Source organism: Pyrgilauda ruficollis, unplaced genomic scaffold, assembly GCF_017590135.1.
Source record: "Pyrgilauda ruficollis isolate IOZ18807 unplaced genomic scaffold, ASM1759013v1 scaffold69, whole genome shotgun sequence".
Taxonomy (NCBI): Eukaryota; Metazoa; Chordata; class Aves; order Passeriformes; family Passeridae; genus Pyrgilauda; species Pyrgilauda ruficollis.
Window position 1 is genome coordinate 2,807,023 of NW_024528710.1, and position 129,583 is coordinate 2,936,605.

General features: G+C 42.7%; 3 protein-coding genes across 3 annotated transcripts in view; all 3 read right to left on the reverse strand.

Annotated features, from left to right (window-relative positions):
• RCC1L (RCC1 like) overlaps nt 1-28,452 on the reverse strand; it is a 29,135-nt gene extending 683 nt beyond the window's left edge. The window contains exons 1-12 of the mRNA XM_041484925.1: nt 28,142-28,452; nt 26,887-27,016; nt 24,255-24,383; nt 23,345-23,411; nt 22,229-22,280; nt 20,616-20,700; nt 19,419-19,600; nt 17,203-17,287; nt 16,004-16,177; nt 14,587-14,672; nt 13,005-13,055; nt 1-8,344 (exon numbers count right to left, since the gene is read on the reverse strand). The exon at nt 1-8,344 is cut by the window's left edge and continues 683 nt beyond it. Of these exons, the coding sequence (XP_041340859.1) occupies nt 8,318-8,344; nt 13,005-13,055; nt 14,587-14,672; nt 16,004-16,177; nt 17,203-17,287; nt 19,419-19,600; nt 20,616-20,700; nt 22,229-22,280; nt 23,345-23,411; nt 24,255-24,383; nt 26,887-27,016; nt 28,142-28,408 (1,335 nt within the window). The 5' untranslated portion in view covers nt 28,409-28,452 and the 3' untranslated portion in view covers nt 1-8,317. The remainder of the gene's footprint in view (nt 8,345-13,004; nt 13,056-14,586; nt 14,673-16,003; nt 16,178-17,202; nt 17,288-19,418; nt 19,601-20,615; nt 20,701-22,228; nt 22,281-23,344; nt 23,412-24,254; nt 24,384-26,886; nt 27,017-28,141) is intronic.
• Nucleotides 28,453-29,041: 589 nt separating this feature from the next.
• NCF1 (neutrophil cytosolic factor 1) lies at nt 29,042-37,288 on the reverse strand. Its single transcript, XM_041484904.1, has 11 exons — nt 37,162-37,288; nt 36,619-36,699; nt 36,228-36,303; nt 34,824-34,989; nt 34,636-34,691; nt 34,208-34,330; nt 33,745-33,852; nt 32,817-32,934; nt 32,112-32,219; nt 30,420-30,562; nt 29,042-29,495 (listed from the first exon to the last, which is right to left on the reverse strand). Exons 1-11 carry the CDS (start codon nt 37,231-37,233, stop codon nt 29,377-29,379), a joined length of 1,170 nt encoding a protein of 389 aa, XP_041340838.1. The 5' UTR covers nt 37,234-37,288; the 3' UTR covers nt 29,042-29,376.
• A 6,760-nt stretch (nt 37,289-44,048) lies between these two features.
• GTF2I (general transcription factor IIi) lies at nt 44,049-118,531 on the reverse strand. Its single transcript, XM_041484916.1, has 44 exons — nt 118,401-118,531; nt 108,010-108,115; nt 106,533-106,671; nt 99,969-100,100; nt 99,438-99,621; nt 99,218-99,246; nt 98,164-98,212; nt 97,425-97,468; nt 96,276-96,293; nt 96,119-96,196; nt 89,011-89,070; nt 87,445-87,507; nt 86,223-86,354; nt 85,154-85,216; nt 83,347-83,451; nt 75,995-76,057; nt 75,529-75,642; nt 74,838-74,900; nt 73,488-73,592; nt 72,091-72,159; nt 70,755-70,817; nt 69,856-69,957; nt 69,031-69,096; nt 66,710-66,893; nt 65,278-65,330; nt 63,526-63,609; nt 62,632-62,815; nt 62,259-62,317; nt 61,514-61,585; nt 60,811-61,003; nt 60,242-60,300; nt 59,502-59,597; nt 58,927-59,022; nt 57,280-57,345; nt 55,590-55,773; nt 54,697-54,749; nt 54,032-54,139; nt 53,116-53,199; nt 52,121-52,304; nt 51,164-51,192; nt 49,729-49,791; nt 48,300-48,338; nt 45,963-46,037; nt 44,049-44,543 (listed from the first exon to the last, which is right to left on the reverse strand). Exons 2-43 carry the CDS (start codon nt 108,106-108,108, stop codon nt 45,979-45,981), a joined length of 3,789 nt encoding a protein of 1,262 aa, XP_041340850.1. The 5' UTR covers nt 108,109-108,115; nt 118,401-118,531; the 3' UTR covers nt 44,049-44,543; nt 45,963-45,978.
• Nucleotides 118,532-129,583: the final 11,052 nt, after the last annotated feature.

Sequence of the window (129,583 nt, forward strand, 5' to 3'; positions counted from 1 at the left end):
TATTTGTGAAATCTGTAGAAAGATCTGTGGTATTTCAAACCTTCCAAAGGAAGGTTGAATGTCCTAACATGGGAGAGCTGGCCTGAAAAATTCACAGGATGTAAAATGCTGTTGAGGGACTCTGACACTGCCACCATCCTTGGCTTCACCTTTTATTTCCTTTTATCTTTTTGTCCTGACATCCAAGAAGATTGCTTCAGACAACTTGATGCTTTCCCTTTAATATTCCTTCCATATTTTTTTCTGGTGGGAGCTGAGATACTCCAAATGTGGCCATAATTGGTGGAACCTTGTTCCTGCACCAGCCTGCAGTCAGGATCAATGCAGGCTTGCACAGCAGTGCTGCATGTGAAACCTACACTGCAGGAAGGGCTCTGTAGGGGCTTCATTAAATATTTTCATAGTAATAATGATGCCACCACACTACTGACACCCCAGTGCTTAGTGAACCCAAAGTAGGGGGGCTCTTAAAGCTGCTCCACAGCTCCCACTCTCAGCACACAGCCTCTGAAGTGGGGAAGAAGACTTTTCATTTTTTTAAAGGAAGACTCTTTTACTTTTTTTTCTTATGATAATACATCTGAGTATCCCTGACATTTTGCTGTTCAGTACTGTGTGGATAAAGGAGGAACATGTCTCAGTGGGACACCCTTGGGCTGGGTGCCTGGATTACCTGCAGCTGCCCTCAGCATCCCTGCTCAGCTCTGGGCAGTTCCACCTGGCCATGGCTGCTGGAGTGAGGGATTCCCTCAATGCTGCAGGCCCCTCCCCGTGCTCTCTCTCCTCACAAAATTCACCAAACAGCAAAAAGCAAAAGTTTCCAGCCCTGCAGAAAGGGATAGGCTTTCTCCAAGGCCTTTATTTTGTTAGAAGCCTCAGCCTGTCCAAGCTGTGTTATTAGAGTTTTGTCCTTCTCCCTCAACCCAGTTAGAATGTGACTACAAATTCCTTTCTACTGAGCAAGTGTGTGCATAAATATTCATCCTAAGTGTTTCCATAGAAATCCACAGTGAGTCCCTATTGCACACCTATAAATACCCATGTTTGTCTCTAGGGTGGTATCCTGTACATGGTGTGTGCACTCAGGCACTATAGGCTCACACACATACACAGTGCATGTGTGTGCGCTCTGGGCACACACCCTTGTGTGTGCATCTATGTGGTGAGTTCTGTATACACACATTTATTCACCATATATTTTTAAGTCAAGTAATGGGCAATATTAGTTCCACTTTTGCTTTTTCTCTACATATGTTTAGTGAAGAGCAGCAGTGGAGTAGACCTGAAGCAAAGCTGGGGCTCCTCTGCTTGCTGGGAGCAGCATTGGATTTCCCTCCCTGCTTCAGAAAATTCTGTTCCTCTCCAGTTTGGTACCTCAAGCACAGAGACTGTAGGAAATCCACTCCTTTTCCTCTCTGTATGTTTTAGTTGCTGCCCTAAATTGCCTCAGCCTGTAAGCAGGGCTGCTCTGTTTGCACAGTGCCTGCCCAGACCCTGGCTGGGGTTTCCAGTGGGGTTCCAGCTCCTGCAGGCACAGAGCTCTGCCTGCCTCCCCCAGCAGGGCAGGAGCTCCTCCAGGTTTCCTGCAGCTGGGGCTGGGCTAGGCTCTCTGCTCGAGCCTGGGGCATGTGCAAGATTTGATTCCCTGGTGGATTTGTCTGCAGTGGCAGCCCCTGGCTAGTGCAGGGCTCTGGTATTTGTTGGGGAATTCACATTTGTTGGCCTGTGAGGAGCTGAAATCAGTGGCTTATTTTTAAATAGATGTAATTGTTGGAGAGTCTTTTCTTGTTAAAAGCAGAAGAACCCAGCTTGAACCCAGTCACTGGAAGTGTGTGGTCTTTGCATCTCACCACTGGAGATTTCTGCTGACCAGGAGTGCTGTTAGGATCCATGGAGGGAAAGATGCTGCTTTCCTATTTCAGTTACACTTCACTAAAGGGGGGTGGGAGGTGAGGGGTGCTGCCTTGCCACTGACCTTTTGGCACTTAGAAGCTGCTGATTTTTCAGGCTGCCCCCCCAAATGCACCCTTGCACAGGTTTGTGCAGCCTTCAGTTTCTTTCCAGGCATTGTTTGGAGTTTCTGCAATGCTGTGCTTTAGATGGCATGGATGAGCCTCCCTAATGGGGAGGGGCCTTAATGGAAATATTTGGTTTTGCTGCAGCATAGAGACAGTGGCACCTGCAGTGGGTGACATAAGTAGACTCACCTAATGACAATGCCATTTAAAAAGCATACTCATCATACTGCTGCTCTGAAATGTGTTTTAAACTCCAAGTTCTCTGTTACCATTCCCAGGGCACAGGCTGCTGGTCAGAGATGAATCAATCCTCCTCTCTCACTAAGAGCTTGTTTGTGTCAGGTCCTGCTTTGGGCCAGCACATGACACTGAGCAGGGATGTACTTTTTAAGATGTGCCATGCAGATTTGGGTGTGGGAACTTCTAGGTTCTGCTGGGAGGTCCTGATGGCTTCAGCCAATCAAAGCATCCAACAGAAGTGTATCAGGTTTTATTTCTCTGAAGCATGATGTTTTGTCCTGCCAGCACTGGGAGGAAATAAGGCAGTGCAGGATAAGGGAGTGTGTGGCAGAGGAGGTTGCTCAGGCTGCAGCCTAGCTCCCCAAGTACTCAGTTGTTTCCCTGGTGCTCTTGATGCTTTAAGGAATGTGTAGACCCCTGAGAGAGGCAAGGCAGGGAGCAGCTCTGCTCAGAGCTCTGCCATTGCACTGCATTTGCAGGATTTGCTGCCTTCAGGCATGAGCTGCTGACACATTCCCCCACTGGCTGCCCCACAAGTCTCACAGTGTCTGTGAGATGAGGGTTAGTGACTCTGACATCCTGTGAAGGTTGGGAAGCTGTCTGGGGCATAAAAGGCTGAATTGCACGTGCTTGATCAGAGCCTGCCTCTGAGAAGTGGTTTTCTGTCTTTTCTCAGCTTTGCTATACAAATCTTGAATTCTTTTTCTTACAAAGGGACCCCATCCCTGGTGTGAGCTGATGGTGCTGTGACTGCCTGGCTGCAGAAGGGCCAGGGCTTCAGGCCTTGCTGACCTGCAGCAGCCACGGGGTCAGCCCAGGCTCCTCTGTTCCAGAAGGCATCTAGGTCTGACTTGGCATCGTCCCACCCATCCATTCTGTGGCAGTGCAGGGTTGCAGAGATCCCTCTTAGTGACAGGCATGGGAAAGGTAGGGGAAGAACAGGGATAGGTGGAGTGCTGAGTGATGCAAAAGAATTAATATGTTTATTTTTTGTTGTGCACATATGAAGATACTGAAGTTCTGCTTGTTGTTTTGAACACCAAAGCATTTTCTTTTTTCTTTTTGACTGAAACAGATCACCCCACCCTGCCCAGCCTCCATGCTCAGCCCAGTATCCCAGAGGATGCATTTGTCCCAGTCACACCATCCCAGCAAGGGTGGGCAGCATGACCCCTCTAAACCCCCAGTACTTAAATATCTCTTGATGCTCAGCCTGTCCATTGGGGAAGACTCCCAGTAATCACTGTGCGTTTTGATGTAATGATGGTATTGGTTCTGTGGCCAGAGGGTTCCTTCCACCCTTGTGGTTTTCCCCATCCATACACCCACACAACTGTTCAAGAGCACCAGGTCATCAGAACTCCTTAATTTAGAGGTCAGCAACATGAATGGGAGGTGCTGGGTCCTGCATTGGTACAGTCACTGCTCACTGAGCACAAGTGTTCCTGTCAGCACTGGATAATTGGTATTTTCTGTCAATGGAAAGGGAGAAATTCCTTGTTTGGCCTCAGGCTGAGCATTGCTGCTAATTCCTGAAAGAAGGTGTCCCCCAGCAGCATTCTGTTAAGGACAAGAAGTCATTTTCTGATGAGGATTTCTTCTCTCTCTGTTGCTTTCACTGTTGTGGACATCTCCAGTAAGCAGCTTAAGGCATCTCACTTACCTGTTCCAGTCCTGCCTGCAAACATTGGATTGGATTAAACTTTTATTATTTGCAGCAGTAAAACCCAGTAATCCTTTGCCAATAGTATTTAGAGGTTGTAGCATGCACTGGGGTGTATTTACATTGGCTGAAATGTGCAAACCTGCCTCCAGATTTCCAGGCCTTCTCCCCATGAGTGCATCTGTCTGTCTGTCTGCACCCTGCCATATGTCAGGGGCCAGCAATATCCCTCAGGCATCCTGGCAGCACTGAACTGGTGTGGAAACACTGCACATCCTCACAAGGGTGTGGGACCTTCCCAGGCTCCCTGGAAGGGAAACACTTGACTGTGAAGATAATCTTGAGTTACTCTGCTGTCCTTGGCCTCCTTCTTTACTTAATCCTCATGAAGCACAGCTGGGTTGAACCACCATCTCCCGTTAGCAAAGGTGAAGGAAAGAAAGGGGTTCTGCAGTGAGAGACATGCTCTGGATGCTGATCAGCAAATCCTGGCTGCAGCAGTAATAGCCTCTGCAGATGCTCTGGTGAGCACAGAGCAATGCACAGCCCCTGCTGTATGAAGGGAAATGGATGAAGTATGTGTCAAAGTACATTCTCATTTTAGGGTATGAATTTTAGGGTTCAATACCTCTTTGGAACATGTATAAGCCAGGAGCCTTTCTTGGTCTCTCTAGACAGCATTGTTCATTTCAGGTTCAAAGCCTGGGAATGAATTAACAAATAACCTTGTTATTGCAGATTACATGGAATAGCTTCCCCCTGCTCCCTAATTCTCTTGCAGCCATGACCTGTGCTTCTGCAAGCTCTGAGTTTGCAGCGGGCCTGGCCAAGGGAACACAAACCCCTGGCACCTCCTCCCAGCTGAGAGTGCCCAGGTTTTGTGGCCAAGGTGAAGGGAGTGGCAGAGGGATGGCAGGCACACAGCTCCTCCCCTGCCAGCCCAGCTCAGCACTGTCCCAGCTGCATGGAGCAGGACAGTTGCAAAACAGCTGTTTAATGCCCTGGGATCCTTGGGGGTGTTGTTTTCATCCATTTTTAGCTTTCTGCAAATATCTGTAAATGAACTATGGGTGGATTTTGGAGCAGACATGGACAGAGATGCCCATCAGGCATCTGGCAGGATTGAAATTTTTTGAAATTGATTGAAATATGTTTGAGAGCAGAACAGGAGCATGTCATTCCCCCTCTGTCCTCTGCCTGTACCACAGGAGAGCTGACCAGGTGCCATGTCCCTCTCTAGGCAGACCCAGTGGTTTTACTGGGGTCCTCCCAACCCTAAAAGGTTATGCCAAAACCAGGGCTCCTTTCATCCTTCATTTTGTAGGGGCTGGTTGCTTCTTCCCTCCTTGTGTGGCTGTGGCAGAGGCAGTGTCTGTTGCACAGCACCTATGGAAGATGCCATAGGAGGCTGCTGTTCAGAGTCCCCCTGCTCTGGCTGGCTTTCTGCTTCTTCTCAGCATCCTGAGGATTTAAACCAGCTTTCTGTAGTTACAGGAATAAGCTTGAAGATTCCTATTCACTCTTTTGTTACTTGAAAAACATTTTACAGGTACCTGATTCCCTGGTCTTGTGGGAATGCTGCTTGAAGCACCCACTGGCCAGGTTGGCTGCTGTGAGCATTACTGCTCCTTTGGGCCCTAAAAGAGGAGTTCAGCCCCATTTGTCAGCTGAAAGGCTGAAGCAGCCCCAGGCTCCGGCTAGCAGGATGCTGCTCTGGGCCAGGTCTCAGGGGAGAGAGAGCCCCAGGAACCAGAGCTCCCTCATCCTCTGTGTCCCTGCTGCCCACACAGAGCCATTCCCATCAGCTGGGAGGGAATGCAAAGGGAATTTCCCTTCTGCTGAAGAAAAGCAGCAGTTTCCTCTGTGGATTTGTGGTCAGTGGCAAAAGCAGGAGTGTGTGCCATGTGGAACATTGAAAGAAGGAGACAGGTTCCTATACGAAGAGCAAAGGAGAAAAAAATCTGCAGCCTTTGTTGCAGGTGTTTCTTGCAATTTCTAATGCCAGCCTTGGATGGGGTTGAGTTTTTGAGATCACTGAAATTACCTGAAGAGCTGGTGGTGTTTTACAACTGCAGGACATTGCCTCTAGGCAGGACCAACCTGCACAGAGCACAGGACTCTTCCCACCAGGGCTCAGCCCAGGGCATGGGATGTTTCCCTGCAGCAGTACCTCCAGACAGACAGGCTACTGAACCAGGGCTGCTCTTGCAGAAATCCTGAGTTTTAACATTTCCTTCCTGGGAGCAAACCTCTGCTTTTCCTGGCCTGTGCCAGTCAGTTGGTGCTGATGCAGGAGGTTGAGAGTATGAAGGAGGTGGCTCTGCAGGAGGAGGAGCACCCCATTTCTCCTTCACCCATCAGGAACTGTCGGGTCCAGCTCACTGACCTCAGCCATTTTTTCAGTCCTATCATAGAATTAAACATGAGTCATGCCCTCGTTCTTCCCCAAACCCCACCTACCCAGATCCCTGCCAGTCCCATGTGTCAGTGCTTCCTTCCTTCAGGTTTTTATTTGTTCTCCAATTGCAAACTGCTCCAGTGATACCATGGCAGAAAATCAGCATCCCAGGGCAGGCTCTTCTAGGTTCTTCTGGTTGGGCTGGATCCATGCCCTCACCTCTCACCCAAAATCCTCCTGCAACTGCTGCTAAAAATAATCTGACCAATCCAATGGTTGTTGATAATAGTGTGAGAACTGCATCCAAGTGCCATTAGTGCCCAGGTTAATGCCTGGAAATGCACAGGGTAGTGCCTCTTTCCAGCCCAGGACTATGGTGTCACAGCCAGCAGTGTTGTGTCCCCTGTCCCTGCTGGCTGTGGCCAGGCATTGTCATCCCTCCCTTGTGTGTGGCTCCAGGCTTGACTTTGGGGCTTGTGAGACATGAACTTGAGGAGCAGGGTGTTCACTTCAGCACAGTGGCAGCCACAGTTTTCTGCCAGTGCATCCTCCTCCCACACTGCCTCTGCAGCAGCTGGGGGTGGCAGTGACAGAGGGGACACTTCTGCTGATGACCCAAGCACCAGGACAACCATGGCTCTTGGACAGGCAGAAGAGGAGGCTGCCAGGCAGTAACTCACAGTAGGATGCAGCTTCAGAAGCTCTGTTCCAGCCTTTGCAAGAGCCTGTCTCATTCCCTTACTGTTAACTCCTTACATAACCCATTCTCCCCATTCATGTTTCCATCAGAATTAGAGGATGGGTGATCACCTCAATTTTCTGGACATGTTCACCTGTTCCCACCACCCAGCCATCAGCAGCTCCTGCTGCTGCTGGGATTTGGGTCTTGGTGCCCAGTGCCCAGGGCACATCTGCAGCCCCACCCTGCAGTGAGTCTGGCACTGGCAGGTTGGCTCCTGCAGTTTGGGCACCGTGGGCAGCCAGGAGGGATAACCTGAGGGAGAGCTGCACAGAGGGAGGAGGAGCCTCATTTCCTCCTTGGTGCTTAGGGCAGATTTTTAGTTTGGTTTCTCTGGGCTAAGCTTCAGCAAGCCATCACCCTGCAGGGTGACAGAGGCAGGTCACAGCCCCACTGCACTGCTGCAGTTCAGGGCTGGTTACAAGGGGCTGGCACAGCACCACTTTATCAGTGCCTCAAGTGGCTTGAACAAGTCTGAGCATTTCTTTCTCCCCTTTGTATGGACTCCAAAGGAGCCCAGATTCCCTCCGCATACCTACACAACACTAACCCAAATTTCTAGAACTGCCAAGAGAGCAGAGATGCTCCTGGTGCAGAAGCTGCCCAGCTTGGATCAGGGTCTGGCTCTCATCCCTGGCCACTTAGAACAGCTGTGCTGGCCAGCCTGGGGAGGAAACACGAATCTTTAGGACTTTTTTATTTAATAAGTTATTTATGTATCATTTGCTCTGTAAGTGAAATAGCACTTTTGGCCTCAGACACACACCAAACAGGCTGAAGTGGGGCTGGGAACCCCAAACTCTTGCAGCCTCTCCTTCCTACTCACCTCTCAGAAACCCCATGCAGCCTTTCACTGGGGAGGATAGAAAAACCAAGTGTATTTATTTCCCTTTAATTACCAGACCTGACATAAACAGACAGGGTGGGGGAATCCTGCCCATGCAGGGGCCTTTGGCACACCTCCTGCTCTGGGCTGCAGCCATGGAAAGGCTGCTTGCACCTGCCATGTGCCCATGGGCTCAGCGGGGCCAGGCCTTGCATGTGTGGGTGGGCAGTTCCTGCAAGCTTGGGGGTACAAGGCACAGGGGAGCCTGAATGCATCAGCTGCCTTCATGACCTCTGCACGGGGGGGATGTTCTACCAGCAGGCACAGGGAGTGGTGGCAGCAGCTTGGGATCATGCACTGGACATTGTGTGGCGCTGAGAAGTGGCTGCTTTGCTTTTCCAGCAAGTGCACATGCTGCTTTTCTTTGCTGGTCTTATGCTGAAAAGCTGAGATTTATGTACTGTATGAAAAAAACAAAACAGAAAAAAAGAAAGAATCCTAATGTTCCAAAATAAATGACAGTATATTTTGTACTTTGTAAAGTAATTAAATCGAAAAAGAATAAAAAGTGAAACTTATGCTGTCTGCTTTTGTACTGATCAAACTGATGAAAATAAAGCAGAGCTTGGCACTGTCTGTAAGATGTAACTCTCATTTCTTTCACCTGCAGCCATATTGGGTGCCACTCTCACACACACAATTTATGAAGCCCAGCAGACATCCCTGAGCCTCTCTGGTGTCCAGGTCTCATCTCAGGGTGCACTGTACCCCTACAGATGGAACCCACTGCCATCTCCATCCTCCAGCTCTTTTCTGGAAACCACCAAACCTGTCCTATCCTCTTCCTTTAAAATAAGACATCAGTGGGATGCTGCTAGTGCATTTGCCAGATGTAGTTTTAGCTGCTCAATGCAGAGTGCAAGATGCCTGGGCAGCCCCCCCAGAGATCCTGGCAGGACACCCCCAGAGCCCTGCACCCCAGCAGCGGCAGGGGAACAAACTCAGCCTCCTCATGGACTATTTTAGGGCAGGCACATGGTCTGCAAGAAAAAGCTGAACAACCTGTGTGAAGTGTGCAAGAAAAACAGTGAAATCAGACATAACATCAGCCTATTACAGCTTTAACCATTTATAGTGGATTTGTAAGGGGAAGCAGCTCATTACATAAACTGCAGTCAAGGCAAGCATCTCCTTTTTAGTGTAGTGTAATCCATTGTTTACTCTCGTGACCAAGTGTTAAAACATTCATGTAAGAAATTAACTGAGGATTATTAATATGGAATGCAGCCTTAATGCAGAGCACTGCCTCAAGGGTTTAATCCAAGTAAAAGGAAAACCCAAATAAATCAACACAGACACTGCCACACAATCTCAACACTGCCTACAATTCCCCACAAAAGCAAATGGCATCTCAAGGTAAATAAGAGGACTGAGGCTGTTAAACTGGTGTCCAGACCCCAAACACACTGATGCCTTCTCCCATCAGTGTTTTTCTTACCTCACCTCCCCGGGCTCACCCCTTTGAGCAGGAGGTGCTGAGGCACTGGAGGGAGATGGGGGGAGATTCCAGCCCCTTGCAAAAAATGCTACAAAAATAATTTTTATGAGTTATGATGAAGCACAGTGAAGTAATATTGTTTCAGGAGTATTTTGAATGCCAAAGGCTAATTATTATTTCTCTGACTCATCTGTTTTTGAAGGATCCTGTAGAGAAAAGTCTGTTGTAACACAGCAAGGCCTAAGATAATCTTTGTCTTACAGGTGTTCTTGTGTTTTATCCCCAGTGGGGCAGTCAGTCTGCTGCCAGATGAGACCAGCCTTGCTGTGTGGGGGCTGCAGGGCAGCCCAGGGGCCATGCTGGCTTCAGCTCTCCAGCAGGGAACTGCCAGGACCCCTTGGGATGGTGGGGTGAGGAGGCCTGAGCTGGCACAGGAGCACTTGGACTGAACCTCTCCCCATCCTTCCTGCAGCTCCTGCAGTCCTCAGCCACCGTGGCAACCTTGCTGGGCCACTGCAGTGCTTGGAGCTGTTCCTGCACAGGGCTCTGCACCATGGCACCATCCTGAAGCCCTTCTGGGCTATTTTAAGCCAAACACACCAGCACAGTGCTGATCTGAGGGCAAATCACTTGTGTAATCAATGCCAAATCAAGTAAGTTATTCTAGTTCTAATTTGGGCTGCTCCCCATGCGCATCCTTGGCCCATACACTCCCTCACTGCAGGTATATTTAGGGATGCTGGTATATTTTGGGCCGTCTACTTTGCTATACTTTGAAGGACAAAATGATGCAAAGTTGCTTTGCAGCTCACAATGGTAGTGACCTGAAGCTACTCCAGCACTGCTGGGCTCCTGTGTGGCCCTGATCCTGCAGGAGCATAACCCACACAGGTTGGATCTGCCTTCAACAGACACGGGGGTGTGGCAGGGAAGAGGGTATTTTAATTTTCTGAGCTGACACTGAGCCATCAGCAACAGCAGGAGCAGCTCTCAAAGAACTGTATTTCAGAATGGGGAAAAATGCTGCTGCTCCACAGCAGCAGCCAGAAGAAAGGAGTAAGAATCTGTGACAGACAACCATGTAAATACAAGGGTCAGCAGAGGAGATGAAGGAAGTAGAAAAGTCAGGAGCAGGGCTGAGCCTGGGAAGAAGGGAGATGTGTGGGAAAGGCACTGTTTGACTTCTATTCAGATATATTAATTCCTCATTACCCTGCTCTACTTCATTGGCAATAAAATAATCTCCCCAGCGTGAGTCTGCTGTGCCCATGATGGCAACAGGTCCCCTGTCCTTGTTCCAACCCACGTTTTCCTTCAGATTCTCTCTCCCTGTCCTGCTGACGGGGGAGGGATGACAGAGCAGGTTGGGGGGCACCTGGCTAAGATCAAAATGCTTCCCCCACATTGTAACCAAAACATGGCTAAGTGCTGGTGCTTGCCAGGCTGCCCTCACTGCCACTAACCTTGCTTCCACCAAGCAACATGTCTGAGAATGCCCACAAGCACATAATGAAGGCACAAACACCCCACTGCATTAAGCCATACAACACCTCTATTTAGGGCTGAAGACCTCACTGGCATCTCATTAAGACAAAGAATTTGCAATTTATTGTACAGCAAGAATGCAACACAAGGACTGAACCCAGCTCTTCAGAAGGGCCAGCCCCAAGATGCACTGGGAAACAGCTGGGAATGAGAGCAGCTGAGAGCCAGCACTGACCAGCCACCTCAACAGCAACATCCATGAAAGGAATTGTTTGTAACACCTTTCTAACCAGAGTTTTTGTACATGTTTTCCATGGTTTAATAAGCCTCCTCGAGTTGAAAGGGTAAACCTACTCCCATGAGGCCAACAAGACATGCTTGGGCACTGCAAGTTGCCCAAGCTGCACATAGAATCAGGCATAAATTAAAGCCAACCAAATGGGAGTTCAGAGTAGTGAAGGCTGCCAGTTTCATAGCAGCTTTCTGTTGTGCCTCACCCACCCAGCAATACCTGTTACACAGGAACATCAACAGCAACTCAAGAGATGTGTCTCTATTTCCATGTCCTTTGGTTCACCTTTCCTGTATTTTATGCAAACCCTTCAAAACTTATTTAATCAAGGTAAAGTGTACACACTGAGTTTTGGTACAGAATTCCATCTAATGAAGCCAATATATGTGGTGTGCCATGGGGCCATGGCTGCAATGCCTGACTACAACCCTATAAATCCTGCAGGTATGGAGCTGGCTCAGCTGACAGAAGTGGTTTCCTGTCACATAACTGAACCAAAATGCTGCAGTTCAAATGTAGATCCAACCAATGCATGAGCAGATCATGCTCAAGAACATTCCTATTACTACTGATAAAGATTTTATAATCTCTTTATTAAAAATCTACTAGCTTGGATTCCACCAAAATAGTTTGCACACTACAAGTATCCCACACAGAGAGAAAAGACACAACTCTGCCTGATGTTTGGAGTGTTTCACAGGAGACAGTTTCCCACATGGGGTGTGAGACTGGGTAAGTGAGGAACACAGAAACACACAGCTGTTGCATCCCATCTCTATCACCTTACTGCTATGAAGGCACCAAGGAATGAAGCTCTGCTTCTTACCCATTAAGATTCCTTCCCCTGCTAGGCAACCCTGAAATCCCCAGCTAACTGCAACTGAGAGCCACACCTCTGCAAACAGAAAGGGTGCAGGAAATAAAAAAAAATATTAAAGATGGTCATGTGTGATCAGCAAAAGGATAAAAAGGTACCTGAGGGGCAGCGAGCACTGCTCACATCCACGCCTGAGCACTGATTTTGCAGGCAGCTGATCAGGGGCTTTGTTTCCAGCCCCCTCAATAAGCTACATTGGCTGCTGTCACCATCCATCTGTTCTCCTGTAGCACAGAGAGCCTGCTGTCTTATTTGATAGTACTTACCCCTGCAAACAGGTTCTCACTCTTTGAATGTGTTCCTTTGGTGTTCAGTCTTTAGCACTACCACAGAAAGCCTTCAACAGCCCAGAGATACATCACTGCCTCCAGGCAAGGGCTGTGCATCCAGTTTCTGCACAGGACAACAGCCTGAGCACAGTGCAGCTGAGGGTGGCCACCCAGGACAGCTGTGCTGGGCTTCAAGACCTAGCATGACCTCTCTTCCACATAACAGTAATTAAGAAACACCCAACTTTTCCCTTGAGAAATAGTTTGGCTCTGCCCAACACTGACACTCCAGAGCTGGTGACAGGAAATGTCCATATATCAATGTCCTGTGCTGTAGATTTCATCCCATGCCAGTCTTCCTTAAGGGAGATGCTCTTCATCTTCAGGCACAGAGGGGCTCACCAGCTTGGGGCTGGGCCTCAGATCCTCTGGGAGCTCATCAGGAAGGAGCCAGAGCACTCCTTGCATTTCCACACTCCTCAGGGAATGTGCTTCCTTCCTGCAGCCAGGCCACAGCATTCCAGTGATGCAGGGATGATAACACACGCAGACACTGCTATGGCTGTCACTGCTCACAGTCACTTGCTTTCCTAAAATGAGTTTTCCTTTCCAAGCAGCTTGTCACCAAGTCCCTGCATGGCCCTGGTGCAGTGCTGAGACCCAGCAGCATTCCTAGGTGAAAGACCTGACCATGCTTACCATGTGATCAACTCCACAGGCCACATCCACCACCTCACCGGGTACAGTCACCTGCATGAAACACAGCAGAGTGCCTTGTTATCAAGCTGGTACTTCACACCTGGCATTTCCTGTTTCTCATCCTCCTTCCACTCAACATGCCACCTAGTTTCACAGGGATTTGTACCAATGCAAGTGCCAACTAGGAAACACAGAAAGAGCAAGATTCAGCACCAGGCAGGCTTGTGCACTGAGCTGTGAAATACTCCTCTCTTTCCTTCACAGAAGCACATAAAGCTTTGGAAGGAGAAAGAAGAGCAGGCTCACCAGCAGACAGTGAGGAGATTGGAGCCTCAGCCCATCTGTTCAGCAGCAGAAGCAGCATGACTGAAAGAGCATAATCTGGACATTGGGAAGATCTGCCCAAGCACCACAGGGATATTTGCCTCTTTCATCAGCAAGGACTGGAACAAGGCAAAGGCTCAACTCAGCCTAAGGCAGCTTGTGCTTTGATGCTAAGAGACCAGCTCCTCACTCCTGAAGCTTATTAGTCACTTATCAGCCACTTAAAACTGAATTCAAACTTGAGGAAAGCAGAGTCTAAAAAAGCAAGTTCTTCCTTAGAGCCAAGAGAGAGGACAGCAGCTAGTTCTAGGGCAGGAGGTCACAGACAAGGATCCTGGCACACCGCCACAGCACTGTCAGACAGGAGCTGGCTGTCTGAAAGAGCATAACCCCCAATGTCCACATCTGGGGAAATGAATTCAGAAATTCCAGCCACAGCACTGTGATTTTAGGCAAATGTTCCAGAGCTGGTCTGGTTTTGTTCATTTTTAAACAAAGAAGAAAGCATACTACAGAAACACATTTACAGCAAGTTCAGACACACAGACAGGGACTCTAGGGTGGTCCAACTGATTGCCTCCCTCATCTCCTGCTTGGCTTTCATGGAGACCAGGAGCATCTGCTAGGCTGAATGCTGAACTCCAGAACCAAAGACTCTTCTACATGCACTGAGTCTGGCTCTCAGAGCCATCTGGGAGGAAGCAGTGGAACTGGAAGCACTGTGAGACAGCTATGAACACAGGTGAGTAAGGATCTTCTGGATAACCTGACAGTCAGTCCAGTGACCCACCACCACAGATGGGAAGGAAGCCCACCACTATGTGGACCTGCAGCCACTACAGACCAAAATGTTCTCCTAATTTAGGTGAGTAATGATTTGGACAGATGACCAGTACTGATGGTTTTCTTTGCAGCACATACAAACAGAAGAGCAGGTTAGAAGGGGAAGGAAGAGGCAGGAAGGGTAGCAAGCAGATGATGGTGGACGGGAAGGAGATAAAAACTGTTCAGATGTGGTGGCACAGCACCAGATGCTGTTTTAGGATTCAAGATCATTACTGGCATAGCAGACTAAAACATTTACTGAATACCTCCATTCCCAGGACCTCTGGAAAACAAAGCACTTCTACAGTCATCTTAGCCTTCCACCCCTTTGAGAATTACTCAACAAAACCACACAGCAAATGATGATCCTTGCCCTCAGGATAACAAAAACTAGCCAAAGAATATACTCTTGGCCTTAATACAGCATCCTTACTCTCCATGGGAAATACTGGTCTTCCATTCTTCCAGTTCCCAGGCACCCTCTTAGATTCTTCCCCCACACAAACAGCTCTCCTCTGTCTACACAGGAGGAAAAAAAAAATAGAAAAGAACAGTCATTAAAAAGGAAGAATTCTATTTGTGATGCTGGTAAATGTGGCTACAGTGTTTCTGGGAGTACACAGGGTTATACAAGCAGTATGACAGCTACCAGATTTACTTCAATGTACAATAAATGTACTTGTGTTTGGAGAAAATTATGCCTAATGAGCAGTAAAAGAAACAAGTTCTGTGCACAAGTCTTTGTTTCCCCCCCTTACACCACCTGCTTTAGAATTTTATTTGAAGGAAGAGTGCAGCAGCAGAAATTCCAGGGAATCTTTTGTGAAGTGAATAATTTGTGCTGAAAGTTAAACTGCAGTTGATCTGTTTCAGCTACCACCAGAGCAAATCCAGTAAGCCCGGCAGTGAGATCTGTCCCAAGCCATCACCTGGAGACTGCTTATTTGACTGTCTGAAAGAAGTGACCTTCTAATGACAGCTAGGAGAAGGCAAAAATTGGTGTTCAGAGCTGAAGAGTTTTGAACTCCCCAGGAAAACACATCTCAGAAGTGTTTGGATCAGCTCCACAGCAGAAACAACCAGAACACAATCTATAACATAATTTTTATGTATGATTAACTGTTTAATCAGAACAGTGTTTCTAACTCATTCTGAATACCAAGGGGAGCCCACTTACAAGCACTCTGCAAACAGAGAGTGTCACACATACTGCTTGTCCCAAAGGACTCAGCCCTGGCATTTTTTTCCTGCTGCCAGCTGGATCTCTGAAACTGCTGTCTGATTTTAAATGACTTTCAAATTTCAAACCCTTAGAAGGCTGGGAACTCACACAGGGTGCACAGAGCACAGCATCACAACATCTGCACATTAAATGCTTGGATCTGGCCACCTCAGGCTGCTAACTCAAGTTGGCCAGAAATGCCAGGAAACTCTGATATCTAGCTTCATTTAGACTCAGTTTTAGTTTGTTGATTCATCACATTCATTTTCTAAACTGCTAAAGTGCAGCAGACTGACTCATTCTATACAGCAAAATGAAAAAATTCTTCTGAATTTCGTGCATGAGAAAAGTTTTTGTGTTAAGACAAATAACACTTTCTTAATTAAAGCATAAGTTAGCACAAAGCACATGCCAGGAACCATGCTGACACCTGTACATGTGCTGTCTGGCTCCCTGCTGCTGCATTCCAGTGTGCCTTCAGTTTCAAGAAAGATGGGTGCATTTTTTGGGCGTGGGGCTTCTTTTTGTTTTGGATTTGTTCTGGTTTGTTTGGTTGGTTTTTTGTTTTTCTCTCCTGTCAATAACACAGCAACATGACCTCTCCACGAGAGCAGGATGAGAAACTTACTTGTAAGGGCTGCAAACTGGCTGAGGCCACAGCGAACGTGAGCAACACGGGTGTCTGGGCTGAAGTCTGACCAGCCAAAAAGGCTGGCTGGGATCATCTCTGGCACTGCTGTCTCTATTAGGTTTGGTCCTTTCCCAAGAATTCCATATCCCCAGACAAAAACATTTCCTTCTTCTGTATTACAATAAGAACACATTCTGTAAGAAAGTCTGTGCTTGTGAAATTCATGCCACAACCAAAAGTTAATCAGAACCAAAGGATACTTTCCTGTCTTCCAACTCAGTCTAACACTTTTTGATTATTTTAAAATCTGCAAATAATGCATTCCCATCCAAATGTCTCAATCTTTTCTAAGCTGTGTAAGCAAATCAAGCCCCCTAGGCAGAACTTCCATGGGGAAATAATGCCAACACAAGAGTGAGCTGGATAAAATACTGACTGATGGGACAGAGGTTGAGAGTTTATTATCATGGCTTTCTTCTTTGATGCACACCCAAACTGGATGTCACTGCCTGGCATTCTGCCTTAAGCTGGGTGCCTGGGAAAGGCAACAGTTGCACAGTGTAAGAAAGAGTGAATTTCTATGTCAGCTAGCTCTGGTCCTTTCATATTAGAAGCTCTGGTCATCACAATACCCCCATTATAAATATGAACATCTACATGGAGATAATCCTTCAACAAAATACAATCCCCTTCCTCATTCCTTCATGCAGCAACCCTCCAGCTATGCTCCCCAGACACTGACAGTCCAAAGAACAGTCACTAAGGACCTGCTGCACAGTTCCACTGTTTTCAGAACTCTCTTCTTTCCATCCTAGTTGATTATTTATAAACATGTCAGATTCATGTGGAGTCTGAAGGGCTCTACTTTCTCTCAAGTGTTGCCTTACTTCCTCCCTATATCCACACTCATTATAGGCCATATCAGTATGACCAGCAAAAGACACCAGAAGAGCAAACAGCTGCCATGCTCTTGCTCTAGTCTGCAGAAGCACTCACAACAGCACACACTGGAGCAATGCTCTGCACTAGTGAAAACAACTCCTCTAGTACATTCTTAAATCGTGTTTCTCAGTCTCCCAGTTCTCCTCCCACAGTATTTCCCTGCTTCCAGAAAACAAGATACTTGTTTCATAATGTTACAATCCACCTACTGTGCAGCCTTGCACCAAAGTGAATGATTCTGGAAATGAACTTACCTGTTAGCACAATGTTGCCAGTCCCTCCACAGGCAGCCTCCTTTACCTTCCCAATCTTGAATGGCAAATGCCTGGGAACATTCACCTGTACAAGATTGCAGAAGAGTTGTTAGAGACAAGGTAAACTGCAAACTAGACATACATTTTAACTTGTTCTCTAGTTCTGGTTAAAGCTTACATACACTGGATTCCTGATACAACCTTTATTGCCTGAATAATAAAATGAGTGCAAGTCCCCAAATTAAGAAAAAAATCGACATGAAATTCATTATGTGAGAACAAGGTGGAAAAAGTTACCTACTAGAAAGCTTACATGCATGGCAACAAGGCTGAGAATGACTAATAAGTGCTTCTTATCCCTGGCTTTTAAAGTCAGACACAATGGGGAAGTCAATAGGCAAGCATGTCTTCAAGTCTTTACACTGGATTAGATCACTAAAATTCAGTCTGCAGTGGCATTTTTTAACATACTAGGGAAAAATTACCTAAAGAAAATGGTACTTATTTGGTACAGTCCAACACAACATACATACACAGCTTGATGTATGTAAAGAGCAATCTTTACTTTCATAGCTCTGCCATTCTACACTTTGGACTGCATCTATATTTTAGCTAAGACTGGCACATTTTCCAAAAATGAGATTCATCCATTTCAGATGCCACAGACCTACTTCACACACCCAGCCAGGAAAACTGCTACACTGCATAATCTGATTGTTGTCCTCAGGCCTTATGGGTCTCAGCATTTAGCCCTACACTAAGGTTACACCAGGAGAGGCACAGGAAACAAAGCTTTCTAAAATTTTGCTACAGCTATTCTAATAAAATTGTCTGTTCTTAGCCTTCTGCCAAGAGTAGCTTGATTATTGATTAGTTTCCTGACTCCATTTCCTAAAATAGCTGTAACATGAGACCAACAGCCTAATTACCTCAGTAGTACAATGCCTAGTGTGAAGACAGCACTCTATCAACGCCCCATGTCAGTTTGCTCAAAAAACCTTTTTATCTGTGAGACACTGCAGTTTGTTCAGGACTCAGTTATAAACCCACTAAGGATGTCCATGACAAATTCACAAGCACACAAGGTTGACTGCAGGGGACTTCCAAGGGCTATCTAGATCAGCACTATGCTCAAAGTAGGATCACTTGAAATCCTAGATTATTAGCCAGCCAAAAAACTAATTCCTGTCCTGAAATTAGCAAAAGCATTTGAGGTGGGTCTCAATTTGGTGCAAAGTCCATAGGTTGGAGAAAAAAATATGGAGTTCTTAGGCTAACAAACTGGGGTGATGTGACACAAACCTTTGCCTATCAAAGTGGGGAAATATACTGCCCCCTAAAGCTACACAAACCTGTCAGGTTGGTTTTGTAAGATTATGTAAAAGCAGCCTGCTAGTGGTATTTGTATCTGCTGTCAAAAGAATCCAGAACAGGGAGAAACATGTAATTTTTAACTCTGTGCCCAGCAGCTCAACTGAAACACATAAAAACACACCCTCAACTGACCTGTGTGGCTTCTGTGACAGAAGCCAACTGCAAGTATTCTGAATTTCCCCAACCAAAGACATCTCCTTCATCTGAAACAGCCAGACAACAGTCCCCATAGGAAGAGACCTGGACAATGTTTACTCCAGCAATGTCACCACGCAGCTTAGTAGGAACACTGGTGATGTTATAGTGTCCAAGACCTGAAAGGACAAAAAGTAGAGATTATGAAGAATTTTTTTTCCAGACACACTTTTAATGCCTGCATAGGACCATTTTTGTCATGCTATAACAAAATCACCCTTCCTCTGAAATAAATCTTTCTGTCCATAATGCTTCTGTCCACCAGCTGCAACAGACAAGCAGACACAAGCAAACACAACTTCCCCTAGCCAAAGCCACCTCTCTGGAGTACACAACAACTTTACAAAATCACACCCTGAAGAATCTCATATCTCTTGTCTGCATGGACCAAAGTGTGGTCACAAGAACAATAACCAAGCCAGGCAGGTATCCCAACAGGGATAAAGTTTCACAAACTGGCTGCATCCTGTCTTCTGCAAGGAGAGCCATGAGTGATAGCACACTGCAATCAGTTAGACAACAGCAGGGGAAATCGCACAAGAGGCTTGGAAGCAAACACTTTACACAACAAGTTTCTGCCTGGAAAAGAGACCAGAATGTAGATGACAGCTGAGTTATGCTACACTGGCACAAAAGACTCAACTGACCTGTGTGGCTTCTGTGACAGAAGCCAACTGCAAGTATTCTGAATTTCCCCAACCAAAGACATCTCCTTCATCTGAAACAGCCAGACAACAGTCCCCATAGGAAGAGACCTGGACAATGTTTACTCCAGCAATGTCACCACGCAGCTTAGTAGGAACACTGGTGATGTTATAGTGTCCAAGACCTGAAAGGACAAAAAGTAGAGATTATGAAGAATTTTTTTTCCAGACACACTTTTAATGCCTGCATAGGACCATTTTTGTCATGCTATAACAAAATCACCCTTCCTCTGAAATAAATCTTTCTGTCCATACTGCTTCTGTCCACCAGCTGCAACAGACAAGCAGACACAAGCAAACACAACTTCCCCTAGCCAAAGCCACCTCTCTGGAGTACACAACAACTTTACAAAATCACACCCTGAAGAATCTCATATCTCTTGTCTGCATGGACCAAAGTGTGGTCACAAGAACAATAACCAAGCCAGGCAGGTATCCCAACAGGGATAAAGTTTCACAAACTGGCTGCATCCTGTCTTCTGCAAGGAGAGCCATGAGTGATAGCACACTGCAATCAGTTAGACAACAGCAGGGGAAATCGCACAAGAGGCTTGGAAGCAAACACTTTACACAACAAGTTTCTGCCTGGAAAAGAGACCAGAATGTAGATGACAGCTGGCACAAAAGAATCATGGGAAGAACTCAGCTTTGGGAGCAGCAAAACGAATAAACAGTAGAAATGACTGTGAGGAGGAAGTTCTCTGTAGCAAAAGCCACCACAAAAAGGGCCTGCCCAAGGATCTCATGCTAAAACACGCAACAGCTACCAAGGCGCTCGTCAGCTCAAAAGAGCAGAACAGAACCCAAAACAAGAATCAGGAAGGCAAAGCTGCCACCAAACTGAAGAGCAAAGCTGTCCATGTCACTTCCACATCCCCTTGGAAGCTTTAAACAGCTGATACACTCTCCTCCAACTGCATGCTTGGATTGCCAGGGCGGCATCCTAAAGGTCCTCAAAAAATGAACTGGATTGTCTCGGTCTGTTACACAAGAGTACTGAAAACATCTACACACAACTGGGAACATTAGCAGCCCTTTTCTGTCCACACATACATGACAAATATATATCACAACTTCTCAATTAGGACAGTTTGCTATATTCATCAATTCCCTGAAAAGCAAGCTGAGCGGAGTTCCTACCTGTTTGTCCATCAGCTCCCCATCCACATGCATAGACTGTCCCTTTCTTGGTTCTAAACAGACTGTGGTCCTGCCCACACACAACCTGCACACAAACAACAAGTCAGTCAGGAAAGGTTACATGTTCAGACTTGATTTAGTGAAGCATTACTGACAGACAAATTGAGCAATGAACCTCTATGATGTCCATCAGCTCAGATTTTGACCTTTTTCTCCTGATCACATTGCTCTTGAGAAAGGGAAGGCCAAGAACCACAAGATACAACACAAAAAACAGCAGAATTTTCTTTATGGAAAGTGATGCAGCAGTTGAATTGTTCTAAGATCCAAAACAAGGAAGGAAAGCTTGAATCAGCTGTACAACACAATAAAAGCAGCAAAGAGTAAATGAGCTCTCCCATCACAGGATGCTAACCACATAATTCTTGATGCCAGCTACAAACTGCTATGGATTCTTTGCCATGTAAGTGCTCGAGGCATACAGCTGTTCTCAAATCTACATTTATGTTGAACTAGCCATCATGTCTGCCACAGGCTTGGCACGAATTAAAGCCAAGGAAAAAGCCATTCAAAAGCAGACATTAAAAATTAAACAAAGATTAAAGGGATTTAGTCAACAAGTTAAGAAGTGACTACCAATATTAAGTGCACAACCACTATTATCGAAGTACAAACAGGTACCAACTATTCAATCCCCCTAAAAAAAATAAAACCATGACAAGTCCAAATAGAAGTTTTACAAGCCTAATTCAAAACAGTTTTAGGATGAACCACAGCACAGTCTCCTCAGGTGGGCATACAGGAATGACCCTTCCTTGGAACAGGAGCAATATCTGCCCCTGTATGGCTACAGGGGCACAGACAGACCAGCAAACTGCTCCTGTGCCTGGGAGCCATGGCAGGTGTTTCTGCTGCCCTGCAGTCCCTTGCTCTCCTAGGAATCTGACCTAGTGCTGGCTAGTCTAACTGGATGGTTTCACAGCTCATTTCTGGAAAGGCAAAGACAGAATTTCAACTCCTAAGCAATATAAAAGTGAGAAAAGGGAAAAAGAAATGACAACAGGTAAAGAGCAGTGGAGAGCCCAGAAGTAGACACAGTACTCTGAGTGTGGCTGAGTAGAAAAGAAGAACCTGCATGTAACACTCCTCCTACTGCAGCCCAGGGTATCTTTAGCCTTCTCTAGAGCAAGGCACATTGAGCATAGAGCAAGGGTCATGGTCAGCCTGGTGTGCCCTAGGGTCTTTCCCACACAGCTGCCTCCCAGACAGTCACCCCTAGCCCATGGTGGTGTCTGAAATTGCTCTTCACCAGCAACAGGACTTGGCCATTTCCACTGCTGGACTTGATGAGGGTCATGTAGGCCTATTTCTCCAGCCTCTGGATGGTTTATCAGCCACTCCTCAGAGTTTTATATCATCTGCTATCTGCTGAGGGAACACTCTGTGATCCAGATCACTAGTGAAAATGTGAACAGGACTGGACCCCAGATCCCTGGGGTACTGCACTTGTTACTGGCTTCAACTCAGCTTCAAACCAATGACTGCCACGCTCTGAGCCTGGTTCAGCTGCTTCCCAGCCCATTTTCAGGACTGAGCTCAGATGATCCTCTCACCTGGACAACTCTGCTGTCAAATTCCTTCAGCTGATGAATGAGATGGCTTCCACTGGACACCAAACAAGCACCAAGAAGAGAAAAGGCAACACAGAGGATTTCAGAAGACTGCAAAAAAACACAAAGGTAAACCTGCCTCTACTGAAAGCCATTTTATTACCACAAGTAGAGAAATTTGTTTGCATGTAGTTTCACTGCAAAATACCTGCACTAAGAAGGAACATAATTCTACATTCTTTTATTTAAGAAGTTAAGAACTGTCATTTTTAAAATATAAGCTCTTGTGACTGGGGGTAGGGGCAACCCTCAAAGACAGTCCCTAGTCTAGAATGAGCACACATAATACTGCAGTACCCAGATAAACACTACACTTAGCTAGAGATAAACCAGATATCCCAGAGCACAGTGTAGGGCTAACATCCCTGTCATTTTTTCACAATACCAGGAATTATTAACAACTCAATCACTGACTTCCAGTATCAAGACTAACAAAAGCTACCTAATTACAGCTATTTTCTCAAACTTTACAGACCAAGTGTTGTGGATCACAGACAGAGCAATTTTTGGTCCTACTAGGGAATCAGAAACTCAACATATTCCCACTATTCACTTACTCTATCATACAGAGCACTTTGAGCCTATGCTTTGGTGCAACCCACAAAAACTCAATGAAGGAAACTACAGACTCAAGAGGCAGCTACAGCAGAGACTTAACAAGAGGACGCCTCTTTCATAATTAAATGGCACTTCTAACACCCTCTGGAACAGCACACATACTCTGAGCAGCTAAAGGGAGAAAGCCCAACTACTAACACAAATTACCTCAAGCAATTTATGAAGGCTGGGTTCTCTCACTATGCCCTGCAAGAACTGTCCCATGCTGACATTCTTTTGTCTCTGGTGAATGTTGTCAGTAGAGTGCTAGTGCCCAGCGTGGATTCAAAGTCAGGCTGTTTGTATGATGCCTGCAGGACAAAAGCCTGTTCTCAGACTCCTTAATCTTAATTGGCATGCTTATACTACCAGACCTTTTCCACCTTCAGGTTTTTCTGCAGGGTTGTTTTCATGCAATTATGTTTCCAACAATAACAAAGTTCAGGATCTTTGAATTCTCACCTGTAAACTTCGTCTTCAACAACCTTCCGGCCACACTGTCCATAAGAATTGTTTCCCATTGTGAAAACTGAAAAACAATTATAAAACACACTAATTTTATTACTGCCCAATCCCCTGAAAGCCTCTTTTCAGGTTCTCAAAATATTTTCACACAGTTCTAAGTCTGAAAGGTAGAGCACAGCAATGTAAAAATTGGCATAAGCTTTTTTCAAAGTCCATTTGAATGAAATTGACTGAATCAATTTTCACCTGCAACAGCCAGCAGTATTGTTTCAGGCACAGCAGCAGTACCTGAGCCCGCTGTCTGTCACAGTGGGGAACTGCCCAGTTCATCCTGCCACTGCCAAAGACACTGAGAAACAGATCAGCATTCCCACAGGAGCGGGAATCAATGAAACAACCAGCTCACCCAGTAAGAAGCTGCACTGGATCACTTGGTGCTGCACTGAAGCCACTGCACCAGAGAGCTCCCAGAAATGTGAAGAGACAATTCACAAACAGGATCTTCTCTATAAAGGACTAGTAATTAATTAATTGCTTTTATAAATACAGTACTCTGGGGCTTAAAGGGGAAGTAACACAGGAGTACTGGCATAGTCACCCAAATCTGCATTCAAAAACACATCTGAGTGAACAAGACAAACAGGCTGCACTCACCAGGCCTGGGGTTAGAGAAACAAACCCTGTAGTAAAAAGCTCCCAACACATTTACAACTTGAGCCAAGTGAGGCTCACAGCTTTCCCTCACAGAAGCAATCCCACAAAGGCCAACAGCTGCCTGCATCCCATTTACAGTGCAAGCAGCCCACCTGGGATATAGTTCTAAAGGACAGAAGACAGTTTTTTTCAAGCTTTTAGTAAAAGCATAGCCAGGCACCCACAGAGATCACCAGCACAAGCAACACTGTACCTCCTTCACTATCTGTCAGGACCAGGGAATGGGCTCTCCCACAGGACACTTGCAAGACTCGAGTCTGCTGCGGTTTCTCCAGTGGTAATGGAATTGGAGATGGTTCCAGGACATATTCATAGCCCTTGGCTTAAGGAAAAGAGAACAATTTTAAGTCAGTAGCTTCCACAAAGTAAATTTAACATACATTTGCTGATCCTGTTGTACATTCACACACTCATTTCTGCTTTGTTACACAGCAGATACATTTTGGAAAGCCAAGACACTAACCAAAGAGGCTGACAGGGATTTATCACAGAGCAAAGGAGAAGATAAAAGCTATGGAGATAGCTGAAGCCAATCACTGCCTAAACAAAAGTCCATCATAACTAGAGAGTGAATGTTATTATGGCTTCAGGTGGCAGAATTGTAAAACTGAGGCTTTCACTCACGTGTTCAACCACTTCAGTGAATACAGCTGGATTACTAAAGCTTAATACCATGCACAAACATTCTGTGCAACTGGGGATATTGCAAACAAGGTACAAGAGCAACAATCACAAAAATGTATCAGGAAAGGTAAACAAAAAAATCTTAAAGTAGATTACAGGCATTTTCAGAAATAAGGAATGCAAGAAAGACTAGCTAGGCCCACAGGGAATAAGATATCTAACATTTATGAAAAATGACATGCTGTACTTTAAAAAGATTTAGTAAGTTGAATAACACAGAATCAATTACAGTCAACTGGGGGAGGGGGGGAAAGAACAGCAAACTGTAAATCAATACTAGGGAAATAGTTAAGAGGAGATGATAAAAAGATAAAAAGTCTTGATATCAAAGTTACTGTAATAAGTGAAATCAAATCCTGGAGGACCCAAAGCAATATTGCACACAGACAGCAGTGCTTTACTGGTTCTCGTTGCCTTCAATAAAAATAAAACTAAAACAACAATAACAACAAAAAACCCCAAACAAACCAAAAAAAAACCACAACAACAACAACAAAAACCCCTAAGATTTAAAAAAAAAATTAAAATTTAAAAGTCTACACAAGGTCTTTTGCAATAAGACACTACTGGACATGAGCACAGGCAGCACAACAGGCAGCTTACCAATGGTGGGCATCTGCCATGCAACAGAGCAGAGCTTAAACACAACCAACTCTCTGTCTGTCTAGAAACACCTGGAAGTCACAAAGCAAAATAACCTTTTCCTCTCTCTGTTCCCTCCTGCAGAAAGACACATGCCACTGGGATCTGTAATAACCATCACTGATAGCTGAGGGGATTTGGAGAAAAGAGACAATGAGGAGTAAGGAACAGGGGGGTGAGTGTGAAATATCAGTAGTTTAGATGCAACCATGTAAAAGTCAGAAGGCTGCAAATTCCCTTGGAATTGAAGCATCTACAGCAACACAGTGTTGGAAGCAGCAGGCACCAAAGTCAGTCTGTAAAACAGCAACGAGCAACACATCCCAAAGGAAAGCTTGCCTGGTGGAACATTAAACATGAAGCAGTAGCAATCCCACTGATCTTCACATTTTCAACTTGCCAAACACACTCTCTTACTTAGCAGGGCTTGAACTGCAAAACTATTTAACCTATTTCTGGATTCTCTGACAAAAATAATTTCCAGGTCAGATGGAAAACAAGGTAATTGCAAGACACTCCTAAGACATCAGCACGTACATAAGACCCAGCAAGAGCTGAAACCTTTAAAAGCAGAAGTGAGCAGAAGCTTGTGCAGCCCCTGCATTTTGCAGCTGCTGTTTAAGCACGCACTTGCTGCGTGTGCACGCTCTCACAGAACTAGCCAGTGTGCCCCACAAAGCAGCACCACTGCAAACCTCACCATGCTGCACTGTAGCTGCAATTTTCTTTTGCTTCTCCACAAAGTTTAATCTTCTGCCCATATCATACACACCCTACCTTGATGGATTACACTCTTATACATCATAATGACAAAAACTGCTTTTATTGTGATTTTCCTGAACTGTTTATGGAGGAATGTCTATGCAGTCAGCCATTCCATGAGGAAAGTTTGTGGTTTTCCTGTCTTCAGTGGTAGGTGGCAATGTTCTGCACAGAAATTGCCTTAAATAAGTTTGAGAGCCTGGTGTAAGACAAAATGACTAAAAAACAAGTTTTTCCTTCAAAATGCAACCTATTGAAGGAATTTAAAACAAACCCTACAGCTTCACAAAAACCCCACAGACTGTATAAAAAAAACTCTAACCAGGGAGGGAAGGAGGACTAAAGGACTTTAGTTTTTAAGTGCAAAGGCAACAGAAGCAAGCACACCATCCTGCCAAAATGATTTTATTAACTACACTGTGCCTTCTATCAAACTACAGATTCAAAGCCACAAATTAACCAACATCACACTCTGCAGAATGAACAACTACATTCCAATCCAGATGAAACTAATTAAGTGCAGTGTACAAAACAGAGGCACACACTGATCAATTAAAAGCACACAAAAACATGGATACATTTCAGAAAAAAAGATCTGTTTAAAAATATAAAGCACAGCCTGGGACTGCATCAAAGCCTCTTGATGTTTTTTACAGCTCCAAACACATGGAGATTCCTGTACCACAGGCATACTGCAGTGTCACCCTTAAAACCCTTTAAAACACTTAAATCCTTACTTTGATCTCTTCTGCTTCTCTGGAATCCAAGCTGGGAATCCTTGTTGAGCCCCATGCCCCACACTTTGGTGATGTCTCTGGTATTCGAAGCCAGCAGTGTGAATCCATAACCACAGGCAGCAGAGGATATCTTTGAAGGCAGACAAAACCCACACCATTCAGTTAGAAACTGGCTTAGAAAAGCAGATTTCACTCCAGGCTACTTGTTCATCAGCATTCATTCTTCATTAAGCTACATTCACATGCAGCCCAAATTCATGGCATCTATGGTCTTCCAAAAATTATCAATCTTTTGTGATAAGCACAATGGTGAAAACTCAGGTCCAACCATTCTGCCTTAAAGGTTTTGGTTTTGTCTGCATACATCTTTATTTCTGCATTACCTTGGCCCCATCAACACCACAGAAAGACCTATTTGCTGACCTGCATCAGCAGATTAAAATAAATTTTAAAAATTAAAAAAAGAAAAATACAGAGATATTAAGAGAATAACATGTTTTACTCCTTTTGACAAAAAAAGCCCAGCATAAGAGCCACATGAGGAGCAACTGTGGTCACTTGGTGCTCACCCGGGAGAAATGGAGACTGAGGTCAGATCCCACTGGGGTCTGCAGCTCGTCCCGAGGGACCAGCGACAGGACCCGAGGGCAGCCGTGCCAAGGGAGGTTTAGACTGGATTTCAGGAAAAGGTTCCACCCGCAGAGGGTGTCGGGCACTGAACAGGCTCCCCAGGGAACGGCCCCGGCCCCAAGGAGGGTTCGGACACCTCTCAGGGCAGGGCGGGACTGCTGGGCTGTCCTGCGCAGGGCCAGGAGCTGACTCCGCGATCCTTCTGAGCCCTTCCCAACGCCAAGGTATTCCATGAACGCTCTGACCTCCTCTGCACTCGAGAGCAGAGCGCGAGTGAAACACGCAGGCAGAAGAATAACGTGATTTTCAACACAAGCTTCCCGTCTGTCAGGTGGGAGCAGCCACGGAGCTGAAGAGGCCCGTTTTACCGGAAAAATGCTTCTATTTCACCCTGGCTCTCTAATGCCTCTGACAAAATTACTAATACATATTTACTAAACTATACGCTGCTGCAGTTAAAACAGTCACCATCCCAAGCAATACCACTACACCGACAGAAAACACAGAATCACGGCAAAGCCTTTAAGCCCGATCCAGTAAGGCCGCTCTCGGCTGTGCTAAGCCCTGACCAGGCTGCGGAGGCCGGGGCAGACACGTCGGCCCCGCCGGACCGGCCCGGGCCCACCTTCTCCTCCGTCTCCAAGCGGTACGGCGTGGTTTGGATGCGCCGCGGCTTCTTCCAGCCCGCGTCCGGCTTCACGAAGCTGGGGATGCCCAGGGCGCCCGAGTAGCTGAAGCCCCACACGAACACGCGGTCCTTGCGCCTGGCCGCCTTCCCCACGTACTGGAACACCGGGGCAGCCTCCTCGGCCTCCCGCAGCTGGCGGGTGCTCGGCGGCCGTGCCGGCACGCACAAGCCCCTGCAGAGCAGGCGCCGCGCCAGCCCCGCCATCGCTGCCCTCAGGCCGCCGCCATCTCGGCTCGCTCACTCGCGGGCCCCCGCAGCGTCAGCTCCCCTGCGCGCATGCGCGCGGCAGCTGCGCGCTTCTCTTAAAGGGGCCACACCGCGCTCTGAGGGGAGCGTCCGCACCTGCCCAGACCCTGAGCTGCGGCTGAGCTTACAGCCAGGCCTGAGCCTAGCCCGGCCCACACTCACACCTAAACCTACACCCCGACCTAGGCCTAAATCTAAACACACCCGCAGACCCCAGTGTGGACTTAGACCCAGCCCCAGAGAATCAAAACTAAAACACCCAGGCACAAACCTACACATCGACCCGGCGCCATCCCAAAGCCAAACCGAGATCCCGCCCAAAGGCGGCCCCGTCCGGCACAGCGGTGGCCGGGCTGGCTGGGGCGGTAAGCAAGTGCAGCCGTCCCACCACGCTCCGTGTGAGAAGCAGCCCTGTCTCAACACTGAGCCCTCGCTGTCCTCTCGAGGGAGCCAAGCAGCCACCTCCCAGGAAGAAGCTGCTGTCCTTTTATCCCCCCAACTAAATTTCCTCACTGCCAGCATTTCTTGGAAGAGCCCCTTGCCCAATATCCACCGGGAGGAGCACCTTTCCTCCCGCCATGCCCACACTGCTCCTCAGGGTCTATCAAGTATCTCTCCTTTATTGATGAAAACCACAAAAATAGTTCAAAATACAAAGAGGTAATAGAAGGGCATGTAGAGATGAGGACTTGGTGCTTATAAGGAGCTGGTAGAGCAGGGCTGGTCCCTCCTCCAAGTGCTCTCAGGACACCGTGGGCGGGCTGAGGTGGAGGATGAGGAGGGACTGGGCTGATATGGCCGCAGCCTCCCTGGCCTGTGGTGGCTGCCAGAACCACCTGGATCCCTGGTCCGGCTCCGAGCCCTAGCTGCACAGGCGCTGGAGGAGATGAAGCTTTGGGTAGCTGGTGTGGGGACTCACAGGATCCTCACAGGATCTTCCTCCATGTGCTCTCAGTGCAGCGGTTCAGGATGAGGTCCTTGCTGGGACGGGGAGGAACAGCAGGTTGAGCCTTGGGCTTGTTGTCCCCTGGCTCATCTTTCTCAACTGCAAGTAAAAAAGATGTACAGATGGGTCAGATCTCTGCACCACACACCACCCTCATGAACATTCAGCAGCTTCCTACATCATGGCCACCAAAGCTCCTGCCTCTCCTCCTGTCCCTGCTGCATGTATGGGTCTTCCTTAGGTCGTGGTGTCAGGATGCACCCAGCAGTGCCCTGCTGGGAGCTGTGCTCAGGGAAAGCCTGTCTCTAGGTCTGCATGAGGTCTGCCCATCTTTAGCTCTGGGAAGGTCATGGATACTGCACAGGGACTAGCAGATCTAAAGGGTATGCCTCGATGACTACCTCCCTCCTTCTTCATGAAGAGACACTTTTTACAAGGGCCTGAACTGGTAGGATGAGGGGGAGTGGCTTCACACTGTCAGAGGCCAGGGTTAGATTAAATATTAGGAAAAAATTATTTTCTGTGAAGGTAGTGGGGCACAGGTTACCCAAAGAAACTGTGGCTGCCCTGTGCCTGGAAGTGTTCAAGGCTAGATTGGATGAGGCTTGGAGCAACCTGATCAAGTGGAAGCTTTGAATGAATTGGTCTTTAAGGTCCCTTCCTACCAAAACCAAATTCTATAATTCTATGATTCTTCATGTAACACTTCCTGCTGGGGGCTCTGCTGACAGCAACATACATGGCAATTGCAGTGGTAATGGCAGCACGGGGCAGGTTAGGAACAAAGGAAAGCACAGGTTTCAAATGTGGGCTGACCTCTTCCAGGACCATATTCTGCTGTGTCTGACCTATAGCCAGGGGTAAGAAAACTCATTGAAAGAAACACCTCCCTGCACAGACTTTCCCCATGGGAAAAGGGCAGGTGGGCATGGTGTCACCTCAGTGTGCCATCCTGCTCCAGCTGCCAGCAGTGGTGGGGGGCATGGGTCATGCTTGCAGGATTCCAGTTCCATTGAGACTTACTGATGACATTGGCCTTGTTCTGGGAATTTCCCCGTATTTTCCGCTGGCTCTGGATGTACTTCTTGCTGTTCCTCCTGTAGGTCTCCTGGCTGATTTGCTTCCGGCCCTGCTTGTGGATGCTCTTCACATTTCGGATGGTGGATCTGGAAGGAGTGAGAAACAAAACTTTCAGTTTTAATGCTGGCAGCTCTCACAGCACACCCCTCCTTTCCCCACACTTCCTCCTCTGCTTCACCCAAACCCCAGTTTCTGCTTTTGGTTTTTGCCTGGTGGATGCCAGCCGTTGAGGGCAGCCATCAGGGAGACACAATCTACAATGTGTTCAGAGGCAGCTGGATGGTGCTCTGCAAGCAAACACTGAAGGGTGAGCCCTGAGCACAAGTCTGGAAAGTAATGATAGGGATTGGTGAGGAAGATTGGGCATAAGACTGGAAGGATGAGATGGGCATGAGGTTTAGCCAAGAAAGCCCATAGAGAAGTGATGTATAGCTCTTTGATGAATGAACATACAGCACCTATCCTGGCCACAAAATTGAGGTCCCTGCTGTGGGGCTTGGCATGGCTCCCTGAAGCTCAAGGGTCAGGTACAGGGCAGTGGAGTATGGAGCATGTGTCAGTGTGCACCCAGATGGGCGGTGTTCAACCCACAGGACAGAAACTACTGAGAGAAGTGAAAGGCTGAGCAGCCTGGGGCTGCTGCAGGGGAAACCCCAGCACTGGGGACTCTCCCTGGGCAGGCAGACAGAGGCCCCTGCTTTGTCTTCAGTGCCATGGCAGGACTGAAGTGGTTCCTGATGTCCATCCCATGGCATTGTCCTCCTGCTCTTCTCAAAGAAATGTGCTTCTCTGCCTTCAGCCCCTTCCCGGTCTGAGCACATACCCCAAGTCATAGCAAAGCTCTTGCCCATAACAGGTCACCACATTGACAACAGGGCTTGGCCTGGCTGCCAGTGCCACAGAGGCAGCAGTCACAATGGCAGGGGGACAAGCCACTGTCCTCGGAACAGGCCACCTCATCTTCCCCAAGGCTACCAGCAAACATCTCTGTGTTCAAATAGGTGGATCTGGACCATTTTACACTGTCTCAAACTCAACCCATGCTCCAGCAAAACTGGATTTGGAGAGATTTTATAGCAGGCCTGATGTGTCATCTTGCAGAAAAAAGAGACAGCAGCAAATTCTGTCCTTTTTAGGCATTGTCTTTGCACTGGAATTCATGAGTTGTTATTGCTTTTTATCTTTTTAATCAAAATACAATCCCTTGCATTAGCTCAAATCCTCCCATTAGATTAGGCCACTTGGCAGCTCCATTTAGTCAAATCTCTCCTTGCCTCTGAAAGATTCAGTGCACACATGCAGGAAGCAAGAAAATGGCCAATTTGAAAATTAAACAAGATTAGCCCAGAAAAGAAACTTTGCAGAAAGACAAGGAGAAATACACCTGATGGGTGGACCTGTTGGAGCAAGGATCTTGGAGCCGTGCACCAACAATGCTGGGGTGCCTGTGGTAGCTGGGGAGCACAGAGCTGGTGGGAGTACAGCCCTGCTCTGTCTGTGTCTGCTTATATTTCTCCAGGCAGTTCCTCACAGACAGGGCAAGCAGGTGAACCACAACACCCTGCCTGGTTTAATTTCATCTCCCTCAAGGAAGGGGGAGATGTTCTTCTGCCCTCTGCACAGAGCTTCTCCTACCTCCGTGGAGGAGCACCCCGGTTCCTCAGCACACTCTTCACAGAGGTGTTCACCTCCCCGGCTTTCTGCAGGTACATGGAGGGGTAATAACCTGTGGCTTCATCCTTCCTGCAGTGCAACACAAAGGAACATCACTTGCAGTCATGGCTCTGCAACCACCTCCTCGGTCCAGGAGAGAGATTTGATCATTCTTGTGTGTGGTCACGTAGTCCCAGAATGAATTGGGACCTCATTCCAACACCCTGCCACAGGCAGGGACACCTTCCCCTAGAATAGGGGAAGTACTTTTCCAAGCCCCGTCCAACCTGGCCTTGAACTCTTCCAACTCACACCTTCCATGACTCATGGTTCAGGCCTGTCCCTTACTGGTGCCATGTTACCTCGAATATTCTTTGCAGCTGGGATGAAAGTTGAGGTTTTGCAAAGCAAAATGTGCCAGAACAATTAGAGACAAAATAACAGATGCATGGCTTTTTTTCCATCTGCCTCCTTCTTGGATATTTCTGAAGCCCTCAGGAGAGGAATTTCCAGCTGAAATGTTTAAAATTTGGAAAAGAACAGACTCTGAGGAGCAGCCCTGCAAAAGGAAGTGCTGGGCAGTGGCACCAAAGACACCATGGCTTTCAGAGCCCTGATGTGGAGCACCATGGATGTCCCTTCCCTTTGCCTGAGTGTTGCTCGCCTGACCTGTTCATGGCATCTCACCTGATCACCCACCAGCCATCAAGGAGCTTGTGGATGACTTCAATGGTATCACCCTCCTTGAGGGTCAGCTCATCCTCTTCCACAGCAGTGTAGCTTTTCTGGACCACGTACGCTTCACCTACACATGAAATGGGGATGGTGGATCATGTGCTGACACCTCCGGGATGGGGGCTGAACCTCCCCAGCCACTGAGAAGAGGAGGCACCAGAGCATTAGGAGGCACCCTACATTTTAGGCAAGACTCAGGGTGCTTCAGGTTTGAATTCAGACTTCCCCCAGTCTTGTCATTACCCATGGCTCATCCCAGCCCCTTCACCATCTCTCCAGAAGAAAGCTTTTGCATGCAGAGGAAGCACTCCTATCTCTGCTCGAAAGTGTGTTCAGAATTCAGGTGGTAAAATAAGGAAGTGTTGTGCTAATAGAGCCTTTTCCAGTGTTGTGAAACCCTCAAAGCTGAAGCCTGTTGAGCAATTGGCACAAGTCTGCAGGATCCTTCCTCTGTTCCACATGATAAAGCCCTGCTGTCATGGCAGGGCAGTGCAGGGGACAGGGAGCAGGGCCAGGCCCTCATAAGGACAGCACAGAGGTGAAGCACTGTGAATGCCCATGCCTGATTTGGATGCTGCACCATGCTGTTCTGCTAACCCAGCACCTCAGCCTTCACCCAGCCAGCTCAGCATGGCCACTGGGTAAAGATCAGCCAAAACACAAATCTAATGCTGAGTTGCAGATCATGGGAAGCTCCCAAGGTTGACACTGAGACACCAAGCCATGAGATTTATCCCTCCTGGCAGTTCCTACAGCAGCATCTCCCTGCCCAGTGATCCTGCTCAGTCTGAATTGCCCAGCTTTGCAGCTGTCACAGTGGAGAGCTGCAGCAGGCTGTGCTCTGACACACGCACACACCCTGGTCACCCCAGTATTTTACCTGCATAGTTCGGTTCCTGCTCTTCAGACTCATCGGGACCATCCAGTGGCTCCAGATAGGCAGCAGGTACCCAGCCTCGTTTATTCTTCAATTGACAAAACCACCAGCCTGCAAAGAAAGCAACCATGGGCAGGAGCAGAGAGTGTAGTGGGGACTGGCACCAGGTCTGTCCTGGCCAGGGCAGGTGTAGGCATCTCCTTGTCCTGGACCAAAGGGACAGTGCTGGGGCCAGTCTCTGTTGACATGGTGCAACCAGAGAACTTGACCGATTCATTGTGCTCCTGCTGGGCAGAAAGACAGGCTGAGGCATGGCCAGGATATTGCCCAGTTTTCTAGAACTGCCCCTCATCCTCAGCCTTCACTGCCATAACTAGCTCACATGCTGTGTTTGGACTCATTCCTGCTGAAATTGTGGAAGGGAGTGCGCTGGCCCTCAGGGGTTCTCAGGGGGATGGACACATACCATTCTCACTCTTCTCCACGACATCCACCATGTCCCCAGCCTTGAGAGCCATCTCAGACGTGGAGCTCTTCTCATAGTCAGCGATGGCTCGGTACGTTTGCAGGACAATGGGGCCCGTGATGTCTGCATGAGAGAAGTGATAGATGTTCCCTCTTCCAGCCCCCAACCCAGAAACATCCTACTCCAGGCAGGCCAAAAGCAGCCCCAGGACAGCTCAAAGTGCCCTCCCAGTCTCTTTCAACCCCAAACCAACTGGATTTCAGGACAATGACTCATTCCTCCTCTAAGGATTTGGCTTCCCACAGCTGCAGCTCTGGCATAGCAACCATGTTCTTAGTGAGGGCATATGCCAAGGAATGACATCCTCTCTCCCCAGCAGGCTTTGCTGCTGCTGAGGCAGCCACTTGCAGCCCTCTGAGACCTCTTACCAGTGAGGCTTTTCTTGGAATCCTTTGTCAGGAGGAAGACCTCAGGCTTCTTGATCCTAGACAGGTCAGAGCAAAGGCAGCTCAATGCCAACCAGCCCTATCCATCAGCACCCTCCCTGCAGGCTACTGCCAGCATCCAAGGCCAGGAACGCAGGATTTCCCTCAAAATAGCAGGCAGCTGGACTCACTGGCTGTCTGTGACAGGGTTCATGTCATCATGACGGACTTTGAAGAAGTTGACCACATGCAGGCACCGGGAGATCTTGTGGGGCAGGTTCACCAGTGTGTAGCAGTACTCAGCCAGTGTGCCCTGCCTGTTCTCAGTTGAGCGCTGCCCATCAAACCACTTTGGGGCTGGGGGAGAGGAAAAAGGGCTCAGAAAAAGCAGACAGAATGCCTTATTTTTTAATAGTTTCCCAAGCACACTGCTCTGAATCATTAATTTTGCCTGGCAAAGTGGGTCTGGCCCCAAGGTGCTGCATGGCTGCATTGTGCCAATAAGGTGAAGCTTTGTAGGACCACAGCTCATGCAAGCCCAGCAATGATCCTGTTTGACCCTATTTCATTTTTAGGTTAAGTTCTACATGTGTGCTCAGACTAAGCCCAACTGCTGGGCCACAAATACAGCAGATGCACCAGGGCACCAAGAGGGGCTCAGGGGACCAGCCTGCAGTCAGAGGAGATATGTTTATCCTCCCACCCCCCTGATTATGGTGCTCTTGACTCCAGAGCTCTAAAATACTGCTGGCAATCCCAACCCTGAGCAGTGTTGAACCGGATGGGAGGTGCTTTGTGTGGTCAGTGGCACCCCATGTCCCCCCAGCAGTCTGACACCTGTCTGGTCCTCAGTGCTCTCAGTTCCCCAAATGGAATAAGGATGCTTTTACCAGCCCCAGCACGGTGGGGGGCAGCGTGATGAAAGAGGCCCAGCATGGTGGTTGGTGTTAGTCCAGCTGCAGTGGAGCCCCCCCAGACTGGCACCCACACTGCATGGTGCAGGCTTACTCCTCCTCCAGAGATGCTGACCACAACTGCAGCTCTTTTTCAGACTCCCTTCTGCTTCCTTTAAAGCAGGAAATTAAATAAAATGGGGAAGTTTTCTAACATGCTTTCTAATATCTCCTTGCTCGGAGACAGTGTCAGCTGTTCGGATCAGGAGTTCATTCTCTGTCATTGAAGACATATTGCATTGCTTCCTCCTACAAAGTATCTGTGTTGCCGTAAGGGCATTAAGCGAACACCAGTGATGGTGTCACCAACACAGGGCTCAGCTCAGCTCCACTCAGTTCAGCCTCCCCAAAGCCAGACACTTTGTACCAGCCAGGGGTCATAGGAGTCACAGCTGATTCTTCTGGATGTGCCTCTGGGATGCCTTCACAGAGCAAGGACGGGGTCTGCAGGGCTGCTGAGTGTTGGGAAGAACCACTGCCACTGCTCAGATTTTACTGGGGTTTTGATTTCAAGCCTGGTGTACAGGAAATACTGCACCACCCCCCTGACAGGGAGGCAGCCAGCACAGCTCAACCCACCAGGGAATTTCCCAGCTAGCTGCAATTTCTCTTTACCCCCCAGCCATGGGGCTTGCCCCTCACCTGGCAAGTGTGGGATGATCCGGTTCTCTATGTTGATGTCCCCGGATTCAATGGGGAACATCTCCTTCAGCGCTTTCTGCAGAGCAGAGCCAGGCACAACAGTGAGCATGGCACCAGGGGAGCACGCTGTGACACCCACTCCTCTGCCCCCAGCTTGACTCCTTTCCTGGTGCTCGCCCTGCTGCCACCAGCATGTCTTGGCTGGATCCCACACCTCGGCACTGTGTGCCCAGGGACACAGAGCCATTGGCTCCCACCTTCAAGGGGCAAAAGAGATTGAAGAACTGGACCCAGGAGCCTCTTTTGAACTAGGTTTGCTTTGAGGCAATTTCAGATGGCATTCGCCCTCCCTTTTCCCCACCCCAAGGCTATGTGTCCTGGGAGGACTCACGTGGAACTCATATATCTCAGTAAAGCGGCGGTAGACGACCTTTTCGGAGAGGTCATTCCACTTCACCAGGAACATGTAGACCTGAGGAGCAAAGCAGAGGCTGCAGTTTTGCAGGCAAGTGGGACACCACTCCCCACTGTGCCCAGGGAGCCCTGTGGATGGTCCAGCTTCAGATAAAATTGAATGTTTTCCTTCCACCACCCCAATGCAAGTAGTTCTCCCTGCCAGCAAATAAACTGGGCACTAGGGGAGTTGGAATGGTCGGAGAGGGGACAGAACCACGCAGGTGGGGGGAAACAAAGAGGAAAAAGCCCTTTCCAAGACTGCAAAGTAGCCAATGGCTTGCAAAGGAAGTGCCTGAAGTCTTGTGTGTTCACGACAGTTTAGTCTCTGGCTGCCTGCAGCTGATGTTAACAGCCATGACCCCCTTAAAAGGAAGCGTTTAGGCTCTCAGTCACATTTACCTCAGGACATTTGTTGGCCACGGTTTTTACCCTGGCCAGTCCTCAGTCCTCACATGCCAGAAAGCTGCTGAGTACTCACATAGTGCTGGCTGGGGAAAAACCTTTTCTCGTAGCCCAGCAGTTCGATGTGCCGGATGAAGGCGTCCCCCATTCTGCTCCTGCCCGCGGTGCTCTACTCCGGACCCTGCTCCTGCCTGTCCGGGCTGTCCCCTCCCCTCTGCCCTCGCTCAGCTCCGCTTGGTCTTAAAGCCCCGGGGAAGCGGAACTGCCGCTGCAATCGCACCCGCAATTGTTCACTCGCTGTGGTTTGTACCGAGCCGGCGCTTCCCAGCCCAGCCCAGCCCCTCCAGTGGCTCCGGGCTGGGGAGGAGGTGAGCTGGGAGGCCTCGGGGATAACCTGGAGGGACCTCTGGAATCACAGGGCAGTGAAGGGTGAGGGCCAGGCTGGCTGGCCTGATATCCAAAGGACTCCCCTGACTGCTGATGCTGCCCCATGATGGCACAGGGCATTGCAGCAGAGGGTCAAGGACAATGGATACGGATATGGATATTGGACATGACAGCCAGAGGCCTGCAATGGATATGGATATTGGATATTGGATATGACAGCCAGAGGTGCCTTCACCCTCTCTATCAGAGCTGGAACGGCTGAATAAAGCATGTAATGCACTGCCTGAGCCCCAGGAATGGCAGTACTGTCTTCTGTGTGTGGGATTGGCAGGTGGGGAATCTGGGACAGCACAGCCAGGGTGGGGCAGCCACGGGCTCAGTGTGCAAGAGACCCTCCCCTTGCATCACCGTTTCCCTTCAGTCACTTGCAGCTTCTTCAAAATCTGCCACCAAAAGGTTCCCTTGAGGAGCCCCCGAGGACCTGAGTCAGTCCCAGCCCTGCTCACCACCTTACAGGGGCACAGGGCTGAATGGGAGAGGACCCCAGGCACAGGGAAACCCCAGAGTGGGCTGGAGACAGACCCCTGTGTCCCGCTGGGAGAGCAGGAGAGTCCCCTGCTAAGCCGTTCTGAAATGCCAGTGCACCTGCTGCATTCCTGTCCTCCTCCTTCTCCATCCTCAGCCCTGAGCAGAAAGACCTGAAGGGATGTGAGAGCTGCAGGGACCAATTCCACACTGCCTGAAAGCAAAGGTGTACCCAGGAGCGCTTTTGTCCCCACCACGGGCACCCTCAATGACAGTGGGCAGCAGAGGTGGGCAGTCACCTGGCAGAGCCCTGCTCTCCACAGGATCCTTGGAGGAGCCCAGCTCCAGCCAGCTGTGAACACTCAGCTCCATCCCCTCTGGAAACCTGTGCCCCAGTGCTGCCAATGTCCCCAGCAGGCCAGCTCAGTGCCATGAGCTGGGTGTTAGAGCAAACCCAGCCCACACTCAACCAGGAGCAGAGATGCCTCAGGCAGAGGTAGCACCCCTGTCCCTGGCAGGCAGCAGCCCCAAACCACAGCAGAGCTGAGAGGGGCTCTCCCCACTGAGCAGCAGCAGGAAGCCCTGGCACAGGAACAGCCCAATGCCCTTGTTAGCTTGTAAAGACAAAAGCTTGCTCTGGCCACATTAAAAACATCAAATACTAACTGTAGCCCTCCCCTGGAACTTGGGTGTGGTACTTGCAGCTGTGCAATAGTAAATGGTCATTTACATTTGGTTTCTTATTATTTTATCAGGGGGACTTCCCTATAGGCAAGGGAAGTTCCTTGCATATTACAGAACCAGAAATATTAAAAAAAATCCATCCAGGGCTGTTTGGATTCTGCTCTGTTAGTCACCAGATGACTGCTGCTTATGCAGAAGACCATAAACTTTGTCATAACAGCTACTTTCATAATTAAAATTGTTTGTACTAAATTTAAACTGCATTACAGACAGTACATTTCTGGAAACCACTTAATTCATAGTTCCTTCCTGTTTCCTCATTCCTCATCTTGTGATGTGAGAAATGAAAGGTTTTAGATGCCACTGTCCATGAAGGATTAGTTCACAGTGAAACACCACCTGTAACTCTGTGTGATGCACTGCTGAGTGTTCCATCAAATGTCTCACATGTCTAATACATGTCAAGAAACAAGATTTTAGAAGAAAATTCTCAGAAGAGAAACATCCCATCTGAACAAGCCAAGTTTTCCGTTTTGCACAGTCTGCTTTTCGGTAGCAGGGGGGCTCCGGAGCTGGCTGCTGCTCGAAGCTGCCAGATGTCCAGCAGAGCCAAGCCCTGATGGCTCTGAGGATGGACATGCTGCTGGCCAAGTAGAGGTGGTGGTAACACCTCTGTGATAACATATTTAAGAAGAAAACCAAAACAAAGTGGGGCATGCACAGCTTTTCCTAGACAAAGAAGAGGACATGTGAAGGAAAAAACCTGGAGACACCAGGGCCAGTGGGGAAGGAGGGAGAGGAGGTGCTCCAGGTGCTGGAGCCAGGACTCCTCTGCAGGCCATGGTGAGACCATGGGGAAGCAGCTGTGCCCCTGCAGCCCCTGGGGATCCACAGGGGATGCAGAGATCCACCCACAGCCCATGGGGATCCCTGGGGGATGCAGAGATCCACCCCCAGCCCATGGGGATCCCTGGGGGATGCAGAGATCCACCCCCAGCCCATGGGGATCCCTGGGGGATGCAGAGATCCACCCCCAGCCCATGGGGATCCCTGGGGGATGCAGAGATCCACCCCCAGCCCATGGGGATCCCTGGGGGATGCAGAGATCCACCCCCAGCCCATGGGGATCCACGGGGGATGCAGAGATCCACCCACAGCCTGTGAGGGAGGTGCCCATGCAGGTGGATGCCTGGAGGAGGCTGTGAGCCAGTGGGAGACCCAGAGGAGAGAGGGCCCTGCTTCCAGGCTAGAGCAGCCTGTCTTTGGAGGACTGCACCCTGTGGGAAGAGAAACCCATGCCACAGCAGTTTTGGAAGGAGTGCTGCTTGTGAAATTGGAACCACATTGGAGAAGTTCACGAAGAACTGTCTCTCCCATGGGAGGGACCCCATGGTCTCACAGGGGCAGGACTCCTCTCCCTGAGCAGCAGAAATGATCTCCCAAACCCTCTTGCCCTGTCTCCCTGCGCTGTTGCTGCGAAGGATGGAAGGGTTAGGGGCAAAAAAGGTGGTTTAAGGACTTACTTTGCTTCTCATTATTGTCCTCTGATTTAGTTAGTAACAAATTCAATTTGTATCTCTAAGCCGGAGGGACCCCATGGTCTCACAGGGGCAGGACTCCTCTCCCTGAGCAGCAGAAATGATCTCGGGTGATGAACTGCCCCAAATCCTCTTGCCCTGTCTCCCTGCACTGTTGGTGCGAAGGATGGAAGGGTTAGGGGCAAAAAAGGTGGTTAAAGGACTTACTTTACTTCTCATTATCGTCCTCTAATTTAGTTAGTAACAAATTCACTTTGTATCTCTAAGCCAAGTCTGGTTTGCCCTTGGAGTGCTGAGCTGCTGCTAGAAATCCTCTACTCGCCAGGGCTGGGGAGGAGACCGCGCCGGCCGAGCCGAGGCACGGCAGCCAGCAGCAGGGGCACTTCCCAAACGTGCCAGGGGCATCCGGGGAGCGCCTCGACAGGAAGCAGCGGTGATCAGCGCGGAAGGCGAAGGAATGAAGAAAAGAGGGACTCCTCTTGGGGGTGAAATCCAGAGCTTTTACTACCTCCAGGAGAGCCAGCCGAGAGAAGACCGGGAGCAAGGGGATACAATAGTATATAAAGGGGGTGAACAGTTGGGTGGGGACAATACAACAACCAATGAGGGAGAACTTAGGAGCGAGCATACTCATGAGGGCACACCGGCTAGCTAATTAGGGATGTAATAGGGAGGGGCTGTGTTTCTGGTCCAATCACCCACTGAATGGAGGAGAACTTTCTGGAATAAGAGGAGGAGTCAGTGGGTGATGGACAGGAGCTCAGGGAGTGGTTAACAGAAAAATCCATGGCAACAGGGGAGGAGACAACAAACAGACAGCTCTGTACCTGGGGAGGGACTAACCGGGGAGGGAGGAGGATCCCAAGACCGAACCACTTTAATAATTGGGGGAAACGAACATACCAACTCCAGCAAAACCAAACAACACACTGCAACACTGGAGTGTTCTCTCCCAGTCCTTACCTCAACTCATGAAGCCTTCATTAAATTTTCTTTCTCTTCTGCCCAGCTGTGGCAGGGGAGGGCAAGTAAGTGACTTTTTTGGGTGCCTGGCGTCTGGCCAGTGTCAAACCACCATGTAAGTTTATTGAGTTAATGAACTGATTAAAATTACATGGTTTTGGAAACAAGGCTGGGGTCTGAACACAGGATCCCATTTTGAGAGAGATGGAGAAGATCCAAGTCCTCCAGCCAAAGCTGGCAGCAGTGCTCTCAGCAAGGCCCCGCTGCTGTGGAGTGGGAACAGCAACACAGGACTTCAGAGGATGGGTTTCAGTCAAGGCTGTTGTAGTGTTGGAGGCTAAGAGTTTCTTAGGCAAATGGACTGTCCTCTTTTTGGCACTGCTCCACCCAAAACTAGTACTAAAACCTCTCAGGATATAAGAGCAGATGGAAGGAATGCCACCCTAATCTTTGTTCAAAATGAAATTTTTGATTTTTTGGTAGTTTAAATTTCAGCTTAATTCATTACAGAGCCAAGGGAGGCCTTTGTTTTGTCACTGATAGCACAGAGCTGTTACACAGTCACAGAAATGAGAGCCTGCCCTCTTCCTTGGCTGTGGGTCACTGACGGGACACACACGAAAAGAAACAAAGAAGAGGTTCAAATTTTATATGTGGAAAAATTCAACTCCCAAGAGAAAAACACTGGCCAGCAACTGCATCACAGAGACACTGGACCTCAGCTGGTGGGTATGCTGTGAGAAAAGCCAGGGTGCCATATCCCAGGGATGCCCAGTTCCACCATGGACACCCTGAATCCTACACTACTTGGATCTTGGATGCAAAATTCCCATTTAAGAGAAAGGAGCCAGTCCACTGCACAGGACAGGCTTTTAAAGTTCAGTAAAACATGGGAAATAAATACTTGTCTGCTCCTTCGTCATCACAAACCTTCCCTGCTGGCACAAAAACTACTCAGAGCTCTTGTAAATTATTGTAATTTAATTTATTCATTCATTTATTTATTAGTACAGCCACAGCTTTTTAGGGCCTATCTCATGTACTACTAGTTTGAAAATTAATGAGATTTTTATACATGGTCAACATCTTAAAAGTCTGCTAACTGTTAGGACTGTAGGTAATTTCTTAATATTGAATTGATATTTGGAAGGTAAAAATACTGGTGTAATTATTTTATCAGACTAATTTCTCTCAACTGGATGTAACCCAAAATGTCTGAAACCAAAGAGCCTTCAGCACTGAGTGCCAACCCATCAGCAGTACTGCCCACCCAGCAGCAAAATTCACAATGCCCACCGTGTAAAAACTCCAGTCCTTTCAGCAAAACACTTTCACTTAGTTTTTCTTTCAGCTCCTGCATACAGAGTTTCAGTAGAGCCACTCTGCTGTTACACACCTGACAAGGCAATACCCTGGAATTATTTATTTTCCCAGTTCCCTTGCTGTGACACTGCCCTGATTTTGAGTGAGCACTAACAGCAGCAATAGACAGCTGGGCAGGCAGCTGTGCTGGAAGTGCCTCCTCAAGAGAGCAAAGAAGGGATGAACCATCCTGCTTCTTCAGAAGGGGAAGTCAGGCCAGCTGAAACCTGGGGAAAGCTGCATTATGTCATTTCCCCATTCTGAACACGTCCAGAAGCAAGTGTGAAACCTGGTCCTGAACTACTGCTGGAGGTTCATTGGCTCAGCATGTCTGCTCAAGTGAGCAGCAGGTAAATGTGCTGGTGGTTACAATGTGGGCAGTGCCCACGTGGCTGGGTTAACAGGTAGGTTCAGCAGGTGGACTCATTCCACGGGGCTGGGAATGGCTGGCTGCTGAGGCAGGAAGGCAGCAAGGCACCAGTCACCACCAGCTCCTCTCCAGAGAGAAGGAAGGTAGGACCAGGACGAGCTTTTTCAAAATGCCTCAGCATGGAGCTGCCCCTGCTGACATCACCAGCACAAGGTCCCAGTATTCAAGTGGGAGCACCTAGATCTGCATGTTGTGAAACACAAGCAGATGTCCTATAGGGTCTCCCTTATCTCCATAATGACAAAAATGTGCTGCTCTGAATTTACCTGCTGAATTTCAGGTTGCTCCCATGGAACAGAAACTGCACACAATTGAATTTAAGGCTACAAAATTTTCCTTGAAGGTCCAATCACCTCCCCCACCCAGAGCTGGATTGCAGACTGGACCTTACTTCTCTGCTGGCAGGATATAACCAAGCTGCAGCATGTTCTACCTGCCTACAGAATTACTGCTAGGACTTGATTTGCTGTAAAAGACATAACTGCATGGACAGTCTTGAAAAACATCAGAAAGGTCTTTATTTCTTCATCAGGGAACATAATTTACCATTTGTGCATAATGCAATCATCTCAAATTCAAGCCAGTAAAATAGAAACCTTTGCAAATAATCTGCATTTTTTAGAGATTATCATACAGACAGAACTGTACATCTCCTATGGTTTATGAAATTTGACCAAAAAAAATGTTTTTACATGTTGTGGCCCATAACCAGGACCACAGGGGACTTAATTTAATTATTATATTCACAGAATATTCAGAGTTTTTGACATAATAGGACTTAGAGCAGGTTGTAGCAAGTTTCCATAACCAGTTCTAGGTGAACAGAAGAGCTTCCCCACAGCCTTCAGCAGAAAAGCTCTCACACAAGCCCACACAACTACTGCCTATGGCAGGACTGTAAGACCAAACCCATCATATGTAAACTGTGTGATACTCTGATATAACATGTACTTACTACCTTGAATTAACAGAACAAACTATGATGAGGTTTAATTTCAGTTGGTTCCTAATCCACACAGTGGAATATTGACCATTTCACAGTCTACCTCATTAATGCACACTAACCATCAAGTGGATAATTTAATCTTTTATTTAGGAAAAACATATTAATTGTAATAGATATAATAGGAAAAAATAACTCAAATATACAGATACTGTTGTCCAATGAGACATTAATAGCTGAAAATTAATGTAGAGGATTTTTTCTTCAAAGTAAACAAACTGAACTCTTTGCAGGAATTTTTCATTACAAAAGTTAGGATGCATTCAGGTACAGTGAAATTCAGCTTTATTGGAAAGTACAGACAGCCTGAGCTAAGTCCCTGTTGATTATAATCCCTGCCATCTCCCCAGCACCGCTGCATCAAATTTATTCGTTAAAATATATTCCAAAGTAAACTCAGACAATCCAAATCTACAGTCATTATTAGGTCAATTCACAGAACTGCTGAAAAAGTAGACATTTTATATAATAGTACAAAAGGGTTTGTATAGAAGATACTTCTCTTATACAGTTATATTACACAGCTCTAGACAGGCCGAGCAGGCTCCTCTCAGAAGGGGCAGCTTCTGACAAGGTAAGAGAAATTAAAAAAATTAAGTTAGCTTCATTGAAGCCTCGTGCCTTATTACAACTATGAGCAGTTTGTATTCTGTTTTCCTGTTCTTCAGGCCTAGGTTCAGCAAGCATGCAGAAACTGAATATTGCTCTCAATAAATATGAGATTAAAAGTGTGCTCTAGTGGTCTCTTGTCAGAATTTAGAACAAATATTTATTTTAGTATAAATTCAGCAGATGGCCTAAAGCATCCAAAACTCTGAACTCCTTCAGGATCAAATTGTGCAGCCATTGCTCAGACAACATTTTTGTGACCTTTAATAGACAAGTGAGATGGTTTTTTATATCTCACTGCCTGCAGTGTGTCCCATGACGAATCAGTTTGTCCTTTAGTATATTTTATCCTGCCAGTTTGATGACAAGTACCTCCAACACAGACTTCACTGCCTGAACAAGAGCACCACTGCTGTGCCTGTAGTGCCCAGGGCACAGTTGGGATGCTGCTTTGTCAGCTCCTGCAGCTTTCCACCACATCACTTCATTGTCCTGGGCTGTGTTCATGCTGTACCAGTGGAGGGCCAAGGCTGGCCCTGGGCTCCAAAAACTGAAATGGTGCCAGGAAAGAAACCCACAGGCTCCCCTAGCCAATGCTTCATTTAACTTTACACCAATCAAACACTGCATAGTGAGGAAGATACTTGAGGTTCAGTATTACCAAAAAACTGAAATGGGAAGAAGTACTCCCACGTTCTTTGTACGAAGCACAGAGACTCCAAACCACGTGGGTCGGAATTTTGGATTTGGTGATATGATAGCATTGCTAACATTGCTCTCCACCACCACAAAAACATAATTTTTAGGAACAAGTGACGTTAAAAATAGAGTAAGAGAAAAATTTGGACATTTGTAATTGGCATTGTAAATTAAACTAGGCTTTTCATAAAAGTTTAATTTATGAAAAGAAAATAAAGAAAACTTTTGAAGGAGGTTAGTTTGTCATCACAGTTAATAGCTTTACTGAGTGTCCCAAGCTCAGACAATATTGCAATCACAGTGAAGAGCTTTCCTGCTCAATTACAATTTGGAGATTTCACACAACTGTGTCAGAGCTGTTCATAAACACTAATTCCCTCAACTTTCACTTGTTCTGCTTCTGAAGTTTCTGATTACCATCACACATTTTAGGCCACATTTTTCTAGGACTTCCTCACAAATTTGAACAATGTGCTTTATATTGTATTTGGATAAGAAAGTGCAAAACATCTGACATCTTATATGTGGGAACTGAGACACATGGAATAATTCCCAACTAAAGTACTGGCACCTTCTGACATTCAGTATTACACTTCATCTCTCCTTTCCCCAGCAAAAAATATAAAAATATTATTCCTTGACCGGTGTTGACTTCAAGAAACACTAAATTATTTTACCCAGTATGGATGAGGTCTATGACGTCAGGTCTGGTTCATGCTTTAGCTGAAACTTTTCTTCTGTTTCTGTGTTATCTGTTAAAAAAGTAGTAGTGAATGAAAAAAGTGGAACTTCCCCACCAATTTTGTTACTGTTGTACTTAAGTAAAAATTCATAAAAATATGAAAAGCATTCATTATCTCTTTAAACTAATAATAACAAATAAAAGCATATTCACAGCAATCTGATTCTGTGAAAATTACCATTTCCACTGCAATGTAAAGCACCTTAGGATCTTAGAGCACTCTAGTTCTTAATGAATGGAAATAAAATTGGCATTAGTAGCACTGCTTCTCTCTCAACTAGATACAGACTTCTGCATTGTTCTATTTCAGTCTGTCCAAAATAAATTTTAACCCTAGCTAATTTTCAAAGTACAGTATCACACAGGAAAGCAGTATGATATGTTTTTTTTTAAAATCATGTTGGCTAAAGCATTCATCACCTTTTGATACAGTTTTATTCATTGCAGGGATGCTTGGAGGTAAATCAAAGGAATCTCATGTCTGTGTAGCACTGTCCATATGACCCAGAGCCTGGTTCTGTTCTTTTTACAGACAATATGATGTTGGAAGGAAATTGGTTTCCCCTGAAGTTGTTTGGAAGGTTTGGTGTGAGAGTAATTCATCACTACAAAGCCAGGCTGTTTCACCACATGATCATTTTATACCTTCCAGCCTAGTTCTGAGGTGATTTTTGCCACTGCATGCCTTTTCACAAAACCATTTCTGTAGTTACAGTGTCTGAAGCCAGTTTTGGATGACAAATTCATAACTCTGCTTTTCTGTCTCTTCCAAACCATCACACTGAAGGCCCACAGCTGATTCTCTTCCACATGACAGTATTCAGGAACAAGTGTCTTTCTCTTGCACCATCTAGCTTCAACAATCCCATCGAGTTTTGGCATGATAAAGATATCTGATGTTCCAGCCTTCAAAACTATGAGCTTAAAATCTGCAGCTAACATTTGTGACTCTAACATTTGCCTTCTTCCTGTCTAACTGCTGCAACAGGGTCAGTCTATACTCCAAGAAAGACTGACTTAAAACCCTTGGAGTGAACCTGTAACTCAGCCTGTAACACTCATTCTGGTTGAGAATGTTCTCTTGGCTTAGAGTTCAATGACATGACAGGGGGAGTGAAGCAATGGAGCCTGGAAAGGGAATTTCCATGAAAAAGGCAGGAGAAGAACAGGAGCACAGAGATTTGCTGCTTTCTCTTTTGGTGCAATGTAAGCAGGATTAGGGAATGAGCCAAAGTTGAGAGTCTCAAGATGAAAAGTGCTGATGCACAGCAGCTGCCATCCCAGGGCTGCTGGCTGCCACAGACACATCAGCAAACCCTTCCTGGGACCACCTGACACAAAGGCAGCACCCCAGCAAACTACAGAGCCCCCTGGGTGACCTTGGAGCCACGGCAGAGACAGCTGTGGCCTTGCAGGGGCTGCTGACAGGCTGGGGTGAGGCAAAGGCAGCATTTACAGGAGCACAGCACACAGCAACAGCCCAACTCTCAGGTCAGTCCAGTATTTCTGATTCACCAAGACCATGTGCAAAAACACGTGGGGGATACAAAACCTACAGCTCCCTTACATTTATCTATGGACTAGAAAACACTTCTTCACCCAAAGGGTTGTCAAGGCCTGGCAGAGGCTGCCCAGGGCAGTGCTGGAGTCACTGAGACTGAGGCATTTAAAAGCTGTGTAGATGTGGCACTTGCATGTTTGGTGGTGAGCTTGGCAGTACTGGGGCAACATTTTGACTTGATGCTTTTAGAAGGCTTTTCCAAACTAAATGATTCTGTGATTCTTATCTGAAAAGGATACAGTTCAAGTATATTCTTGGACAATAGGAAAGTTGGATGTTTTCCAGAGTTTAAGTGCTAGAAGAACACCAATGCTCCACTCCCTTGCCCCCAGCACAGTGTATCCAGGCCAATATGGCATTCAGAGTTCCTGATGATGGCAATCACTCACTTGCATCAATTGTGGAAACTACTGCACTGAATAACTAGATGCATCACTCAGGATATGAAGTCACTCAGAGCCTATGTATAGGCATGACTCACCTAAGTTATTGGTGAATTTGCAGAACTCCTTTGTCAAATTATTTAAATAGTAATTTTTGCTGCTAAGTATTTTTCACATGATGCAGCATGATATTACTATAAATGAAGAAATGTACCAGGAACCAATAAAAGACCTTTTCTTGGTTTTGATTGACCTGACTTTAAAAACAGATGCAACTTTGTTCAGCATTACTTAAAAATATTTCTTGATAGTAACTGAAGACACTTACCTCCTAGAGATACTTCTATATGGCTTGGTTCAGCTGGCTCTTAAATGAAAAAAAAGACAGTCAAATGAATATGAATATCGTTTCAACAAGATGAATCAGATTAGGGAAATTAAGTTTTCCCTCAAAAAAAGCACCTAATTTTTCTTAAACAATCAGACTCATATCTCTTTGACTGAGATAAATTTGTGCAGCTTTCTATAGTCTGCAACAAAATAGAAAATATCCCCAAACATTTATTACATTCAGCTATGTAACACTTTCTCTTCTAAGAATGATTCACTGTGGCAGAGATATCACCAAGTCCCAGAACAACATCATGTGCATTTGCACAGGATCCACCACATTTGGAACAGCTTAAAGAAAGAGCCACCACTTCTCCCAAGCACTGTCTTTGATGGCAAGTATGTGTACTTGGGGCAGAGTGGGGAGGTGCACAACAGAGGACAAGAAGTAGGCTTTAATTCCATGCTGAGTTTGCTACTGTGTCTGCAGGGATTGCAGATGAACATGCTCTGGGAAAAACATTTTAACACTGCAGATGTTAAGGACCAACAGACTACAGCAAGCTCACAAACCACCAGCAGCTGATCTCCTCCCTCCCACACCTCCACATGGAAACAGAGGAACCAGAAGTTTTCTCGACAATAATTTTCATCATAAAAGTGTCCCTTACTCTTAAAATGTTTATCAGATGTTTTCTCTTAGTTTCCCAGCTTCTTTGTGTAATGATTCATTCAGTCAATTGCAGAAGCTTTCCCCACACTACACCAACTTAGCATACACAATTTTAAAAGGTATATGGACATTTAAAGCTGTATTGGATCAAAGCTAAGTTGCCCAACCATTGGGCAGGAAAATTAACATTTCCTTTCCTTAACATTAACTAAAGGAAATTAACATTTCCTTTAGTTAATTCACAGCCCAAAGCGAGTTCTCTGCTCAGACTAAGACAGGTGATGTGTGTGCATTCCCAGATGCAGTCTAGCAGGGGTTACAGAGCTTGGCAGCAGGCAGAAACTCCACCTAGACCCCTCTGCCAGCTATGCAGGCAAACTTCACTTGGCTGTACATGCAGACATGCACACATTTGAGTTAAGCAGACATTAATAAATGGATGCTGAATTGCCTTTACACATTGCCCCCACTAATCCTTCTTTCCAGCTCACTCATCATCTGTAAAAATCAAATCAAGGAACACACCAATGACACAGCTTGAAGAAAGTAGAGGCACTTTCCACTAATGTTTAACAGCTATTAAAGTTATTTAAAGTTTAACAGTTACTGAAGTTAACAGCTATTCATTTCTCAATATGAAATGGCTCATCATGAGCACTCTATACCTAGGACATGACTGTAAGGATATCTGCCAGTGAGATGCAGAAGTGCACACCCCACCCCTCCTGCAAGGACACGTGTCACACTGCATCACCTGGTAGTACTGCTGTGCTAGTGGCTGCTGCTGGTGCTTCTGCTTCAGCTTCTTCTAGCAGCTCTAAGATTAAACATGAACATTGTTTTACTTCACAATGAAAATGGTTCACATGCAACACAAGAAAAATGTTTGAATCTGCAAATACTGAAACTTCTCACATGAACAGGTCACCAACACTGTGACTGAGATGCAGTTCAATCTTATCTGTTACAAGAAAAACATTCCCAGTCTTGCCTTCAAGCAGCAAAACTTTAAAGTTTCCACATGTTCTTTATATGAAGAATAAATAATAAATAATACTTATAAGCAGTTGGCTCAGAGCCTTTCAATCATTCACCTTGGTATCCATCAGTATAAGATAATTTTGATGACAATTAGTGGACACAGATAATGCCCACACCTCATGTGGTCCATGGCCAATCTGCTCCCCCAGTCCCAATACACATTGACAACTTAGGCTGAACTGACAACAGCTCAATGGATTCTTTCTTTTCTGCCTGAATTCTCTGGAAATACTATTACACATTTACTTGCCTGGAAGGCTCTCCCTTGCAGAGAGACCCCTCTGCCACCTCAGAAGTGCACCTAGGTCTGTGAGCAGGTCAGTGGGAGTCACTGGCTACAGTATCCTCCTGAGGACATCTCCTGCTTGCAGGGCATGGACCTCAGCTTGGGAGCTGGAATACACTGGTGGCTGAATGTATTTGAACAAACAATGGGTTCTAAGGCTCCAGCTGGGTAAGGCCAGTTTGTGACAGGTTATTTGGCCTCTGAATTTCTAATCTGACGTTGGTTCATAAAGAACACAACACAAGGGACACTGTAGTGACAGTCTTTGTGGTTTGTGTTTTCTCCTAAATTACATCTAGCAACCAGGTCGCAATTATTTTAGCAACCAAAATACTAACTACACCTCTCCCTCCCACTACCCCAAACAATTTCATTGTGAGGGCCAAATTGGCCATGGCACTTCAGCTGACTACAGTCTGCCTCTCTAAAAAGTTACAGTTTCAGCAGAATGCAGAATTTTTCACTGGAACACGGTTGTGCAGCTACTGGAAAGCTCTTGCTTGCTAACTGCTACTGTGATGGATTTAAACCTACAACACAGCAGCTCTCATGTAAGTGTGCTGCTCAATCAGGATCCTAAATTTCTTTGGGACTCTGCAGCTGAAAAATACAAAATCAGAGTCTTGCATTTTCATATCAAGTCAATGCTAATCTTATGCTGTTTAAATGTAAATTTCTCCCCCTGCCCTCAAGTTAACTCTACATCCATGTTTAGTCAGGAAATCTTAATAAGAAATACAGAGGCAAGAGTTATACAGAGACCTTAACAACTTGGGGCCTCTGCCACTAAGACACAATGTAGAAAATGAATCTTGGTAGGTTATAAAAATGCATTTGTCATCATTGTCTCATAAATACTTACGATTGTTAATCACAAGTCCTGGAAATGGTCTGGAAAAAAAAAAAATTACTGATTCTAAAATGCACTGCATGGTGTTTCCTCCCAATGTAACCTCCCCACACCTTCTACAACAGAGGTCATGCTAAAAAATGAAAAGAAAGGCAAGTAAAACAGAAGGAGTATAGCTCTTGGGCACTTTGGTTCTTCAAAACTAGCATTTTGAAAAGTAACATGTATGGGAAGACCTAAACCCTTCCCTTGGTCACTGCTACTTAGCAAGGAATCACCTCTTCTTCAGGGTTCAATTCAAAACCACATCAAAGTCCTTTTTTTGGTTAGAATATGTCATGATTAAATGTTGAGAGTTCAGACCCTTTAGTAAAATCTAAGAACTTCTCTCTCTAAGGATAAACTGAAGCTTCTAAACTCCTGTGAAGTCATCTGTGATTTGAGAAGTTACAGAAATGGATCAATTTTATATTTTCAACTCCCCCTTAGAATGATTCCAAAGTTTGATCTGTTTTGCTTCAATGCATACAAATTAACACTGGATATGTGTGTGTGTATCTATGGAGATATACACATGCAAATGAAACTCCCTTATACTATAATTGGACAATAGTGTATTTTAAAATATTGCATAGTAACCAATGAGCTCTGGACTTGTTTCAAAACTTGATATTATGACTGGGAGAGCAAGGCCCAGAAAACTATAGGACTTTTTAGCTATTATGATTAGATTTGGACTCAAAAGACAGCTTTCTGTAATATGCAGTATTAGTAATATGCCTTTTGTCATATTAAATTGGACATGTCCTCCTTCATTCATGCCAGGAACATCTGGGCTTCATTTGACCTGATATATTGTTATCCAAAAAGAGCCAACACCTCTTTAAAGATGGACTACAACTTCTATTCTCTCACATTTATTCCAGCTATGGGACTGTACTCACAATCTAATTAATGGCAACTACATACCTAATGACAGTGAACTTGATAGACTCTGCTGAATCCAAAATCTTCCTCATTGAGCTGAGTTCCAGATAACTGGGTGCTTTAAATGCCACACCTGGAGGCATTCCATCCACCAACACACAGCCAGGGTTGTTAGTGATTTTTCTGTATGGAACTTTCACAGGAAAATTCATACCAGTGGCTTCACCTAAGTGAGAGAGGTCGTGTTTATTTTCAAACCCACAGTATTTATGATTACACTGACGAAAAAGTCCTCAGATGATTAAAAAAAATTCAAACCACGCTTTCTATCAGATCTGAAACTATCAACCTTCACTTGACAATGAAACAATTACAGTGTTAGAAATGAGGCTCTGGATTACACTCATGAACATTACTATGAGAGCATCAGTCACAGCTCCAAGTCTGACAGTTCAGCACATGAAGAACACAGACTCTGCTCTTAGAGAGCAGTACAGAACAGGATATTAAAGGAGATAGCTACATGAGGGAAAACAGCATTTCCTGCAATGCTATGAAAAGAAATTCAATAAAGCCCAAGTGAAGGAATTTCAGATAAGGAAACTAAAGTCATTGCTTCTATAAAATGCAAAGTAAAAAAAACCCAAACAAAACTATACACAGCAAAAGGGTTAAATTGCATTTTTAAAATTACTCTAATCCCAAGTATTAAGAGGTCAGGATTATGAAGCCCTGAGAAGAATCATGGACTGCCAGCAAAATCCATCATGTTGACATAGGAAAAAGGAAAAGGGAAGGGGAACCATGAAGCAATCTAGAGTCTTAGGACTTTGTTTAAAACACCAAACTGTCTACATCACTTACAAAAGATTCTTTTTGGAGTCAAAGCACAACATTCATATACAATTCTCAAATTTGTTCATTTTAATGACCATAGATATAATTCACTGTGTGTGAATATTCATTCAGTAACTGCACTGTGAACAACATTAATTGCACTCACACCTATATAAAAATGGGGAGTAAGAAGCAATTACCAAATTTCTGGCTAAAAAGATCATTTACTTGCTCTCTCAATTGTCTGGCATTTTCTGCTTTTGGCAGTCGCTCACTTTCATCATCTGGAAGAAATTGTTAGAACAGCATGAGAATTAAGCACAAATTTCCACCCCTGAAGCTTGTTATCAATACATGTTTACTCAAAGCAGGTATACCCAAGAGCTTCTAAACAGGCACTGTCTTTGCTCCTCATTTTAGTAGTAACACTGAATAGTAGAAATACACACAAATAGATGGTTGCTAAGAAATTACAGAATCCTAAAATGGTTTGGTTTGGAAGAGACCTTAAAGTCTCCAGTTCCAAACCCCTGCCATGGGCAGAGACACCTTCCACTAGACCAGGTTGCTCCAAGCCCCACTCAACCTGGCCCTGAACACTTCCAGGGATGAATCTAGAAATGTCTAGAGATGATTTTGTAAAGTAATTTAAACCAACAAATTGTATTTTACTTTCTTATGGAACACAGAACGGTATGTGAAGGTAAAAGCAAAGTGATCATTCAGCAGATGGCCACAGCATGCAGCAAAAAAAAGCAGTAATTGGTGTTAAGACAAAGCAGTTCAGCCTGCATGGTCATTCAATTCAGTTCAAGTACTGACATCTGCAAGTTGCCAAGAACTGCAAGTCAATATTTAATTTATTGCATCATAAAAATGTGGATACTTCTAACAGGTGGTTGGACTAAGAATATTCTACAGATGTCACTGATGAGATATTAATGAGTGTTAGATAATATTTATATCTCAGCAAAACCAAAAGGTAACTTAGGTTCTTTCTTGACTGTACTTGTATTTCAGCAAACCAGCCTGACTGTAGGAAAATATCAAACTAAGCAGATATCACGAAGAATAGAAGCACAAGTATTATGATGTGAAACCAGACAGTATACACACCTTTTATGGTTACTTTAACAATGTTTAGGTCTTCAACATCTTCAGATGCTTTCACTGTGTTTTTTGTGGTCCTTGCTGTATTGGCTTTACTGGAGGAATTATTTTTTCCTAAGAGGATTAATTTAGAAAACATTTATAGAGAGGTCAAAATCTTCAGTTTCATCTATAAAGAAAATATTGCAAAACAACAAATATTGGCAAAGTTTTCAAAGAGGACCTAGTTTCAGTTTCAAAATGGAAGCATTTATTCCATGACCTACCTACCTGATATAATTTTCTACTGGCTATCTGCACTCCTGTCTCTGGTGCCTGTGTCATTTAGATGATCTACACACTAGGAGCAAATAATTTATCTCTAGACCCAAATAAATCCTGTGAATCCTACATTGCTGGCTACATTTTGATAGAATGTAGTAAAGAATACATTAGAGGCACAATTATTTGTGAATAACTTAAAAAACTTAATACTCCCTTGTGAGAGCTATATTTTAACTGTAACTGGTAAGTGCTTTTCCCATCTTGAAAACAGACAAACAAACAAACCAAGCAACTGCAATGTAGAATAAATATTTCAGGAATTTATTAGCACCATGCTGCTCTCATAATTAATATTTAACCCTTGAAATAAACTGTTATTTGGGAAGTTAAGCAGCTGCAAAACTCACCTTGGGTGCTTCTATCAGACCTTCCTTTGATAGCTGCCTCAAGCACCTCAGGCCTGAAAACAGATTGAACATTTTACATACAATAATAAAATTATAACATCAACATTAAAGAAAATCCCATTTTCTAAAAATGGTAACTAAGTGATATCTTCTCAGCCAAACAGTCAGTCAAGAATGCAATGACTGAGAAGCTCCATAACTTCCCAGAATCACAGAATCTTAGACTGGTTTGGGTTGGAAGGAACCTAAAACCTTACCCCTGCCACGAGCAGGGACATCTTCTACAACATCAGGTTGCTCAAAACCCCGTCCAACCTGGCCTTGAACACTTCCAGGGATGGGGCAGCCACAGCTTCTCTGGGCAACACCCTCCCAGTGAAAATTTCTTCCAAACATCTAATTTTACCCTGCTCTCTGTCAGTTTAAAGCCAATCTCCCTTGTTCTATCACTATCTGTCCTTGTAATTTCTCTTGCCACTGTTTCTGCACTGGCACAGGAATATCTAAACCTGTTCTAGGCAAAAGAAAGAGAATTCTTACAGCTGTCATTAAAATAATCTCCACTCCTCAGCTCCCAATACACAACCAGCAAGCTTTATGAGTAGCCCATAAGTGCTCCTTGCAGTAGGAATTAAACCAATGATGTGATAATTGTGATGGATTAAGAAATATGGACTTGCTCTTCCTCTCACAGCAGTCTAAGAGTCTGTCAGAACAAAGAGATTATTGTATCTTGTTCCACTGGCACAAGAGCTTTCCCACCATTTCCTCAATAAAAATATTGCAGTGTGTATTTTATAGAGTAATTTAGCAACTTGGCAACACAATTTCATTTTTTGGTCTACATTTCAATTCTCATAGAACAGATTATTAAAAACATATGGGAGCCTTACTTTTTAATAATAAATTTTATTTTGGGTCTATTTCTCAGGATTTTCTCTAGTCTTGGAATCCCAAAAGTCGTAGGCTGGCGGAAGGGCACGCCCTCAGGCAGTCCTTCCACATGGAAATCCTCTGGGTAGGAATCAAACAGTGCATATGGCACCTTCACTGGCCCACTGCGTCCCAGAGCTTCCCCTGAAATGCAACAGAGCAAATAAGGACCCGTTAGGCAACTGATGTGTACAGAAATAGCATACCCCTGCTGGAAATGGAATAGAGTAGTTGGCACATGCATAATCAATTTACCAGCAGGCTTTGCCTTCTTTGGTGACAGCTATGAATATGCAGGAAGAAAATTAACAATTCAAACATGACTTTCTGTTGCAGTAAATCTTACCATAATTTGCTGAAACTCAGTAATTTGCAACCAGCTCATGCCACTGGCTTGGTCTGCATGCATGACTATCCTATCTGCATGCCCCTTTTGTCTTAGCCTGCAAATGCAAGATGTGGTGGGGGTGTGCATTCCATCATCCTCTGTCAGAGCTGGGGCAGTTCTCTGCTGTCCATGGGGCAGTTTTCTTTATCTCTCCCACAGCCAATCCTCCCTCCAGGAGATCTCTCCTGTCCATGGCCACTGAGTGTCCCTGCATGGCTGATCAAATTCCAGCATCCCATGGGGAGATGCTCCGCCCAGGGCAGGAGCCAAGCATTCCTACCTGGATACAATCTGAGCCTGGAACAGCACAGCAGCCTTTGCCCACTGCATTCCCAGAGGAGCAGCTTTCTCCTGCCCCGCATTCCCAGAGGAAGAGCAGGCACCTCTCCAGCAGCCCTGGAGCTCCAGAGGAAAACTGCAGCCTTGTGCAGGATCCCTGCTCCAGCAGAAGCACAGCTGGCACTGCAGGAGGGCTGAGCCCCCATGGGATGGGACTGTGCCACCACCCTGACACACAGGGGGCCAGCTCCTCTTCTGACTCTGGCAGGGTTGTTTTGTATTACTGCATTTTTAATTTTCCTAACAAGGAACTATTATTCCTAACCCCGTATCTTTGCCTGAGAGCCCCTTAATTTCAAAATTACAATAATTCAGAGGGAGGGGTTTTACATTTTCAATTTCAAGAGAGGCTTCTCCCTTCCTTAGCAGACACCTGTCTTTTCAAATCAAGACACACTTTGTTGAAGGCAATGCATTCTGCCTCTTTCTCTTCTAGAGAACAGTACCAAGGACAGATGAGATTCATGCTCTTGCTCAAGAGTCCACACTCAGATGAGTAATGAGAAGCCATTACTTCCAAAAGTCACTCATTTCCAAACAGCCTGCACTAACTGTTGGAATATAATTGAGCAATTTCTCCAGATACCACCCATAACCCATTTTCAGTCATGCAGAGCCAAAGTCCCATCTATAAGCAGAGTGCAGAAAGCTCAAAATGATGTGCCAGTATGTGATATCACTCTGTGGCTCATTAAAAAAATTGTAATCCAACTACAACTTCTCCATTTTCAAACCCAAGTAAAATAACAAGTGGAAATGTGACACTGGATTGCAAGCACATGAGAATGAACTCAGATGGGAAACTGTAAGGTACACAAGGATTGCAGGAGCTCTGGAATAAACATATGAACACCTCTCATACATTTATCTAACTGCATGTTCATAAGAAGGACATCTCAGTAATAAAGAATCAATAAACATACCACATTTTTCATTAAAAAGATCTTCTACTTTCTGCTTCAAGTCATTGATTTTGGCATTCCAGAGCTCTGCCAGGAAGAAATTGGAAGAATTAGAAAAACACTTACACAATGAATCAGTCTTTGAATAACATTTTAACAAATCTTTAATAAATTCTTATGCTTGATAACCAATTTACTATGGCAGTAAAAATGTGCAAAATGGCTTTCATTCTGCAAAACTATATCCACATCAATCCTTATTTTCCTGAAGCTTTGAAAGATACTGTAACTAAATAAATCAAATGTAATTAAAAGCAAAATTAATCCAAGAGTGATCCATATTTACTATCAGATAGCATAAAATTTACTATCAGATAGCAGAAAATTTACTCATCTGAACCACCCAAAACAGTGGCAGAAAGTTCCTCTTATGTTCAATGACACAGCCCTGAAATACATGCCTCTCTCCTGAGAACTTTAATCTCTAGCACAGTTTCTACTTTAGTGGTGAGATGAGAAGTCCATTTAATTTAAGCATTTTGTTTCTGACAGCCATCAGAGCAATTTCCAAACCAGTTTACTTGTGGCTGCACTAAGTGAGCCATGGCTGGTCTACAAAACTAAAACCTCAGTCTAAAGTTTAAAAAAGTTGCAGATTTAAAAAAAAAAGCTTAGGTCTAGCAAGCAACAGGAAAGTCCAAGAAAACTGTTTGCAACTCTGAATATGAATACCACCCTAAATCAGTAGCTAAATCAATATCTCATTAATTCTAAACTTGTAGGAGTAAATAATTAATTTCTTATAGGTTTTTTGACCATACAGCTAAAAAGAAAGCATAGGGGACAAAAAAGATAAAGCTAATAACAGCAAATTCCTACACAAATATAAGCAAATAAACTCAGAATGTGAGTATGCTAAAAAAAAGGTTTACTGAGACATGGAACTACTTAGAGTTACTTTGAATGCAGTCACTCATCTCACTTGACAATGAAGAATTTTTCTGGATTGCAAATTCAATGCTGAGATTTCTGTTCCAGAGCACTGCACTAACAGGCCTGGGCCTCCATGGCCAAAAAGCTCTGGCCTACATTCATGGACACAACTACTTTCAGGGCTTTCAACCCTGTCCAGCTTTTCCTTTACTGATTTTCTACAACTGGAGAGGTCAGTCATGGCAATCATGCACAATCAGCTCAGACAGGTCATGGCTTACTAATGTTGGTTCAAATCCTTCCTGATCCCTACATCCCACCTAGGTATCTCTGCACAGTGATGTCAATATTTCAGATTTGTGGAGGGTTTATGAAATTTATGCACATCTCAGCTGGGTTTATGCACTTGATGGTACTTTGCACCAGAAAAGTCCTTCAAGGGTCTGCAGCACTGTGCAGTAACAGAGCAGCACAAATCTAGAACTGCCTTTGTACCTGAATCAATGACATCTAATGGATCTGGGCTGCATTTGTACAGCACACTCCACACATCATCCAGTATTTCTCTACTGCAGATTATTACACATAATGAAGAACCGAATGTACACAAAAGGGAGGACTTCAGTCATTCACTAACTGTACATCAGAATATGAACTCAAAATATCTGATATGTAATCTGGATGTTCCATACCAACATTAAAGAATGCATGGGTGTTAGTTCTCTCAACACTTACCAAAAGAAAACTCTCTTCCTTGTGGCTTCAAATTTTCATTGGAGTCATCGGTATGAGAATTAGTTTCTGCATTTGTGGTTTGGTCTTTTTTAGGACCTATGAAGAGACATTACATATTTAAGGCAGAGCAGAAACAAGACATCATACAAAAAGAAAAATGCATCGAACTTGATTACTAGAGAAATCTTCAATTCTGAATCAAGAGTAGAATAAAAAAAAACAAAAAAACAACCACCCTTTAGGAAGTTCTAGAGTTGTATTTAAGCATTTAATGCTACTGACCACATCTGTGATCTCTCTGCTCAGGACTACAGCAGTTCCCACACCTCTGCTTGGAATAATGGGCCCAAGCAAGCTGTCAAACTGCAACATTTTACCTAAGCATCACCTACACAGTATCCAGTTTGTTTCAGAAATGAAAAATAAAGATGCTTTTATACTGAAGTGTATCTGGAGCCCTCAAGAGTTTGCTACATGAAGTGCATGTTACTTATGGGCTATGAAAGCTTAGAAGAACAGACAATCTAGAAGAATATAATAAAAGAACATCAGAAGAATATTTATTTCTTCCATACTGTCTTCAATAGTAACTTCAATCTCCGGGACACTTGAATTTTCTGAAGAGCTTCGTGACCTTTTGGAAGTCCTTTGATCTTTGGAAGGACCAATTCCTGGAAGCCAAAAGAACACAAGGCGTAAAGCACAAATTTTGCACGCCTAACAAAGGAACAGCTGTATTCTAACAATTCTAACAGACTGAACTAAGCAGAGTCTGCACAGTAAAACCTGAACAATACAGTGATGCTCACAATCTTAAGAAGTAGGTTTAGTGCTCTTGAAAAAAACACATCTAGATTTTCCATGAATTCAGAACAAAAGACTTTGTTTTTTCTAAGGGTGAAGGAGAGTTTTGTTACTTTTTATTATCTAAAACCCCCAAAAATTACTAACATCTGAATTTTCTACAGACAAAAGATTCTTTCATTCTTTTCTTATAAAACACCATTGTTCTTTACAGCAGTTCACAGCTCTCAGTTAAAAATGGTTGAAGCCATTAAAAGCGAAATAAAAGTTGTCAAAATTGAGGAAATTCCATTTTCTGTACTACAATAGTCAAGTAGAAAAGCAGATATATTTATGGTTTGAGTGTCTTTCTCAACAGCAGATTTAGAGACTACTATGCTAGATCATCTTAAATAATGCCTTTTATTTACAACACCTGTCTTTTTCAACCACAAAGAGCTCTCAGTCTGCTAGGGAAGTAGAAAAGAAGTATTTACAAATGGATGGCAGCAAATAATATTTAATTGTTTACCTTTTTTCTTTAGTTTACTAGCCAGTCTTAGAGGCAAATGGGAAATGATAAGCTCAGGCCTAGAAGTTGAACAGAACAAATCCAATCAATTGCAAGACAAGTCATACAGCAAAAAGTTACCAATTTCTTGGAATTCAGTTGAGTTCCAATTCACATAACATCAGCTCTCTACAAGGAAATTCTGTTAGAAGCATGGATAACTCTCCATCTACTACAACCACAAAAAAAAATAGAAAACATAAAGCTGTATTTTCTATTCTGCAATTTTCTTCTGGGTTTACTTCAAGCAAAGAAAAATACAGAAAAATAAAAAAAACCCCCAAGGAACTAAGCTTCCAGGTGCAAGACCATTTTCCCCCCTCAATTCTTGATGCATGAAACACACAATTTATACATCTACAGAAATTTAATGAGGAATGTATGTCCTTGTGTGAGGACCACATATGTGCTAAATATTCTTTGTGTTTCATGGAAGCAGAGTTTAGGTAGCATTTAAAGCCTAGAGCTGCTGGGAATGAAGTCAAGTAACTTCAAAATCAGAGGTAACAATAACTGGATCACAAACTTACTTCTTAATAATAAATTTGATTTTGGTACTCGCACGGATGATTCTTTCGAGGCGTGGAATTCCAAACCACGTGGGACTCCGGAAGGGGACTCCTTCTGGCAAGCCTTCCACCACCAAGGAGTCAGGGTGTGATTCAAACACAGAATAGGGAACTTTCACTGAATCTGAAACCTCTGAAAGCCCCAGAGCTTCAGCTGAAAATAAAAGATTAAATGATGTATTACAAACTTCAATGGGTGGAATTTTATCTCAAGTGATTTTAAGAATCTCGTCTCACAGAGGCTCTGCTACTCAAAGCTAACAAGCCTCCTGAAAAACAATAGAAATATTTAAATGTATTTGAACAGATTCCCTATTATTTTCTGTGCAGTAACTGCAAATGGGAACTTGGCCCATCTTGTTACAGATAACATTTAATATAGGCCTAAAGTGCCTAATGTTTTATTTTGAGAACTTCTTTTCATCCAAAAGCTTTTGTGCAATCATCTCGTCACGCAACCAGAAAAATAATGGCCTAGGATGCTGTTATAAAAACATTTATGTCAGTTATAGGAAAGAGTAAGTAAAACATAGGTAAGAGGAGTCAAGATTTCCATATCCGTTCTAGTATACTTCTGATGCTTAAGTAAATTCTGTAACATTTAAACAGAGGAGTTTTAAAATGCAGCAGCATTACAGAACAGTTCATTTAGCATTTAACTTACCAAACTTCACACTAAATATATCTTCTACTTGCTTTCTTAGCTTTGTGATCTTGGAATTCCAATCTTCTCTTGCTGAAAACCAGAAACGGGTGTCAGAGAATCACCCAGCTCTAGATACAGAGGTACATTTGAACATACTTCTTTCAACATAAGAACATGAAAACTAACAACACAATTACATCTGATTAGACAGGGACACACAAGGAGTAATGATTATTAATAGCAGCCTAAATAATACACGTAATTTCCTCTACATAATGAAAAATCTATTTAAATGTAGTTACAAATTTCAAACACTGACCCTAGCAGAACAACTTGGTCTTCAGAGCCTTCAGATGCAGAAAGAAATTATTTTAGTGGTTCTTCCTGTTAAAGGCACATCATGCTTTCAAGAAGTCCCTACAATTCCTTACCAACAGAGACCTGAAAGAGCTCAGAGTCACCTGTGAAATCCCAAGGGACTCCAGACCTTTGATTCAGGCCAGGACAGTAACTCCAGTTCTCTGGGGCTCTGAAGGTGACCTAGGCTAGTTATTCAAAGGCAGCTGGGACTGCATCAGGATTTCAGAATCCAGCAGCCATCCATGTTCACAGTGATCAGCTCACTCCTTCCAACCCTCATGAAGAATATCCCAGCACACTTCACATGGGTTCCTTCTTGAAAAATGCTGCACTGATCTAGATGTGTTTCCCCATCAAAGCCTTCCACCCTTCCATTCCCACCTGGAGACAGCACCTGTCTTACCTTGAGGGTTTGACCTGTGCGGGATACCTTCGTTTGAAGCGTGAGTTAGCAGCTCTGGCCTGCAACCAGGACACAAATAATGTGCTTATTCTTGTCATAAATTAAATACCACTACCTATTATGACATGAATTGAAGAGTTTGAATTTTTCCATTATGTTTTTCACACATGTCAACATGTTAACAGATATGCAAAACATATTCTGAAATATTTGTCTGGATTGCAAATGCCCACTTTACAATGCAAAATATTCCATTTGCCTATTTGTTAACTAGAGACCAAATGCTTCATGACTTAATGAAACCAAGTGCTTGATTACACACAGGGTGTTTGTTTGGATTCTTTCTTAAAAAACCCTCCATGTTTAGACTTACCTTTTGATCACAAATTTTATTCTGTGGCCTGCTTTAATTATTTGTTCAAGGCAAGGGATTCCATACCAGGAGGGACTCCTGAAGGGGACGTTCTCTGGCAGCCCTTCAACATAGAGGTCATTTGGATGAGCTTCAAATTTCTTGTATGGAACAGCTCTGGGATCACTGCTCCCCAAAGCCTTGGCTGTTGGAACAAAATACATCCAGTAACTGGACAGACTGGCCAATCAACCTTTATTAAAAGCTAGCTGATACCAATTCCTCAGGCTGTTGCAACTGTGCTCTTAAAATGTGGAACAATGCAGGACATCTAAATCCAACAAAACCCAAGTCTCTGCATGTAAAAAAATGTTAAAGAATTGCCATATTCTATGATGTTGCTGTTGGGCAGTCACAATACCAGACTGGATTGCTTATTGGGTCACAATACATTTGTTTTATCCAAAGTTGTTAATCTGTTATAGAGTATCATGAAAAAAATTTATTCTAGGTCTTAGAAAGTTGACTTTTTTTCTTCATATTTGACAGAATATAAAAATTCACCCAAAAATGTTTTAATACTAATTGTTTTAATACTAATTATGATGATATTGCAGTGGATATAAGTAAACAGCTGTTTCACCACCGAAGGAAAAAAATCCAAACAGGAAGGAATCAAGAGCAATCAGAAGAGCTGTATATGTAAGAGTTAAAATTATTTTAAAACTATGAATTTACCCTGTATAAGCAGTAAACTAAAACATTATTTTTCACTGAACTTCCAGAATTTTAGATATTTGGAAAAAAAAATCTGAACAAAGGTCTCATTCATGCAGACATTCAAAGAAAGGAATGAAAGCAACCTTCAAGAAATACAAAGCCATTCAGAAAAGAAGATAATAATACTGCACTTACCATACATTTTGCAGAAAAGTTGATCTACCATCTTTCTCAGTTTGGTGACTCTGGAATGCCAGTCCTCTTTCACTGTATTTGAGACTGACACAGAACAAAACCAACATTCCTTAATTATATTGGTTATATTTTCAGTTGTTCAATTTATACAATGCATAATCATCCTACATTTTCAGACAACACATAAATGTTGCATGTAAGAAGTATGGATTCAATGTGGAACTAGAAAAAATTACCATAAAATAATGACAGAATATTAAAACTGTCAAAACTCTGCTGAACCACTGACATCACTCTTGCTACAAAATACACACAATGTTTTGGCCTGAAGAACTGCAATATTCCATCATCCACCTCCAAACAGCAGATTCCACTTGGAGATGGAAATAGTTTTTCAATGGTTTCATTTCCTGAAGAATTTATTGATATTCAGTGCAGAATTAGGAATGCGCATGGGATGAAAACTTGCTTTTAAGGGATCAAAGCACATATAATACAAATCACTTCTTGCTCCTGAATATGTCTTTGTGACCAACAAGTGAAGCTTCCCAGTCTCAAAGAACACATTGGCCAGCTTACACACCAGGGGTTTAGTCAGAATGCAAAAGCAATGACTTGTGTTCCATACTTGCACCAGACTGGGCTATCAGCATAAGCACCAGCTGACACTTCCTGAGATCCAACTGGTCTGTCTTGCAGCCAGTATCAGTCTTCTCAGAGTTTCTGGACTGAGGCCATTCCACAAAACCATTCTGACCAGACTATCTCCCACAGGAATGCAAATGAAAATCATCTTTTCCTCTGCCAGTCAAAATACAGGTTTCATACTCATCCCATCCCTTTCCTGCTGGGGACACAAGCTGTCAGGACCTATGGACAGAGCAGGAATTGGACATGGAGCCACAAGGAGCTGAGAGAGCAGGGGTTGGTGCTCCACAGCTCTGTCTCCTGAGATGGCAGTGGACACAGGGAGCAGCAGAGGAGATAATAAATTACTGGGAAAGAGGAAATCCAAACAGGAAGAAAACTGCAGGAAAGGAGGCTCAGACAGCTGCTGTCTCCTGTGTTCTCTGAGATGTGACTGACAGCTCCCAGGGATGCTCTCTTCTCTTATTAGAGAGGATGCAGAGGTCGCACGTACCACTATCAAGTGGTAGCTGCTGATGACAAGCCATATAAGCAACTGTTCAGAACCCTGTGCCATAGAAATTGATTAACACCAGTTTTCTTAGCTACAGGGGTTTTATGAGCAATGCTTTGCTCATAATCAGTACAACCGTATTAAAAATAACTAAAAAAAACAACAAAAAAAAGGCTGCCATAGAAATTGATTAACACCAGTTTTCTTAGCTACAGGGGTTTTATGAGCAATGCTTTGCCTCTGTAATCAGTACAACCGTATTAAAAATTACTAAAAAAACAACAAAAAAAAGGCTAATTTAAACAGCCACATAACAGTCCACTTAAGGCTAAGGCTCAGTTACTAGCCTACCTACTATTTTTGTAGTCGAATTTTGTGCTTGAAGGTACAGTAGGTTATCACGACTCAATCCACTAAGTTAACTTCAGGAAAAGTTTAATTCCTGCACACACCTTAAATAGACATCCTTACGGTACACCTGCTTAATTTAGATCCTTAATATTCACTTTAATACTGTCTTTGATATACTTTTTACAAGAGAACACTATGTGTATATAGGACAAATAGGAATATCACATGTGCTTGTGCAACTCACACATTTGAACACCTACCTGCTGGAACTGTATTGACCACGGGAGCATCTGTCGAATTCAGAAGTTCAGGCCTGAAAGATTTAAGACACGTGTTTGAACAGTGACAGACACTTTGAGAAACTAGCCTCCAGCTAGAGCCTCAAGTAACTACTTACTGAAGGATCAAACCCAAAAACCTCCCAGGCTACATCACAATCCCCAGCACTAAATCCCAACTAATGCTGAAATACCATAAGAGCTGGCTGGAACCCTACTGACAAACTATTTTTCATGCCAATACCCATATCTGATGACTATGGGTATTCACCCATTTCATGGTGACATAAAGGTTCCATTAAACTTACTTCTGAGTTGTGAGATACACTTAATAAGAAACAAAGATAGAAATTAAAAATTTAATCTCTAAAAGAGTAAACTTCAAAGCAGACACTTCTGTTTCCAAAATATATCTAATTTTATCCACAGTTGAACAAACAAAAAAATTAAACATTTTGATGTTTCTCAGAGAGCCAAACTAAATTTTTAGCTGCTCTTGTTACACATTTCAAAATCAATGAACACCAAAAATTAATTTCTGTTAACAACTACGACATATTTGACAAAAGCGGGTGCCAGCATTGCATAAATAATTAGATCTATGTATGATACCTGATTTTAAATGAGACACAAGGTAGATCTACACTTCTTCCTTTTCTAGTTATCTGCAAGCATTAGGATGATAGAAACTGACCATGTTCCTCTTAGATGTAAGCAACTAGCACCCGTGGTAAAGGCAGCATGCACAGAGGCAGGGGCTGCCACTACCCCCAATTCTCAGCCTGACCATTGCAATAATCAGATTCCTGTCCATTTCAAAAACTCTTGCATTAGCCCTACACCACTGAACACAAGAAAACATCAGCTGTTACTCACTGAAGTTTCCTTTAAACTTCAATCAGTCTCCATCTGAGGTCTCCTTCATGTACACTACCTCCAGACACACCAAGGACACCTAAACCACAGGAACCAGTAGCTATGTGTTGGCCTCAAGCTTGCCCTAGGAAATGTTTTATACAAATACAGCCATAGACACCTTGATACAAAATTCCAGCAAGTTTTAAAAAATTAGGCCAGGATCCTCAAACAGGATCAAATATTCCCAAGTCAATGGCTTTCAACATGTATTGCAGCTGCAGAGATCTGAACAGTACAAAGAGATCTGCCCCTGACAAGAAGTCCATAAGATTGAAGAGATCTGTCCAGAGATCTCTGCACCACCACTCTATGTGGTCCACTGGTCTGATAATAAGCTGAATATATCAAAGTGGACATCAACTAAAAACTACTCCTTAGTACCATAAATTAATATGCCAGTAGAAACCAGTTTGGAATTCCGTGAAGAAAATTGAAGCAAAGTGGCACCAGCAGAAAACAATGAGTAATGCAGAGATCAAAACAAAGAACTCCTTACTTCTTAATCACAAAGCGGATCCGCTCCTTTGCCAGAAGGATCCTCTCCAGCCGGGGAATGCCATACGTGGCTGGGCGCCTGAAGGGAATCCCATCTGGCAGCCCCTCCACAACTAAATCTTCTGGATGTGAATGGAAGGTTGTGTATGGGACAGACACTGGACCCTCTGCTTTTATAGCCTCACCTTTAACGAAAAAGGAGAATAAAACCATTAGACTAGTGTCACATTCATATTTTCGGAAAAAACCCTTCACCCAGGATTTTTCTCCTGAGAAGCTGAGAAGCCTCAGAGAAAAAGGAAAACAATTCTTATATCATTTGCTTCTCCTCTGTTTTGCTCCTTTGAAATGTAGTTGGAGATTGTTTAGTTGGTTTTTGCTGTGAATTGTTTTCACTCATTGGCCAATCAGGGTCAAGCTGTGTCGGGGCTCTGGGGAGAGTAACAAGATTCATTATTATCTTTTTAGCCTTCTGTAAGTATCTGTTCTGTATTCTTTAGTATAGTATAGTATAAAATCCTTTAATATAATATGGTATCATAAAATAATAAATTAGCCTTCTGAGAACATGGAGTCAGATTCATCATTCCTTCCTTCATCGGGGCACCCCGCAAATACAACAGACTAGCTTGTGGCTCTACTCAATTACCTGTTTGATATCACTCTGATGAACATTATAATTACCATACAGGCAATAACCCCTGTTAAGATAACATTTAAACATTCAAGCATTCATGTTGTGAGGGACTTTGTTTAATAGCAAAATCACTTTGATTCACAGAAAACAAGCTGCAACCCTGCATACATATGCAGATCACCCTCTTGTCCCTTTATGCAAACATTTAATAACAGTGACCACACCTGTAAGAGTGAGAATTCTCACTATTCTGGTTTTGCTTAATAGAGCTTTTTGAAAGATGAAGTTATTCTCATTATTTTGGTTCTGCTTAATAGAGCATTTTGAAAGATGAAGTTATCTAGACTTAATGATAAACTAAGCATGTTTCAGTTCATGTTCAATTTCTAGCTCTGTTATAATTTGTTACTGCTATTGGCTTACAAGTTATTAATGCCTTGGAGTAGGGGCACACATCCCTTCTTTTCAGTGAATTCCTGAAGTTTCCATGTATTTCAGAAATCCAAAGAACCACTAATGAAATAAAAAACACACTTCTAACACTGCTGAAAAAAGCATGGCCCTCCTAATGAAATCTTTGAAACAAATGAAAAGCAAGTAACCAGCAACTTGGGAAGGAGGGGGGCATACCCCACCATCCTGGACTTCCCATTGTTGCCATGGACTTCCAGACATTTAGCAATTTTGTGTTATTTACTCTTACTTTTTGCCCACTGCTGTTTTGCTTGTAAATAGACTGTTATTTTTTTCACTTACACCTACTAGTAAGTGTAGTATTGCTGGAAAGGGATTGGTTAATACCATCATGGGAGGCAACTCATTCCACAGTGTCTACCCCTTAAATTGTCTTCAACCAAGTTAATTTTCTTCAATGAACTTTGCTATGTGCAAACACCAAAAGCAAAATTAAAGCAATTCACTAAGAATGATGCTCCTTTCTAGAGCAATTAAAATACAGTGAATCAGATTCTGAACTGTATAACCTTGGTGCAAGTTGCTTTCAGTGGGCTGTTTAAATGTCAGATGATAGTCACATCCCAAACATGTAGTAACTCCAAATTACAAGGGCTACTCTGAAAGCACTTCCACTTTTTGTGGCAGAGGCACACCAGCATTTATTTTCACATCTTTACTAATGCTGCTGTAGTTTGTGAGATGTGGACACAAAACATATCTAAGTGCAGCATTTGGAGACAAATTCCAAAGTCTAACACATCTTTTTCTTTCCAAGAGCCATTGGATATATAAGTTTTACTTCACTGTAAAGCAATCATAATAAAAAATGAACAACCAATGAGTGGCAGCCTCTCTTCAGTGCCACTCTAAAGATTCTTTCACTTAAAGACTCAGTGTAATTGCAGAGAAAAGGACAGCTCTCTCAAATGTGGGTGGCCAAGATATGTGAGCATGCAGGTGCTCCAGGAGACTGAGCACAACTGAGAAATAAAATCAAACTTCCCCATTTGGTGCCAAACAAAGATATCCCATTTTGAAATTACTCTGTTCATCAAAAAAGCTCTTTTCAATTTTACTCTTCCCCATTTTATGTCTTCTAACAGTATTTAGCCCTTTGGTGCTGTGAGTTCTGGTGTGCTCCTGAGCCAAGATGCATGCCAAAGAGCAGTCTGTCACTTGCAGTGACAAAGGACTACAGGCAATGGCTTGGAAAGGTGTGTAACACATACCATATTTTTTATCAAACAGCTCTTCAACTTCCCTTCTCAAGTCAGTAATTCGTGTATTCCATTTGTCTGCAAAGAAAAGAGGAGGACAGGTCAAGCTACAAACAAACCTGAGAATCTTGTTACCCCTAAATGAAATATGAAGCATGTACTTTTATTTGTAAACAGGTGCCTCCTGAGTACAGTTCAGACTACACCTTAAAATGCATGGATGCATTAAAAAAAAAGCACAGAATAAAATGTTAAACGTTACTTCTGAAAGATGTACATTAAATAAAGTTTAAAAAACCACAACAAAAACCAGGTTAAAGTAACTTCCAAAAATGATTTCTCTCTTTGATGGCTCAGTCATCAGCTCCTGCTACCTCCAGGGGTAAAGGCAGTTTATAGGTGCTGTTGACAGTTACCTAGATTTGAGTGCAGGAAAACTTGATAAGCTTACAGAAAGCACATGGAGCTGTTTTGGTGGAAATCTGTACAACTACATGGATCAGGAGGCATCTGCCCTTCTCTATTTTAATCCAGTATTTCTCCAAGTCCTGGTGTTGCAAAATGCACCAAGAAATCCTATTTCTGAAAGAAAATACAGCTGCAAAAAAGAAGTTTATCCAAATCCAAACCTGTGCATCCAATTACATTGTCACGTTAAGTAACAAAAAATAACAGGCAGCCTATGATGGTGATTATACTGGTGCAATCCGTCTAAACAGAGACCAGGGCTCTTAAAAATGAAAGCTTGCACTAAAATGTCTCGCCTGCACAACAAAATTACTCAAATCCTTTTCATAAAACAAAGCACTGAAACAAAATCTAGAATTTTCATCTTACCAAAATTGAACTGTATTCCTCTGCTTCTCCCACTACTGCCCGAGTCGTTACCTGACTTGGGGCTTCTCTGTCTCCTCTCACGGGGTATGTAGTCATCATCATCTTAAACAGATAAAAACAAAATCACTGGGTTTTTGTCCAAGAAACTCGTGTGCAGCACTGGAACTGCTTTGAATTTTAAAACTAAAACAGAATTAAGGAACTGTGTTTGCCAGGCAACAAATGTTCAACAAATTACTTAACTGAGAAACTTCAGAAAGCTCCTGTTCCTACCTGTGAAGGAACAATTTGTTCCTTCAAAAGGGACTGTGCAAAGCACAAGAAAGCAAAGAACAAAGCTGCTCCTGTACTTCCTAAGGAAAACAACATTGTCTTCTGAAACATGACTGGGCATCACATGATTGTAAAACAGCCATGCAACAGCAAAAGGAATCACACAATAGATTGTGCAGATAGGGACTACCTTTCTGTTCTGGTACCATACTTCCCAGAAGCATTTCTTAATTACAAATGTTACCTAGAACTACAGTGGGTTTATAAAGCAATGTGTTCTCCAGAATGAAGGAATGATATAACATCTTGTCCGTTCAATGAGTATTATTCATTAACAACACCTGAAAATTATGCAAAAGATATAAACTGCTGTCATGCATCATTTCAAAACCAGCCCACCAAGTCCAATATACTTCAGTATATTGTGGTTTTCTAACACTTCTCCACCAGTTTTGTTTACAGCAGTGCACAATCCAAACTACACTCGACAATATACATACAGTATATTATACAACCAGCACACAATTCTCTTCATTCACTGCCAAGTAATACAGGCTTTGGAAAACACAATTTAGGCAGAAAAATGCCCAACTAACCAACTGAAATCAGTGACTTGGGGAACTGACCTTCACTACTGAGTTCAGCCTCAGAAACCTCACTTCCTTCTGATGATTCATGCTGGGAGGAATCTGAAAGGGAAAAACAGGACAGCTGAATGATTGGCATGACCAAGATTTTTAACCAGCAACTCCATGCCTCTGCATCTAAACCAACACTGTCAAGGAAGCCCCTTGCATTCACAGCAAGCAACAAAAATAGAAGCAAAGATATATTTACCATGAGCCTTTGAACAATTCCAGACAAATGCAAGGAGGTGAAGATTACACATACTCAAAAGTATGTAACTGACAACCAGCTGACTGCTTAAAAAACCTGGGTTTTTACAGTAAAGTGGCTCACCTTTGCTCCTGCCTGGGGACCCAGCATCACCACTGACCCCCATCTCAAACTATTCAGCAAAACCATGTGCAACTTTCACAGTTCTCTTACAGAAACTTGTAGAATACTACCAATCTCAGAAAAAGGTGTTACAAAGCCTTACTCTGGCTTAAGGGCCACACTTACCATCTGTAGCTATAAAATTCTAGTCAAAATCAAGGCACAGTCAGAGCCCAGGTCATTTCCTCTCACACTTCCCCTTCCTCATGCTCCCTCCTCACAGTCACATATAAAGCACATAGCATTATGTTGAGGAAAACAAACCACCTAGATTTCTCTTCTCCAATGAGTTCAGTTAATACTGCAGCTAGCACAGGCAATGAACATCATTCGCCATGATCAGGAGAATTGCTGCTGAATTTCATGCAATGGTACCACTAACTATGGTGATACCCACCTGCAAAACAAAACTAATGGAATTTGCAAGAAGGAGCACTGCTGCTAGCAAAACCTGCCTTGAAAAGCACACAGCTCAGGCTGAAGAGCCACGTGCTCAGAGAGAAGCCAGCAGGACAATGGTGTACTGCTCACATCCTGCCAAACCACTAAACCTTGGGTGACCAGCACCTTACAAATGCCTTTCATGACTTAAAATAATGACGATTACCATCACAATTTGCTTATAGCAAGCCCCAGAGTAGTGTGATTTGGGAGATTAAAAGCAAAACAAAGAAAAAAATCAAAAAAGCCAACCTGGTGGAAGTATGAAAAGAGGATGATTGGAGAAGATGTACAATTTCAATTAGGCAACATCTTTGCAAATATTTATATGAAAAAATATTCAATTATGGTAATTTATAAGCACAAAAACCACATCTGAAATGCTATAATTTTATTTCCACATATTTTCCTTCACTGATATCAGAACTCTGGTGGCTACTTCAAAAATATGAAGTAAAAAACATATTCCTGACTGCACAGAATCTTATAAAAGCATACAGATTAATTTGCCCCTAAACTCACCTTCATCAGCTCCAGCTAACCTGGGGGATTCCAGGCACACCATAGTTCTGCCACTTCCCTTTTCACCGTCTTGCCAAGGTTACCAGAGAGGAAAAACAGTGAAGACCCCCAATGACACAGAACAAAATAGACCAAAACCAAAGGTTTTCCTTGAGGGAAACAATCACTTGTTCAAATCTGCATCACTGGCTGTAGCTTTCAGACAACCTTCTGGAAGAGCCAGATCTGCCTGGCTATAACTTATCTGGATTTTTAGATTGTCATTCTGCCTACTTTGCTCTTAGGGCCACAGCTGTCTGCCCACATCACCTCACTATCACGTTGGGATCACCAAATGTAGGAGTTGATATGGTCATAACACACAAAGTAACACCACACAATTTAAAACAGCCTTAAGCCATTTAGCACTGGCTTGACGCCGTTTTGAATAGTGTGGTATTACTTTGTGTGTTATGATCTTTCTTGTCCAGCCCTTTCTTCTTCCGCATTACACCCTTTTATACCCTTTACCTTACATGCATTACGCCTGTGTGACCTCTGTGCCCTTTTATGACTGGTCAGTGCACCTTGGCACTCCTTGTCTCATTGCTTTCAATACTCTTCACCTGCTTCTCTAAGCTGTAGCCCATTGGGGCTGAGGCTCAGCCGCAGCCCAAATCCCAACTACCACAAAATGTGTGCCTGCACAGAGTGGTGTGATTTAGGAGATTAAAAGCAAAGTAAAACAAAAATCAAAGAAGCCAACCTGGCGGAAATAGGAATAAAGAAAGGCTGGAGAAGATGTACAATGTCAATGAGGTTACATATCTCAAAATATTTCTGTGAAAAAAATATCCTAGGATGTTAATTTGTCCTCACAAAAAAGACTTCACATCTCAAAGGCTATAACTTTATTTCCACATCTGTTCCTGTACTGACAACAGAACTCTGGTAGCTGCCTTCAAAAATATAAAGTAGAATACACACTCCAGACAGCACAGAACCTTAGAAAAGCAGACAGATTAATGTGTCCATAAGCCAAATCAAACCAAACCAAACCACAGAATAAAGGACAGGTACAGAATCACAAAAAATACCAGGTAAAGTATCTTTAAGGATGCTAAACTCAAGTGCATGAATGCGTTTCGGTGGAGAACCCAACTGAAAGGATCAGGAAAGAACGCAACCAGAAAATCCCAACTTGCTGTGCATCAATTTATGTTGTCACGTCAAATAACAAAAAAACAACATAGATAGCCTACGATGATGATTATACTGCTGCAGTTCATCAACATGAAGCCCAGGGCGCTAAAATGAAGACTTGAACTAACACATCTCACTCCTGCAGCACAAAATTACCCAAAACGTTTTCATAAAAAAAACCAGGGAGATAAAATAATCTTGAATTTTTATCTTACCAAGACTGAACTCAATGATTTCTCCTCTCTCAGCATCGGCAGATTCATTTGCCAAAATTTCAGTCTTCATTTTCTTTTCAGCTGATAGGTATTCTTCATCATCATCTTTAAGAAACAATAAAAAACCCCCTGTATTTTTGTCCACGGAATTCGCATGCAGAACCGGAACTGCCTTGAATTTCGAAACTAAAACAGAAATAAGGAATTATGTTTATCAGGGCAACAAATATTCAACGAATTACGAACATGAGCAACTTCAGAAAGCTCCTATTTGTACTCATTCCTCAATGAGTATTTTTCATTAACAACACCTGAAAATTATGCAAAAGATATAAACTGCTGTCATGCATCATTTCAAAACCGCCCACCAAATGCAATATGCTTCAGTATATTTTGGTTGTCTAATACTTCTCCACCAATTTTGTTTACCAAGCAGTGTTGTATTGCACTAAATAGTTATTTAGTTGTTTGCACTGGGTGTTTGGTAGTTTGCACTGTTCACATGATTTGTATCCTATGACCACATGGTCCTCCCCTTTTCCCCTCTGCCTAAGTGTCAGTGTGGTGGTCTCTCCCTGGTTTACCCCTCCACTCACCCCTCCTCACTGGTATCCCATTGGCTGTGGTCCTCTTCCTCAGTCCCCCATTCCCCCAGGTATAAAAGTCTCCCACCATCAGGCAATGTTCTCTTTCCCATCTGGGGGGGTCACCTGAGTCTGAGGTGTCTCCACACAAGTCAATAAACAGAGGACATTAGTTCCCACATGGAGAAGAGCACTTCTGGTCTTTTGTCTTTTGTCCATGTAAGATCGTGTGGGCTGGGGTCCATAGCCAGCTGGAATGGACCTGAAAACCCTACCCAGACACAGATTTTTACCGCTGGCGCCCAACATGGGGCACCATTTGTTGCAGCTTGAATTGCTGCTAGTAAAGTTCAAGGTAAAGAAACAAAAAAGGGCCTTTGCATAATATCCACAGATGTTTCATTCAGCCGCGCGGTGAGATGTTCAGGTCCCTGGCCACACACACATTCAGGGTCCAGCATTCCCTCCCCAAGTGCTAGGGGACTAATCCTGGTCTCGGGGCAGTACAAAGATACAGCCTAATCAGGGAAATGGGAGGCAGTGGCCCAGGAATATAAGAAGAGACATAGGAACAGAGGAAGGAGACAATGGTGTGTAACTTAGGGGTTGCCCCCCAGGGCTTCCTCAAAGCAGTGCACAATCCAAACTACACTCAACACCAGCACACAATTCCCTTCATTAAGTGCCAAGTAATGCAGGCTTTGCAAAACACACTCTGAATAGAAAAATGCCCAACCAACTGAAATCAATGACCTGCAGAACTGACCATCAACAGTGACCTCAACCTCAGGATTTTCAGTTTTTTCAGACAAGTCATGTTGGGAGGAGTCTGAAAGAGAAAGATAGGACTGTTGAATGATGGACATGGACAAGATTTTCAACCAAACACCCCATGCCTTTGCATCTAAACCAATATTGTCAAAGAAACCTCTTGCATTCACAGCATGCAAGAAAAACACAAGAAAAGATATTTTACCAAGAGCCTTTGAGCAATTCCTGACAAAGGCAAGGAGGTGAGGATTACACTAGCTGAACTGACGCAAGTGTAATCCTGCACAGACTCCAGACTGCACAGAACCTTAGAAAAGCAGACTGATTAACGTGTCCATAAGTCTAACCAAACGAAACCAAACCATAGACTAGAGGAGGATCACCAGATGAAGCATCTTTATGCAGGCTAAACTGAAGTGTATGAATGCATTTCTGTGGAGAACTCAAGTGAAGGGATCAGGAAAGAATAGAACCAGAAAATCCCAACTTGCTGTGTATCCATTTACATTGCTATGCCAAATAACAAAAAATAGGAGTGGCTATGATGATGATTATACAGCTGCAATTCACCTACACGGACCCCAGGGTTCTAAAATGAAGGCTTGCACTAACACATCTCACTCCTGCAGCACAAAATAACCCAAAATGTTTTCACAAAACAAAGCAGGGAGATAAAATCATCTTACTGCAGTTGAAATATTTTGATTTTCTTCTCCTTCTATTGGCAGTTTCCTTAGCCGACCTGGTGTTCATCCTCCTCTTTCTCTTGCTAGGCGGCAGGTACTCATCATCATCGTCTTCTAAAAAAAACAATTTAAAAAACCCATGGTTTTTTTTGGCCTTCTATGGACCAAAAGTCAGGCATAGCTCTAGAACAGCCTTGATTTTCAAAACTTAAGCAGAAATAAGGAACCGTGGGCACCAAACTTTGCAGTAAATTACTTACTTGAGTACCTTCAGAAAGCCCCTGTTCTTACCTGTTTTCTAATTCATCACCACCAGGCTCGTTTACCAAGCAGTGCACAATCCAAATTACACTCAACACCAGCACACAATTCTCCGTATTCGGTGCCAGGTACTGCAGGCTTTGCAAAACACACTCTGAATAGAAAAATACCCAAAAACCTGTAATCAATGACCTGCAGAACTGACCTTGACTAGTGATTTCAGCGTCAGAATCCTCACTTGCTTCTGATGAGTCATGTTGGGAGGAATCTGAAAGGGAAAAAAGAAGAATGCTGAATGATGGACATGGACAAGATTTTCAACCAAACACTCCATGCCTTTGCATCTAAACCAACATTGTCAAGGAAGCCCCTTGCACTCAGAACATGCAACAAAAATAGAAGCAAAGATATTTTACCATGAGCCTTTGAGCAATTCCAGACAAAGGCAAGGAGGTGAGGATTACACTTGCTGAACTGCACAGGCTACACTGCACAGCTGCTGCTATGACTGAAGGAAATTCCAGTGTCCTGGCTTTGTAGGCTTAATACAATCATAAGTATATTCCCCTCTCTTACCCAGAACTACTGAAAATATAAACAAAGGCTGCCCGTCCCCACAAATTAGGTATTTTTTTACCAGCTCCACAGACTCATGGATACTGCACTATGATGACTTCCATAACAGGCTGCAAGGGCAACAATCAAACATGGGAGGGATATTCATGATCACAATGCTTTTGTTGGGGCAGAGTGCACCAACAACACAAGCAGGATTCGCCAATCAACACTCAGTGTGAGAAAGAGCAATTTATACTTAACTGCACTACAGTTAAACAAAGTGAAGCTAATTGTATCTGGAACTCTATCCAAATTAAGTAGCAGTGCATGAAGGAACATATTTTAGTTATTCCAGCAGAGTAAAGCTGCACTTGTGCATTTTGAAGAGTATCTTGTTTCAGATCTCTGTAAGCTGGGGTATGGTATCACTTTGGGAGCATGTCTGAAGGAATCTCTGCCTCAAAAGCTTCTCTTCACACGATGTGTGGGGTGTAGAGCAGAAAGTCAGCTCTATCTACTGGGACACCTTAATGGAGTATATTTGAACTGTGTCAAATACATCATCCAGTTCATGGAAATCAGTACCATGTTTTGATCTAATTCCAAGGGAGTGCTGGGTACAGAACTAGCAAATGCAAAGCTGTACAAAAAGGAAGAATTAGGAGTTGTTTTACTAGACATGAACATAAAGTACAGTAGTAAAAACCTGTCACATCAACTGATCATTTAGAACCTGGCTGAGAGAAGTAAACAAGATTAAAACAATTAACATTATACAGCATTTTTGGAAATAGGTATTGCATTTTTGGAAATTTAAGAATAGGTATTGGACTGGAAAATGGTCTATCTAATCTAGCACCAAATCCCTGAGAAACACTCAGCATTAAGGGAATTGTACAAAAACTCAAATCAAATGGCAGCAAAGTTCTGGAAGAAAACTCCCAGATGGGACATTTCTTCTTAGGACACATTACACCAATGGCATTAAACATTGAAGTACGTTTTTTTAACAACATATCATCATCACTAGGTCTAATCTGACCTTGGGTAAATACACACAGCTCCTATGTAAGAAGCCTTCCTCGCAGTTCTAAATGTTCTCATTCACTAGCACTGGCTTCAGTTTCTCAAGCATGATTTTCTTCCCTTCAAAACAAGTTCTTCTGACACACATAACCTCAACTTTCTGGTTGCTGAATTCCAATCACACCATGCTGCCCACTCATCCAATCTCATTAAGACCACCTCAGACACCTTCATCAGCTCCAGCTAACCTGGGGGATTCCAGGCACACCATAGTTCTGCCACTTCCCTTTTCACCGTCTTGCCAAGGTTACCAGAGGGGAAAAACAGTGGAAACCTCCAGTGACATATGTTATACATATATATAATTTGAGCTGTTTATACTATAAAATAAGTACATGTTATAATGTTTAGAATAAATATATAGGGATGATTTAAACTCACATGCGGGGTCTGAGGAATGCTATGGAAAGACCGCATACCATTACAAAATTGCAGCCTACAGCAGGAAGGGGTCCAATTTACAATCGAATGGACCTAGCCTGGGTGGAGACCAACTGCACCTGAACGCTATCGGAACGCTATCGGAGGAATTGCATTCAAATGTCAAGTTCCGTAACCTCACCACCAGCCATCACTGCCTGCCAGGAGCCACACTGTCAAACACAACCTGGAGGAAGAGGACAATGTTAATATGCCTGACTAGCACTCATTGCTAGCCAGGAACTGTGTTCTCCAGTCCAGCCCGAAGAAAGGAAACAACATGAATATGATTGACTGTGGAAAGAATAAGAGAGACTCTGCCTCGGACCAGAAAAAAAGCATAAAACCAGACTGTATCAGACCGCATTTGTGAACAGAGGAGGATCCGATGTGATAGAGATCGGGCCAATGTTCACCCAGTGCTGATCCCAGAGTCTACGCTGTCCCTTTGATTGTGGCTATCGAGATTGTATATCGGTCGTGAAATAAAATCTATCTTTATTAATTTTTAATTTGGCGTTATCGAGTTTTACCTATAACACATAGAACAAAATAGACCAAATCTAAAGGTTTTCTTTGAGGGAAACAATCACTTGTGCAAATCTGCATCACTAGCTGTAAGTTTCAGACAAACTGCTGGAAGAGCTTTAAATGCATCTTCTGTGTATTTCTTTACTTATACATGGATTAAAGCCAAAACTATAAAATCCAAACACTGCCACTGATTTGTCTGTGTCATTCATTTTTGTGAGGATTGGCAATAAATAATTTCATTGTACAGAATCCAGACATGGCTGCCTACTCTGTATGCCTATTTAAACCACAAATGAAATTTAAGTTAGACTGCTACCTGCAACTTTTAGCCACTGCCTCAAGACCTTTTCATAAATACCAGCCTTTATGAACAACAGATATTCAGCAAAACCACATGCAGCTTCCACAGTTCTCTTAGAGAAACTTGTAAAATACAACAAATCTCAGGAAAAGGTGTGCTACAAAGCCTTACTCTGGTTCAAAGGGCAACACTCAGCTTCTGTAGCTATAAAATTCAAGTCAAAACTAAGGCAGAGTCACAATCTCAGTCATTTCCTCTCACAATCAAGTATAAAGCACATGGCATTATGCTGAGGAAAACAAACCACCTAGATTTCTCCTCTTGGAGAAATAAGTTCAGTTAATACTGCAGCCTGCATGAGTAATGAATTTCACTCTCCTTTATCAGGAGAATTGCTGCTGAATTTCATGCAATGGTACCACTAACTATGGTGATACCCACCTGCAAAACAAAACTAATGGAATTTGCAAGAAGGAGCACTGCTGCTAGCAAAACCTGCCTTGAAAAGCACACAGCTCAGGCTGAAGAGCCACGTGCTCAGAGAGAAGCCAGCAGGACAATGGTGTAGTGTTCGCATCCTTCCAAATCACTAAACTTTGGGTGATGAGCACCTTACAAATGCCTTTCATGACTTCAAATATGACAACTCCCATCACAATTTGTTTATAGCAAGCCCCAGAGTGGCATGACTTGGGAGTATTGTGGGATATGTATTTTTTTCTTTCTCATGGAATTTTCTTCCCATTTGTTGCCAGGGAAATGATGAATAGATGGCAGTAAAGACAGAAAATAGGTGGTTGATTACCTTGGCATACTGCTGGAATGTTTACGGGGGCAGGAAGGGGAAGCTGGGTTGTTTTGGCAGTCTCTTAGCTGGGCATGGGCAGCCTGCCTGGTTGGAAGCAGAGATGGTTGTGTGCTCTTCCTTTGCCTTAGACCTCTCCTATACAATGTTTTTACACACTGCCATGAAGCTCTGCCTGCTGCCATCTTGTTAGCCTGTTCCTTGCAAGAGATTTAATCCTGGCCACTACACTAAGATTCACCAGCTCCATGAGGGAGCAGCACGGTCCCCGTGGCTGCCTGGGGAAGACATCCTTCCCCCCTTTTTCCCTGGACCCACTGCATGGACAGCCAGCTTGACCTGGAGCAGGATTTCCACAAGGCCTTTTCTTGCACAGTAGTGTGACGTGACAATAAAGCGCTTCCTGCTTTCCAAGTGTGAGAAACAACTGCTCACTTTGAAAATTTAAAAAGGTTTATTAAACCTTAACAAAAATACAACAAAGGACTGCATAAGGAAAAAGTTACAGCACTGGGAACTGCCCACGTACATACCATGTGGCCAGTTTGTCTTCAAGATGGGTGCTCAGTCTTTTATACCCCTGGGGGTTGCATCAGCCAGCCCTGGCCCCTCCCAAAGTCTGTCAGTCAGCTCTTCTTTGCCATTTATTGCTGGAGACTGCTTTCCTGTAACTTGACTGGAGGTCAGGTGTTGCCATGCCTCAGCCCTAAGCAACAAGCTTTTCCATTCCCGACTGCCCCAGGTAAGGGACACATGTGCACGTCTTCTTTTTACCTGTCCTACACAACCCAGGCTGTCTGATGGTCACAATACAGGGGGGAAAGGGAACTATGGGGCGAACAGAGGACGTCTAAACTACAATAACATAATTATACATCACTAAAGCTTTTTCTTAATATTCCCACAATAGTTATCCTTTAATTGCGAGAGCCAATCATCTCATTATCCTTCTATAACACAAGCATGCCCCAGCTGCCATTCCAGACAAAGGCAAGGAGGAGAAGCTCACACTTGCTAAACTGCACATGTGACACTGCAGAGTTGGTGTTATGACTGAAGAAATTCCATTGTCTTGGCTTTGTAGGGTTAATACAGTGGCAAAGACCGATCACCTTGCGTGGGTGCTGTCACGATCCACTAGCACAAGTGGGGGCTGTGATGGTTCGTTAACTCATCTCAGAGTACAAAAAAACAACATAGAGGGGAGTTCAGTATTAATAAAAACAAATGCACCTTTTATTGAGTGCCCACAGCAATGCAATAGAGGGATTAGAAAAGGAGATAAAGGATAGACAGAGAGAGAGAGAAAGAGGGGAAAGTATAGAGGTACCAATGGAGAGACGAAATCCTCATGGTCTGGCCAATAGAATCTGTCTTGTCATATCAGGGAGAATCTCAAAGTCTTGGTTAATTCAGGGCCTATTATAGTCCTCTGCTGAGAGGGGAACAAGTAAAAGACAATGGAGAATAAGTCTATTGAAACTGCTGAGGGGGAATAAACACAATGAAGAATAACTGTATTGAAGCCATCGAGGGGGAACAGGTCATGCACGCAGCAGTGAGTAAGAGCAATTGTCTTCTTGGTCCAACGACCACACCTGCAGGCAACACTTGGCAAACATCTCGCTATGGTCATGCCAACCCCTGCTGTGTTAAAATTATAGGGGTCTCAGTCTCAGTCCTTGGGAGGGGGCTTTAATCTCCGTTTGTCACGGTGGTCGTGAACCAGATAAAGGATTTTCCGTGAGGGACCACCAAAGTTACCCCAGAAAGTTCATTTGGCCAAGAGGTGGGGAAATTCATGGGCCATTGTCATGAAGCAGGTGCAAGCATATAGGGCGAGTCATTCCTTTGCCAGCCCCTGCTCAAAGCAGTGTACCATGGCAGCACTGCCAACACAGCTGTGAACAATAACTTGGTGAGCATCCACCTCAACCAGGCCAGAAATCCAGGGAGAGTCCTCAGGGTCCCGGTGTTATAGATGGATAATGAGATGGCTCTTGCAATTAAAGGATAACTATTGTGGGAATATTAAGAAAAAGCTTTAGTGATGTATAGTTATGTTATTGTAGTTTAAACGTCCTCTGTTAATAAACCTTTTTAAATTTTCAAAGTGAGCAGCTGTTTCTCACACCGGTCTCTGCCCTTGCAATGGTCGTGAGGCAAATGAGGAAAAACTGGGACCATCTCTGACAGGTGCTGGGAGCGTGCACCCTTCCTCCCCGGAATGGGAGCCAATGCCACCCCAGGGAGTCGCACTGCTGTGACACACTGCCCCCTGCAGCCGCCGGGCGGCACTGCAGCCTCTCCGCCTCCACAGCTGCCAGAGTGCCCTCTGCTGGCTGCCAGTGTAACCACACCGCAGCGGACTTGGCTTCACGGGCGGGAAAATGCCGTTAATGCGTTTTCTTCTTTGTGCTCGTTGCTGATGTTGATGTGCTTGTTTTTTTCGTCTTGTTTTTTAGAGATACATACATAGATAGATATACATATGAGAGAAATGCTACTAACTTCGAAAAATTTAGAAAGGTTTATTAAAACCTTATCAAAAAGACAACAGAAGATAGAATAGAGAAACTATTACGGCACCAGGAGTAAAGGATCTTTCCCACCATGTGCTCACCCACACAAAGGGGGTTTCGCCTTTTAACCCTTTAGCCCCTCCCAAAATCCTGTCCATCGACTCCTTCTTCACTGTCCAGTGGTGGAGATCACTGCCTGACACCTTGATTGGAGCTCAGGTGCTGCCATGGTAACAAGTGACCCTCCCAAATGCCCAAAACCCTGATAACAATGCAAGGGGGGTAAAACACAACTATAAATCTATAAAACTTATCTTAATAGATATACATGATATCTGCATTTTAATTGTGAGAGTCAATCATCACATTACTCAACTATCACACACAGAATAGAAAAAAACTATTATTCATTTTCCCATTCCTTTGCGGGGAAGCCATGTATTTCATAGTCATTAAAATTTTAGATGAAGGGGGTCATCTTTCCGTTCCAGGGAGGGCCACACCAGGGCCCTTGCCCTTTTTGGAATACTACTATGCTTTAAAGCAATAAAAAGAGCTGAGAAGTAAAACAAAACAAAAATCAGAAAAGTCAACTAGGTGAAAATATGAAAAGATAATGCTTGGAGAAGATGTACAATTTCAATTAGGTGACATCTTCCACATATTTCTGTGAAAAAATATCCAATGATGTTACTGTATCCTCACAAAAACCACTTTACTTCTCAAAGGCTATAAACTGTCTTTTCACATCTGTTCCTGCACTGACATCAGAACTCTGGTGGCTGCCTTCAAAAATATAAAGTAAAAAACATGTTCCTGACTGCACAGAACCTTATAAAACCAGACAGATTAATGTGGCCATAAGCCAAAGCAAACCAGACAAAACCACAGAATAAAGGAGAGGTACAGAATCACAAAAAATCCCAGGTGAAGCATTTTTAACCGTACTAAACTGAAGGGCATGGATGCGTTTCTGTGGAGAACCCAACAGAACTGATCATGAAACAACATAACCAGAAAATCCCAATTTTCTATCTGTCTATTTATGTCATCATTTCGAATAACAAAAACCAACAGAGACAGCCCTATGATGATGATTATACTGCTGCAAAACTTCTACACAGAGCCCATGGTTCATAAATTAAATTCCAAAAAGGCTGTAGATCTTTTAATTTCTTAGCATCTGTAATACTCTCAAAAAGGTTCCAAACAATCAGTTAATGTGACAGTTATTTTTGCAATGACACTGAATTTTCTGCAGCAAAAAATTACCCAAAACCTTTTCATAAAACAAAGCAGGGAAATAAAATCAACTTGAATTTTCATCTTACCAGAATTCAAGTCTTCTGCATTTCTTCTTCCAGTACAGGCAGCTTCATTAGCTAACTTGGTGCTCTTCTGTCTCTTGTCAGGTGGTAGGTAGTCATCATCATCTTCTTTAAGAAAAAAAAAAAGAAAAAAAATGCTTTTTTGTCCAAGGAACTCGAGTGCAGCACTGAAACAGCCTTGAATTTAAAAACTCTACTAAAATAAAGGAACTGTGTTTATCAGGGCAACAAATTTTGCAACACATTACGAACATGAGTAACTTCAGAAAGATCCACTTCTTAACTGTGAAAGGAACGACTTGTTCCTTCAAAAGGGCCTGTGCAAAGCACAAGAGAGCAAAGAACAAAGCTCCTCCTGTACTTCCTAAGGAAAACAACATTGTCTTCTGAAACATGACTGGGCATCACGTGATCATAAAACAACAATGCAACAGCAAAAGGAATCGCAGAATAAATTGTGCAGATATGGAATACCTTTGTTATCTAACTGGCAGCAGTATCATTCCACTAGTAGATCACAAAAGAAAGCACCTATGTTTTTTGTTGAAAACCTCAAATGTTCTAAACACACATTATAAACCAGTTTAAAACTAATGGGTGCCAATGAAATTCATCAAACAGGTCAAATCTGCCTTAAACACACACAAGTGAACAGACAGGAGAACAGCAAACCTAGCAATGTGTCAGAGAGCTGCTACTCAGCCTGGCACTTCCCAATCCACCCTGATCTTCCTTAAGCTCATGAGCTTTTGAGGCTGCCCAATTAACAGTACCTCCAACCTCAGAGAGAACAAACGGGTAGAGCAGACTAAGAAAACTAATTTCACATGCACAAAACCATGCACCCACGTCACCAAGGGTATGGTTTACTTAGCAAGAATAACAACACATATTGACAGATCTTGTTCCAATTCACTTCTGTTATACTCTGTCACAGAAAACCTTTCCAGAGCACTTTTACTGCTGTGGTAAAGGCCTTTACATATAAGCAGAACTCAATGACTCTTCTCATATCAAATTTTCTGTTGAGGTAACATTGCAGTTATTTCCATGCTGCATTGTAAAATGGTGAAAGCAATGCCAGAAGTGTCCTCTTTCTCACAAATGCTCTGCCTACTTTACAATTTGCTGACTGGGTGCTCTTAGTCTAATTCCACAAGCAAGCACTGCAAAAGCCCATCTCAGCAGTGTTTTAAAGCAGCTCCAGGACACTCATTCACAAACACAACACAGGTCACCTCCTACCTAGATCCTAGCATGAGGACAGCAGGGACACTGCTTAACAGCTCTAGAGCCACTTGGATGACAACGGGAACTGCTCAGTGCAAAGGTGTGGATCTCACAGTTATCAATATTAGACAGACACCATGAGGCTCCACTTACACCACCTGCAGCACTGCCTTTCTGTTCTGGCACCATTCTTCCCAGAAGCATTGCTTAACTACAAATGTTACATCTAACTACAATGTGGTTAAAAAGCAATGGGTTCTCCAGAATGAAGGAATGTTACAACATCTTCTCCGCTCAATGGGCATTTTTTATTAACAACACTTGAAAATTATGCAAAAGATACAAATTGTTGTCAGGCATCATTTCAAAACCAGCCCACCAAATCCAACATGCTTCAGTATATTGTGGTTTTCAAAAACTTCTCTACCAGATTCGTTTACCAAGCAGTGCACAATCCAAATTACATTCAACACCAGCACGCAACTCTCTTCATTCACTGTGAAGTAATTCAGGCTTTGCAAAACACATTCTAGATAGAAAAATGCCCAACCAACTGAAATTCAGGACCCATGGTACTGACCTTCTATGGTGACCTCAACCTCAGGTTTCTCGCTTATTTCTGGTAAGTCATGGTGGGAGGCCTCTGAAAGGGAAAAACAGGACAGTTGAATGATGAACATGGACAAGATTTTCAACCAAACACTCCATGCCTTTGCATCTAAACCATATAGGTAAAACCTTATGAAACAAGGGCCTTGTTACCCTTGTAAAATCATGGCTCAGGCCTGCTACTTCAGCTAAGCAGAAAAGGACTATGGCAAAGTGACAGAGGTGCATTGGAGGCAGAAAAGAAGTTATATAACCATGACGTGCTCACACTGTGGTTGGGGTGGTTGGTTGAAATAGATCTGTTATACCAAAATAGAATGTAACAGATAATGGGTTACCTGCTTAAAAAAGGCCTGTTTTTTGCAATAAACATCTCTGCTTTGCATCTGCCTGGAGACTCTGCATCACTTCGCTTTGTGCAATTTATCCTCACAAAATAAAATTATACCTCTCATAGGCTCTAACTGTATTTCCACATCTTTTCCTTCACTGTTATCAGAACTCTAGTAGCTGCCTTTAAAAACATGAAGTAAAAAACATATTCCTGACTGCACAGAACCTTATAAAAGCAGACAGATTAAAGCGTCCACAAAACCAAACCAAATCTAACCACAGAATGAAGGAGAGGTACAGGATCACAAAAAATCCCAGATGAAGCATCTTTGAGCAGGCTAAACTGAAGAGCATGGATGTGTTTCTGTGGAGAGCACAACAGGAGGGATCATGAAAGAACACAACCGGAAAATCCCAAGTTTCTGTGTGCCTATTTACGTCATCATATCAAATAACAAAAAACAACCAAGGTAGCTAATGGTGATGACTATACTGCTGCAATACATCGACACAGACACCATGGAGCTTACATGAAATCCCAAAAATGGTTCTTTTTTAGCCTAATCCTGTCAAAAAGGTTCTAAGCGATCAGTTGATGTGACAGTTATTTTTGCAACTATACTGAACTTTTTGGCACCACAAAATCACCCAAAACTTTTTCATAAAACACAGCAGGGAGACAAAACCATCTTTAATTTTCCTCTTACTAAAATTAAATTCTTCTGCATTTCTTCTCCCAGTACTGGCAGCTTCAGCAGCCGAACTGGGGCTCCTCAGGATCCCTTCACTGGGCAGATAGTCATCATCACCGTCATTATCATCACCAACATCAACATCATCTTTAAGAAAGAAAAAAACCAAACAATTGGTTTTATGTCAAGGGAACTCGTGTGCACCACAGGAACTGCTTTGAATTTCAGAACTAAAACAGAATTAAGGAACTCTGCCTATCAGGACAACAAATTTTGCAACAAATTAATTAACTGAGTAACTTCAGAAAGCTCCAGTTCTTACCTATGAAGGAACAACTTGTTCCTTCAAAAGGGCCTGTGCAAAGCACGAGAAAGCAAAGAACAAAGCTGCTCCTGTACTTCCCAAGGAAAACAACATTGCCTTCTGAAACATGACTGGGCATCACATGATCGTAAAACAACCATGCAACACCAAAAGGAATCACAGAATAAATTGTGCAGATATGGAATACCTTTGTTATCTAACTGGGACTAATATAATTTACTAGTAGATCTCAAAAGACAGTAACGATGTTTCGTCTTGAAGAGCTCAAATGTTCTAAACCCACTTTCAAACCAGTAAAAAAACAATGGGAACCAATGAAATTCATTAAACAGCTCAACTCTGCCTTAAACACACAAAAGTGGACAGACAGAAGAACAGCAGGGACACTGCTTAGCAGCTTTAGAGCCATTTATATGAAAAAGGAAGCTGGTCAGTGCAAAGGTGTGGATCTCACAGTTATCAATATTAGACAGACACCATGAGGCTCCACTTACACCACCTGCAGCACTGCCTTTCTGTTCTGGCACCATTCTTCCCAGAAGCATTGCTTAACTACAAATGTTACATCTAACTACAATGTGGTTATAAACCAATGTGTTCTCCAGAATGAAGGAATGTCATAACATCTTCAGTGTTCAATGAATATTTTCATTACCAACACCTGAAAATTACACCAAGGGCTATAAATTGCTGTCAGGCATCATTTCAAAACCATTCCAGCACTCCAATATGCTTCAGTGTATTGTGATTTTCTAATACTTCTCCAGCAGATTAGTTTACCAAGCAGTGCACAATCCAAATTACACTCAACACCAGCACACAATTCTCTTCATTCATTACCAAGTAATTCAGGCTTTGGAAAACACATTCTGGGTGGAAAAATGCGTGAAATCAATGATGTGGGGAACTGACCTTCGTTACTGAACTCAGCCTCAGAATCCTCACTTGTGTCTGACAAGTCAGGCTGGGAGGGCTCTGAAAGGGAAAAAAGAAGAATGCTGAATGATGGACATGGACAAGATTTTCAACCAAACACTCCATGCCTTTGCATCTAAACCAACATTGTCAAGGAAGCCCCTTGCACTCAGAACATGCAACAAAAATAGAAGCAAAGATATTTTACCATGAGCCTTTGAGCAATTCCAGACAAAGGCAAGGAGGTGAGGATTACACTTGCTGAACTGCACAGGCTACACTGCACAGCTGCTGCTATGACTGAAGGAAATTCCAGTGTCCTGGCTTTGTAGGCTTAATACAATCATAAGTATATTCCCCTCTCTTACCCAGAACTACTGAAAATATAAACAAAGGCTGCCCGTCCCCACAAATTAGGTATTTTTTTACCAGCTCCACAGACTCATGGATACTGCACTATGATGACTTCCATAACAGGCTGCAAGGGCAACAATCAAACATGGGAGGGATATTCATGATCACAATGCTTTTGTTGGGGCAGAGTGCACCAACAACACAAGCAGGATTCGCCAATCAACACTCAGTGTGAGAAAGAGCAATTTATACTTAACTGCACTACAGTTAAACAAAGTGAAGCTAATTGTATCAGAAACCCAATCCAAATTAAGTAGCAGTGCATGAAGGAACATATTTTAGTTATTCTGTGAGACTAAAGCTCTACTTGTGCATTTTGAAGAGTATTTTCCTTTAGATCTCTCTATGCTTAAGTATTATACCATGCTGATGGTTTCCTTTTCAAATATAAAGTAAAAAGATACCACAGTCAAAATACATAAGAAATTGTTAACAATTTTTAATCCTTACTATTTAAAGTAAGGATTTTCACAGGAGAAGTTCCAGAATTATTTTGTTAATGTGAAAAAGTCTCAGAAGACCCTTTTCCCATCTTAGAATTTATGGTAGCAGGATCATTCTGACCTTACAATGAAATGAGTGTTAAATGCAGGTCAATATTTTCTAGTCTCTGCAAATGGGCAATCTAATACTTTTAATGTAAACTGTAAACAGTTGAAAAAAATTGCACCATTTTTTTCTGTAAAGGCATTTTGGCTATTACAGAGTTTTGGTAAGGTACTGCTTTGACTAACACAGACTTTTGTATTTATTTATTTATGTGCTCATTCACCTCACACTCAACTGAAAAGCATAGTGAAGTTGCACTTATAATTTATAAAGCAGAGTTCTATTAAACTCTATAAGTCATTATGAAACAGACTGAATTTCTTGAGAAACATACCAATTTACACAAACAACTAGTTCTTTAGAGTGATCAACCTGATGCTCCTCTTTGAATTTAGAAAAGGAAGAAATTAAGTTCCCACCTACATGTCTGTCTACTTGGACAGCTGGAAAGTAAAGCAACTGTAATTCTTATTTCTATTCATGTTTAAGTTCCAATACCCTCAGTTTTATGGCAAATCAAGTAGCTAAGCTGTGAAAAGCAAAACTCACACACTAATTTCTAAAACAGATGTGAGGAAAAAATACAAGCAAAATATCTACCTGTGTAACTTTTTTCAGGAGCAATTTTTTCTTCTTTCTCTGATGTTTTGGAAGGGCCTGCTTGAGAACAAGAGAGAACAGTTTTTAAGGGTGTCTCACAACAAACACATACTTCCAGCCCATACAGGAACTTGCCAAGTAACTTTTAATTTCCTATATTATGTGCTCACTTCATACTTTCTGTAATGGGAAATTTTGGAAAGACACTGTTAAATATTAAATATTTATAAAACCTTACTTACTTGGTTCAATAGACTAAAAATGGGGTTCATGGCAGCACTGGACTACTGAACAGTCAAGACACGCATGCTGAACAGCAGGTTTCAACTAGTAAACTAATTTTTAAAAAGAAATGTTGATGCTTCTGCCTTTCTTCAATGATACTTTAATCAGCTAGATCTTTTTCCTGTTCATTAAAGTTTATATTCCTAAGGAGTATTCTCTGACTTCAACATTCCTACCTACATTTAATACATAAATTCATGGGGATTAAAGTAATTTATGACACTCCGAGGCTGCTTACTTTTCATTACAACAGTTCTTTTGAAGACTACAGCCTGGTTAAAAAAAAATACTGTGCAGAAAGCAGCACAGAAACTACACTTAACAGATTAACACTCCTAAAATCCTACTGCTTGCTGCTGCAGCTCTCCTGCAGCTATGCAGGGGGTGAGCTGCTTACAGCACAAACAACAGCACGCTGAGCAAGAGGCCATTCTATACCACAGAAATAGCACAGGTTTCCCATACCATGGAAGACCTGCCTATGTGTGGCAAACAGGACTAACTGGAACTGACTGGTTTGGGCTAATTGTTCTGTGTAAATCCAATAATTTCTGTGTGCATTTGCAAAAGCAATCTGCAGAAGCTCAGCTGATCAGAAATTCTAGTTGTTTAGAGATATGTGCATAAGTGTATCAGCAAGAGTATTAATAGTGCCACAACAGAAAAGCCACTGTTAATTACTAAGGCAATGAAATATTCTAAACTCTATTTCATCTGCACAGTAAGAAAGAAAATATAGAAAAGACTATTGTCACAATCAGACTTTGTAAGTATTTCAGTTAACTGAAAGTACATATACAATGTCAAATAAGTGCATATTTAAGTATTAAAGAAAATAATGATAATTAGGTGGTTACAATAAAGCTAACTTGAACAGTTCTGCCTAATTTGATTATTCAGATTTTCAAAGAGATTAAAAATGAACAGCATTTCAAGTGAGGACTTATGCAAAGTTCTTTGCTTGAAACACATTTCTTTCAGCAAGTGCTGCTTAGATCTGCTCCTGCCACTTTTCTTTACCCCCTTTTTTTAAATCTGTTTACTTCAGAGGAGCTCCCTGATTTTGTTCAAAACACAGCTCCCAAAGACTGATGTTGGCACAGCTGAGACCATAGTCCAAAGATGGAGAAAAACAGGAAGGAAAAGGAGCCAGAGACACTGGTGGTCCTCCAGGCCTCAGCAGAAAGAATTCTCATACCAACAGTGTCATCTGCAACTGTTAAGGGTGAATAGAACACAACCCCCCTGGATGTGCTGAAAATGTCTCCATGGACTAAATTTGCTTTTATTTAAATCGGCATATTCAGCAGATGCACCCAGTCAGGTTTGTCATTTCCTAAGAACTTCTGTGATCATGCAATTACTATAATTCATAAGGCACTGACACACAGAAGTATGCATCCCACTGTAACCAAGTATCTCAAATTATGCACATAGTTTTCCATTTATTCCTTAATTCAGAAATCCTGACAGGATTGTTTTACCCCCATATTCTGAAGTATTCTCTATATTGCATTACCTTTGTACCAAATACATGCTGTGACAGCAGTAGAAAAGGAAAACTAATAGTCTCTCACGCATTTAAACTTGAAGAAATATTTCCCTAGTTAGAAAGATATACTTAGTAGATTTACAGCCCTTGGGATTAAGCACAGATAATTCAGTCCTTTTATCTGTAATATTGATAAAAACTACAATACATGTAGTAAAACTATTAGATTTTTTTTCAAAAGTGACCAACACAGATTATTTCATGAAACTTGAACATTTTTTCCATATTAAGAAGCTTGGACAGAGGGAAAAAACAGTATGAAGAAGTTGTTTCAGAAATTAAAACATGTCAAACAATAGATTCTGCTATCCTAATTTAGTAAAGGTTAGAAAATTAAATTTAAAAGAGTTCTACCACCAAGAGATATCAATAAAAACAGATACATTTCCACTTTACTGCATTAATGCACACAACAGGCAGAAATACACAGATATGAAATAACCAAGGAAAGCAAAAATCAAGTACAGTGGCAACCAGACCAAAAGAAGTTCCATCCAGAAATAGAGATATGAAAAAAAAAAAAAATCAAAAAACAGAAAAACACCCAAAACTCAAGAAAGAAGAACTAAATTCTACCGGTGAAGGTAGGATGTAGGAGGAGGGATGGACACAGAAGTGGGAGATTTAATGACTAAAACCACAGGACACCTTAGAAGTAAAATCTTTCAGTATGATTATGTCTTGGAATCTGAACTTCAGATGTGTAGGCAGAGCTAAGCAGTTTCACCTTGAACCAGAGAAAGCAGAGGTATGCTCTTCAGCTAACAGCCAGCTCTCTTACACAGCACAGGCCCTTGGGAACTCTCTAACACTCACACCAAAACTTGGTCTTTCATGAGCAGATAAATAAATACATGACCAATCACTGCACCCAAAGCATGTGCTTGGTCTAAGATTCAGCAGCGCAGTGGAACCCCTGTAAGAGATTGCTGTGGGCATAAATTGAAACTCCTGAAATGTCTGTTACAAATAGGTGATTTTTCACATTCTAACAAATCTATTAAAACCAAGAGTAGGTGTTACTCCCTCAACAGTCACAGCTATTCTTTCTGTCTACCTACCCACACACCTATTTACTTACACTGATTCCAAACCTCTCAGCCTCAGCTTCTAATGGATTATGTCCTAATGTCCTAACATCACACAGCCAAACCTGTCCCACTTGGCAGAAGGAATGGATTTGTCACCTCACGGATACGCAGTGCTCACTTTTCTGGCCTTTTTATAGGTTACCCATGTAGTAGCAATGTGAACTAGATGTGATTCCCTTTAGGAAGCACAACATTGTGCTCAATATGTATTCTGGAATTTCCTGGTTTAAGATAATATCTACACTCAGTGTTACATGCCAGCCTAACTTCACAGATTTAGCTCCATTAAAATGGACATTACGTCTAGTATCCTGAAAGATCTCCAAAGGAGAAATATTTTGTTGTTAGACACATACTAACAGACATTGATTACTTTTAAGGTTTCAGAGTGAGAATAAATGCAAAGTTTACATTCATATTTTGGGCTTTTTCTTTGTAGAAGACGACATTTTCAATCTCATTTGGGTTTGGATGTATGTCCTGTATTTTAACTGCCTCACTGACACTGTCAAAAATTCCAAAACTGACAGCACTGTTCAACTACATGGTGTTTTAAAGAGAAAAGCTGTTAGGCAGTTTTTTACTCACTTCTAGGTGTTTTATAAACTGAACCAGGCGATTCACAGGACAGACTGTTTACAGCCTTTTCCTTCTGCTTCCATTTTTCTTCGTTTTAAATTCAAGGCATCAGTGCAGACCTACATTCACAAAATTTACAGGATAACATGCCACTTTTACAAAGTGTTTGGTCTTAAGTCAGCAAATAATTCAGTTCTGTATGCCACCAAAAACCCTGCTTTATCCTGTGATGATAATGCACAGAACATTCAGCACTCACTCAGCAGTGTTACACTTCTGAGCCCCAAAGGTTTGTTTTTATACAGGACAAATGGGGTATTCTCAAATCTGAAAATACATCTGACTCTGGAGAAATGATTATTTAATTTGTTAATTTCTAGTAAAAATACTAAATTATATTTAAACCACTAAACCAAGAAACAGCATTCTCAGTTATGTTTCTTTTCATAAGAGCCGTAGTAACTGATACTTACAGGTAAGGCACAAGCAAGAATACTAGCTAATATAGCTGGAATGCTCCAGGATGTGTCACTTAATCCTGATGATCAGTACTCATTCCTTCTCCTCATTTAGTCAATCATTAAAATCTGGACCTTTTTGCCGGAACAGGTTGTCTTTGGTCTCCCCCAAAATTCAACACTGCAGTAACCTTCACATTTGTCCTGGACACTTGGAAAAAACATCCACTGCCATAGTGTTTGTACTAGTTTGAAAGCAAACCAGTGGGAAATTCCAAGTCAGAACAACCATTTAATAGGAAAATTAAAATAAAAAGAGAAAACACTGGCTTAAACTGACAGAGAATACAACATGATACCCTGTGGTCAGGGTGGTGGTAGCAGTGCAATTGAATGGTGGCTGCAGATCTGTTGGAGTGATAGATGTGGTTCTGTTGAAGCAGTGTTCCTGTAGAAGGGTCTGGTCTTCCTCTGAAGGTCCAGTGGTGGTTATGGAGCTCTTGTCCTCTAGGAATTCAGTAGGTAAGGCTACCCATGGTGTTCCAAGCCTCAGATTATATCCAGGTAGGAATGCTTGGTTTCTCCCCCTGGGCAGAGCATCTCACAATGGGATGATGTAATTTATGAGTCATGCAGTGAGATTTGATGGCCCATTAACAGAGACAGACCCCAGAGTTATGAGGGATGAGTCATGCAGGAGATAAGGAACACTGCCCCACCTGTTCTAACAGCTTATGAAGATGTAATAGAATACATACTTTTGGCTGCATCTTGCTTTGCAACTTAAGACAGTTCTAGAGCCCACTGACAGCAAACTGCCCCTTATTCTCTGTCAATACACCCACATGAAGTTTTAGATGGCTGAAGTCCTTACTTCTCAGTCATCTTACTGTGTACTGCTAAAACAATTCTGAATTTAGTAATTCAGTATTAACTCATAGCAACATCTAAATGGTGCAACCTTCAACCGAGATGAGAAGAACATGCACCCACAGATATAATTTTCCCTCTTTGATTAACAGGAAGAGGTAGTGTGCCACGCAGGCACACAGCACATTGATCAGCATTACAGATCTTAGAGAGGAAGCACTTAAGAGAAAAAATACAACCATGAAATTTTATCAGTGAATAATTTTCTCCAGGAAGCCCAAGCAGATTGCTATGCTCTAACACTTAAGTTGTTTCTTCTCAGAAATAGATAAGCCTGGCTTTTGCTGTAGGTTATTTTTAGCAAAACTTATTACCTTATCTGTTTTCTTTATTTTGTAGCACATCTCTCCAAAGGCAATGCTGGGGCAGACTGTCATTCCTCAGGAACACCCCTCAGAATAATCACTTTTTAAAGGTTCACTTCTGGTACAGCACCACAACCCACACACAAACACCTATGTGACTCCAGAATTTATAGCTCTATAGTCTGGACACCGTTTGGCTTGAATCAGAGTGCTAGCTACAGGAAGAAGGAAGGGGAAGCTGCTTTACTTGTCTAGTCAGCGTGACTTGACATGAAAGAGAAAACATCTTTTAGCTCACAGCACTCCATCACTTCTGCCAATATACTCAGTTCTGTTGTGCTTTAAATGCCATTTTGGACAACTACACTGCAGAGAGGAGTTAACCATCAAGCACCACTTTATCAAAAAGAGATACATATTTTTCTCCATCAATCAGAAGATTTAAATTTAGAGTTCTGTGAAAGACAACAGAAATCCCCCCTGTAAATGTGCTTAGACTTCACTCTGGAAGCATACTGCATGACTTGGATTTTTCACCTGCAATGCAATGGATACTATTTTGTAAAGAAGCTATTTCAGCGCAGAGTCCCTTCAGATGGCATTGAGTTACACTGTGGGCTATTGCCCAAATTCGGACATCATTTGTATGCATGAAATGGAAAACCACAATGGGGATAAAAAGCAAAAGGATGAGAAGACTTGGCATTGCAAAGACCAGTGATTGTCTTCACACCAGTATCTACTTTTACTACATTAAATCATGCCTGTAAACGACTAATTTGCCTAGCCTGTAAGCCTCCAAGGCTAGGCAATGTACACATATGAAAAGCAGATAATCCTAACACCTTTCCAGTTCTGCACTCAAAGGGTGACACTTTGCTATGCTATGGTTGAGATCTCTGAACGATGCTCTTATGTTTCTTGAGATGTAAGTATTGATTCCACATCCCCATAGTTAGTTATTAAAGCACATTAGAAAATAGTCTCAAGAATCTTCTTGTCTGAACACACACAAAATGTTATCATAATAATATATAATATTGCAAAATGAAGGGATGTGCTGTTTTACACTTCACTGTTGAACACGTAACTGTTATTGAGAGGTGAGTGGCAGCTTGCCCATATTTCTTTGTATTACTCAATTAACGTAATGACAAGTACATGTAAGTTGAAATTATAAATTTAAGGTTTTAGCTATTTTATATTGCCATTAACAGTCACAATTTCTTAATTACTGTTCATGTCAACATAAAGAAAAAACAATTTCTGTTCTTTCCTCGCCGAGGTGAATGTGTAAGCTGGATACAAAGAGGTGAGGCAAAGCAACTGGGAAAAAATTTAAAACATACATGGAGGCTGAGCCATGGGCCTCAAATATTGTTATGCTTTGTCCACATAAATAAACCATTCAATACAATTTTGACATATATTTTTCATTCCATACAAGAGAAGTGATTGATACACTTCCAATCACAGAGTCATAGAATGGCTCATTATATGATGCACAGTGTATAAAAGTTACTGAAACTTTAAACTAAAGAAAAAATTCAAGCAGTGCTCTAGAAAACATCACTATAAAGGTTTGTTTCCTGTTTAACAAAGTCATTGAATTATTGAATCTGCACATTGTACCCTCAGAAAAATACATCAAGCAGTTTCAAAAGACTCATGGAACTTCTTCAGGCCAAACACACACATTTGGGTTTGGAATTAAGTTGTTCTCTAGGTCTTCTGTTATTCTTCATAATAACTTACATGATAGGCAGCATGGAAATGCTGTATCCTAACAGTGCTAAGTAATTGCATGTTTACTGACCAAAATCACTAAAAAGAGAGGCATGGAGGGATCAACACTTAGGCAACCAATCATTTCATGAGATAAACACATATGAAAATTAGTATAATTACCTGGAGTATTAAATTGATAGTAGTTAGGATCATCTCTTTCCTGCTTCATTGTTACTGTTGACATTTTGGAAGAAATTCCTGTAGAAGCAACAAAGGAATCAAATATGGAAACCAATAATAAGCAGGTTCTTTAAACAAAACAAACAAAAGCACCCACCATGATCCTCGTTTGTCTCTATTAAAAAAAAAAAAAAGAAAAAAAAAAAAAAAGAAAAGAAAAAAAGGAAAAAACCACAAAATGTTACACATTTGTTGAGCTAAAACAATGGTAACAAAGTTATCTAACCAGCACGTTTCTTATGTTTCAGTTTGGTCAACCCCAGAAATGATCTAGGATTAAATACCTCCCCACAAACTAGGCTTCCCTGAAGATGCTGTCTAAGATCTGAAGAATATTTTTTAAATGGGCTCCTTCCTCTTTGCATGCTACCACAAGAAAAAAATATATTTTATCACTCATTGTGCTGAAAGTCCTGGAAGAGCTCCTGCTCACTTTTCTGTGAAAATTACTTAAAATGTCTAAAAAGCAGCACTGGAAAGAGTCTGGGACAGACTTGACAAAAAGTTCACATTAAGGCTTTGTGTATGTTAAGCCGAACATAAACCACAAATTTAAAATTGTGAAGCACAAATAACAAGAGCAAAAAGCTGGACTACATATGAAAACTAAATTCTAATAGGAAAGTGAGCAGTGCAGCTCAACCCAGCAAAAGGGAAAGTCACCAGTTTATCCCCCAGCACACCTGCTTCCTCACTGGCTTTAATGGGATTACCTATGCCTTTATCTCCCAGCACACACTTCAGCATTAGTCTGCCACAGATCACAGTGCCTTGGGGAATCATCTGCTACCTGCAGAGCAGCTTAGGAATAATCTGGCAATTTTTAAATAACACATCTTGTTATTCATGAGTTTTTTACTTCTATTTTAGCTACAAAATAGATATTTTTTTCATTTTCAATATTTTAGGAATATTAACAAATAAATTCTTCTCTAAATTACATAAAGATAAATTTAGTTTACAATGTATTACAAATTTTTGTAATTTGTAATTTCCCTCTTGAAATGGAAGCATTTGGCTTGGGTTCAATATTTGATAAAAACTCCAACTGAAAAACGGACAGTTTCAAGGAAAGAAACGTTATTTCATCTCACCAAGGATGTCTTTTTGCTCCTATTCTTTTTTTTTTTTTTTTTTTTGGAGCTTTTTTCCCCCTGTCTTTGCTTAAGTTCAGTCTTCTAACAAAACATGGCTTTTTCTTTTTTTTTTTTTTTTTCTGCAAATTAAGACAAAATTTTGAACATACCAGAATCCTTGCTTGGTTCCGTTTTCACATTAACAGGTGGACAACTATAAAATTAAGCAAATGAAACAGAATAACATTATTAAAAACAAACATTAGATTTCTGGAAAGTTCTTAAAGCTTTATAGCTTGTTAAGCAAAATCAATCTCTCAGATTTTTTTCTAACAAGAACATAGAATTAAAAACCCCTACATATTGGCTTATCTAATCTTTTACAACTGAATTGTCAGCAATCTCCTATTCCTACATTTTTTTGAGGCATACATAATATTCAGATCATGTTTAGCATTTAATGAGAGGTAAACACAGAAGTACATAAAACTGATCCCTGCTTTTACATTAAAATTTTTTTGACATATTACAGATATAATATCTTCATTTACTAATTTTTAAAAAATCACTTTCTTCAAATTGAGGAGGGGGAAGGAAGCAACATTACATCTGTTCTCCCTCACTGCTGTACCATAAAACATGGCAAACTTATCCCTGATTAACAGACTGTGTATTAAGAACACCTATTTAAACTAAAGAGAAACTTTGCCATTTGTTTAACTTGTAACAGTTTCCTCACAAATAATGATCAAAAGAAAGAAAAGATTGAGCTTCATGCTTTTTATAATGCCAAGCAAGCAAAAAATTATTCAAAGATCAGCTGGGCAGAAAAAGCACATTGAGACAAAGATAACAACATGAAAATAGATAGTTGATTAAAAAAAACCCCGGACATTATTTTAAATTCACCTTTCACATGGGGGTATAACTGAAGGTGAAGGATCTGTCACATCAGCTTCTGAAAGTTAAAAGACAATATTTGAATTTCCTGTACTCCATTTACTTTAAACTGAAAATATAACATTGATTTCACAAAGCAAAAGTCTGTTCACATTTTACAAGCATATATGCATATTTTTCTTATTCACAGGTAATGAAAGATCCTGTTAAACTGTACTGAAACAGCTTTAGAATGTCACTTATTACACTGAAAACCTACCTTGTATTTTTGATAGAACTATATGATTAACAGAATTTCTATAATATTCCATCTCTAGTCCTCAACCTGACCATAGGCAACACATCTCTAATTTTACTAATCAAGCATCAACTGCTGGCTCTTTCACTTAAAAAATTAAACTCTTCCTTTTTGACTACATTTCTACAGAGATTGCTTCATCGTTTTCATAAAACAAATCCCCACACTTATGCATTTAGCAAGTAAAGGAACATGATACCATAAAAGGAAGAGGAGAAGGGATTTCTCCTAAGCTAGAAGTGAATCTCTCTAGAGTTTTACAATACTCACTGCAGCCCAGAATTTTTCATATATAGAGTCTTCATAGGAACTACAAGACCTAGCCACTTCAGAAGATTAAGTTACTTTTTAAAATTAAATATAACTGCCAAAATCAGCTGGGTAGTGGAACACAAGCACTAGAATGTCTTGGCATCTTCTAAAAACTGAAAGCAGTCCTTCCTATGTTCACTTCTTCTCCTAGGATACTAGACAATTCACATTAAATTGAAATTCAGTATAAAGATGAAGAATTAAACAGAATGGACTTGATCAAGACAAAGAATGAAAGAGGATGAATTATCTCTCATGAGTTGCTCCAGGCAAACACATAAAGGAAAGGTTTATATATAGCAAAGGGTTACTTTGCTATAAGTAAGGCAGCTCACAGTCTAGAAATTTCTGCAGTTTGCCACTTTATTTACATGACCAAATGCTCTACATATATTGCTACCTAAACTCAAATTCCAATCTTTTTCTGTTTAGTCTGAATAAGGATTAACTTACCGATCTGTTTCTTTGGTTCTAGGATAGGCCTGTGGGGAAATATGGGAAGAAAAACTCAGTTTTAGCAAAGACACTGTTAATTACTTGGTAGTGTACATTACAGAGAGAATTCCTGTATAAGAGAAACAGTCTGCAGTGTATTTAATTAAAAATTAAAATTAGTTTTACTTAAGTACAAAACCAAGTTGGACAGACCAGCACAAGAAAGAGAGCAAATAACCTGCTGATACTAAATGAGATCTCTGATTTATTTTCCAAAATCCATTTCAGGGTGGAAACATCATAATTTGATGGATGTTTAACAGTGATTCCTTCAGGCAGGCCCTGCACTATCACAGCAGACTGGTTCCTCTGAATCTCTTCATATGGCACAGGTACTGCTGTTGACTTTCCTAAAGCTTTACCTAGAAAAAAAGAGGAGTTGTTGTGATGTCAAGTTAGCAAAAGAAAGAGTCTCTCATAAACTTTGTAACTTTGGAGAGAACTGGGACAAAAGCAATGTGTGGACATGAATCTTCTCAGAAAACCAAATACTGCTGGCACTAATATGCACTGTGCAATAATCTCAAATCACATCCTACAGAACACATCAAGAAGAACCACTATATGTGTATTTTTTAGGAACAGCTACTAAAAGTTTCTAAAAATAGCAGTGTAGTTGGAAGGCTAAGATCATGCAGTTTTTTCCTCCCAAATGGAATAAAAATTTAAAAATCTAGAACAGCTCTTCAGAAGAATTTAAAGCACCCACCATAGGAAAAGCAGAAAAACTCCTCCACAGACTTTCTAAGAGCCTCCAGCTCCTCAGCATCCACCGTCTGTTTGTTTACAGGTGGTGTAGTCTTTGTTTTCTGCAGTTCTGGAGGCCTGTCTTCTGTAACACCTGGCAGTTATTTATAAAAATAAGACAAGCATAAAATAGTAAGTTATTAGAAGTGCCTAATCCCACCACTTTAGAGATTCTCAAGCAGGAGCCCTGCCAGGAAATTGCAAGAATTTACTTGTATTAGAAGCAAATGCACGCAACTATGTACATAAGCAATGAGCAAATTTACATTTACACCAGAATTATTATATCCTCACTACAATCTTTGCAAATATCACCCCCTGAAGAACATGAATGACAAATTAAGACACACATCCAAGGAGGATTTCTTTGGCATGGAGAGATTGAAAACCCTATTAATGTCACGGGAGGACAATACAGTCAAAATAAAATGCTAAACTGCCAAGAAAAGAAGGACCAACAGAGTCCTTCTAAGTCCTACACCAAGGAAAAGGTAAAATGCCAGCGTGAAGGGTCCCATAGTTCTCTAGTGCTGTGCATGTCATCTTATGCAGCAGTTCTATTATGTCCTGGTTTATTTATTCTGTATGTGCTTTGAAGAACATTTTACAGAAGAGATCTGACTTTTGCCATGACAGCTCATCTCTTTCAAAGGACATTTTGAGTACACACCTCCTACTGCTGTGTAAGCGAAGCTACAAACAAGACATCACGCAAACAGAGAAGATTTCAGCCCTACATCTTGTTCTAGTCTCTGAGCAAAAATCACTGCAAAAGGAGTGAGGAAGAACACTTCCAGTATTAAAAAGCAAACAGAAGCGATGGTTTCAGGTGGCAGCCTTCCTTTCTCATAATTTGAATTCTTGCTAAGATTTACTGAGAATCATCCAGCAACACCAGAGGAAACAACAGAGATATGCTTGCCTACCTTGAAGGAAAGGCAAGGGAGATCTGTGTTCCTTTGTGCAAGAGCATGATCAGTGCTGAAGCTGTGTCATGACTTCACCACCAGCCAGCACAGCAGTAAGCCTGAAACACTGCGATGTGCATCACCAGGACTGCTGGCATCAGAATTCTACACTGACACAAGAAAACAAACATCAGTTTGAACAACTGATTACAAATGGGCTGTGAAATGAGCTGAAGCAGCAATGCTTTTAGTAAAATCACAATTATCATCTTAAAAACTCGTATCTTCATTTCAAAGAGAATCTCATCCTTCCTCTGCAGATCATACGTCTGCTTCGTGCTCTGGAAACCCACCTCCACATGACATTTAGCTTGCCAGCTCTTCAGGCCTGAAACTTTTGCATTCTCTGCAGTATGACAGGGCCTATCAGAACACGAAAAATAATGCAAAACTGGGATATTGTTATATACCTGTAACACAGGTGCTTAATCAATGACCACATTTAAGATTTGCCTGTGGACTTGGGATAAGACATCAACTTCCATTTACAGCTACATCTAATGTAGCTTTTTGAGTGGGCGTTTTTCCTATGTAAGGAACTGATCCGCTGAAAATGCCTTTACTGCCAGCAGCTTCAGAAAGTGTACCCACACTTTCTAAAAATAATAAACAAACCAAAATTAAGATGACAACACTGCCCTCTTCATATGAAAATGAAAAACAGACAGAAGGTGGAGAAATTTTCTTTCTTAACTAGAAGACACCCTTATGGGTTTTTTTCATTACATGATTTTTATGCATTTTCTTAAGGTCACATTACGCATCTGCCTCTCTAATCCCTCCCATAATTGTTGGCCAATTTTAATCAAGACTCACAAACAAGATTAAGTTTCAAATGCAGCAAGAGTTGTAACAGCCCTGCACAACTGATCAAACCTAGCAGGCTTTCACTCCTCCTGGCACTACCCCAATGGACACACGAACCCTTGGAGGCTACACAACTTCACAGGCTCTTCCAAAGCCCTTGCCACAATTACTGGAACCCCAAGCAGGATTCGGGCTACATCTGGGAGGGGATGTCTGGGACATATGCACCAAGATCTGGTGCAGAAGAGGGATGAGGGGGCTATATTTATGGCTCATGAAGGGGGAGGGATAGTTATCTGGTAAAAGAATAGCATTCTGCTATAGTTGTGACCATCCTGTGGAATTAATTTCACTACTCTTCTGGATTCAGGAGGACTACAACTACACAACTCCCAACAACCCTCATTTTGCAATGAGAGTCAATATATGCTTAAGTGTCTTATTTTCTTCAACTGTCCAATGTTTTGGTTCTTCAGAATATCCTTCCCTCCAGGTCTGACAGTCCAGCACCACTTAGCTGGAAAAGGAATCTCCCAGCTGTCCCTGTTCTAAGAACAAATCCAGCACTGTCCTCATCTCACCAAAGACTAAGAAACAAATCAAGCTTTAGCAGAAAAACAATTTACTTAACTGAAACTTCTTCAAAAAAAAAACCAAAAAAACAAGAAGATGAGATGCTCAATAGAGAATCAGGTATCTGAAGCTGACAGATCTCAGGACTCTTCTAGCAAAAGAACTGTCAGTCCCATGGCAGTTAAGGCATCTTAGAACATCAGAAGGTTTTTAATCTGGTGTCTTTCAATCCCTCAGGGAGAGAAAAACAAGAAGTAATTTTAAGAATATGAATGTGACCCCTGCACAGACACTCTGAGAGGCAACTTAAGAGCAACAACAATCTTGTGACACCACTCATATACATGTATTTCATTATTTGTACTTAAGGAAAATTACTGCAATGAAAGAGGGAAAGAAATGGGTGCATAGCTAAAAGCATTTTGCTTTTTTTATAATGTCATTCACTCAATCTGTGAGCTTTTTAAGGCCATCCAGCTTTACAGTTCATTAAATTGGAAAATTTTCTCAAATTAAAGAAAATTCATTTTATAATTATCACAGGATCACTTGAACCACACAAAAAGTCAATCACCTGAAGCAGAATTTAGGAGGAACAAAATTTCAAAAATACTGACTACCTACAGTAATTTTCTGTTTGTTTTTGACTCTGAGGGAACAAGATATGTGGTTTCCAAGGAAATGGGACTGAACTTTCCCCACAGGTTTTTAAACGAGCTGTTAACTTCATACCCCTTAGCTGACTAGGCAGAGACAGAACATTAAAGGTTTGTGGCAATCAAGCCAAGCAACCTAGCTGTACAAGTTACTCAGAAGGATTCAAAGAGACAGAAGCCTAGCTGCAGATCTTCAAGCAGGTCCACAGTCGCCTAGCTTATGGGAAGAATCATTTTACTTGTCTGCAGATGATGGAATACATCCAAGAGGAAACAGATACTCACATACCAAAAAAACATTCTGAGGAGCCAAAACTGAGCAATCTTTCCCATAAAGTCTGTGGAGAACTGCATTCCATTCATTCTTCCTGAGCAGCAGGAATGGCTGTGTTCTTACATTAAGAACACTCAGATTCTGAGCATTCCTGAAACTACAAGAAGTTCTTACAACCTGTGGCTGGGTGGACATGGAGGTACAGGTAAGAAGAATAGAAGACTCTGGCCCAAAGTCTCTAGCAGGACTTGAAGTCAAACTCAGGCCCATACTAGATGCACTGTTAAGGTCAGTGTGGAAACCCAAGGCTATCAGAAGAAAAATGAAGGCTCCAAAAATAAAGGACCTATCCAAGATGAAACACCTACAGGTGCAAGATGTCCCCAATCTCAGGCAAGTGAGCCCACCAAAGGAAAAAGCAGCATGACTGAGAGAGCTGCCAGAAGTTGCAGAAGTAGCAGAATTAAGCTTCTCTGCAACCTACATATTAATGGTGTCGCAGCCAGTACCAGTGGAAATGCTAGCAGAGGCAACTAGGATTCCTGGAGAAGAATTGTCTCCTTGGCAGATGGGATGGAACACATGGTGCTGGGTAAGTATCTTTCAAAATCCAGAACAGATGACCAAAAGTCAGGAAGGTCTTCTGAAAGTTCCCTTCTGATAGGCAAATACAACCTGGGGAAAACTGTCATTCTGAAGTAATGTTTTCTGGAATTATCAACATCCTTCTCAGGGACAAAGGCAAACTACTTCCAGCATCAAGACTCCCCTGAAAGCATGGGAGATGTGCACTTGGTGAAACCATGAAAGCAACGACTCACAACAGTTGACCTTGTTCACACAGATCTATGCTATAATGTTCTGCAATAATCATAATGGAAACACTGTTTTCAAAGTTAATATTCTTTAATCCTATCAGCTTGACAGTACAAAAACACAGCCCAAGAACAAGTATCTTGTAACTGAAATAAAGCAAAAGGTGAAGATTATCGAAACTGATGTAGGATTTAAACACAAGCATGCATCTATAGAAACCACACCTCATACAGCCAAATACAAGCATGCATGAGAAGCCAGTGCTTCCCACTGTACAAAATCTGAAACAGAGATCTAACAAGGAGATCAAACAGCAAATCCCCATAATTTCAGATTCCCTACTAATAGTGAGTCCACTACACAAAGTCCCTGGTATATCAGGGCCCATGATACCACTGTACTGACAATAAAACATAGTACCTAGGTTGTCAGAAAAGTCATTTAAGCAACAAAAACAAAACAAAAAAAGCAACCAGCTGAAAAACTGAACTCCCTCCCCAGTACTCAGATAGCAGTTTTCACAAACAACAGAATATGAAGATTGTCCCTATTAAAAAAAATGAATAAAAAAGAAAAATAAATTGATTCATCTTATACTTGATTCCTCAATTGGGTTACAATTCTACATTTTTTTATCAATTATCTGTTACAACCCAACACTATGGTGACTTTGCTTGGAGTAAATATGTGCACAGAAAGTCACTGTCCATGGCAGTAGGACAAAAAAATCCCAGAGCCCTACGGTCTTAGGCTTCAAGATGTGGCTAGGGGTGTGTATTCTATTCCCATCTATCAGAGCTGGGGCAGTTCTCTGCTGTCCATGGGGCAGTTTTCTTTATCTCTCCCACAGCCAATCCTCCCTCCAGGAGATCTCTCCTGTTCATGGCCAGTGAGTGTCCCTGCATGGCTGATCAAATTCCAGCATCCCATGGGGAGATGCTCCGCCCAGGGCAGGAGCCAAGCATTCCTACCTGGATACAATCTGAGCCTGGAACAGCACAGCAGCCTTTGCCCACTGCATTCCCAGAGGAGCAGCTTTCTCCTGCCCTGCATTGCCAGAGGAAGAGCAGGCCCATCTCCAGCAGCCCTGGAGCTGCAGAGGAAAACTGCAGCCTTGTGCAGGATCCCTGCTCCAGCAGAAGCACAGCTGGCACTGCAGGAGGGCTGAGCCCCCATGGGATGGGACTGTGCCACCACCCTGACACACAGGGGTCAGGGCCTGTTCTGACTCTGGCAGGGTTGGTTTTGGGGTTTTTTTTTGTACTTTTGTATTTTAGTTTTTCCTAGCAAAGGACTATTATTCCTAGTCCAATATCTTTGCCTGAGAGCTCCTTAATTTCAATATTACAGTAAATCAGAGGGAAGGTGGTTACATTTTCCATTTTAAGGGAGGCTCCTGCCTTCCTTAGCAGACACCTGTCTTCTTCAAACCAAGACAACTACCACAAACAACTGACCTTGAGACAGAGCCTCCAAGACAATTTTATGTAGCAGCAAAAGCATTTTTGGGAGTAAGCCTTTCTGTTACAGACTAAACGCAGTTGCTTTCCAAGCAGTATCTAACTTGACAACACCTTGACAGTTTTTTAAACTCCTCCTCAGAATGATTCTTCTATCATACCCTACCTTTAATTTCCATTTTCTCTCTTTCTCTAGGCAAATAATTTTGTTATTTATTAGGTAGTGTCCACCACTAATACCTTCCTAAATGAGTGCATCAGTGCTCCCCTAAATCATCACAGAATCTTTGAAACCTATCCCTAAAAATACTGTCCTGTATGAATTAATCAATGAATCAAGTTTTTTAACACAAAAGTTCCACTGTTTTACTGTAAAAATTAAATTAAACACAACACACCCTAGATGTACTTAAAGCAGTACAAAAGTAATGCAGATGTAATTTTAAGTCATTACGGTACAGATGCGTACTTCTGTCTACTACATAAAAGTGATATAAAATAGCTGCACGAATGAATACTATCTTGTCAAAACTGTGCATCTGCTTTAGTAAAGCATGAACTGATCTGAAGAACCAGGACCACCTGAGTTTACAGAAGTACTTCTCTACCTGTTCTGTGCTCTCCTCAGTCTTCCTGAGTGGAAAAAAGTTTGGAGGAGAGGATACAAAAAAAAAAAAAAAATTAACATACACTAGGAAATGCAGGATGTATTATAAGGGTGGACTGTCTAATACTTATTCTTATTGTACTATTTTTCACATTACCTAAGAAAACATGAACATTTCCAGACATTGCAGAAATAACACTACAAACAAGACCACTGTTACTGCTCATTTTACAGCTTGATTTGCATTAGCCAACATAATTATAGTACACAGCCATGATAGACAGAATTTTGCTCCCAAAATTATTAATACTATGCAATATACATTATGCAGTTTGTTGTTACAAAAATAAAACACTGAAACTTACAGTATTCAATAAAATCCGTCTTAAAATCTTCTCTAGCGTTGACAAAGGCTTTTCCTCTCTCAGTGCCAACAACAAAAACATTTCTTGCATATACACCAATACAGGCAATTTCTGCCTTGGACTTGGAAAGTTCTTTACACTAGAAAAAGAAAAAGATTTTATTACCATAGTTAGATGCAGTTAATAAAAGTGTATGTGATATCATGTAAAACAATTACTATACTGCTGCCAGCATCCACCCTTCAGAAGGTACTGTGAGCAACATAACATCACCCAGCAGCAAAGCAAAATTTACACATCTGGAATGCTTTTCATCAGAAATCTTAAAAGCATTGTAGATTCATTAGCAACTTACGACCTTGTACAGACTCAGAGATTGCATTGTTTTTAATTAAAATTATTTATGACATTAATCCATGTTAAATTACCACTTCAATACAGTGTCCTATTCCAACTTTCAACAAAGCATACAGAAGTTTTGTATATTCACAGCACAATTCTCACACACCATCTTCTGTTCAGAAAGGTGCGGCTGCAAGCAGGATGGCTCCCTGTAGTCTGCCCTGTCCTGTCTGCTGGGCCCAGCCTCAGGTGAATGCCCCCTGAATGGAAGGATCGCACCATCCCTGCAAACATCTACATGTATTCTGCCAGGAGAAATTTCTGGCAACAATTAAGGCAGGAAGCCTATGGAGAGAACAAGGATCCCAAGAAAACTGTTGAGATGACCAAGTAATAATCACAGAAGGTCAGTCTCTCCTAGGAACTAAATAAGAGTTTACTACAACCTATAAAATCTAACAATTGCAGCACGGGAGGAAAAAGTGACACAAAGACTTTAAGAAACAATGGGATAAAAGACTTGCAATATATTGCCTTATAACTATTCCACTCGAAAATTCATTGCTAAAAAGAAAATTCTTGCTTATCATTTAAAAACCCCAATTTTAAAGAAACAAATCTTGGACAGTGCCTCAATTTCAAGGAAATGGGACAGGCATTTCCATTCACAGCCTCCAGCCAACTGTAAGCCCTGCCACACAATTTAATAACTTCTAAAAAAACAGATTATATGCCAACAAAAAGAAGTATTTTCTGAACAAGTTTTGTTGAGTTGGTACAGCAGCTGAAGACAAGGCATTAGCCTCAAAACCATTTATTCACTCTACACTACATATGACAAAGACCAGAACACACTCTTGCCTCTCAACTACGCTGTACCTAAGCAATCATCAAATATTTCCTATTTATTTGACAAAATAATTTTTAAAACAATCACACCACAACAAGAAACAAGATTACTGATAGCATGATTTATCACAAGCAAAGATAAAATTATAGCTGGTTGGACAACACACATTACGGTACAAATACAACAATCCATCTTCCCTGCTGCCCAGTGGGAAGCAACATACTGATACAATGCTGCAAATACCAAGACACGATTATGATGCAGAAACTTAACTTCTCTACTAACCATTGATTCAAGTCCTGACATGAGGAATGTAACCACCATTCTGCTTTCCAAGGATTCCTCATCATGGATGGATGTTGCTGGTGCAAGAGTTTGAGCCATTTTCCTCCTGTAAAATGAAAGGAAAAAGCCTTTTCAGATACATACAACAGTGCAAAAAACCAAAAACCCCTCTTACGCAAGCAAAGAAAAAAAAAAATTAAAAATCCCATAGAACACAGCCCACTACACACAAGCAACCAAACATACAGGTAAATTAACAGGAGAAAGTGCTTGCTCTTCTTTCGTGCTTCCTGCTGTTTCATCCAAAGCTGGAGCTAAACATAAGATAAAATGCTGTATCATGATCCAGCCACAAATTATCTGTGCCCAGAAAAATGCATTTTAATTGATTAGCTGAATTTACATTAATTTTTCTTTCTTAGTATGTCTAAATAGACACAGCAACAAACACTGCCATTAACAAACAAATGGCAAACTATAATTATGACACAGGTATGAGAACAACCTTCTATTATAACTATGACAGCCTAGCTCAAAACAAACAATCACCACCCTGCCCCAAAATCACAGCCTCAAAGACTACAGTATCAATAACCAGAATGTTACATTCTTATTTGCATATTTTTCAGTTGTGGGACTTACTCAAAGCTAAGTAGTCTCAACTAAGGTGCTAAAATTAACTACTAAATTTCAGCACCCCTTCTTTCTCTATGTCATTCAGGAGATTTTCAACTTACTTAAAACATAAGTAATAATCAAGATTTGTTTATGCTTCTGTTGTAGAATTGTTTATACAAGACTGATATATGAGAATGAAGTTTCAGCAGCTTCTAAGAGCACATTTTTTTATTGGAGTGTTGCAACTTCTTATGTTTACACATACCTAGAGCAATAACCTGACACACCTGCAGGAAGAAAGAACTGCTAGACAATTTAGCTCAACAACTCCACATGCAAATCAAGAAAAATCACCTCAACAGACAAGACGTATCAGGTAAACAAGACATTTCACAGGTTGATGACATATCTTGCTGCTCCTGTAGAACCTGGCCACACAATGTGGCTCAAGTTTTCAAAGCTGACACGTATCCTATTACATACATATGTAGATAAGTCAGGGCAGCACATTGCATGTGATAATGTGCTGTCTTTGGGGAAAAAAAGAAGGCATTGTGTTTTTTCTAGGACTTAGAGCACTTCAGGCTACAAATTGGATGAGAGCGGGGAAAAATCCTAAAGCCCAAATTATAAACAATGCAAACTCAAAACACATCTAGCAGCCTTCTGGCTCTCAGGCACAGGCCAGCAAACTGCAATTTGGATGAAGTGCACTATGGATGAAGTGGCAGGGAGTGGCACAGTCAGCAGGTGTTGGAGGATGCCAGTAATGAAGATGCTGAACACTGGCACCTGCTACACTGAGGAGGAGGCAAACAGGTCCTTCACCAGGTCTAAAAAAGGAGCCAACTTTGAGTGTGAATATAAAGGAACAATTGTTGTAATATGTTCATGGCTTCAGCAACCTGAGAGAGGGCTGATGCGGATGGATAGAGGCTGATGAGGTTATTCTTCAGAGGAAGAGAGGCATTGCTTATGGAATATCTGAGGTGAAAGGGAGATTACAACATAAATAAATCTTTAGTGAGCCATGACTTTTGATACATAATACAGTTCTCAAGCTCATCTTTGGCACTCCTTTAGGGTTGGGATGCTGACAGTGATTTTAAACATGACAGATTTTAGACTTTCTGTAAAATGACACTTTAATAATCACAGTATTAAAGATTAAATAGAAGATAACTACACATTTCCACCTTCTCCCAGATCTCTGTTCACTGTCTGATTTGCAAAGCTACCTTGTCCAGAAAACAGACCAAGGAAATTCTAGAAACCATTTGAAGGCTGTGGATGCATAATCACATCAGAGAAGTGCCAGTTCAAGCTGCCTCCCCATGCAGTATTGCTCCCATCCCTGGAAGGTGATTTCTGATCCTTAAGTGCAGAGTGGATCAAGCTAAGGAGCTTGTCCAAGGAATAAAGAAGTGTCCACTGGACTGGGTCACAGCCTCAGTACCTCAGAATCACATCTGGATACCATCCTGGGGTGACTTTATGATGCTTGTATCCCAATCATCTGTTCTGTTTATGCTGGATGTTAAGTTCAGCACTTTTAAAACTGGTTCCAAGAGCAAAGCGGGGCGGGGGGGGGGGAAGAAGCGCACAGTTTGTTTTCAGAAACTGCACTTGCTGCCCTGCATTCCTTCTCCTGGACTCTGCTGTCTGCAGCATGGACAGACAGCGGGAGAGAGCGCTCCTTTGCTTTTTAGTTAGTTGGTTTTTTTAGCTTGCTGAGGCAGTGAAGTCCCCTGGACTGTGGCTTATTGGGATATTGGGACACAATACAGATGATGGACTTTGGACCTGGTTAGCATAAGAGATTTGATAACAGGATGCCTTGGCAATAGCAAACAGAACTCTGAGGATTAAATCAACATTGCAAGAAGATTCAATCAGACTGACTTACCAGACAAAGAGAATTACATCAGACTTCTGCAAGCAAGAGATGGTGTAAAATGCCTAAGTTTGTTTATGTGATGATTATCCTAATCCTGATAGTAAAATATTACTTGCCTTCCTAAAATACCTTATAAGCATTTGTGTCCCACAATAAATTCAGATTCTTTGACCATCACACTCAGTCCCCATCTCCCTCTCTTCATTGTCAATAGTGGCTTTTCTTTTTCTTGGAACTGTACAAACCTACTCTGGACTAAAAACCCAGAAGAGCACTGGGAGATCACATGTGGCCCACCAGGGCCAGGACACGGCATTTTCCAGCACAGGAGGGACTGATAAGAGACTGAGCAAGCTGAGCTACCCTCACAACAAGGACTTTCTGAATTTTCCATCTCTTCAGAACAGCGAGAGGTTTGATTGTTTAATATTATTCACTTTTTCTGCTTCTGAATACTTTGCTTGTTAAATAAACAGTTTTTTCCACTTTTCTCCAAGGAAATCTCTTCCTGAACCAGTAGCAGGAGGGGCTTGAGTCTGCTTTCTGGAGGGATCCTTTGGCGCTTCCTCCTAAATTTGCCCTAAAACAGGACAAATACATTTTTTGGCGCCCAACGTGGGGCTCATGAAAGTGGAAATAGCATGTACTAATTGCATTTTGGTTGCATTTATTCTATATTGGAATAAAGCATACAATAGTCATATTGCTTGAATTGATAATGTTTCTCTGGGTGGAGGCCTTCATGTGACTCTGGTCCCCACTTTTTTGAGTTTTTAATACCTTTCTGGCCCCTAGGTTTATTTTCTTATCCGGAGATAGGTCCAGTATTGTCCCTAAAACATAGTTTTTACAATAGAGAGGCAGGGATTAAAATAGCTATTTTGCTTGGCATGGTGATAATGACTTATAGGGGGTTTAGAAAAGTACTGGAGTTTGTTCCAGATATATATGGTTTATGGTTTCTTTGTCCTACCCTGTGTCCCAGTTCCAGTAGCATGTTTTGGGGGTTTATCAGTAATTGCACCCTGTTTGTTAGAGGAGGAGCAGGGGATGAGGCTTTTCAACCTTTCCTTTCCTTCTTCTCCTTTGAATTGGTTATGTCACTATTTGAGAAAGTTCAGATTCCTCTGAATGTTAAAGAGACCACTTTCCTGGTGTTTTATCTGGTAAGCTTCCTCGGTATGGTCTGCAGCTTGTCTAGAATGAGGGTTGAAATATCCATAGGAATTGATGAAATTCCTGACCCAGGAGTAGACCCAGGCATGAAAAATCTTGAGTGGCATGGAGAATGGGAGGATATGGGCCAAACCCAGAAGAATTTTCTGACCCTAGAGCCTGGGACTTTCCATGTGAACAAATAAGAACCCAGCTGAGGTGGGGAAATACCTGAAAGAGAACTGCAATGATGACTAAGAAAACGCTTATTGCAATAAGCTGGGCCCTGGCCTCTCCTAACGCACACTACTAGGTACTGTAGGGAAGCACACAGAGGCAGGGGGGCAGGGAGATAAATCAGCAGCTACCCCAGTCACTCAGGCTGCAGCCAGCACCCCAGCTACTCAGGTTTGTACATCTCACAGTAACCATTTTTTAGAAATACACCTCTCATGGGGGCACTGGCACTGTGCCAGTATCGATCCATGACAGCTGCAGCCAGCACCCCAGCTACTCAGGTTTGTAGCTAAACCAGACAGTAAGCCTAAGCCACTGGCAGTTTGGTTTGTAGCTAAACCAGTGAGCCTAAGCCACTGGCAATTGCTGCTGCAGGAAAGAAGCACAAAAACAAAACCAATCAACAAGTGGATAATTTTCTTGGGAGGAGAGTCAGGTACCATTTTCCCTTTGCCTCCCTACATGTGGTGACCCGTGGCAGGTGCCATTTTGGAAAGGGTATTTCTGCCATTTTGGGTGTCTCTGTTCCCCAGGAGTTGGTGAGATTTAGGAATTTTGTAGCTTATGATTATTTACTGTTATTTTTTTGCCTATTCCTCGTTACCAAACTGTTGTTTTCCCACTTATTTCTGCTCATATGCATTTTCTCCTTATTGCTAAAAAGGGATTGGTTGAAACTAAGGGGAGGTAACTCATTTAGAGTGTCTACCTTTTAAAATTGTCTTCAAACAAGATACCAGGACTCCATGCCATCTAACAGATGAAAAGCAAATGCCATCACTCTGAATGTCCACCCCTCCCTTCTTCCCCCTGCTCTGTATGCTGAGGGTGACACCATACCCTCTGGGGTGGCCCTGGGGTCAGCTGTCCCAGCTGTGTCCTCCTCAACTTCTTGTGCACCAAAAGACAAAACTCGTGGGCAAAGAGAGTTTAATAGTGAAAGCAAAAGCCACATGGACAAGAAAAGCAAACCAAACCAAGGAATTCATTCCCACTTCCCATCTCAGGCAAATGTTTGGGCATCCCCAGGACAGCAGGGTTCCATCTTGTCTAAAGGTGACTTGGAAAAGCAAATGCCATCACTCTGAATGTCCACCCCTCCCTTCTTCCCCCTGCTCTGTATGCTGAGGGTGACACCATACCCTCTGGGGTGGCCCTGGGGTCAGCTGTCCCAGCTGTGTCCTCCTCAACTTCTTGTGCACCCCCAGCCTCCTCACTGGTGGGGTGAAAAGCAGAAAAAGCCTTGGCCCTGTACAAACACTGTTCAGAGGTAATGAAAACATCCTTGAGTCATCATCACTGTTTCCAGCAGAAATCAAAACCAGGGTTCTATACCAGCTGCTAAGAAACTATCTCAGCTAGAGCCAGCACATCCCCAAGATAAAGACCACGACAATACAGCACTAAAAATATCTCTGAATTTTCCTTTTAGAAGGACAAAACTAAGGACCAAATGTTACAACCCACTTCTGAAGACAGGGTAAATGAGGTTCACATTAATAGAGCGTCTGGGGCAGATTAGAGTGAAACAACAGTGAAAGGTCAGTATATATATATATATATAAATTAAAAACTACACATATATATTTATTTATATATATATGCCTCAGTCTGAAAGACACATGTCTGCCAAGGAAAGTGAGAATCTCCCTTGGAATGGAGTGTATGACCCCCCCTCTACCCAAATTATTGTAACTCTGAAATTAAGGGGCTCTCAGGCAAAAGATATGGGAAAAGGAATAACAGTTCCTTACTGGTATGTATGTGTATAACAAGGCAAACAAGCAGCAGCAGCACAAAGCCAGCCCCAGCCCCGTCCCTGCAGAGAGAAGGGCGCCTTCCCCTGGCTGCAGTTCCGGGCACGGCCAGCAGGGGCGCTGCTGGCTCCCGGCGGGCCGGGTGGGGGCGAGGGTTATTACCTCTGAAATAGTGCGCATGCTAATGACAGAAAACTTCCTATTTATATACCATATCTTGCATACATATTCATTGATTCTTCTCAAAATAAACATACATACAGTAATAATTTCCCCCAAATTGTTAACATAGGTTTTTTTCTACCCTTTATGCATGCATTTTCCTGTCCTGAGGGACACTTTGGTGGTTCCCGGTGGTTGGCGACCCCAAAGTCATACCTGACCACTCAGTGAACTGGTAGAAATTGGCACAGCCAGGCTGATTGTGCCAGTACTTCTTATAGTTCTTCTTACAGAATGGGCACTGTGCAGTTCCAGCACATTCAACAGCGCTGATTCAGCACCAAGTCACAAGAAACCAGAAGCATTTTGGTAGAAGAGGATGAGGTGGCAAGGAGAGTTCATCACACAGCTGAGACCTTCCCAAAACCAAGGATAACTTTTTTCTTGGTAATTTTATGGTAGTCAGCACTGTGACTTTTTAGTCAGCCTACATGAGCTCTGATACTAGAAAGAACAATTGAAAGAGTAGAACACAATTACAGCAGCTGCTATTTGAAGTGTCCTACTGCAGCACCCAAGCATTCATAAATTACACTGGAATTATGCAAACAAAATGAAATATTAATAACAGCACATCTGACCATCTGATAAATCCTGTCTTTACCAGTGTAATTTTATTTACTTAGTCAACATGATGATCAGCTTCACTAAGAATTACAGTTCTGCGTATCCATCAAGACACAAGAGTATTTGAGAAGTGAATTAATTTAATCTAAACTCTACTGGTAGTTCTTTAACAGCATTGGTGCTGACACATTTTTCAGAGAGAGAAATTGCCATCCTCACTAATGCAAGCCGTTGCTTTGTATGTCTGTACTGCAACAGTCACATACAGCAAACAAAAGACTCAGGTTTAAAGACAAACAAAACCTTTTAAATTTTTCTGGGGCTCTCACAAAGAGGTAATCCAACACTAAGCACCTATTCACATTCCATCGTCTTGGGGGGAAAAATCACTTAGTTTACAGCTGGTATCCAAAGCGGGCACCTCTGCACGGTGGCTTCATGCAGTCAAGTGCCCTGTGTCCTCAAGTGCCCTGTGCCCTCATTGGAGTACTGCTGCCTACCACAGCACACGTCAGGGCACTGACTGGGAAACCAATCATCCCACCACTCTTCAGCAGTAATCACCCCCTCCACTTGGTCACTTCACTCCCTCTGCAGCTCTCTCCTTTGTTCTTATTATTACATTGAACCAAATGAACCAGAACACTGATTTCCATGGAATTAATTACATGTGTTCTTCCTCGCATTAAAGGAAGAACACTGGTCAATCCTATTATGAGGCTCTCTTCACCCAGAAAAAAAAGTCCAGGGACCAGAAATAAAAGTCAACTCGACGACCCAGAGTTTGGAAATGTGTCAGAGAATTACAAATACACAATCTTTTCAGAGGAACACAAGCTTCAATCAAACTTCTAGGAAAAAGTCTCATGTCCTGATGGATAAAAAAAAGGTTACCAGTAGTGGTACCTCAGCTGTCCCCAGGGTCCCCTGTACTAGGCTGGTTAGGAGACAAACTTTTATGCCATCTAATTTACATAATAGAATTACAAGTCTGGTTCTTCAGTTTAGTTATTGTTTCCTTTAAAATGCTTCATTAGATTTTGTTATCTTAAATGCAGAGTTTAAGTTAAACAAGCAGAAAAAAATATCAGATATATTTACAAAAGCAGTCTAAAAGTTGTTCCTTATTGTGAGATACCGACTACAAAACTTGTACACTGACAACTCAGCTACGTGATTAGCTTATGGGGGCAGCTGCACTCATGAAATAGTCACCATGCAGATGTTTCTCTCAAGTACCTCACATACCTTTGGTAACAGAAGATTGCAAACAAAAAACTGAACACAACAGGTGATACCCAAGATATTTTGTGATTGAAAATATTGTTGCAAAGGCAAGAGAAGCTAATAAGGTTATATGTCCACACAGATGTACAGTTATATGCCAACTTCTCTTTAACACCAGGCTAAGAGGCTTCTGCAGCAATTCTTTCTTGTCAGCTGGAGCTGTTCTTTGATGGTGGCTGTGCTGTTGCACATGGGGCCACTGATAATAGGAAATGTATGTTTATGAAAATTCAGAATTTTAGAAGCATGTAATCTAGTTAGGTGGGTGGAAGAAAACTGAAATATATATAGATTATTTGACAAGTTTGTAAAAACAAGAACAAGGCTTGTAACAGGAATGCAACTTGTTAGGTAGAAACAACTTGTAACAGAACACAAAAGAATACAGCTGCTAGGTAAAGGCCATAAAGATAAGAAAACTCAGTAAAGCAAGATTCAGGTATTGTTGAAACCCATAAAGCAGAATCCAAACCAGCCAGGACCAGGCTCCTGGTTTTGACCAGGACAAACTGACCTGGGAGAAAGCCAAACCTCCACTGTACTTGTCCAGAAGAAGTCAAGCAGCAAACACAGAGAACCTTACTTTAATCAAGAAGACCCCTGCCCAAGACCCCCAGGGGGCATGGCAACACAGAAGACTAATTATAATATGAAGTGCAAGGAGGCAGCGTGGGCAGGAATGGGTGGGGATGGAAATTCCAAAAGAACTGACACAATGAGAGGACACAGTCTCAAGCTGCGCCAGGAGAAATGTAAGTCGGATAATCGAAAAACTTTTTTACAAAAAGGGTAATAAAGTACTGGAATGGTCTGTCTGGGGAGGTGGTGGAGTCACCATCCCTGGATGTGTTTAACCAAGCCTGGATGTGGCACTCAGTGCCAAGGTTTAGAGGTGCTGGGGCATGAGATAAACTCTCTGATCTTGAAGGTCTCTTCCAACCTTGTGATTCTGTCATTGGGATTGTTCAGCCTGGAGAAAAGAAAGCCTCAAGATGACCTAATTGTGGCCTTCCAGAACCTGGAGGTAGCCTACAAAAGACCTGGACAGGGAATTTGAACAAGGGCCTGGAGAGACAGGACCAGGGAGAAGGGCTTCCCACTAACAGAGGCCAGGATTAGACTGGATATTTTGAGGATGATAATGCCTATATAAACAGCTTGAGTTATAAAATATCTACATAACATAATATATCTATATAATCTGACATCAATACAACCTGAATCATGGTTTTTTTATACCTATATAACCTGATACAAATAACCTTCTATACAGTGTAATGGCTAGTAAATAGATAACTGGTTGCTTAACAATGAATAGACAAAAAAGAAGAAAAAACTCACTACGCAGATATCTTTAGAGATAGACAAGAATAGTACTAATGAGCAATTGCCCAATGTAAAGCAAATTAGCCACAAAACAAAAGAATTTAGGACCAGACAGACCAAAGAACACCATAACTGTACATGCTCCAAAGACAAAGTTGAAAAGTTCAGGTGCAAAGAAGACCTTGGAAGCCTTCATCAAAGACCCCTTATGAAAAATGTTTTTGTGATTCCTGTCAATTGGCAATGGAATCAGTAAGTGCTTGTATCTGCTGTGTCAAAAGCTGACATGATTCCTGGGATAACTACAAAGAAGTTTTGAAATTTTCAGACTGAATAGCCAAATAATGCATCAAACAAGAAAACAGCATAAATATAGTAAAGAAATTATGTAGCAAAACGACTCATGCTTAGAATAAAACAGAGGAAGTTGTGGTACAGCTAAAGGATATTGCAACATAGCAACTAAATGCTTATGTATAAGAAAAAGCTTGATACACTTGTACCAGACTAAAATTATGTAGCAGACACTAGTGAAAGGTCTCCCTCCAGACAACCACAAGAAGGACAGGAAGCCAATGACCACCTAGAAAGATGAAATTTCTGATCCCAGCTTACTGATATTTCCTGATTCCAACTAACACAAGCATACTGGAAAATGGCTTAAAAACCATATATATATATGCTCTGTGACCTTGTAGTGGCATGTGCCATTAGTGGAGTGGCGACTCCCTGGCCACCCAGCAGTGCTTGCTTGCTTTCTTTAAAATAAAAGATGTTAAAATAAAATCTGGTTTGGCTACCAAAATTTTACATCACCCTGACAATCCCCGAATTGAGGAGACGCATGTGTAGTACAAAAGAACTACCTAACAACCACAAGCTCACGCTATGCAAGTTACTTCCACATATCATGTTGTTATGTTAGTAACACTAAGCAATACTTACTGTACAAATATACCACAGCGGTTGACAAGGGTGGGTGAGTTAGGCAGAGATATCCTCCTCACCACCACCAGGCCGGGCCAGGTTCCACCACTGCCATTTACAGCCCTCGCTCCGCCCCTTCCCTTCCGCGCCCGACGGCCGCCGCCACGCGCAGGGCTCGGGCATGCGCGCGCCGCCCCGCCAGCCAATGGGAGGCGGCGGCGCGGCGGCAGCGCCCCCTCCTGCCCGCGGCGGAGCGAGCGCACCCCCCCGAGGGAGCGGCGCGAGCCGCGGCCCCGACCGCCGAGCCCCCCTCAGCCTCCGGGACCGCGCGTCACCTTCCGTCCGTCCGTCCGTCCCGAGCCCCAGCCCGCCAGCCCCGAGCCCGCCCTCCCACTTACCCGCGCCGGGCGCAGGTAACGCGGTCCTCTGGCTGGAGACGCCGCACGGCGACGGGAGGAGCGCCGGGGCAGCGGAGGTTTTTCCGCGGGCTCTCGGCGCTGCTGAGTGGCCCCGCTCCTCGCGCGCGGTCTCGGGCCGACCCCAGCGCCGCGCCGGGCGGGCGATGATTCGCTCGCGCAGCCGCGGCGGCGCAGGCGCTCGCGGGGGCCGCCGGGAGACACAGTCTGCGGGCCGGAGCTCCCGCCGGGCACCGCGCCAGGGGCACGGGCCGCGCTGCCAGCGCGCCCCGCCTGGGCCCGCGGCCTCGGCACGAGCCCCTGTTCGCGGAGATCGGCCACGCTGAACGCCCAGAACCGCTCGCCAGAACCAACGATGGGAGCAACAGCGTCCACCAGCAAAAGCCTTACTTATGGTTAATCGTGACCTTCACAGCAAAACAGTCTTTTCTTTCGTTTTCAAGGACGTTAAGCATAGTGAATGCTATCTATGAGATATTTTTTCCGGACCAAAAAGAGTCGAATGTTTTGTCTGACATCACTATTCCTTTTCTTTGAATTTAGGTTCAATGTAGTAAATGTGGATGGAAAGTTTTCCATTCAAAGCAAAATGCTACATTTCAAAATTTGATCCAAATCGAAAGTACTGCAGTTAAAACCAAGAGATTTTAAATCTACCACGTTGATAAATAACGTTTTTACAGTGTGTAGACTCCCAAAACTGCTGATGTATTTTCAAAATGTTCACTGTGTGTTTTAGAATTGGTCAAGAGTAACCACCAAACACTACATCTTTAAGTAAATCTCATTTGTAAAGAAACTGAAGCATTTTGCTTCCTCCTAGTAATAAATAGCAAGAAGTCCATCTGGGGAGTAAAGCTGAGAAGCTGGGAAAGGGCCCTGTAGGATATGCTTTGGCCATTCTCGTACCATCACTGAAGGCTGTGGACTTGTGCAAAGCAAATGCCCAGCTGCAAACACTGACCAGAGTACCCTAAACAGCTGATCTGAGCGATTTAAGCGATCATGGTTTTTGTGGTTCCTTGTCACTGTTCTGTTGGACGTTAACTGTCCTCATGATTTACACTGTGGGAGACAGAAGCATTCTGGAGCAGCCTAGAAACACAAATCCCAAGCCCCAACCACTAAAACACTTCAAAACCTTAAAAAGGTTAGAAATCATCGCCACCTTAACTGAAACTGCAGTACTTGGATGGTTCCTTTTTGCAGACCCTGTAGCTGCTGGTGAAGAACTTCAGCACAAACACCAAATCTTTCTAAGCAGCCACAACTATTTACTATATCAATTTGTCAGTTCCCTTGCTGTTTAGATGGCATTTTCAGTAGAAGGCATTTATAACTTCATGCTCCACTATATTTTCATGCTCGCACCTTCCAGTTGCACCTTACTGCACACACAGCTGATACTGACCATTTCATACAGATTTACATGCCATAAGTACACCCTGCTCGAAAGTTACTCAAGGAAATCCTTCTGGAAGACAAGAGGAGTTTACTTGCCTATGAAATGGAAGCCCACTGCCAGGACATTATTCACAGGCTGTGTCCAGACTGTTGTCCTGCAGGCATGGACGGTTCTGGGGGCGGAGAAGATGCCTTTTGATTACAAATCACAATCATTATTCATCTTGAGAGTTATATGTACCAGCTGCTTCCTGCAGGTAAGACCATTGTTGCTATGACATGGGTCCTCAGAAGAGTGAAAATTTGGTATTTCTCCAGGTAAGGATTCTTCTTTCTCACTGTTCTGTATGCCTCTGTGTGAGTCGATACATAGAAGTAACCAAGAATAACCATCAAACCACAGCTGAAATGCAGAGTAGATTTATTTCATTACCTTGCTAATAACACCTTGTGGAAGACACATGGGGACACAGGCTCTATTTGGCGTAGTTCATTCTAGCAGACCATTGGGGGGGTGCTAACTGCCTGCCTCACTAAAACAAAAGGGTTTACATGTTTTTGACAACGCAGAGAATAAGCAACATTAAGCATAATAAATGGAGTTTTCTCATATTCCAACATTTCTCATATTCCCAGCTGCAAAATCACTTTGATCAAAACTATTCTCCTCACCAAACCTTCCAGTTATTACTCTTTCCTCCCAACACATTCTCTATAATCTCCTCCAGCCATGTGAGCTATGAAGCTGGATAAAGTTAACGGAAGTCATAGAGTTAAGTCACGCACTATGTGGAATAGTGTTTATCCAGCATGATTGCAAGATGACTAACTGAAAAAATAGTTTTCTAAGACTTCTAAATCTATCAGAAATATTTGCTAAATGCTGTAAATCAATGTTCAGACTAGAAGTAACTTATATGTTTTTAGCAGATGGAGTAATTAACAAGTGTAATATATTACCATAACAATTGCTGCATCAGTTCAGAGCCTGGAAATTAAGAACTTCCTTCTAGAAAAGATGTTCAGTAATACACAGCCTCCATGGAGTTTTGCTGTCAGATTCTTGAACCAAATATAATATATATAAAACACCTGACTAATTAATCTTAGTATTCTTTCTAGATTTAAAATTAATGAACAAGCTTTCTGGAAAAAAATGTTTTTATGTAAATTCCTTGGTTTAAAGTATTTAGAATCACTTTGCTTTTCTACTTCTACTAGTTAACCAGCTGGACTTCAGCAACAGGTTGAAAGAAGTTTTCATGTAACTGGCTTGTTTACTGTAGCTTTTTTACTGTACTGGCTTGTTTACTGTAGCTTTTCTAGAAGAAGAGGAAAACATTTTAAAATAATTTACCTTTTGTGCCAGAGGGTTACAGTGACAATAAATACGCATTTTTCCAAAGTTCACAAGTAAAACCCCTCAACTTAACATGCTATCCAAAACTGCAGACACTAGTCATAATATGTAATAATATGTCATAATATCTAATAAGATAACTATGTCATAATATGTAATAAGAAGGCACAACTTCTTCAAGCTAAAAAAGAAGCTGCCACTTTGAAAATCTGGCAAATTTGTGTGGTGAGATGCTTCAAAGAGCATACTGGTTAACAAGGACATTAAAATCATTCATGGCTGCTGAGTAATTATTCATGTCTCTGAACAGTTGCTGCTGTAATAAATGGATATGATTCGTGCTAACTAAATTGTAACTATATATATATAAAATAAAGGAAAAATACATGTGATTACTGTTACAAAGCAGATGGGCCCCTTTGCAGATGTGACATGTGAAAAACAGGGTACACGATGTAGTATTGAGGTAAGCAAGATCCCAAAACAAAATTGGCCTTGGAATGAACAAAGTTGGGACAATTCCAGAAAACAGAATCTGCCTTGGGATGATTTCAGGTGTGCGCTTGATAAGATTTAACATATGTGATTGTATTTCATTTATATAAAAAATTGCTGCTCAATTAAAATTTTTCCTTCCTTTTTGTGTCTATGTAAATTAATAAAGTGTTAGGTTTTTTTTTCCCTCCATTCCCAAGTTAAAACCTACTTTGTTCTGTTCCCGAATCACATCTCACAGTAACCATTTTAAAAAATACACCTTTCATGAAAACACCGGCACTGTGCCAGAGTCAATCCATGACAAAATTGCTGCTCAATTCAGTTTTGTTGTTTATTAAATTAGACATATAGACCTTCCTAACACTGCCATTGTGGGCTTGTACAGACACTGTTGCAGCAGTTTGTGATTAACAAATTTTCCTCCAGCCACACCAGCCAGGGACCAAGCGTCTCTAAAATGAAAGCCAAAAGGGTTGTACACAAGGTGGCAGAGCAAGAGAGGTCCCAGCCACCACCAGGCTTAGATGGCCCTGCCAGAGGGTCCTAGGCAGCAGACAGAGAAACGAGAACAACTGGAGTGCCCAAATACCAAATTTAATAATGGAAAATAAGAAGGACACTAACCATCACTGCTCAACAAAACACAAACATTACATTGTATAGAGCTGCTCCAGAAGACCTCGAAATGAGGCAAACGCACTCTTATATAGACATTATCTGAGGGCAGGAAACCAATGAACAGAGAGAATCAGAAACAATACCTTATATGGAACACAAGCTTACCCAATCAGAGGGTGGGGTTCAGAACATAACCTTATATGGAATGGCTTAATCTTCATAACTGTTCCTATCATTCTTCTCTTCTCACCCTAATTTTACTAGATGTTTCCTGTCTTTACTTCTTGCCTCCCATGGCCTAATATTGTTACCTTGTGTGGCCAGCCCACAGCCTGTCCTTTCCCGGATGGACTGCCGCATCTCCCCCCTTTAGTTTTTCTTCAAAAAAATTTAAAAGATCTCAAGGTCTTCTATAGTAGCTTTCAGCAAACAACTTAAATTTAACAAGGCTAGCATTAATAACTCTTCTAACAAAATCTAATTTTGGTATAATTTTGTCGAGTAAATAAAATTTTTAACAGGCAATCTAACATAAACACAATCTCTACTATAATCTCCATTAACAATTCCATTTTAATCAACAAGAACAGTTGCTTTAGCAAACCTTGAACTTTTAAACTGTTTTACCTGACAGTGTGTAATATTTGTAAAAGTAATTACGAAAATCAACAACAGGGAAACTGGTATTAATGATGATAAGTGTTTCATAGCTACTGCCGATTTGTAAACTGCTGATATATTTGAGTTAAGAATGAAATGTGGTAATTATTCAATGGGTTAAAATAATAATATTATTTTGGAAAGTTATTAAGATTAAAATCTTAGGGAGTGTATATAATTAATTAAGATTGGCTTCTGAAATAAATTAAAAGATAAATAAAATCATTCAGTTGAATTAAGAAACAGACAAGAACTACACCACTACAACAGAAATACTGAATAAAATAAACATTTGGAGGGAATTGAAAACCATAATTTTTGTATAAAGAAATTGTACAAAAATGTGTTGAAGTAATTGCTATACAAATGCACAAAACAATTGATTAAATAATTGCGAGATTTGGTAACTGTGAGATAAACTTAACTACTTTAAAGTATATTAAGTAAATCTGTGGACTCAAACTGTAAAAAGATAAATAAGAACTAGAACTACTTTGCTAGATTGTTACTAAGGGTGTACTAAGTGATAACTAAGATAAAAAGGAAGGTATAATTGCTGCACTTTGTGTAATTGAAATCATATAAAAATTTATTAGTGCAGTATATGAAATGAACTATTTACATTTCTTTAATTGAAAACTGGACATAACAACTATTCAATTCACTGAAAAATACTCAATTAACTATGTTTAAATCAAAATTTAAACACTAAATACTATCAATCAAATATAAAATATCAACTATAAATAAAATATTATCAAATTTATCCAGCTCAATTAAATCACTCAAAGCTTAAAAAATGAAGACACTTCGTCTACCTGACACTTGTAATAAAATGTTTTGGTGTTTAAGCAAATCTAAAAATCTAATCGTTTTATTGAGCCAATAATTATGTTCATCAACATAGAGTGGTGTTGATGTCACTGATGCCAGTGTGTTATTTGCATAAGTTGGTAGATGATATAAAGGCAGAAAAGATACAGTTGCTGCTAGGTATTGCCTAGTAATAGCTGAAGAGTTTCAGGTGGTAGGTTTGTGAAGCTGATAGACAAAATGGTGATGTTGTTGTACTAATTTTCTTTTTCGGGTGATGTTGTCAGCACTTGGATCTCAGCCTCGGCTTTGTTGTTGCTCATGTCAGTGACACCATTTTGTAGGATGGTATTCTTGTTAAGGTGGTGGCTTGGGAACATGTAGGAAAATGGCCATTTCTGGAAGAGGAGAAGGGAGGAAGAGGTGAAGTGGTAGGAAGGAGAGGATCTGATGGGTCCACGATGGTGTGACCATTACCATCTTGGACCAACGGAGAAGAAGGAGTAGGAGGACACAAGATGGCAGAAGGACAGTAGCTCATCCATGCCTCATGGCGGGTTCCATCTCGTATCTTACTCATAGGGACCAAGGGACAGGGAGTAGGCAACGGTCTCAGTTTGGGTAGAGGTGGTAGTGGTTAAGATCACATGGAAGGCGGGGGAATGTGTGGTGCCACGGAGTCTCTTTGTGTAAAGTTTTGTTCCCACCAAGTCCCAGAAATCAACGTAAAGTTGTTAGTAGCTGAAGCATCGAGGAAATTACAGAAGACCCACTTCAAAATCACTTCTAGTTTACATTTCCAGACTTCCTTCCTATGATTAGCCAAAAGTAATTTTAACTGTCCATATATATCCCTGTGCTGGTCAGACATTCTCAAACACATTTTTCTCCCTCCAATTCAGTGGTGGGCCAATGTCCCCCCCATCCCTCCGGCTCATCTGCAGTCTGTCACAGGAATCCTCACCTCTTCAGTCAAGGCAAAATCGACTTCCTGTCACCCCTAGTCCACTATAGTCTAACACCTCTGTAGTGACAACCTACTGGTCAGCACCCCTGTTGAGCCAATCCCAACAGTACCCTCAATACCAGTGTCCCTGTTCGGGTGCCACTTGTTGCATCCCATCCGATTAGTGTAACTTTCAGACCGGACTAGCCAGGAGGTGTGTGGCAAAATAAAAAGGGATGGGAATGACTGGGGTGCCCGGATATAAAATTTTAATAATGGAAAATAAAAGATACACTAACAATCAATGCACAACAAAACATAATCCATACATTGTATAGAGCTGCTCCACAAGACCTCGAAATGAGGCAATCACAACCTTATATAGACATTTTCTGAGGGCAGGGAACCAGTGAACAGAGAGAATCAGAAAAAATATCTTATATGGAACACAAGATTGCCCAATCAGAATGTAAGAAAGTGGCCTCCATCACTGGGCCATGAGGAAGGAGTTGACTGACAAGGCTCTAGGAGGAGCTAGAGATATAAAAGGTGAAGTATCTCTTTTGAAGATGAGCCATGTGGCTGATAGTCATGGGGAAGGGCTCCCAGTGCTGTAATTTTTCCTTGCTTGGTCCTTTTGTTGTATTTTTTGTTAAGGTTTAATAAACCTTTAAATTTTTAAAAAGGGAGTGGTCATTTTTCACAAGGGGCAGGCAGTAACACCTGTAAATCTGAGAATGAGACAGCTCTGCTGTACATTTAACAAAAGACTTTGGTACTCCACTGGCAGCTTCTCTGTGAAGCCAGTTTTCATAAAGGAGACAGAGGAGTCCTGCAACTTTATTTGAATAAAGGGAGAGAGGCCTTGGGCGCTTTCTTTCTTGGAGGGCACACCCTCCCTTTAAACTCCCAGTGCCATGTTGCCTTCTTCCTTTCCCTACTGGCTGAGGTACTAGGAAGATACAACCTTCCTGAACCGTCTACCATGTATGCCTCCTTGAACCTGTCATTTTTCCTCACAATTCAGAAACTCAAGCTTGTGCAGACCCACTTGACTGTTTCAGGAGTCAGGCTGTCAGGGCTTTGCAGCAATCCTGCTGCTTGAAGTTGGTAGAGACATTAAGACCCATTTCAAAGCCATTAACACCCATGCCTTCACCCACAGAATTGTTTGTAAAGACATTAGCGCACATCTTCCCTAGTAGGGTTGACCTCAAGGGCAGCACTGAGCCCTGGATGGAGCTGTCTGGGAGCTTCCAGGGCAGCCAAGCCTTGCCACAACCAGGATGGAGCCTCTCACAACCCTTCGGCCTCCATTCCATAAGCTTTAGCCTTGGATAAGCAATTTGTTTTAAGCTGTGTAGGCTACAAAGAGCTATAGGTGATGTCTGTGCAGCCATGCTTGCTTTGTGCACTGCTAGAAGGGTCTGGAAACTGCAGAAAGGAATGGATTGTAATGACTGCTGGAAAACAGTCTGAAACCGCATTCTTGGTTGCTGCTAAGACGTAGTCTTACTTTCGCAACAGCTGAACTCTCAAAAAATAAAAATAAGCATAAAAAAAACCCCTAAACCAAAACTACCCAAAGAGGGAAGCAAGACCTCCCTCTTGACTGCATTATTACTTTCCCAGCCTTTCCCTAAAGTCGGTGGAAGTAGGATCCTCTGGGAGCATCCTCTGGCCGTGCTGCCCGCAGAGCTGCATCTCACAACCTGGGATTGCTCTGGAAGGCATTGCAAAGGGATTCCTCAAAAATGCATTCAGTCTTCTGAATAAAAGCGCAGATGCTGTTTATGCTGTTCTTTAACATCTCAGTGCCCTATATTTTTTAAAATTTATTTGAATCAAAGCTCTCATTCTTTAATTAAACTCCTTTTAGTTGCCATCTGCCTGGGATCAAAATGGCTTCATGTTTTGCAGCTCTTAATGAGGATTGTTATTGGATTTGTAAACACACACACACCACCCCCAGCCCCCTCCGAAACACCAAACAGTTTGAAAGGTGATAAATGAGAAACAAGGCTCAAGCACTAAGATCTGCATCTTCACTCATCTAATTGTAATTGCCAGGAAAATTAATCCACAAACACCAGAGGTTTATGTCATAAGACAGAAAAGTACTGTAACTTTATTTGAATAAAGGGAGAGGACATGGGGCATTTCCTCTGGGGTCTCAGAGTTTTGGAGAATGAAGCCTCCTTTGTATCCTAATTTCCTGAGCACATGTCCCTCTCTTTCCCACTGCCTGAGGTACTTGAGAAGTACAGACTTCCTGAAACACCTAAGACCCCCTTCTAATGTATACCCCCGCACTGTGTCTTTTACTTGTGTCACTCAGTGGCATTCCTTATGGAATGTTGTTTCTTTCATCTCTCAGTATCCAATTTTATTTATCAGCAGACCTACAGTTTGTTTGTGAAGACAAATCTCTCATTCCATGTATCGATTAGTGGAATCCTTCCCATTGTTTCTTGTATCTCTCAGTATCTGCCTTTATTTACCAGTGGACCCACAGTTCGTTTCTAAAGACAACTCCCTCATTCCTTTCAATCCCTCCTTTTTTATTTTCTCAATAATTCTTTTTACAAACCTTAGTTATCATTGACTTAACTTTCTGTTCCTGGGTCCTTTTTGGTTTAACAATTATTTGCAGTGACATTATTTTCTGTCCCTTTGTAGCCATTCCTGGGTCTGTAAGCATGGCTACTACATGCATCCCATTGATCACATGTTGACTAAGTTGTACTAAGCAAGGGATTATACATGGCAAAATGATTAGAGTTACTAAGCACATAAGAGGAAAGGAGCATTCATTTAGCCCATAGTCCACCAGGTAACCATGAAAACATGTCCCATTCCTATCCTTTCCATGTTTGGACTGGTACATGAGCTAACTTTCTTATCTCGTTTGTTATTTGTTTCACCACGTTTTCATTGTCATCTATTTGCAAACAGCAGTTTGAGTCATTTAATTTTCCACACACTCCCCTTTCTTCTTAACTGATTTCCCTGAGCCTGTGGTAGCAAAAAGAACAGTCTAATATATTCTATATAACATATTCCTCACCAGTTTGGAGGTAACCTGTTGGTATGGATAGGCATGTTGGCAACCCATGGCCTGTCGTCAGATCGTCCTGGCCTTCCGCAGACCCAACAATTGCTAATGTTAAAGGTTTTTGCCTTCCTCTCCTAGGACTAAAAAAATAGATTTTCCCACTTTTGGCCCAAACTTAACTGACAATATAAAGCTAAGATTATTAAAAACATTCTAATGGTGTAATCAAACTTTCTAATCTAATTTTCACAGTTGTCTTCCACACCACCTGTGGTGAGTGAAGGCACAGAAACAGCTTAACATAAAGAAAACAAGGACAGCAAGGATTAGCCCCCAGTGAGTGGAGATTCTAAAGAAGGGATGCCCACACAGACTGTTTCAGCAGGCAGTCTGTGGTAGGCACAAGGGGCTTCCCCCAGTGTTAATGCACTGGCTGCTCCAGTCCACTCCTGTGGAGTGTCAGTCACAGCCTCCCATCCTTCTCCTTCAGCTGCAATGTCCACGTCTCCAGGGCTTCAGAGACCTTGACCCGAGTGTGATGGGTCCACCCGTGTTCAGCTGTCTTGATGGCTCTTTTTGTGGTCAGTAACACCTGGAAAGGTCCATGTCACTTCGCCACCAGTGCTGCTCCTTTCTACTCCTTAACTAGTACCCAATCTCCTGGTTGGATATTGTCTTCCACACCACCTGTGGTGAGTGAAGGCACAGAAACAGCTTAACATAAAGAAAACAAGGACAGCAAGGATTAGCCCCCAGTGAGTGGAGATTCTAAAGAAGGGATGCCCACACAGACTGTTTCAGCAGGCAGTCTGTGGTAGGCACAAGGGGCTTCCCCCAGTGTTAATGCACTGGCTGCTCTGGTCCACTCCTGTGGAGTGTCAGTCACAGCCTCCCGTCCTTCTCCTTCAGCTGCGATGTCCACGTCTCCAGGGCTTCAGAGACCTTGACCCGAGTGTGATGGGTCCACCCGTGTTCAGCTGTCTTGATGGCTCTTTTTGTGGTCAGTAACACCTGGAAAGGTCCATGTCACTTCGCCACCAGTGCTGCTCCTTTCTACTCCTTAACTAGTACCCAATCTCCTGGTTGGATATTATGAACAGCAAAGTCCAAAGGCAGCATCTGTGCTAACTGGGCTTTCTGTCAATGAGATTTCACAAGAGACAGGATTGTGGCCACATATTGTTTTAAATGTGGTAGGCACAAGGGGCTTCCCCCAGTGTTAATGCACTGGCTGCTCTGGTCCACTCCTGTGGAGTGTCAGTCACAGCCTCCCGTCCTTCTCCTTCAGCTGCGATGTCCACGTGTTTATTTCCACGAATTACTAACTATATTCCTAACAATATGCATCACTTATTTCCACACACCCCCCCATCCCCTGCCTGCACCGTGTTGAGAATTACACGGATAAGGAATTACAAACATCAATTCAAAGGGAGATAATTGAATATCTCCTCTGGGTGTCCCTTATTCTTGCTAAAGCTAATGGCAAAAGCCACCCCCATGGCATCTTAGTTTCTATCACCATCTTCAAAAGATGTTTCTTTATTTGTCCATTCATGCTTTCTACTTGACCTGAATTCTCAGCATGCTAGGGGTATGGAGGTCCCACTGAAGTCTCAAAGCAGCCATAATCCCTTGAAGGATCCCGTTGTAAAATGTCCACTGCCTTCACAATCCCATATTCAGAAATCATTTGTTAACTGATCAAATAGTTGCTGAAGTGACTAGAAACTCCCCTGGCCACCCTTCCAGGTGGCATATCATTATCACTATCTAAGCCCTCTTGCCTACAGCATCTCAGAAAAATACAC

Bases quoted from the DNA above. Each gene is read 5' to 3' on its own strand.
- NCF1 (XM_041484904.1), bottom strand. From the start codon at position 37,233: ATGGGGGACGCCTTCATCCGGCACATCGAACTGCTGGGCTACGAGAAA. The intron at 32,220-32,816 runs GTGAGATGCCAT...GTTGCACTGCAG, and splicing joins GATGGCTGGTGGGTGATCAG to GAAGGATGAAGCCACAGGTT. The intron at 29,496-30,419 runs GTAAGTCTCAAT...TTTTACTTGCAG, and splicing joins GAACAAGGCCAATGTCATCA to TTGAGAAAGATGAGCCAGGG.
- GTF2I (XM_041484916.1), bottom strand. From the start codon at position 108,108: ATGGCTCAAACTCTTGCACCAGCAACATCCATCCATGATGAGGAATCC. The intron at 70,818-72,090 runs GTGAGTTTAGGG...TTTCCCTTTCAG, and splicing joins GTTAGCTGGAGCTGATGAAG to ATTCCTCCCAGCATGAATCA. The intron at 61,004-61,513 runs GTAAGTTAAATG...TTTTATTTTCAG, and splicing joins TATATTTAGTGTGAAGTTTG to CTGAAGCTCTGGGGCTTTCA.